This window comes from Sceloporus occidentalis, unplaced genomic scaffold (assembly GCF_023333645.1).
Source record: "Sceloporus occidentalis isolate IW3139 unplaced genomic scaffold, rSceOcc1.0.p SCAF_61, whole genome shotgun sequence".
Taxonomy (NCBI): Eukaryota; Metazoa; Chordata; class Lepidosauria; order Squamata; family Phrynosomatidae; genus Sceloporus; species Sceloporus occidentalis.
In genome coordinates this window covers 4438219-4582397 of record NW_028317041.1, presented here as the reverse complement: position 1 = coordinate 4582397, position 144179 = coordinate 4438219, and the positions used below count along the sequence as shown (strand labels likewise).

Here is a 144179-nt window from a genome sequence, read left to right as displayed (position 1 = left end):
TTATAGGTTGTTAGCAACACTTTAAAATACGATAGTGCTATAATTGGCAAGGACTGTGAATTACATGTGGTGATTACACCAACAAGTTTAGTAGACATTTTAACAAACCAAGTATAGCCCTGATTTGTCAATTTTTCAAAATGTAATTAGATCACCAAGATACAAATGTTTGTAGCTGGAGGGGGGGCAATGGCCCCCATGTTCCCCCCCAATTGAAATGGCGTTGGCAACTGCCCGCCGGCACTGCTGTAGGAGCAGGGCTGGTTGGGGAGATCATAGATCTTCTAACTTGCCCAAAATAAAAGAAGCACAAGGTTTGTTTATAAATTATTCTTATTGTGGGCAACGAATTACGCCCATTCGGTTCGGATGAAAATCGGGGGGGGGGTATTGTTAATTCAGGAACGAAATGCCTGGTGCAACTCTCATTCTCTTTCACTCTGCCTCTCACACTCTTTAAATGTTTCCCTACCTTCTCTGCCAACAACCTCTGTATCTTCTTGTTATCAGACAGAAAAGCTAGCAGTGTGTTTGGGACATGAAGAGCTCAGAGGTCCCAGAGTGGGATATGAACAAGGCACATTGCTATTACAACATTAGTTCACTCAACCTTGAATAGACCCAAGGGTTCCTGTTCGGCTCCACACCCCGGTCCTCTCACTTCTTACTCACCCTCATTTTTATGTATATTGGGGGTAGCCCTGTCCTGTACATTGCTAGCCCCTTCCTCCCATAAACACATGGTAGGTGATAACTCAGAGGTGCATTCTTGGTAAATTCCCATGTATGACAGTATGGTGTAGATAATGTACTGTATACCTATGTTTCTTCTGGAATTGTGTTGTATACCTATAAATTACAAATGGTATTGACCACTATCTTTATTCATTCAAAGTATAAAGAAATAGATTTATCTAAATATTCCTTCTTCATCAGTGCAGTCTCTGACTGCTGACTGTCACTGCTGCTTCATAATCACAATCAGATATGGAACTCTTAGAATGTTATTACATAAAGCTGAATATGCAGAGATTCAGCCTGTTAATGAGTATAATTTTAATAAAAATTACCTTAGATAATGTTTTTTTCTTTTACTGAGGGATAAAAGATCATCATTATAAGGATCTTTGATCATTATCAAAATGGATCAATTTATGAAATGGATATTAAGGAATATTCTGTGTCTATTACTTAAACAAGGAAAAAATGATTAGTTTCTCCTTTAGAGATGCTGAATTTTTATACTACTTTGGATTGGATAAAACAATGTGTTGAATTAGATTCTGTGTTAATGTGTGATTTACATGAATCTTAATAAAAACTAGGGTCCAGAAGTGGTTAAGGATGGACCAGTGACAATTTTTTTCCATGGGTGCGGCCCAATGTTATGCAGGGTCCGGGGTAGCACAGGTTGCTGAACCCACGATGCAGAGACGGAGTAGCGGACTCACAAGACAGACAAATCCAAAACAGCAGGGAAAGTCCAAGGTCGGGGCAGACGGCACAGGTGAAAAACGAGGTATATATCCGAGGTCGGGGCAGGTTCGGTACACAATAGACTGTAACGTTGGACTCAGAAAAGTATGTATGTTGCTGTGAAATAGTTAATATCATAGTCCATATGTATATCAGGAAGTCAATGAACTCCGTGGAGTTATGATTGCAGGGTGCAGCCTATTGAAGCAGGTGCCTATTGAAGCCTATTGAAGCAGCATGTTTTATGTGACATGACTGGGCTCCCTATAAAGTTTTAATTTATTTATTTATATTTTTATTTATGCAATTATTTATTTTTAAAATATTTTTATTTTTTTCATTTTATCGAAAAAATCATCTCACACTGTGAGCAGCAAGCAGATAGCTGGGTGATAGCTGGGTCTCACCTCCTAATATCTTCTGGTGGATGTCAGCATTAATATCTTCTGGAAGGCAATGCCTAATTGTGTGATTCACATTATAGTGGTGTACATGGTGTATCGCTGTGTATCTTGGCTCACCCTCAGCACCATTAAACATGATCTGTGTCACAGAGCTGGCTAGTCCGACCAACCACCTCCGCTTACTTGTGCTCCCTTAGCCTGGGACACCACACTTTCCCCAGTTCCCCAGTCACTAGCCGAGACTCAGTGTAGGGCAAAACCAAAACAAAGACTCATTTATTTCTCACACACAGGGCTGGATATATCCAGCAAAACACACATTAACATAATGAAGATATTGGGATACAAACCACCCCCTTAATCTGCCTCCTAGAGACAACAGGGGCAGTAACTGGATTAACAATACAATAGGGTCCCAACCTCCACTATGTATTGCTGGCCAAAACCAGTTGCAGGGATGGCCGGGGTAAATGTCTGTTGTATTGGAACTGGGGGGAAGGGGACAACATAATAATGCACCATGGGGTGGAGGGGTCTGATATTAAATTAAAACAATGGCGGTCACACCCTGGTTGCAGATCCTGGCTATCTGACAGAGATAATCCCCTCAGCCAGTGATGAGATGATATACTGCTAGGAGTAGCCACAGAAGTCTTTACAAACACAGGGCCCATAGTCAATAAGGAGGAGGCTGGCAGTCAGGCCTCTCCAGTAGTCCCAGTGATGGAAGGTTCCATCACAATCTGTTGGCAGAAAACCGACAAGGGTCGGTCCATGTTGTCATTATACAGCCAGATCTCCGATGAAGTGGCAGGGATATGTCCCTGCTGCAAAACAAATGGTCAGGATCTACAGGTACTTCCTAAGGGACAACCTTTCACCTTTTGATGAATGTGCATGTACATCTATAGGGGTGTGAAGGGGTAAAATGAGAATGACAGTCATCAGCATACCTGAGAACTCTCTGGGTTTGATACCCGAATCCTCCAGGTCGCGGTAGCTGGGTCTTGACATGCCCGCTCCCCGCCCATTTCCCCTTTAAATATGTGGGAACGCCCACTGACATCAGCGGGCAGTCCTGGCCGCGTCCAGCAAGAGAAGGCTCCGGGTACCCGGGTATGGTCATCAGCCAACAGTGAGTGACAGCTACCAACTAGCCAATCAGAAGCATGGTGCCTATAGATCTGCTAAGATTAGTTTCTGGATTAAATCTATATGTATCCTGTTTTGGATCTAAATTGTCATGTCTCAAAATGTTATGGGACAAGTCCTAAGTCAAAAAGTGCCTTACCACATCAGACAAAATGGCAATTGTGCTTTTTTACATCTATTCCTGGTCCCGTAAAAGGGATCAGTTTTGACTAAAGATACGGCTGTATCCATTTGCTTTTTACACATGGAACGCACTGACTAGACAGACCAACAGCTTCTAATCTGTTTCTGTTCCTGAATGGTTGCCAAAGTAAGCCCTTCCATTATGATATTAGTCATGTAGCAGTTCTGGATCTTTAATTATGATGTTAGTCAGGGAGCTGGCCTATCCTAAATATAGACCAAATGATTTCCAAACAGAATGCAGGAAGACATGGCAATTAAATAATAAAAAACAAGACTGTATTAAAACTAAAACTTCTCTAGCCAGAGCTACCAAAAAACTTAAGTTAACTGCACATGCAGACCAAAAGGTGGATATGACCATAGGATAGGGACACCCGAAAGCTATATATATATACAGTATACTGTACATAGGTTGAAATAAGGAAACCTTCCAGTATCTTCTGCTATTATACACTATATAGACAAAAGTATTGGGACGCCTGACCATGACACCAACAGGGTCCTTTATGACAATGCATTATTACTATGGCGTTGGTCCCCCTTTTGCAGCTATAACAGTTTCCACTGTTTCCACAAGATTTTGGAGAGTTTATGTGGGAATGTTTGCCCATTCATCCAGTAGAGGATTTTTGAGGTCAGACACTGATGTTGGATGAGAAGGCCTTGCTCACAATCTCTATTCCAGTTCATCCCAAAGGTGTTTGATGGGGTTGAGGTCAGGCTCTGTGTGGGCCAGTCAAGTTCTTCCCTACCAATCTCATCCAACCATGTCTTTATGGACCTTGCTTTGTGCACTGGGGCACAGTCATGCTGGAATAGAAAAGGGCTGTCCACCATGCACCTCAGCACTTGGTGACCCTGCTCTGTGACTTTAGGTGGTCTTCTGCTTTGTGACTGGGTTGCTGCTGTTCCTAAACTCTTCCACTTTCCAATCATACCACTTACAGTTGACCATGGAATATCTGACAGGGATGAAATTTCACAAACTGACTTATTGGAAAGGTGACATCATATCACAGTTCCACGTTTTAATTCACTGAGCTCTTCAGAATGATAAATTCGTTTCACAAATGTTTTGTGAATGCAGAGCTAGGTGCTTGACTTAATACCTGGGGCAATGGGTCCAATTAAAATGCCTGAATTCAAAAATTAAGATAACTATTTGAAATAAACAAAAATTGTAAACTTTCCAAAAAGCCATGCTATTCTGTTGTTATATATATTTATATGTATTTCTACCATCCAATATAATGTTAAAAATGATATCAATAAAGCAAAAAAATAAACATACCGTATGTATTCATGCTGCTAGAACCACTGTAAATGGGAACATCTTTACATCTAGGTATGATCTAGGAAAGAACAGATAAAACAAGACCAGAATTTTAAGTGCGCTGGGATTTGAGACTCAGCTGGCAGGCATGTACACAACTAGAAATAAAACTTAAAATTAAAGATACCACAGACAAGCTGCTACAGCTCAGCTGGAAAAGCTGGACTGGATTCTTATCTGTCAGCAGACTCTGGTTTGCAGCATGTTATAGGGACTGGCTGACTCTACGTCTAGACACTCTCATAGATAACAATGTGGAATAGCAAAGGGAAGCAGACTTTACACTGTTAAGCCGTGCTGTGCATAGAGCAAGTTATATCTACTTAGATACCCTGTTTTGATTTTTATTATTCAAAAGAAGCAATAATACAACTGTAATATTTTTTTATGTCAAAACATATTGTTAATTCAATAAATCATTGCACTAACATTTTTTTAGCAGTCGTAAGTGGTATCTACAGGGACAGCATTCAACCCACTACCTAATGATGTCAATCCTCCATATGGCAGTGAGTGTCAATGATGTAGATTGTAGCTTTAGTGTACACAGCTCTACAGCTAAATAATAGATTGCATGTTTATGTGCCTGTATTGACCCTTGGTGGTACAGGGAAAACTATCCTTCAACACACTATCAGAGCAAATTACCTGAATCCTTTTGCTGCTGCAGTGATATTGGGATGGAATAAATGTAATTGAATAGTAATCAGTGTCACCCCATAGATTTCATTGCAAAATTCAAAAAAGTGATATATTGGCCCAGAATCATTAATCGAATATTTTACCGTTTGTATATATTTTTTCCATTCTAGTAATTGGGAGGACTGCTATCCAATGACTTCTGATTATCTCTGCATTGAATTCAGTCCATTATATCCTTGTAGATGTGTGGCATATGAGCTAATTATTCTGTTGGATGGTGGAGCATTGCCTCTGGAAAACACAGTTACACTTTGTGTCCCCTTTGGATTGAATATACTGATTAAGATCTGCCCAGCAATATGCGAGTTTAAATTTGATCTCATATGTTATGACTGCCCAGTTGATATCCTTTTTCACTTTTCCACTATCCCTTTTAATAAGATAATCACACAAGTGTAGGGTGTGAATTCACTTCCTTCGTCCTTTATTTGTTGGTTCTAGTAGTCAGACACTGGCAGAGCTGCATCTCAGACAATAGAGGTGCAGTATACTTTTTTGACTGTAGGTTCTGATTCCAGTCTTGTCTGAGAGACCATTTACTATTACTATTGTCAGTGAAAACTATGGTCATGTCCTCTTAAAGATTCTTGATGAATCAACATCAAAAGCTGTAGAGTCTCAATTCTTAGAGTGAGTGGAGCCAGATGCAGTCCCTTAGCAATGTGTTACCCTATGAAGAGCAGACTTAATCCTAACTACACTTTTTAACCTCAGGGAATTCTCCTTGTAATGATATTCACAGGCCAATCAAGGAATTTCACACTGGCCCTCTGCTACTAGTGGTCCCATACCTCACATGGAAAAAATGAAGAAAGAAAACCTTCAAGATAAACCACTGAAATCTTGTGATAACGCATGTGTAGTGTCAAGGGTTCCTAGGAAAATATTTTCTTAGCAGCCTTCAAGACCAACACACAGGTATCTAGACATTGAACTTGTATGGTCATCCTTAACACAAGGCAAAGAAGAGAGCTGCTTTGGACCCAGGCTTGCCTGATAGAGCCAGAACAGCTTTCCCTTGGGTCTCTCTGTTGTGCGTATGTCCAACATTGGCACACTATTTGAAGGATGGAAGAAGGAAGAAATCAGGTAGGTCATGGTGGCTCTCGGCATCGGCTACTGGTGACAATTAGTAACCCTTGCAAAAAAAGATTGTAAGCTTGCGAGCAGGGCTCTCTCCACTTATTGTATCGGTTTGTCTTAGTCTGTCAATTCTCATCTTGTCATACCCCTTGAATATATGCATTGTATCAAGCGCTGCGTAAATTGCTGGCGCTATATAAATAAAAGATGACCTATGTTTGTTAAGGCATTATACAGGCTATTATGACATTAGACATATTAAGGCACTTTGTGAGAACTTTTATATGCATCCTTCTTCAAGCAACAGCTCTGCTTAAAACAAATATTAAAGAATGAACAATGGATAAACAAACCCACAGCCTTATATCTTGGTTTTAAATCCTACAGTAGCTATTCCAAAGTAGACAACCGACTTATGGATACCCACATATTTCTTTTTTCTTCTAGGTTTTCTTTACGTCCACGTTATTTCTCTCACTCAAGGTCAAGTTGTAGAATTAAATGTGTTAAAAATGTCTTTGTTGATATATTGGGATTCCTTTTGAAATCCTCTTAATATTTTATTTCTATGTACCATGGATATGTTTTGCTAATTTCTTAATCTTGACGAAGAGAGGGCCAAAAGCAGAATGTAAGCAAGCAACAAAACAGATTGGGGTGAAGTGGAGTGGGGAACATAGAGAGAGACTTAAATAACCTATAGAAAGAGGTGGGGCTAAAATAAAGTGTGAAAAAGACTGTGTGTGAGAGAGAGATAGAGAGAAAGAGAGAGAGAGAGAGAGGAAGGGAGGCTGAAAAACAACTCAAGGAGTGGCTTCTAAAATGAAGGAACACCAAGCATCTGTACAGCTGTCAGTTCGTCAACCACTGTAACGGATTATCGCTTTCTTTCTTGTAAAGTACACTAAAGCTCGGTCTCTTGTACCTTTGCCCTCATAGGACAAAATTAAAATCAATGGTGAACAATGAAAATACCTATCATTGTTTACTGTTGCTCTGTGCATCTGATTTCTTTGTGCAATGAGTGGGCACATTGCAATGATGCAGGGTCAGATGATAAAGACAACAAACGTTTAGACGTAATAATTTGGGGAAACTGCTGTTTACTTGTTAGTACATTGCATTTGAAGCATAATACTCAGGTAATTATTAGGATGTGTTTTATAGCAAAAAAACAAAGGCTTACATTCCAGTTCATTTTTACTCTTTTACCTTTCAAGAGAACAAAATCATTCAAGAAATGCCTGTATTGATGTATTTCACAAGATAACCTTATGAATCGGGTTCACAGTTTTACCAAATAATGCAGGTCAATGAGGTATAAGGCTTTTCAAATGTAATCATTACGTGTACAGGAGAGTGGACTATGATGCATTGGGGATCCAGTGGGTATCAGGGGTATTGAGGTTTTTAATAAATAATAATAATTATTGGATTCTCACAATTTAGAGCAAAGAAGCAGATTATGGTATACTACCTAGAGCTGACTCCTTTGGTGATAACTGGAAATCTGTAGCTGATTCATTTGCTCATAACTGACAATAAAGCAACATTTGAAGCCTTGACATGGGTCTTTTTTCAATATTGATTTACCTTTTGCCTGTTGTTGACCAGTACATGTAAAGTGCTGCTCTACATTGTGTGACGCATAGAAACCAGAAAGGAATAATACTGCAAAGCACCCATTATATTACCTTTTACTAGGAAAATAAATAATCAAATCACTATTTTCCAAACTATTCTTCAAATAGTCTCATTCAGAGTCTGAATTCAATGGATTTATCTTGTAACCTCTACACCTTCACTGGTTTTCCATCTATTCCAAAATCCTTTGCCATTACAGAAATTATTTTATAGCAGAGAAAGAAGGCATTTCATTTTTTTTCTGGATTAGCACATATAATTGATGGAGCATTCTTTCTCAAAAAGATCTTAACATTGGCTAAAGAAATCTATTATGCAAAAGAGATACCACTTATAATACATTTTTGCCCTCTGTATCTCACCTTACCGAACCAGCATGACATTAAAAGGTGACTGCTATTTAAGGGTCCCTATACAGGAGAAATAGATTAGTATATGTAATAGAAAAAACATTATACCTGTGCACAGATTAAGGAGCTCAGCTCAAGTTTGTTTTGTGTCTTAATGACAATATTGTAGTGTATGATTATGACATCCTTGTGTCACACCTGTATTAGTGTCCTCCATCCGTAGGTGGGGGCCCATAGAGTAATGGGGACCTTATGGAGCTTCTTAAATTGCTTCTATAGTAGCGCCATCCACTATAATATTGACAGAAACTTATCTCTGTCTGATTCTCATGGCCAGACAGTATGTCATTCTTTCAGTCTAGATCTCTGCTGTAACACAGGTGCAAGAAAAGTGACTACAACAAAATCTTGGAACTAAGACCAGATACGACCAGCATTGTCTTCAGTGAAGCATACATTTGCTTCGCGTCTGTCATTTGCCAGTCCATTACTAATTTGGCATCTAACGTGAAACCCATTCGCTGCTGGGTTGCGTATAGGGTTTACAGTTCAACCAAAACATACAGGCTATAGTTAAATATACAACCTGGTGGCCTGGTAGATATGTATCACAGTGCACCTGAAAGGGTTAAGGATCAGTGAATATTTGTGGCTTAGACTGTTCTCTATTGCTCTCCCGTTTATTATATGCTTTATCTGCCTTGAGGTCTCATGATATAGTCTCAGGGGAATGGCAAGAGAGACACACACAGCATTGCAGGGCTTTCCACCTTTTCTTTTGTCTGCTTCCTGCTTCACAAAGAAAAAAGACCCTATCATTTCCTCGCAGACAGGCAGACGTGTTGGAAAAAAATTCACACAGTTCAGCTGAAGACAAGTTTCATTCCAGATGAGGAGGAGGAGGAGATGGGGGATATGAGGGGACAGGAGGTGTTTCCTTCTTTTTTCTTTCTGCCTTTTCCCTCCCATTAACCCACTGGCTTTATGTGTGTCAACCTCCTCTTAACCCTTTCAGGACTACACTTGGTGTGCCAAAACAGCCTGCGCTACTTTTAGGTTAATAATTATTACTTAGCCTCTGGCATGAGCCCTGAAATAAATATTAATGCTTGGTATCTCATTGGGCTTTTGGCATGCAGCTGCATGGAGACCTGATGAGTGCGCAGATGAAGCAAGATGTGTACAGGAATTTGTGCAACTAGCACAGAATGGTCTCTAAAGTAAGATATATACAATACCTTAACATTCTGTTCTGCCACATTTCTGTGGCACGGATAAGCAATTGGTACCTTGACAGCTGTGGTGGAAGGTTACAGCTTGTACATCTTTTTTTTTTTATTAGAATTTTTTTTGGGATCCATAAAAATACGGTATAATAACAACAAAAGTACTCTTATGGGCATTAACCGAAAGATAAGACAACATTTTCAGTAATAATCACCCTGAAGCAGAGTATGGTCTCCAAGGTCTGTAAGGGAGGAGGCTCCTTTGATGGGAGCCTATGAGAAATACAAACTGAAAAAACACCAAAACCCAAACCACCACACTCCAGGGGAAAAACATTATGTTATTGCCCTCGTACCTGTTAGAGAGAACAGAGAGATCAGGCTTGTAAAGTCAACTTTGCATGGATTTTCATCAGGATCTCGACAGCTGTTCCACCACCCTAGTCTCCGCTCAAAGAGAGGAGGAAAGGAATATAACGGAAGCACATAATCCATGAGAAATGTGGGGAGTGGGACACATTCAGAAGCCCAGGTAGGGGTTAAATAAAATAACAAAGTAAGAAAACAGAAATCTATTCATTTTTAAGCACCATGAGGGTTGTATTAAATAAAAGACTAAGGGACAAAGCAGTCAGAATACATGGGCCTCAAAAATGCATGTTTAAAATAAATTTGAAAGAAATAATACTGTATTGATACACCATTTGCTCAAGGTAAATGGTGGCCCCAAGCTAAAACTTGTAATAATAACACAAACTGAGGGACGTAGTATTTATTTGCATTAAAGAAAAATATATTACACTGATATTACTTTATGAGGAATCTGTATCACACATGTGCAGGTCCCGCTCCTTCAGCCTCCAAGAAGCCCCTTAGATTATTAGGGGCTTTAAGCACTTGCTTAACCTGTTTATTAGGCCCCGTCATCCCAGGCTACACCGGTGCAATGAGAAGTGGAGTTACGGTTTTAAAAAGACTACTGTCTTTTTGGGGCATTTATGTAACCATTAAATTTATCCTTCGGCCATCATATGCGCTTTAATGTATATGATAATTGAGTTACATTTTTGTGAAGTCCACCATTGCAAATACAATTCTGCAACCTCCCCCGATATGCATTTTCCCTTTTCCCATCCCACAGCTACTTTATATACAGGAAACATGTTCGTCCAAACATGTCTGCTGACAGGTTATATTCTTACCACCAGTGAGCTCCAGGACTGGCTTGGTGACCATCCTGAAGGGTCCTGTGAGACACCCCCCCGTCCCATGCGCACGTGCGAAAAGCACTCCCATTAGTTTCAGTGGGACCACTTTGTTGCCATTGATTGGCTGCTTTAAGCAGCCAATTAGAGGTAAGAATTGTCAGACCATGGAGGAGAATGGTGGCTTCTACTGTAACTCAGGTCGATATTTTTTGTTTGTTTTTAAGGAATACATTAGGGTATGTTAAAGAGTATTTTAACATACAGTCTTTTTTATAAGGCTCTAAAACTAAAAGGTATTGCATTATATTCCTCTATAGATTTACTGCAGTTACATATGAAATCCAGGCAGTTGTACTTTTCATGTTTAGCTTGCATTCATTTTTTGCCGGTTTTCTGTTGTATATTCCCCCCCTATGTATCTCCATCTCCCCGATGTTTTATTGTTCTGTCCTTTTCCTGCCAGCTGTTTACGTCTGGTTATTATTAGTTGATCGCATTTCTACGGTGCTTCCTTTGTGTTCGATCTTTCTGTATGAGTTGCTTGGCTGCATGATTCTTCATGCACTGTGAAAGCAGCTTCTTTATATATTGATCTTTCTGTTTGTGAAGGAGCGTTGTGGTTTTCTATCCTGCCTTGTACTCCAGGTCCAGCTGCTAAGAGTTGGGGGGGTGATGACCTGCCTTTTTTCCTCCTAGTAATTCTTCCTTTTTATCAACTTGCCCGCTGTGCTCCTCTGCACATTACACTGACTTTAGATGCTCCCTACTTAGCACATTTGAGCCATCTACTGATCGCAAATATAACTGCGAGTTCTCTGCTTTTACCTGCTTCCACTTGCTACACCAGTTCTGGCATGAAACTTCATATGTTCAGTTCAGGACAACTTAGACAGCCAGGATTAACCTTCTGAGTGCTATTATGTTCATTTTTTCACACTGCTATCTCCTGTTAAATCTATTACTTGGTATACATGTGTAACCCCTCAAGGGGTTTTAGTGATTGCTGCTGTGTCACTGACTCACCTGCAGTTCTTATGGAGTGACCAGCAGATGGCGAACTGCAAAGCACATGGGTGAGGTACAAAAGGGGCCATTGGAGTTTGGAGAGGGGAGTTGAGAGTTGGATGCCAGAGGTGAAGGACCCTTGCTGAGAGAGAGAAGGAGAGTGAGAGAGGCCTAGGACCAGAGGCCTGCTTGAAATCCATGCTCAGAGGAGAGTTGCAGCATCCTGGCAGAATCTTCCAGCAGACAGAGATACAGAGCTGTTTGCAGCAGAGTTGGCAGTGAAGAAGTTAAAGGCTGAACTGCCCTGATTGCAGGTGGTAGAGTGGTAAGCCTAAAACCTCTCCCCCTGTCTCCACAACAGGGCACCCTGAATTCAGCCACACACCAATAAAAGCTTTTGATCTCCAGTCCCACTGACATACTGCAGTTTCCAATACAATTCAACCTATACTGTGGAGTAAGTTACTCATGGGCCCCAACTGTGTTATGTGCACCAACTAAAGGTACCCAGCGGCCACTAGGGTGAAGATTAGGGTGGGCCGCAGTGATTGTTGTGGGTGGCTGAACCTTGTATTGTATATTTCATTTCTGTATATTTTATTCTACTATATTTTATGTTTTTTCTGTTGCATTTATGCATAGTGTTTTGCTGTGCAATACAAAGTTAATTTTAAGTTAGCCCTGTGTCAGTTTTATTAATCACTCGGCTATGTTCCCAGCGGGAGCTCATATCCATACCCTGGATGCTCCGTTGGGTGGAGGCACTGCCACAGTTATGTATCCCAACTCCCAGGTAGCGGAGGCTCAGGATTGGCCTGCAGAGCACAAAGAGGTAACTGGGATAAATTACCACAGAGATATTGGTGGGTCTACCCAAAAACCCGTTACAGATGGAGGCACTGCTGAGATCGATTGGGGTACAATAATTGAAGATATGCTACGTCCCCGGCCCACACGTCCATTTGCAATGCAGTGGGCCCAACAACAGAAATTACCGTTACATCATGCTGTGATGATATGCCAAGTACCTTCTGGTAGTGAGATTAAGCACGTCACTAAGTGCCTAGAGATTGTTTTGGGAATAGAGATGGCGACTATCAGAGATGTCCTGCAGGATTCAGACAGTCAAACCTACATGTTAGCGTATTCCCATACAGATCTGAGAGGCCAACAGAGGCCTAAAGCCCTACACCTTCTGGGAGCAACACTTAAAGGATGCCCTTTAGTGTACACTCTTCCTGACAAGGAGGAAGTTATTACACCACAGAAACCCTCCAGTTTAGGCCTAAGAGACTTCGACACATCACGTTATTCACAGTTTTTGACTTCTGTGTCAGAGAACCCCACCTGGAGATTACCGTTAACACCATTAGAGACTGGGGCCATTCCCAAACAAACTAATCGTTCTTTCAGAGAGCAAGGGACAACTATGCTCAAGACCCCAGGTCCCGTAGTTCCCTCAACCTTACTGCAGCCAGGTGACCCTACATTGAGTACCACAAGTTCAAGTGGCCTACCTGAAATACTGGAAAAACTCTCATCGGCCATAGTAACAGCAACCCACACCCACAGTTACCGTAAGCTAAAGGTGTTTTCTGGTAATCAGCCTGTTCCAGCGGGAGAGGAAACTTTTGAGGCCTGGAAAGATAATGCCGTACAGTTGTTAGAAGAATGGTCCTGTACGGATACCATAAAGAAACAACGGTTAGTAGAGAGTCTTCGTTTTCCAGCTACAGATATGATAAGACTGTTCAGGGGAGTTAATGGACAAGCTACAGCCCATGATTATCTGCAGGTCTTGGAGGACGCTTATGGAAGATCAGAGGACACTGATGATCTATTAGTTAAGTTCCTAGCCACCAAGCAGAAGGAGCATGAGAAAGCTTCTGACTATATCAATCGATTACAGTTATCACTAGGGAAACTATTTCATAAAGGAGCAGTCACGGCATCTGAGTTGGATACACGGCTATCCAAGCAAATTCAGAAGGGAGGCCTTCGCAATGATCCAGTCCTGATCATGTTAAGAGTCAAGTTGGATGATCAAGTCTTGTCTTATTCTACACTGATAAACAAAGCAAAAAGACTGGAGGACCAAATGTCCCCACCTCCCTCACGGGAAGAGAAAGAGGATAAGGAACTGTCAGCGCTTAAAAGGAAGGTAGCTGAATTGGAGTTATTGTCCAAATCCTCACTAAGGAGAACAGATCCTCCCACTAGAAGGGAAACCCCAGGGAGGTTGTCCCATGAGGATTCATTTGACAAAAGGATTTGCTTTAAGTGTGAAAAATCAGGGCATTTCAAGCGGGAGTGTCCCACTAATTCCACTGATGTTGATGTGCTAGCTATTGAGCTGGAGGAGGCCCAAATTACCAGTTCTTCCAAGAAAAGAAAGAAAAGACACACACAAAGTTTACCTGTGGGAGCTAAGATTGGGCCTAAATCCTTGATACACTTACAAGTGGAGGGAATTGATGCTTCAGCCTTGCTAGATACCGGTTCCCAAGTCACCATCATTTATAGAGACTTCTATGATCGTCACCTAAAACATATCCCTATGGAACCTGCAGGGGAGTTGCAGTTATGGGGAGTGGGAGCTCAGGCCCAGCCTGTGGAGGGATGCATACGAGTGACTATAACCATCCCCCAGCTAAACACAGGAATGATCTGCCCTATGGAATTGGAAGCTCTCATATGTCCTGCGGCTAAGAAAGTATGTGCCCCAATAATCTTGGGCACCAATGCAAGGATGGTACAGGATGTATTTAGAGCCTACCTTACCGAAGTGGGTGATGTATCTCTAGCCCGACTGATGGAGGTCAACCCTGTTCTAGGGAAGGAGTGCCATCGACTAGCCCTAGAATCTAAACCAGGGTCTTGCCACTATGCGGGGAGAGACACTGTATTCATTAAGCCTGGTGAGACCAGGACTCTACGAGCCATAGCCTCCATGCACCGTGAAATGTTGGGAGGAACCGGACAATACCTTGTTGAATCCTTACCTGAAGAGGATAAAAAGAAGGGGTGGACTCTAATACCTGAGGTGAAAGACTGGCGGACCCACTGGTGTAAAAATTTTCCTGTAATGATACAGAATCTAACACCTACAGAGGTCAGAATCGATCGTCACCAGGAAATCGGTGTGATTTATTTGTTAGATCAAGTCTTTTCCGTCATGTCTGTAAAGACAGAACAGGGGGGTGATCTTGAAGCTCCTATAGCTTTTGACTTGGAAGATTCTCCCCTACCACAGAAGTGGAAAGATAGCCTTCGAGCTAAACTAGCTACTCGAGAGAAAGTCTTCTCCAGGGAAGAAATGGACGTGGGATGTGCAAAGAGTGCCACACATGCTATCAGACTTTCTGACCCAGCCCCTTTCCGAGAGAGGTCAAGGAGGATTCCCCCTCGAGACGTGGAGGATGTCCGAAATATACTCCAACAGATGGAAGGAGCTGGCATTATTAAAGAGTCCAGAAGCCCATACGCTTCGCCTATAGTGGTAGTAAGGAAAAAGAATGGCACAGTCCGGCTATGCATAGACTACCGCACTCTGAACAAAAGGACTGTGCCAGATCAGTACACACTACCACGGATAGAGGATCTGCTAAATGCCCTTTCTGGAAGCCGATGGTTTAGCGTACTTGACCTGAGGTCTGGGTATTATCAGGTACCCATGAAGAAGGAAGATCAGGAGAAGACAGCCTTCATCTGTCCCTTGGGATTCTACCAGTTCACCAGGATGCCCCAAGGGGTAACAGGAGCTCCTGCCACTTTTCAGAGGTTGATGGAGAAGACTGTGGGGGATATGAATCCCAAAGAGTGCCTGGTGTACCTAGATGACCTCATTGTGTTCGGGAGGACACCCGAAGAACATGAACAGCGACTGCTGAAGGTATTGGACCGACTCCAAGCAGAGGGGCTGAAATTGTCGATAGACAAATGTCGGTTTGCCCGGAACTCTGTCACATATGTAGGGCATATTGTCTCTGCAGAGGGAATAGCCACTGACCCAGACAAAATTGAAGCGGTGTTGAACTGGCCTAGACCGAATAATATCAGTGAATTGCGGTCATTCCTTGGGTTCTGTGGCTACTATCGAAGGTTTGTGAAAGACTACTCGAAGATTGCTCGAGAGCTGCATAACCTGTTAAAGACAACTTCTGACATAGAGGGTGCTAAGGCACCACGTCTTAAAGATTTCTTTGGAGAGAAATGGACTTCAGGATGTGAAGAAGCCTTCTTAGCCTTGAAGAAAAGACTTACAGAGGCCCCAGTATTGGCGTATGCAGACCCTGAAAAACCATATGTTCTCCATGTAGATGCCAGTATGGAAGGCCTAGGGGGCGTACTACATCAAAGTTATCCAGAAGGATTAAGACCAGTGGCCTACATAAGTAGAAGTCTGACTGGTGCAGAGAAGAATTACCCGGTCCACAAACTAGAATTCCTGGCACTTAAGTGGGCCATCGTGGACAAGTTACATGACTATTTATACGGAGCAAAATTTGAAGTAAGAACGGATAACAATCCACTTACCTACATTCAAACCACGGCTAAGCTCGATGCCACAGGGCATAGGTGGCTGGCTGCATTGTCAAACTACAGTTTCAGCCTGAAATATAAGCCAGGTCCAAAGAATGTCAGTGCGGATGCCCTGTCCCGCAGACCCGGACTCCCGCCTCACCAAGAAAAGGAGGAATGGGAAGAAATCCCTGGACCTGGGGTAGGAGCTCTCTGTCAGACATATGTAGTGGCCCAGAGGCAAGATGAGTTCTCTGACCTTAGAGGGATAGACTCCATCAGTCACTCTCCAGAAGCAGTGCCAGAGATCTTCTGCACTCCAGTCATCCTCCAACAGTGGTCTAGCATAACCACTGAAGACAAGAGGAAAGCCCAGTCACAGGACTGGTATATAGGGACTGTCCTCAAGGCAATGAGAGCAAAGAACCCTAAATTATTGACTTCCCTCCCCATCGGTCAAAGAGACTTATACCGGCGAGAGTGGAATAAGCTATGTCTGGAGGATGGAATCCTGTACAGAATTATAAAATACCATGACCACCCTGGTCGAAAGCAGCTGGTACTACCCCATAGATACAGAGGAATGGTTATGAGAGCCCTCCATGACCAACATGGACATCTTGGGATAGACAAGACCTACGGTCTAGTACAAGACCGGTTCTATTGGCCTCGCATGAGGGAGCATGTTGAACAACATGTAAAGACCTGCAGGAGGTGTATTCAGAGAAAGACTTTGCCTGTGAGAGCTGCCCCCATGGGTCACCTGAGAAGTACAGGACCCCTGGATCTTGTGTGCATGGACTATCTATGTATTGAAAATGATACCGCTGGGATCGGAAATGTTCTGGTTGTAACAGATCATTTTACCAGATATGCTCAGGCATTTCCTACTAAAGACCAGAAGGCTGTAACTGTCGCAAAGGTTCTCTGGCAGAAGTATTTCATGCACTACGGTCTACCCAATCGAATACACTCTGATCAAGGCAGAGACTTTGAGAGTAAGTTAATCAAAGAACTGATGGATATGCTGCAAATTCAAAAGACCCGAACGACACCCTACCACCCAGAGGGTGATGCTCAGCCCGAGCGTTTCAATAGGACCCTCTTAGATATGCTTGGGACTTTGAAGCAAATGGAGAAGCGGTCCTGGAGTAAACATGTGGAAGCCATGGTCCACGCATATAACTGCACAAGGCATGAGTCTACAGGATTCTCACCCTACTTTCTGATGTTTGGAAGAGAAGCCAGACTACCAATAGATGTTCGGTTGGGAGTGTCCCCAGATGGGACAAATTCAGGCTCTCACTTCCAGTATGTGAGGACCCTCAAACAAAATCTTCACAAGGCCTATGAGTTGGCCACCCAAGCTACAGCAAAACTAGAGGAACGGAACAAAAGAAGGTATGATACCAAAGTGAAATATCGGGAAATCCAAGCAGGAGATAAAGTTCTTCTCCGGAATCTAGGAGTACCTGGAAAACATAAACTGGCTGACAGATGGAAAGATACCCTATTCGAAGTCGTGTCTAAGCTAAAGGGGCTGCCAGTGTATAACATCAAAGGACCAGAGGGCCGAATAAAGGCTTGGCATAGGAACCATCTACTACCAGTAGCGTATACTGATGAAGAGGAAGGGAGTAGTGAGGAACTAGAGGAAAGCATTACAGAAAGCCCTCAAAGTGGGACAGAAGAGACCCCAGAAGCTCCAAGTGCTGAGGATCAGTGGTGGTCTTCTCCTGCGGAGGAAATGCAGCAATTGCCTCCTTCTATCCCTGTGGTTCCTCAAAGTGTTAGAACCCCTCCTGTGTCACACAGTTCTCCAAATTTGAATCCAGAAAGCCCGTGTTTCATGCCTGGGACTACCTTTAGGGACTCTAGTTCTATGGGAGAGCATGGGCCTCAAGCCACTGGTGACCTCCCCAACCGCCGGGCAGGAGCCGAAGATTCCCAGGCACGGTCAGAAGATCCCCTTCGTCAACGAGGACCCAGACACAGCACCAGGGTACGGCAGCCTCCTAGAGCCTTGGTTTACGATAGTGTAGGAGATCCCAGTTACGCGCCACTGACACAGGTAGCATCTAAAATGACCACTTTCCTACATGCTCTAGCGGATGTAGTAGATGTTAATCCTTCCTTGATTTAGAGCAGTTTTCTAGATAGAATGTAATTTGTATTAGCTAGCACTGTTATTGTAGGATGGTATATGTTATGCTGCAAAATCTCAATTTCCTTTTAGCAAAGACTTGCCGGTGGAAGGCAAGTATTTTTCAAGGGGGAGCATGTAACCCCTCAAGGGGTTTTAGTGATTGCTGCTGTGTCACTGACTCACCTGCAGTTCTTATGGAGTGACCAGCAGATGGCGAACTGCAAAGCACATGGGTGAGGTACAAAAGGGGCCATTGGAGTTTGGAGAGGGGAGTTGAGAGTTGGATGCCAGAGGTGAAGGACCCTTGCTGAGAGAGAGAAGGAGAGTGAGAGAGGCCTAGGACCAGAGGCCTGCTTGAAATCCATGCTCAGAGGAGAGTTGCAGCATCCTGGCAGAATCTTCCAGCAGACAGAGATACAGAGCTGTTTGCAGCAGAGTTGGCAGTGAAGAAGTTAAAGGCTGAACTGCCCTGATTGCAGGTGGTAGAGTGGTAAGCCTAAAACCTCTCCCCCTGTCTCCACAACAGGGCACCCTGAATTCAGCCACACACCAATAAAAGCTTTTGATCTCCAGTCCCACTGACATACTGCAGTTTCCAATACAATTCAACCTATACTGTGGAGTAAGTTACTCATGGGCCCCAACTGTGTTATGTGCACCAACTAAAGGTACCCAGCGGCCACTAGGGTGAAGATTAGGGTGGGCCGCAGTGATTGTTGTGGGTGGCTGAACCTTGTATTGTATATTTCATTTCTGTATATTTTATTCTACTATATTTTATGTTTTTTCTGTTGCATTTATGCATAGTGTTTTGCTGTGCAATACAAAGTTAATTTTAAGTTAGCCCTGTGTCAGTTTTATTAATCACTCGGCTATGTTCCCAGCGGGAGCTCATATCCATACCCTGGATGCTCCGTTGGGTGGAGGCACTGCCACAGTTATGTATCCCAACTCCCAGGTAGCGGAGGCTCAGGATTGGCCTGCAGAGCACAAAGAGGTAACTGGGATAAATGACCACAGAGATATTGGTGGGTCTACCCAAAAACCCGTTACACATGGTTAGATATTTGTCTGTTAGAAGATAGAGATGTATACCTAGATGGATAGACCTGAGTGTCCTCAACACTCTATACATGTATTAACGTGTATCATTGATACTAGCTTGTTAGTTCTGGTAGGGCAGTTAGTGAACTATGTGAGATTTCATAAAGTAGACAATGGCATAATGCATTTTAAACCATTAGTGTGAACATTCTGTATTGAAGGAACAGTTGTTCAGTTTCTACAAAAACAGAATATTATACCACAGTATAACATTAATCAAAATGGATAGGAAGGTCCTGGCTGTAGCATTACTGCTCCCCTGTGCACAAAGCAAGGCCCATAAAGACATGATTTGTCTTTACCAAAAAGTATGGTGCGGAGGAACTCAACAGGCCTGCACAGAGCCCTGATCTTAACCCACAGGACACATTTAGGATGAATTGGAATGCTGATTATGAGCCAGGCCTTCGCGTCCCACATCAGTGCCTGACCTTACAAATGCTATTTTTGCTTAATGGGCACAGAAACACTCCAAAATCTAGTAGAAAGCCTTCCCAGAAAAGTAGGAAAGTAGAAGAAGAATAGGTGTTCCAGCTCCATATCAATATTTGGAATAATATGTCCAAAAAGCTCACATTGGTGTATATCTATGATCACGTGTACATGGACACCTGGACAGCACACCTATATGAGCTTGTTGAACATCATATTTTAAAACTATGGGCATTAATATGTAGTTCCGAATAGAGACTGAGGGGAGCAGATAGAGTGAACTGAGAGGAGGCGGTCGGGATAAGCGCATACAAAAGGAGAGGGTCCTGAAGGGGGCATATATACTCCCTGAGAACCCTCTGACAAATACAGGCTGAAAACAGCATTTACATTTGTGAGGTCAGGCACTGATGTTGGACAAGAAGTCCAGTGGGGCAGTGGTGTATTTACCTTGGGTGCTGCCCTGACTAAACCCAGGGCGGTGCACCGAGCCATCCCCCCACAGTCAGCCATCTCCGCACTTTCATCTCCCCAACTGGCCTACTTATGCTATAGAGGATTTGCCAGCTCAGCACAACTGCGCACCTTTAAGACACTAATCCCCGGGATATGACATGCCGTGTCTTAAAGGCATGCAGCACCTTTAAATGCAGTCTATGGAGGTTGTACTGAGCTGGAAAATCCAGTATAGCATAAGTAGGCCAGTTGGGGAGATGAAAGATCTCCCCTGTAACCGGTTCATTGTGCAGCAGGATGTTGGGGGATATTGGAGGGCAATCTGCCTACCAGTATTGTAGCGGGCCTGCCATCCTAGGTCTAGGCCTGGATACATAACTGCAGTGGGGTTAAGGGAAGGGATTTGTGCAGACCACAGAGTTCCTCCACACCAGACTTTTCAAATCTTGTCTTTATTGACCTTGCTTTGTGCACAGGGGCATAATCATGCTGGAACAGCAAAGAGCCTTCCCTAGCCTGGTGCCACAAAGTTGAAAGCATACAAATGTCTAAAGTGTCTCTTCATTGGACTAAGGGGTCTAGCCAAAACCTTGAAAACAGCCCCAGACCATGATTCTTCTTCCACCAAACTTTATAGTAGGCACTGGTAGGTAGCTTTCTCCCAGCATCCACCAAACCATATTCATCCATCAGACTTCCAGATACTTTACATCCCTTCAGCCAGCACTTGGCATTGTGCAAGGTGATCGCTGGCTTCTGTGCAGCTGCTCCCCTCATGAAGCTCTCAACTTTGAATTCTATGGTTTTATATATCAGGACATAATAACAATCTTAGCAGGTTTAAAAATTAGATAAATACAACCTCAGATGAACAACAACACATGACATATTATGCCTTGTCATGAACACGGCAGCACGGTTTACAAAGTTGCATCAGAACAAACCACAAGACTTCTGGAACAATGTAATTTGACCAAAGTGGATATGTCTGGCCATAAGGCACAGCGCCAAACCATGAACTCCTCTGTATACCAACGTATTATAGAGTCAAATGTGATGCTCTCTGCCTGACAGCTAAAGCTTGGACAAAATTGGGTCATGCAACAGGACAATGATCCCAAGCACATCAGCAAATCCAAAACAGAATGACTGAAAAAGTAATACAGAAACCGATTACTTCCAGCTATTGAATAATAATGTGTACTTTTTTTCACACATGGTTTCTCCATTTTGGCTTTATTTTGTGTAATAAACAACAATTTGTATTTACCTAATTTTAGACCTGCTAAGGAAGAGATGATTGTTATTATGTCCTGATATGTTAAACCATAGAGTTTAAAGAGGCTGCACTTTCTTTTTCAAAAACTGTATATTTATATATTTATTGTATATTTATAGTCAATTTAGTTTTCTAATTCTTGCCTTCTTAAGACCTAAGTAAAGCTAGTCCCACCCCATGCATGGCTAGCATTATCTAAGTGAGTGCTGTTGTATGTTATCATTGTTCTCTTTTACTTGCAGAAATATCAAACTGTTGTCTCATGGAGAATGAATAAAACATTTAAAAAAATGGCAAAGTAATGGTGGAAGTAGGTGTGAGTCCGATCAAGGCCCTTCCTTTCCACAGTGCTTGTCTTACTTCACTTTGGTCACTTTGTTCGGGGGAAGTTGTTGTTACACACATGCATACCAATAACTGAAGCAACAGTTGGTGCATCTAGACAATGGGGCTATAATGGCATATTGTTTTAAAATAATAATAATAATAATGATCATCGTTATTATTATTATTATATTGCATGAACCTTATACAAGATAATGAGTAATATTGTATCATGCTGATGATTATTAATTATTCTGCAACAGATGTGTTCATGCTTCAGCCCAGCAGCCCACATCAAAGTTCTTTCCAGAAGCCCAAATACAATCTGGAAAGCTGTTTTAAACCCCCCCCCCACAATAATAATAATAATATAAACATCTTACATCTTGGTGACACCACCTTTTATGTGCTAATACAAAAATGAAGCTTAAAACATTGTTGCTCATTTGGGAAAACATATTTCCCTGCTCCAGAGGGAAGACACCATGGCTCTTGGATTCTTCTCCTAAAGAATTGCATGAGGTAGTTAACTTGGGGCCTTTGAAGTTCTAAACATCAATTGACAGATAATACTTTCTTAACCCTTTGATTGCCTGGAGGGATTAAAAATCAGGTACCAGGTTAATGTGATATATGGATCCAGAAAAACATCTGAAAAAAGATATACAGTATGTTCCCTAGCAAATCGTGATTTTGGTAATATGGATAAGCGGAAGCTAAAATGGTTTTTTAACCTAAAGCAATTTACTGCAACTTAGTGCTTGGTGAATTCACCATTTGCAGACCATCTCCCAGCCCCTGTGAACTGCTGCAGCAACTAGTAATGCTTGGGCTCACGCAAGTAGGCCAGTGTCACTGATTGATTGACAAAGTGGTCCTGTCACCATAGAAACCAAATGAATGGTCAAATCAGCCCAAAATAGCATCATAATCAACAACACATTACCCCCATGCATTAGTCAATGGATAACCAAAGTGTCTTATCAGGCAGACCTGATATTATGCAGAATTAATAAAACTAGCAGATTTTCCGATTTAGAATTGCCCAAGAAGGTGTAGATATGCCTGAAATCTGCTCTGTTTGGTGCCCCATGACAGGGCCAGTAACCTGGGACAGCAGAGCTGCTGTCAAAACCAGGCGAAGTGCCAAATTGTACTTGAAATCTCCAATTCAGTTGTACCACTTGAGAGAATTTGGCTGGATGCTCTAAAATGTGCTGACACGGTGCCAGGAATGTGTTTCTGACTAGATCATTAATATTGAGCTGCATCGGGATATACATTTTATGTCATGGCAGTGACAGTTGGAGTGGCTTTCTGAATGATAACTGTTTATGTATTATTGTAGTAAGAAGTGCACCAAAGAGTTTCAGTCTGAAGCATTCGGATCTTTAGGTATGAACGTACGGTCTCGGCTGTTCCTGAATGAAAGAGCTCTGCATGATTCAGGGTAGTAGATGTTTGAATTGGAAGACTGCTAATGTTGACCATATTCATGAAATTGGAAAAAAAACAATAAAAACAGGTACATGACAGTAAAACACACAAATGTATAACATAAACATATGTTCTTCCCAATACCCTGGAATGAAAATAATGTCAGAGAATAGGCCCAACACCATTTTGTAGAATATGAAGCAATGGTCCTTGACACTCACAAGGGAAATCCGAATGTTAACGTCATAGTTTTGATAATATAACTTATATATTATTATTATATTTACTTTATTAAGCTCTGATGGATTACACAGTGTTGTACAATTGAAATGGGGTGGTTAGCACATACATAGGGGTTAAGAACACTGCAGTAAGCTTGCCATACAACCTTATGGTACTTTTACATAAAGTTCCTGGCAGGAATAGTGGGGTTTTGAGGGTCCTACTCATGAGCGTCCAATAAAAATAAATAGTACGGGCAATTAAAACAAAAGGAGGGGTAGAAAGAGGGAGTAGTAGCTCTCTTGTAACAGTAATTAGGGGTAGTTGCTTATAGAATGCAAAAAAAGAATGAATAAATAAAATGAACAGAAGGGTGGGTGAGTTGGTTCATTGCTTAAGATGGTGGCCCACGGAGAGCTTGTGGTGTTTCAGGGAAGCTGCAAGAGTGGAAAGAGGATGTTTAAAAGGGTAAAGGTTATGGCTGAAGTGGGAGGGGATCAGAAGGAAAGGAATGTGCATTTGAAAAGGTGATCAATAACATTTGGCGAAACAATATTCCAAAATATATATTTGTTATATATAAAAAACATGCATAAAAATACAAAATATTAAATAATAAATGTGCTTGTAGATCTGCCGAAGTAATCCAATGAGGGTGAATACATTTGATATCTTGCAAAGAGGCCTCTTTTGGTTTTGGCTCAATGGGAGTCCATGCTTGCCGCTCCTTCTTGGCCCATATGATGATGGTTCCTTCCCACTTATATCCTCTCCAAGGTAACTCCGTTTTGCATAAAGGCAGGGGCATGTATGTAAAAATGCAAAAACTTTATAAATGCAAAAATATTAGCATGATGTTTTGCTCTTTCCTTTTTTTATAATATGTAGCAATCATTTCACAACTAGTAGGTAAATTTATGCAAAACTTGAATCAAACGTTTTATTTGGCATTACCAAAATGTCTATTCTGTAGGCAGGCTACAACATTCACAGATTTGTTACTATGATATTTCTTTCCATTATGATTGCTTGATATATAACCCTCTGACTGTATCTCTTTTGCCAATAAATGCCACAAACTAACAGGAGTCTGGGCAGATGGCCTTCGGGGCCTAATTGCCAAGGGCAGGTCTGTCCTGGACAAAATGTTATAGCTGACAACTATTCTTTATTACCCAGCCATTGTTCACTTAAATCTTGACATAACACAGAGCTTAAAAGGTGACAGAAACAAAAGGAGGACATTTTCAATGCTGAAATCACAATTTGCAAATGTCTACAGTTGTACTCCAATCAAAGCTGGCAAAAGTCTGCGGCTTGTAATAATCATCTTGAAACATATTCAGATTATAATTACTCTTCCTCCACTAATGATACCCTGTTTGATTGGATGATTACCTATCTGACTCAAAGGTCAAAGACAACTACAAGCATCTGTTTTTTATAGATAATATCAGTTTCTGAATTATTTATTAACTCTAGTGAATGCTGGAGGGGGTCTTCACACTTGTTTCTGAACAGGTAGCTAATTTGTTTAAAGGACTGTTTTGTGTTGTAATCATTTGTGATAGTGGTGTATTTCACATAACCCTCAAAGCCAGGTGTATTTGTCTGTTTGGCAAAGCAGCTTGGCTTTCTGATTAGAGGCATTTTGTGTCAGATTTGCTTCTCTGTTTAGAAGATGTCCAATTCATACACAAATGTAGGTATTTTTTTGACAATAACGCTGCAACGAAAGAAAAGTAAGGCTTAAAGCTGAAACCTCCTTATAAGATCCCCTCACATCCAGCCACTGACTGATTAGTTACAAATATCACCAATGAAGCAAGGTAATAGCCCCCTTTTGGAAATGTTAATGTTAATACATCTTCTCTGCTGCCACCTACAGGTACTCCACGTTCACTGCATGTAACATGTTAAACTGAATTGATTTATTCACTTTGGACAATATATATTCCAGTCATTCCTATTTTTTTCCCTTCCCACTCTTAAATGTCCTTATTGATTAATTAGTAGTCTATTAGACATCCTTGATTCATCCCTGATGAGTCTGTTAATATGTTGTAGGGAAGCATTATCCCTATACATTGCAAGCAAAAATCCCTTAGATATTTGCCGAGTTCATCAAGTAGGTAATAGTGGAGAAACGTGTAAGACCCTCTTCAATCATTACTTTACTCATACTGGACCAACTGCTGCTATACCTGTTGTCTGTTTCTGCTTATGGTCTCCTACAGAATTTAATCTCCACTGCCTTTTCTCTCACACTCCCTCATCAGTCTCCATGCATCATGCTTATCCTGCTCCATTCCCATTCTCCTCTAGAACCCTTCTATCTCTATCTACCCAACACCACACATCACATCAACATGTTATATTTATAATTGCTCCTAAACTAAAACAGGAGCAATAGAACCAAGATGCTTATATGTGGCAAGGCAATTTAAATACAAAACAGATAAAACACAAAATAAGACAGGAAACTAGATAAATATAACCTGACTGTAGACACTCAAGGAGGAATCTTAGACCATTCTTCCTTATACAACTCCTTAAGCTCAGCCATAATCCTAGGACATCTTGTGTGAACTACTCTCTTGAGGTCATTCCACAGCATCTCTAATAGGTTTAACTCTGGGCCACTCCATTCTGTAGTAGATTTACTTTGATGGTTAGGGTCATTGTCCTACATTACCGAACTTCTACTGAGTTTCAGCCTGCATACAACTTCGCTGACATTGTCCTATATGATACCTTGATAGACTTGGGAATTAATTGTCCCCTTGATGATAACAACCTGTCCAGGCCCTGAGGCAGAAAAGCAGCCCCAAATCATGATGCTCCCTTCACCATACTTTCATGTTGGTATGCAGTGTCCTTTTTACACCACACGTAGTGCTGAGTGTTCTTCCCAAACTATGTAACCTTAGCTTCATCAGTTCACAAAACATTTTCCCAGTAGCGTTGTGGAGTGTCAAGGTGCTCTTTGTCAAACTTCAGATGAACAACGTTGTTAAATTGGAGAGCAGCAACTTCCTCTGTGGTGCCCTGCCATGGACTCCATGCCTGTTCAATGTTTTGTATAATGTAGACTCATGAAGAGATTTGTTAACCAGTTCCTGTGATTCCTTTAAGCCTTTAGCTGTTACTCTGGTGTTCATTGAGTTTTCTGCCTTATGCGCTTGGAGTCATCTTGGCTGGGTGTCCACTTCTGGGGAAAGTAGCGGCAGTACTAAATTGTCCCCATTTTAAAATAATTTGTCTAACTATGGACTGATGAATTTGTAGACTCGTTGGGATTACTTTGTAACTGTTTCTAGCTTTATTTAAATCAACAATTCTTGATTCTTCTGACATGGTTCAAATTAGCAGATGCTTATTGAGAATAGCAAACTCAAAATTTTGATTTCATTTATTGGACTTAAGGTTTGCTAACTCCTGACTAGAGTTAGCTTTTGTTGAAGTGATTGGCCTAGGGCAGGGGCGTCCAACATGCGACCCACGTGACCTCGAGGTGCGGCCCGCGTGAGATCGGCAGCCAGGATCACAAGCCCTGCCGCTTACTTGTGGGAGGGTCTATTCTCTGCTCCAGTCCTGCCTCCTCTGTGGGGAGAACGAGGGAGGCCGCGCCCCCTGCTGAAGTCTGTGAGCGGCATCGAGAGCTGTAGTAGGTAAGGGGGTGGGGAAGGTTGTTTGAATGAGTATGCCTGTGAGGGAATGAATGTGTGAATTAATTAGTATATGAATGAATGAGTGTGTGTGATAGCATGGATGTGTAAGTGCTGGAACCTAGGCATGATGGGACTGTGATTGCTGTTAGCAATCACACTCCTATCATGCTAAGTCAGCCAGTACATGCTGAAACCTGGCTAGCTGCCCCCCTTGTGTATTGATGCTGCCAGCAGTATGGGGTCTGCACTTACAGCCACCCTGTACCAGCATGTACTGGCTGACTTGGCATGATAGGAGTGTGATTGCTAACAGCAATCTGCTAACAGCAATCACAGTCCCATCATGCCCAGGTTCCAGCATTTACTGGTTGCCTGGGTATGAAAAGAGTGTGTTTGCTGTTAGCAATCACACTCCTATCATGCCAAGTCATATTGTTGATTTTTTTTTGTCCAATTTTGGTGTGTTACTTTTAATAAAAGTGTGGTTACAAAAAGTGTGGACAAAAATTACTGGTACAATGCCCAGCCAACCAGTACATACTGGAATCTGGGTATGCATGAGATTGCTGTTAACAATCATAATATATATATATTTTTTACTTTTATTAAAAGTATGTGGGGGGGGGGGTCATTTTCAGTTTTGGCTAAGTGTACCCTGAATTTTCGGTTTTGGTCCAAAATGTTCATTTCGGTGTATCCCTAAAATAAATAGAACTATTTCATTTTAACTTATCCAGAATCCTGAATTTGTAGTCACAAAACTTTCTAGGCCCAGAAATCAGTGAGAGGAAAAGTAAAGGTTTTGTGTAATTTACTTTATTTTAATCTGCATATCTGATTAAAGGCCATATTTTCACGCAGTGAAAAACGAGTGCGGCCCGCACACGTATACAATTCTGATGAAGTGGCCCACTGCAGAAAAAACTTGGACACCCCTGGCCTAGGGGTTCATATACTTTTTTTCAGCCTACACTGTGAGTATTCGAATGATGTGTTTAATGTGGACAAAAAACAATACAATAGTTTGTTTTATTAGCCCCAGATTGTTTAATATATACTGTATATATACACTGTATATCAAATAACAGCATTTAAACAAATTGCTGGTAAATAAAAATGGATATATAACTCTGGTCATGGATTACTCACTTATTATAATTTTCCTAAAATCCTTCTTATTCTTAACAAAATAGATCTGTGGGTGGAGTACTTGTGGGTGCGATGGACAGCTGGTGTTTGCTTGTAATACATAGACAATTTGTTTCTATGCTTATGAACAAATCAGGAGAATTCCCTTTTTGGAATACAAGTAATTTTCAAAAATTTGAGAAGGTCTGACATAATAGGTCAGCACATGATAGGAGAAAGCAGTATGTACATATAGAAGTTACAACAAGTTCTACAAAATAAAAAGAACAAAAACAGAATCTAAAAAGAACCTTAGGAAGCAGTCATATTAATTTAGTTTATTATTTTTCAATGAATAATTAATATATTTAAGAAGCCGATAGTTGTGTAATGAGTCTGTGGTACACATATTAATCCCTTAGAACATAAAGTAAAAGAAACCCATACTATGATATTACTAAATACCCAAATAAGGGCTGAGCAAGATACTCACCCTATACCCCCTTGGTTTTGAAGTGTAAGAGACTGCACCTGTACTAAATACATGTCTGGTATGTTATTTTGGATAATTACTGTGATATAGTCTTCTCAAACAAAAACTGAAGGTCATCCACTACTTTCAAGTTGAAATAAATGGGAATTGTGCTCATGAGCCATTCAATCCCAGTAGCATTTTGTGTTTTTATTGCTGTCACACAGAGCCTCCATCCATACTCTGGGGAGGTTTGGGCAATTCTCAATTGACCATATCTTCCCAAGGGAAGTTTTATTTTTTTACACAACCACTTATCTTCTCCTGCTAATACTGCAATGTTCATTGTACCACACGCCTGTTTGAGACTTTGGCCCACCTACATATGAATCATAAGATAAAGATGTGTTCCTTCATCTGCTGCTTGTGGGTTGTTAATGAGGGGTCTTGGATGTGAGTGTATACAGAAAACTTGAGAAAGATTGACAAGAGATAACATATAGAGCAATTTACTTATGAAAGGGATGGGTTTTAAATTTTTTTCTTCAGCTAAATATGAGGTGCCCATATAGGCACTTGCAAAAATGTGGACATCTGAGAACTTTTTAAAAGTGCTGACCTTGGGACTCATCAGATAATGATAATTATGTTGTAGAAACACACTAATGGTGGCAACCAAATGGTTCTGATAATAGTTATTGTGAAAGCCATGACTTTTCAGAAGGTAAAACGACTCTGAGTTAAGCCAAGTAGGAATTGCAATGTTAATATCCATCTGATCCTGAGTATCTGCCCATTCACTCTGACAATGAGGCCCAAATTGAGCTCTAAGGTATAGTGGGTTAGGTATCCCAGATGATCATATCCAGAACTGGAGTTCCTATTTGGTGTACCAGGCAATGATGGTTTATGTTGTAGTTGAACAATATATGGATAGTTAATATTAACTAATGCAGATCCCTCAATCCCCACTCAGAGCTCAACCAAATGATGGATTTGTAGTTGAACAATAGTTAAATACTTGTTAAATTCTGGAGCTCCATAAGATTATCCTTGTTGATTTTGAAATCACCACTAGATGGAGCTATGACTGATTTAATGGTCACATTTTGTGCAGGGCATATATCACTTTAACTGTGATCAGTTAATTAATTGGTTATAACCATTAACATATCCCATGTAAAAATGTATTTTATGCAACTCTTTATTTAAATACTTTTCCATGTTTCAATCCACATACATTTTAAAAAATGTCAAATCTACATTAGCCATTAAAAATATACTGTAAAATGATCTAAAAGCTAATTACCCACAAGGCAAACGATAAACATTGTTGTGCTAGTATGAATCTTAGCTTTCCGTGTATAGAATTTATTCCCTCAGTTTGTTTTGCTAGGTCCTTTTTTGCAATAAATTATGGAAACTGCAGAATTGTGTGTATGGGTCTCTTCCCCTCTTTTACCTGTTTATCGTGGTATTATCCTGGGCTCATTTCATGGAGAAACCCCCCATTTTCTATTGGCGGGACATACTACATAGGTAGTATGTCCCGCCAATAGAAAATGGGGGGTTTCTCCATGAAATGAGCCCAGGATAATACCACGATGGAAGAATCGGTACACCACTCCCTGCAGCTATATGTCCTGACCAGTCTTGCTTAGGACCCCCAGCGTTTCTCTGCCATACATTCGTAGAATTCAGTTAGTCAATACTAGCGTTCACAACTGCTCCTGCTGTTCGTTACAAGCAGTGAGGGTTAGATGTCAGAGTTTTAAGATGGAGCAACCTCTTATTACATGTCAGAACAAGCTTTCTACATTGCCCTTTAATTCCAGTTTCCATGAAAAAAAATGAACCCTGGCCAACCCAAAAGAGGTTTTTCCTCTATGATTATAACATTTTAAATTTCAGCTATAATTAATGAAACAAAAAGCTCTACTTACTGTCTCACATGAGAAAAACGTGAAATTTATGGCTCGTTAAAGCCCGTAAAAAGCAAAATCATGCAAATCTCAATTTTTGCATCTATTAATTTGAATACAAATATACAGGTTATTCTGTTTTAAGTAGATTCAAGAAAGGGGTTATTAAGCCTAGCTTTCCCACATTGGATCACTTTAGGCACACCAGGTGGGATTGTAAAACAAAACTAAAAATGTGGCCTGAATTAAAATCCTCTTCATAGATGGCAACATACCTGACAGGATATTTACAATTTACATATCTGGTAACATTATGGAGTTCTATCCCTACAAATGCACTTGCTTGCCAAATTGAGAAACCAGGACCCTTTGAAACGCTGTGCCATTAATGCCGCTCTTCGTCTTTGGACTAAGAGTCCATGTATGAGTGTACCTTCATTTTTTTAGTATTAGTTGGGCTTATTATTATTTTGAGAACCATTTCTATGGATTATGAGGTCAAGTAAATTGAGACTGGCAAAGGCTTGTCCCTGCTCCTTGCTGTACCACCAGGGACGTGGGGGCAGTAACTGTTGAGTCCTCTGTGACTCTATTATCACACTATTGTGCCATAAAGTGCAATTTCAGTGGTACAGACATAATTTGGCAATGCTGCCCTTGTTGGAGTTGTTCATCCATAACTATGTGCGCCACTTTGAACTGTTCCTTCATCTATAATTCATCTGGTCTAACATGTCTCTTGTCCATTTTCACAGTAAAGTACCTGACAATACCATTTTCTATGCTCTATCAATTTTTATTCTGTTGATGACTGTAGGTTCTTTCTGATAGCACTTCAAGTTGATCAGTGTATTCATGCAGATATAAATTATTCAAGAACAATTATATTTATTCTGCACATAAATAGATGATCAATAGTACCTATTTAATATTAAAGAAATGCACAAATATACAGATGAAGTATAAAGATAAGGTGTTATAGGACCAAAAGAAATCTATGTCTTAGTAGATCCAGGGTACTAATTTAAGCTAAAATAAAAAATACTTGAGTTCTATATTGATATGCACTTAATGTATATATTTTTAATATATATATATATATTTTTTTAAAGACTAATTTCTTTTTATTTGGATCTACATACACTATACAGACTGAAGTATTGGGACACCTGACCATTACACGCACGCAGAGCTGGCCTTAGGTGTTCTGGCGCCCCGTGCGGACTACTCCTCTGGCGCCCCCCCATCCCAAAAAAAGAAAGGAATAAAAACTTGTAACAAAACCCCAATCACTATATACTACTCCAAACATTGATCTGGTGTAGGCCTACCACTTCATTGTCTGGCTTAGTAGTAGGGATGCACCGAAACGAATTCTGGACTGAAACCGAAAGTGCAGCATTTACCTGGCCAAAACCGAATATGACCCCCCACAAACCATAAAAAAATCTAACACTTATTTAAAGTAAGTAACATACCAAAATAGGACAAAACAATTAAATAACAACAATAATATATATATATATATATATATATATATATATATATATATATGATTAACAGCAATCACATTCCTATCATGCCCAGGCACACCCAGATTCCAGGATGTACTCGTAGACTTGGCATGATAGGAGTATGATTGCCCTATCTACCCCTTCTCACTCTCTTCTGCCCTATCTACCCCTTCTCACTCTCTTCTGCCCTATCTACCCCTTCTCACTCCCTTCTGCCCTATCTACCCCTGTCTCACTCCCTTCTCCCTATCTACCCCCTCCTAACTATCTACCCTTTCCCTCTTTGAAGTTCACTTACCTTTCAGGAGTCCTGCAGTGGGGGTGCAAGGCCTCTGCCTCCCAGTTCTGCCACTGTATGGAACAGTATAGAATGATGGGAGTTATGATGTACTTTTAGAGCATAATTAGATCATGAAAAAGACATTGGAAATGGTATAGCATAACACCCATCACTCTCACACATTTACCAATCCACACATATACCAATCCACACGTATACCAATCCACACGCTGTCAGGAAACTGGATCCATACGGACGACTGTAATGACCCAGCGCGCCCAAAGATGGAGTTCAGGAGTTCAGTATGCAGTAGCGGAGTCTCAGGACAGGGCCTGGTGCGGGACGACTGCACTCACACGGGTGATGAGCATCTAGGGTTGTGCAGCCACACACCAGTGCCCAGATATAGCAGCGGATGTAGTCCAGAACGAAGTTAAATCCTGCAGGCTCCCTGGAACAGGCATGAGACATTACACAAGACTCATGTGCAGGATGCTGCAGGCTGGGAGTGTGGAAGCTAAGCAGAAGTTATAGAAGAAACATAACAAGCAAGGGATAGGGAGACCAGGGAAGAAACATAATAGGCAAGATATAAACGATACAGGGCACTACATGGAACAAGACATGAACAGGACAGGACACCCCTCTACCGGGGATAAGGGACAGACTGATACACAAAAATACAGAAACTAGCCTAGGACTGGTTGATAACTATTGGCGATTCCGTCACATCTTATGGCCATAGTATGCTTAGCCCACCACTACGCCAAAGTACTCCAATGACGGTGGGTCCTAACGCTAATCCCTGCAAACAAAGATACGAAACACCCCAAACACATAGCACTGAGACATACCTTTAGACTGCAGACTGAGATAAACAGAACACACGGGAGGGACACACCTTATAAAGGATACAAAGCAAAAGCAAAGAGCTGAAGCAGAAGCAAGGAATGGGAGATCAGAACAGTGCAAAAGGAAATCCAGGAATGGATTCAAGCAAAACACGGAAACTGAAACAAGAATGAGATATGCAGCTCCGCAGCCTGGGTAGGATCATGACACACGCATACCAATCCACACGCATACCAATCCACACGCATACCAATCTACACGTATACCAATCCACACGCATACCAATCCACACGTATACCAATCCACACATATACACTAATCCACACATATACACTAATCCACACATATATACCAATCCACACACATACCAATCCACACGTATACCAATCCACAGGTATACCAATCCACACATATACCAATCCACACATATACCAATCCACACATATACACTAATCCACACATATATACCAATCCACATTTACCAATCCACACACATACCAATCCACACATATACCAATCCACACACATACCAATCCACACATATACCAATCCACACATATACCAATCCACACATACACTAATCCACACACATACCAATCCACACATATACCAATCCACACATACACTAATCCACACATATACCAATCCACACATACACTAATCCACACATACACTAATCCACACATACACCAATCCACACATACACCAATCCACTGCTACTGTGGCGTCGGATCCCGCGGCGGCGGTGTCGGACCGCGTGGTGGCGGCAGACCCCACGGCGGCGGCAGACCCCACGGCGGCGCCCCCTGGAGTGTGGCGCCCTGTGTGGTCGCACAGGTCGCACACCCCAAAGGCCGGCCCTGCACACACGCACGCACCTGACCATTACACGGGATGTTTATGACATCACATTCTAAATACATAGACATTAATATGATGTTGGTCCCCCATTTGCAGCTAAAACAGCATCCACTCTTTTCACAACATTTTGGAGTGTTTCTGTGTGAATTTTTGCCCGTTGATCGAGTAGAGATCTGTGAGGTCAGGCACTGATGTTGGATGAGAAGGCCTGGCTTGCAATCAAGTGGGGTTGGGGTCAGGGCTCTGTATGGGCCAGTCAAGTTCTTCCAAACCAAGCTCATCCAAACTTAGCTTTATGGATCTTGCTTTTGCACTGGGGCACAATCATGCTGGAATACAAGGGGCCTTCGCCAACTGTTTGACAGAGGCGTATCTAGGCTATGGCACCTATGGCTCGTGCCATAGGCGCCATTTGAAAGGGGGTGCCAGTGAGCGGCTTTCAAACGCCGTCTTTTTTTTCGATGCGGAGGAGAGAGAGGGGCACCTAGCAACCGCTCGGCGCCCCTCATTCTCCTCCACGAGGCCTCTACCTCCTTCCCGGTGCCGGCATTTCATGCTGAGCGCCGTAATATGACGTTTAAAAGCCGCTCGCTGGTGCCCGCTGCTTCACTGCTGAGCGTCATATTACGGCGCTCAGCAGTGAAGCAGCGGGGACCGCAGCAGTGCAGGAAGACAGAAGCCTCGTGCTCCCGTCACTGGACCTCAAGGTGAGAGAACTACAAAGGGGGAGAGGGGTTAGAAAGTGATAAGGGAGGGAGAGTGGTTAGAAAGTGATAAGGGAATGAGAGGGGGTAGATATAAGTAAAGAGTGTCAATTAATGTGTGGATGCATTGAGTGAATGAGGGAGAGCATGAGTTAATATGTGAATGTATTGTCTGAATGAGGGAGAGCATGAGTTGTCTGTATGAAGGAGAGCATGAGTTAATATGTGGATGAGTTGTCTGAATGAGGGAGAGCATGATTTAATATGTGGATTAATTGTCTGAATGAGGGTGAGCATGAGTTAATATGTGGATGAATTGTCTGAATGAGGGTGAGCATGAGTTAATATGTGGATGAATTGTCTGAATGAGGGAGAGCATGCGTTAATGTGTGGATGAATTTTCTGAATAAGGGAGAGCATGAGTTAATGAGTGGATGAATTGTCCGAATGAGGGAGAACATGAGTTGTCTGAATGAGGGAGAACATGAGTTAATGTGTGGATGAATTGTCTGAATGAGGGAAAGCATGAGTTAATGTGTGTATGAATTGTCTGAATGAGGGAGAGCATGGGTTAATGTGTGGATGAGTTGTCTGAATGAGGGAGAGCATGAGTTAATATGTGGATGAATTGTCTGAATAAGGGAGAGCATGAGTTAATGTGTGGATGAATTGTCTGAATGAGGGAGAGCATGAGTTAAAGCGTGGATGAGTTGTCTGAATGAGAGAGAGCATGAGTTAATGTTTGGATGAGTTGTCTGAATGAAAGTGTGAATTAGTGAGTGACTGTAAAAGTGTTTGTGTGTATCATAGATGTTTAATTGTGGAAGGGCAAAGCTGGCACTAGGAGGAGGTTTGAGCCTTGGGGACCAAGATGGCACAGGCAGGGTGTATATGGGACAAAGATGGCACAGGCCGGACTGTTTGGGGACAAAGTTGACTTGTGCTGGGCTATTTGGGGACAAAGATGGCAAATCTTATGTGTGTTATCTGGATGCTGGTTAGGTTCTATGTGGGCAGTGTGGACGCCAGGGCTGGCTTTGGGGTGTGCAACCTGTGATCTATGCCTGTAATTTAGGGGGTTTTAAATATACCTTAAATTCCATGTTTTTATGTGAATTCCAATTGATCTGTACCTGCAAAGCTGGGTTTTTGTGTTATTCTGTAGATCCATATCTGCTATGCTATGTTTCCATACATTATTTATGTATACCTGCAAATACAGGGTTAACATGTCTTATTCAGTTGATTAATACCTGCAATGCTGTTTCCATGTATTTATTTGATCTATACCTGCGATGCTACGTTTCATATATTATTATTGTATACCTGCAAATACAGGATTTGTATGTCTGATTCTGTTTATTTGATATATACCTTCAGTGCTGATATCACAAGTGAGTAAATGGGTTTTAGATATTTGGACAGGGGCGCAATTTCAGTGCTTGCCATAGGCGCTATTTTCAGTAGATACACCTCTGCTGTTGGAAGCATAGCATTGTCCAAGATGTCTTGGTATGTTGAAGGGGACATGCCAAGAAAAGCGAGGACAGTTAAGTTTTAGATTTTGTCTTCTTATTAGTAGGATATATTGTTGACAATAATCACACATTATTTGTAACTGCAAAATAGGTGTTGTGGTATTTTTATTATATATATTTTATGTTTTAGTTGGCTGTAAGATAAGAGGGGCCTGTATAACTAATCCAGGTGCAGGTGATTCAGAGAAATGAAATGTTCTTCAACTCTCGTGAAACTCCTGATTTAGTGAAAATACTATTTACAATATTAGAAAGATTGGTTGATTATTCCAGCCAACATTAAATTCAGGGACTATCTTGAATAAAATGTGGCAATTTATTCTCAAAAGAGAACACTTACAAATCACTCATGTGATTACATAATCATGCCCCAAAGCAATGTTCTCATTTTCTGATCTCATGAAAGGACTCAATACACATACGACAATTGGCAACTTGTCTACATTGTAGGTCAGACAACATGTTAAGGAATATCTCTGCTGTACTCAATGAAGCTATAGGCCATGACCATGGACCATCTCTACTGCGCAAAAGATTGCTTTGGCAGCTTTCCATTGTTGTGGCTCAACGGAAATTCAAACAAGGCCCCAAATGAACCTGTGACCAACCAATTTCCTTTTAGTGACAGCCTTTTATCATGCACATTCTGTTATTTAAGATGCTTGTTTAAAGTTCATATTTATTACAAAACACATTATGTCAATATGAATTAATTAGAAAATATACGTCTCAAGGGCTCACTCAATTTATCCCCAATGTTTTTGTGTGGTAGTGTATTTCGATTAAACCATTTAGATAGTTTAACAATATCTTAACCTTTCAGAATGATCCCAAGGTGTGTGGAGGTATGTTGATTTGTGGCAGATGGGGGGGGGGGATTTTAGTGGGTGGCTGGCAAGGACGGTTTAAGGTATTGTACTGTATTAGTTTATCCTAAATTAAATTTGTAAGAGTCCCGGTTATTTATAATAATTATGAATGTTTATATGTTGGCTTACACAGTATCCTGTGAGATCCTTAATAAATGCTATGGCCTATCTTCAATCCATTTGTGGTGTCTGTGATTATATGGAGAGACGTTGGATTGTATGGTTTTCTTTGTGTCATTTGGAACATAGCAATGTCACCACTACCTTCATACATGACATCAGGTGCCACAAACATGCTGTACTCACACATTTAGGTTCTTCAGGAATGATTACATGTGTCAATGTATTCCAAATGATGTGATTTGCTTGCTCAACCTAACACGTTGTGGCAACTCAAATCCATATTTTTCCAACCTATATAGGATCTAACCCTACAGCATACATATGGGCTAAGCTAATTCTCTCAAAAGTTTCTTTTAAAAGATTCAATATACAATTTAATCCCCACGGAATCACTTTTCTCAATTGGATGTCAGAGATACAGTTTTCAGTTAATTGCCATATTCTTCTTACTTTTGGACCATTCCACCAAATATGTCTAAATGTTCTCCTTTTGTTGCAGTCTCTGTAGAGAGCATCTGCAGCTGCTGGTGATTTAGTACATCTTGTGTCTCGTAAATTAGCAGCAATATGTTTTAAAAAGGATGTTCTTGAAATCAAGTGAATATATCACCACCATTACAACAGTTATTTATCAACTTACATTGCTTCTCAGAAATAGGCTAAGACAATATCCAATTCTATTTCCCCTTGTAAGATATATCTGTATTGTTGCTCCTTCCTAATAGAAGTATAAATATCAAATATTAAGTATTTTCTTCAGGGGAGGGCTGACAAGGGAGATAGGGAGGCAATACCAGAAGGCTTTTTTGTGTTTAGCAGCATCAAGAAAAATAAAATACATCTGTGTCTACCGTGTACCGAACCTTGGCTCGTCTTTTGACCTTGATCCTGTGCCGCCTGCCCCGACCTCGGATATCCTTGACTTTGCTTCTGTGCCGCCTGCCCCGACCTCGGATATCCTTGACTATGCTTCTGTGCCGCCTGCCCCGACCTTGGACTTCCCTGTTTTTGGCCTTGTCTTGCTGTGCTTCACTGTCTTGAGAGTCTGCTTTACCGTCTCTACTATGTGGATCCAGCTACCTGTTCTACCCCAGGGCCCTGCGTAACACAAATATATCCTCTGAGACAAGACCAAGGACTCCTTAAGGTCTTAGTCTTTACATTTTGACAAAATAGGCAAACAAGATGAGCAGACTAGATGGGTCAAATGGTTCCTATCTGCTGTCAAGTGTTTCTTTCATTTCAATGTAATTTCCTAATTTATTCATCCTTTTTTTGTAGACAAACTTAAAAACTGTACAATACTTATTTAAATACTTTATAAAAAATCTAAAACAGGCACTTTTTGTAAATGTTGAACTATCACCTATACCAGGGGTGTCCAAGTTTTTTCTGCAGTGGGCCACTTCATCAGAATTGTATACGTGCGAGGGCCGCACTCATTTTTCACTGCATGAAAATATGGCCTTTAATAAGATATGCAGATTAAAATAAAGTAAATGACACAAAACCTTTACTTTTCCTCTCACTGATTTCTGGGCCTAGAAAGTTTTGTGACTACAAATTCAGGATTCTGGATAAGTTAAAATGAAATAGTTCTATTTATTTTAGGGATATACCGCAATGAAAATTTTGGACCAAAACCGAAAATTCAGGGTTCACTTAGCCAAAACTGAAAATGACCCCCCCCACATACTTTTAATAAAAGTAAAAAAAAATTATATATTATGATTGTTAACAGCAATCTCAGGCATACCCAGATTCCAGTATGTACTGGTTGGCTGGGCATTGTACCAGTAATTTTTGTCCAAGTGTGTAACCACACTTTTATTAAAAGTAACACACCACAATTGGACAAAAAAAAATCAACAATATGACTTGGCATGATAGGAGTGGGATTGCTAACAGCAAACACACTCTTTTCATACCCAGGCAACCAGTAAATGCTGGAACCTAGGCATGATGGGACTGTGATTGCTGTTAGCAGATTGCTGTTAGCAATCACACTCCTATCATGCCAAGTCAGCCAGTACATGCTGGTACAGGGTGGCTGTAAGTGCAGACCCCATACTGCTGGCAGCATCAATACACAAGGGGGGCAGCTAGCCAGGTTTCAGCATGTACTGGCTAACAGCAATCACAGTCCCATCATGCCTAGGGTCCAGCACTTACACATCCATTCTATCACACACACACTCATTCATTCATATACTCATTCATTCACACATGCATTCCCTCACAGGCATACTCATTCAAACAACCTCCCCCACCCCCTTACCTACTACAGCTCTCGATGCCGCTCACAGACTTCAGCAGGGGGCGCGGCCTCCCTCGTTCTCCCCACAGAGGAGGCAGGACTGGAGCAGAGAATAGACCCTCCCACAAGTAAGCGGCAGGGCTTGTGATCCTGGCTGCCGATCTCACGCGGGCCGCACCTCGAGGTCACGCGGGCCGCATGTTGGACGCCCCTGACCTATACATAGTTTCTACAGCTGCTTCAGCAGAACAATGTTACAAAGCCCAAACAGGGAGCTGACCAAGGTGCTGGAGCAGACTGCCTCCTCCTGACAAACCTTTACTGTATTAGTGCCACACTAACTTGAATAATCCAAATCTACAAATACAGGCATACGGTTCACAAACTAAGGGTAGCAGCCACATGCCTAATAAACATAATTATATTCATACATAACCCTGACTTGTGAGTGTGAGTTAGTTTTTGTATCTTTATCCCTGGGAGTACCATGCTATTGGTCACACTAAACACTGCTTTTTGTATGTATTTTTTTAGCAACAACCTAGGTGAAAAGCCACCAAACAGAACTATACTTATTTTAGAGTTTTTTTGTTATTACTATTTACAGAGTTGTGCAATGAGGGAAAGGATAAGGTGCCTGATGTAAAAAAAGGAAAGCACACTTCTGTTACTCCTTATGGCGAGTGGTTGACATTTTGGAAATTGGTGCTGGCTACTGTTCTTCTCATTTTCTGATATGATAATAGCTTCATAGGCTACACATCCTTCAGTAAAAGGGGTGCTACAGGGCTCCATGGATCCCCCTCATTGAAGAAATACATGTTTGAGTGCTTTTTAAGAAGTGCAGCTGAAAGATAAAATAAAAAGTAACACCCTTACAGTGAAGCTGCAGTGCACTGCCCTCACCGCTGCTTTTCATGCCAGTTTTGGTTGCTCAAAGTGGTCAACCATTGGCAGGAAAGTGTTTCTTTTGAAATCAATGTTAGTTTATCTGGAGGTCTCATGCAAGTCAGCACTAGAGCTGTCGGTGACTATAGTGCGCATGTAGGTATAAAAAATAGTGTGATAACCAGTAAGAGTGGAAAGTATAAAAATAATAGTGAATTGGGACTTTCCTTTTGTATATATGGAAAAACACAGCTGCAACCCTTAAAACACTCTCCAGGTGTTGAAGACAAGCCAAGGTACACTAGGGGGCGCTCATGTATTCCATCCAGTGAACATCCAAAATAATAATGAGAAAAAAACAAAAAAAGATACCGTATTTGCTCGATTATAAGACGAGGTTTTTTTCAGAGCAAATGCTCTGAAAAATACCCTTCGTCTTATAATCGAGGTCGTCTTCTAATCAGACCTCAAAATGTCCGCTGGGGCCAGGCTGGTTACCGGTGCTTTGGTCGCGAGCAGCAGGAGAACAGGAAGCTAGAAGAGTGTCACAAAACTCTTCCTCCCCCCTCCTTCCTCTGGGAGCGGGGCCAGAGAAGTTGCTCGCACAGCCGGGCCCCTGCAGAAGTCTTCGAGTGGGAGATCTGCAGTTCAGGTAAGGGGGTGGGGGAGGGTTTTTGTGATTAATGTGTGAAGTATGTGTGATTAATGGAATGAATATTTAAATGTTTGTGAATGAGTGTGTGTTAGTATGGATGTGTAAGGGGGGTAGTGGTGGTAGCATGGCATAGGGAGGCTGTACTCACACTCCTATCATCCCTAGGTTCCAGCATGTACTGGCTGCCTTGGCTTGATAGGAGTGTGATTGCTGTTAGCAGTTATTTATATATATATACCTCCAGAAATGCCTTTTAACCCCCTATATGTTTTTAATTTAAAGATCCACTCTGTTTCTTTCTTAGACAGTCTTTCCACGGTACTACCCCCTCTCCAATGTTTAGGGACCCAATCAATGCCTATTATTTTAAATGTCCCTATTGAAAAAAGGGGGCATGTGTTGCAGTGTCTCGGAACGCTGTGTTTGAGATTTTTATTTCTAATATTGCCTAGGTGTTCCAGGATTCGCTCTTTCATTGGTCGTGTTGTCATCACTACGTATTGTTGGCCACAGCCACACTGCAATAAATATATCACGTTCTTAGACGTACAATTAATGAAATGTTTGATGTTGTATATCTGACCTGTTTTATGTCCTACAAAGTGATCAACCTTTTTAGGAAGAGGAGCACACATTTTGCATCGTCCACATTTGTGGAAGCCATTAGGTTTTGCCCCTAAAAATGTGTGTGGATCTGTGTTGGGTTTTAATTTAGGAAGTACACTAGGAGCAAGCATAGTTTTTAGAGACCCTGTTTTTTTGAAGATAATTTGGGGTTTATCCGGCAAAATTTTTCCAAGAACCTCATCATTTTTCAGTATATGCCAATGTCTATTTAGTATTCTTTTTATTTGATTGGCTTGTGTGTTATATTTAGTGAAAAACAAAAAACTGTAGTCTTTTTTCGTATCTGGTTTTTTGTTTTTAGGATCTAAAAGTTGTTGTCTGTTTATTCCTTGAGCTTGTTCCAAGCTACTTTTTAATGTTTCTATAGGATATTGTTTATCAATGAATTTTTGTGTTATCTCGTCTGCTTTTTTTCTAAAGTCATCATCTTTAGAGCAGTTCCTTCTTATTCGTGTATATTGTCCTTTTGGGATATTGTTGAGCCACTGTGGATGGTGGCAACTGGTGTAATGAATGTACCCATTCCTATCTGTGGGTTTTGTGTAGTTCCTTGAAAGAATCTGGTTGTTTTCCACAAATAACTCAACATCCAGGAATTCAATTTGAACTGATTGGATATTGGAGGTAAATTTGAGGTTCAAGTTATTGTTATTGATGTGTTTTATAAACTCTTGTAGTCTATCTTCAGTTCCTCTCCAGATGATAAGAATATCGTCTAGGTACCTTTTCCAGAGCACCAGGCCTGCACCATATGGATTATTGCTCCAAACAGATTCGTTCTCCCACTCTGCTACGAATAGATTTGCATAACTTGGGGCAAACCTGGTGCCCATCGCTGTACCACATAGTTGCAAATAAAAGGTGTCCTCAAACCAAAAGTAGTTGTATTTCAGGATATGTTCTATACAGTCCAGAATAAATGATTTTTGTTTGAGGTCCATATCTAAGTCTCGGGTTAGAGTGTTATCAATGGCTTTTATACCCTGTGTGTGATTTATAACGGTGTACAGGGATGAAACGTCCATGGTGGCCCATAGCCAACCGGGGGACCACTGTATATCCTTAAGGGTGTTTAATAAATGTGTGGTGTCTTTTAAAAATGCCGGAATATTTGATACATATTTTTGTAGAAAATGGTCTACATACTCTGACGTGTTACACGTTAGAGAGTCTAATCCGCTAATTACAGGTCTCCCTGGGGGTTCTTCCAGGTTCTTGTGTATTTTTGGCAAAAAGTAGAACACTGGGATTTTAGGGTGTTCTGTTTTCAAATAGCAGTATTCTTTCTTATTTAGAACCCCGGAACTTAAGCCTTCCTCTAGTATCTCGTATAATACTGTACTAAAATCACTCGTGGGATCTTTAATTTTTTGTATGTGTCCCCCAGTATTCTGTTAGCTTCTTTAATATAGTAAGTGCGGTCCATCACTACAATGGCTCCCCCTTTATCCGCTTGTTTGACAACTATGTCGTGTTTATCCTTAATATTGCGTATGGCTAATTGCTCATCTTTACTTAAGTTGAATGATTTATGTTTTTGTGTTAATTTTTCCATGTCTTTTAGAATTAAATCAGTAAATACACCAATATGCTCACTTTTTTCACTGTACGGAAAAAATTTGGATTTGGGTTTGAGGTCCGTGTGGGCAAACTCATTTTGGGACGGATTGTTAATGTTCTCCCTATGCTCAATGGGTTTTTCTGATTTACTAAAAAATCTTTTAACGGTGAGTTTTCTCAAATACTTTTGTGTGTCCAAAAATAATTTGAATTGATTTGGGCCCTTAGCAGGAGCGAATTTAAGGCCTTTCCTAAGGAGGCAAATTTCATTTTGTTTTAATGATATCTGTGATATGTTTATAATGCCTTCTTCCTCCGGTATTAGTATCTGTTGGCATTTATTTTCCTTTCCTCTACCCCTCTGACCTCTTGTTCTTTTTGGTATCTTCTCTTTTTCCACGGACTCTGTTCTAAGGGGATGTAGCGGCTTCTCAGTTCTATTGCCTCCCTTTCGGGATGGCTCCCTGTGTAAAAAAACCTGCTCTTGTTCTATATTCCTTTTTGGTCTGGTGAGTGGTCCTTCTTGTTCTGAGGATACTGATGTGGTGGGTGCTTGTTATGCCTGGAATGTAGGATACTGCATCTCACTGTCCCTCTCACTTTAACTAGTGGCTCCGCCTCTGTAATGCCTCACAGGTCAGAGAGCACAGTGGCCATTTTGTAAACTAGTGAGTGTTAAGCAGTGATGCAGCATGGTATGATACTCATATATTTGTGTCAGCATTAATATCCTGATTATTCAGTAATGTTCAGCAATAAAGCAAGGTTGTATTAAACTACTGGTGTTATATCTGGAGCACTTAGGATACAACAGTGGCGACGAGGATGGGATTTACAAAGACCCTACTCAGCCTGAACTAGAAAATAACAAGAGGTATTGTAATCATTATACACTGCCATCCACAGACTGTCCAGTAAGATCATGGCACTGATAGGCACATTATGTGAGTTTGATGGAGAGCAGACCTCCTGGAGTTCCTGGACTGAAAGATTAGAATAATACTTCAGTGCAAACACCATACCACCTGAAAGGCAGGTAGCTGTATTCCTGACAGTGGTGGGAGTTAAAACATATGACACTGTTAGAGACCTTCTGTTTCCTGAGAAACCAGCAAGCAAAACACTAGTGGAATTACTAAAACTACTAGAGGATCATTTCCAGCCAAAACCTCTGGAAATTGCAGAAAGATTTCGCTTTTATCAGCGGCAGCAGCAATCCGGGGAAGATATTAAGGCCTATGTGGTAGCCATTCGCAAACTGGCCTCCACCTCTTCATTTGGGGAGTACCTACCCATAGCTCTTAGGGACAAGTTTGTCCTGGGACTGAATAGTGAAACCATTCAAAAGAAACTTCTGACTGAACAAGGACTCACCCTTACACGGGCGATTGAGATTGCATCAGTCATGGAAATGGCTGTCAGGGATACTGAGGCATTAAACCATCAGGTTCACAAAGAAGGAGTGAAAGAGGAGGTTTTCAGAGCAGCAGTCACTTCTACTGCATCCAACTGGAAATACAGATCTCCACCCCAAACCAAATCAGCCTGCTACCGGTGTGGCAATACAGACCATGACTCCAAAACCTGTCGATTTAAGGACCAACCTTGTCACCATTGCGGAAAAATGGGCCACCTCAGACGCGTCTGCCGTAGTAGGAACATAAGGGAAAAACAACAGCGGTACACCAAGAAGAACACGTACAGAGTTGAGAAACCTACCTCTTCATCTGAATCAGACAATGATGAACCATTACACAGATTAACTATACATCGCCTACACTCGTCAAACCCTGCAATGACAGTAGAAGTAACCATTGAAGGAAAGGCACTAAAAATGGATGTTGATACAGGAGCTGCGGTTTCAGTCATCACACAAAGACACTGGAGACAACTACATATTCAGGCAACTATCCACCCAACCCCAATCAAGCTGCAGACATATTCCATGCAAGTACTCCACCCACTTGGATGTGCAAAGGTACAGGTATCATACAAGGGTCAGACAAAAAGACTACCATTATATATTCTGAAGCATGGAGGACCACCCCTCTTCGGTAGAGACTGGATTGCTCATCTGGGAATGCCAGACATCATCAAGAACCCTTGCAACACCCTTACAGTTCCATCAACACAGAATGATGGATGGGTGGAATCCTTGAAAAAGCGTTTTTCTGAGGTTTTTAAAGACCAGTTGGGAAAAATTAAAAATGACTGTGTAAAGCTCAAGCTGAAACCAGATGCCCATCCTAGATTCTTCAAGGCCCGGACAGTACCATTTGCCCTTCGAGCAGGAGTGGAAGCTGAACTCATCCGGCTAGAAGAACAGGGCGTCATTTCCAAAGTAGAACACAGTGAATGGGCATCACCTATTGTGCCAGTAAAGAAATCAAATGGGGACTTGCGCATCTGCGGGGATTTTCGCATGGTACTGAATTCTCAACTGGATATAGACCAGTATCCTCTACCCAGAGTACATGACATCTTTGCCTCACTTGCTGGAGGACAGAAGTTCACAAAGATTGATCTCCGACAAGCCTACCTACAATTTGAGGTCCACCCCTCTTCCCGGAAATACCTCACCATTAACACGCACAAAGGCTTGTACGAATACAATCGTATGGTGTTTGGCATAGCACCTGCACCAGCCATCTGGCAGAGGAAGATGGATACAATCTTAGCAGATATTCCTTTCACACAGTGTCTCTTAGATGACATGCTCATCACTGGCCGTACGGACCAAGAACACAAGCAGAATGTAGAGCGTGTTTTACAAAGACTTCAGGACCATGGTCTTAAGGTGAACTTAGCAAAATGCAAATTTATGGTGCCCAAGTTGGAGTTTTGTGGCCACCTAGTAGATGCTGAAGGTATACACACCACTGAAGCCAAGGTCGACGCTCTAGTCAAAGCGCCAGCCCCATCAAATGTCCAACAACTAAGATCATACCTTGGCCTACTCAACTACTATAATAAGTTTCTTCCAGACCTGGCTCACACCTTGTTCCCACTACATAAACTTCTAGAGAAACGCTCCAGATGGGAGTGGTCAGCAGAATGTCAACAGGCTTTTGAGTTCTCCAAACATAAACTATTGGCCTCACGTATGCTTGCACACTACGACCTCCACAAGCCTCTCACTTTGGCTTGCGACGCCTCGCCTTATGGTCTGGGTGCGGTACTTTCCCACCTCCTACCAGATGGTTCTGAGAAACCAGTGGCATTCGCCTCGAGATCCTTGACAAAGACAGAAAGCAACTATGCCCAAATTGATAAAGAAGCACCTTTACCTCTATGGCAGAGAGTTCACCATATTAACGGATCATAAACCTCTGCTTCAAATCTTTAGCCCGGACAAAGGAATCTCCCAGACAACTGCAGCATATCTGCAACGCTATGCCCTCTTCTTGGGCGCATATAGCTACCGTATACAGTATCGAAGCCATGATGCAAATTCCAATGCAGATGCAATGTCCCGGCTGACGGAAATGCTTCCAAACTCTGCTCCATCTGTCAAGGTTTGTGGGTACACCACCACACACCTCCTGACTTCTGGAGAGATAGCAGCCCATACGATGAAGGATACTGTTCTGAAAACAGTGCTTTCCTTTGCACAAACAGGCTGGCCAGTGACTATACCAGAGGATTATGAACCTTACTACCGGAGGCGGATGGAATTGACTGTGAATGAATTGTGTCTTATGGGGAGAACGAGTGATCATTCCAAAAACCCTGCAGAGACATATCTTGGACTTGCTACATGCTGGTCATCCTGGTACCACAAGGATGAAACAGAAAGCACGAGGGTATGTGTGGTGGCCTTGCATAGATGCAGATATCACATCCTATGTCAATGCTTGTAGAGGATGTGCACAAACTGCCAGAGACCCACCACGAGGATGTATTCAGCCCTGGACTTTGCCCACGGTTCCTTGGTTTCGCCTTCATCTGGATTTTGCAGGTCCAATAAAAGGGCAAACCTTTTTGGTTATAATTGACGCCCACTCGAAATGGCCCGAGGTGTTTCTGATAACCCAGCCAACTACAAAAGCTACGATTGTCATATTATTGCATCTCTTTGCCACGTTTGGATACCCTAGAGAGATTGTCACAGATAATGGGGCCCAATTCACAAGCCATGAATTTAAGAGTTTTGTTACTGTTCATAACATCAAGCACAAGTTAACCGCGCCTTATCACCCAGCGATCAATGGCCAAGCGGAACGGTTTGTACAGACTTTCAAGAATTACTTCAAGGCCACAGTGGCTTCAACTAGCCAAAGGTCCCTATCTCCTCAGAAGTTGGACTCTTTTCTTTTCGCTTACAGAACAACACCACATGCTACTACTGGTACAACGCCAGCTGAGTTGCTTTTAGGCCGACGGCCATGGACTGCTTTTGACATGCTTCATCCTAAGACTGTCCATGACCATGTATTGCACTCCCAGGAGAAAATGGTCACGTCCAAAGAGTCTCCCATTTTTGAAGTCCACCAAACAGTCTGGACACGATCGTATGGATCTTCCAATACTCGGTGGCTTCCCGCCACTATTGTGGAATCTTTGGGACCCAAGATGTACACAGTCCGTCTAGAAGATGGTTCTGTTACCAGACGACATGTAGACCAATTAAGGTCCCGTTCCCGGTCACCCGAACACTTGAACCCCAAACTTCCCGATTTCAAATCCAATGAGACGGAGGACATCTGGAATGGCGTTTGGGTTGACTCTGAAAACTTGAATTCACCTTCTGGGGTGGCCTGTGATTCTGGTTCTGAGGTTACCAGCTTGAACCCACCACATACCCCTTCTTCCTGTCCTGACACCCTGACGGATGGGGGCCGTCCCCAACGCCACCGCCACCCTCCTGACCGCTTACAACTTCAAGAACGAATACGTGACTTCAGTCGGTCCTTCCATAGGACACGGAAAAATCCTGAAGGCTCTTCGCCCCCTCACCTTCCTTCAGAAGACTAGCCTTCTGACACCAGTGACACTGTTCCTGTGTATTAACTGTGTTCAGATGGATTTTTATTGTTTTTGTTATTGGGACATATGTTTATTTTGTTTGTTGTTTTTTTTTGTTTTGTTGGAAAGGAGGTGTTATGCCTGGAATGTAGGATACTGCATCTCACTGTCCCTCTCACTTTAACTAGTGGCTCCGCCTCTGTAATGCCTCACAGGTCAGAGAGCACAGTGGCCATTTTGTAAGCTAGTGAGTGTTAAGCAGTGATGCAGCATGGTATGATACTCATATATTTGTGTCAGCATTAATATCCTGATTATTCAGTAATGTTCAGCAATAAAGCAAGGTTGTATTAAACTACTGGTGTTATATCTGGAGCACTTAGGATACAACAGTGCTTGCTTAGGATCATCGTTTCGTGTCCTTAATCGTGTGGGTGTAGTGGGACCTGTTCTAACATATTCTAATTGTGATCTTGGATGTGTGGGAGAGTCAAAATGCATTCTATTGTGTTCATATCGTGTGTTTCGATTGTGTTGAGTTGTGTGATAGGGTCTCTGTCGTTCCCCTCTACTTTTATAAGGTGCATAATGGTGATTGTTAGTGCTTCTAAGGGTATGAATTCCCTTTTTCATATCATCCTTGTCTCTAAAAAATTTTCTCTTTTTATTGTGGATAATTTCTTCTTCCATTTTGCTTAATTTCCTTTCTATATTAGCCCTATTGGACATGATGACTGTTTTATCAAACTTAGTTTTTATTTCTACTTCTAACGTGTAAATATCTTTTTCTATGTGTTTAAGTTGTTCTTTCTGTTGGGAAACGATGAGTTCCATTAACTTGTAAGAACACTCATCTAACGTGTTGTGCCACTTCTGCATAAATTCTTGGTCATCCCCACCGAATGCTGGGGTTTTTTGAATCCGCAGGCCTCTAGGAATAGTTCTATTTTTCATATACTGTTCAATGAAAGTGATTTCCCACCACCTTTTGATCTCTTTCTCCATTAATCTTTCTAGATTGATGGTAAGATGTGTATCAGGAATGGTGTCTGTGTATTCTTGTGAAAAAATATTATCTAATTTCCTATTCCTTTCTTCTCTTGAAGTGAGGAAGGAGTATATCATATATGCCGTAATGAGGTCAATAGGAATCAAAGAAATAAAGTGAATTTACCCCCTCAAAACTGGAAATCAAGTGGAGAGGTAAAGTGATATGTAGGTATGAAAAATAGTGTGATAACCAGTAAGAGGAGTGGAAAGTATAAAAATAATAGTGAATTGGGACTTTCCTTTTGTATATATGGAAAAACACAGCTGCAACCCTTAAAACACTCTCCAGGTGTTGAAGACAAGCCAAGGTACACTAGGGGGCGCTCATGTATTCCATCCAGTAAACATCCAAAATAATAATGAGAAAAAAACAAAAAAAGATATATAGTGTAGATGTATAATAAAGTATAATGTGCCCTGTTTTGGTTGCTCAAAGTGGTCAACCATTGGCAGGAAAGTGTTTCTTTTGAAATCAATGTTAGTTTATCTGGAGCTCTCATGCAAGTCAGCACTAGAGCTCTTGGTGAGTATAGTGCGCATGTCCACTGGCAAGCATAAGATGTGAAGAATCCCTTCATTTTCAAGAAACAAAAGTTAACATACATACAGATATGATGTATATTAAGATGGTACAATAACCATAGTGTTAAGTGTAATGACGTATGCTGCCCTTGAATCAATCAGCTGCTGATATTTAACGTCTACAAATATCATGTTGCTTTGCAAACAATGTACAAAGTGATATATACAGTATATACTGTATATTTATCTATCTATGCCTTGACATTGACTATATAACAGTATATTCACTGGTTTTTTTCATGGTATGTTACTTCATGAATCTTGAAAACCAAGCTTTCTAAAATTTTCTCACAGATAGAATTTGAAATCTTTCTGCTTGGTATAAGGAATAACATATTAATCATTCTTTAGGCACATGCATTAAAAAATCTTGTAACAATTCTTATGATGTCACATAAATACTGAGAATGGTTTGCGTAAACATTGTAGAAAGGAACAAAAAAATAAATACATTGTTTTGTTGGATAACATGGCCACAGAGACCAGTCTTTAAACACTTACATGTGTTGTCCATCAACTTATTAACTTATTATTCTATCAGTGTTATAATTTTTATTTAAAAGTGCATATTTAACATCAGCATAGCTGAGTTCAGCAAAATGTCAGGAAAAAAAACTTGCACAAGGTATTACCATCTTGTCCTCAACTAACCTTGCTGCATCTCACTCATTCTTCTTAGATGCAATCAAAATGCAGGGGAGATACTACAGAGGTCTATGCTTTCTGTACTGGATAAGCACAGCCTTCCACAGCAAATGGACCAGTTATCTGATCTTATTTTTTTTATTCTTTATTAAAAAAAAATGTTCTTAAGAAGACAAATATAACAAACATCAACACACATGTAAGTAAAATTAACTTACATTATACATACCAAGTACAAGACTTATAATACATATAACATATATAACATAAATGACAAAGCTCTTTGAAAGATGGTCCTATTGAAACCCTGTATCTTTAAAGGGGGCAATTGTGTCGCATGGCTAAGTGAAAAGGTTGAACTCTATCCAGGCTCGACTGAAAAAATATAAAGAGAAAAAAAAATAAATACAGATTTCTTAAGAAATAGGTGGGAAGCTTTGGTTCCAACTAGACCAAATCTTATTATAAGAGACTAGGTTATTTCGAAAGAAATATCTCTCTGAAGTAGCCTGAGTTTTAATTTGATTAAAGATTTCATCTCATGTTGGAGTGTTCTGAGTTTTCCAGCATCGAGCTATACAAATTTTACAAGCCAGTAGTATATTAATAAGAAAAATATTATTAAATTTAGATGTTTGTAGTAAGTCTAAGTGAAACATAAAAGTTTGAGGTAACAAACAGATTCTAATACCTGTATTTATTAGAAATAAAGAACAAACTATTTCTTTGATAAAATCAAGATTTTAGCATTCCCACCATATATGAAGATGAGTTCCCATTACTTGATTACACCTCCAACAAAGACCATTAACTGTGTTAAACATCTTACCAAGACTATATGGAACCAGATACCAGCGATGTAATAATTTGAAATATTGCTCATGTAAGTTTAAGCAGTGAACTGCTTTTCTAGTGTGATTCCAGGCTTTGTACCAATTTTGAAGCTGAAACTCAATCTTAAGGTCTCTTTCCCATGATAAAATTGTCTTAGATTTTCCTTGAGGTAAGAAGTTGACCAGTTGTTCTCTGATCTTCTTAACTGTCTGAATGACCTAAGGCTACCAATCATCCAATAATGAGTGCTACCCGTGGTAAACAAGAAATACTGCCATGGGCATCCGGATGGGGTCAATATGGGGCACTTGCCCCTCCCCTAAATTCTGAGAGGTGCACTGGAGCGGCAGCAACAAGTTAGAGAGAAACAGTATGCTGTTTAGAATAGGTTAAGTAGACATAGAGGCAGATAAAAAAACCTGGTAGTCAGCAAAAAAACTTTTACTTAATTATGTACACCCCTCTGCTGTCTACTCACTTCTTCTTTCAGCTGCTCTCTTTCCTTCAATCTGGTAGCTGCTTCTTCATAGTCATAGAGTCCCTACCTGGGCAGAGACACAGTTTGTAGGCTGCAGACAAAAGGTAGTTTAATTTCAAACATGTATTGCAGCTAGGGTTAGTTAATACCCCGGCTCCCATGACTCTCAGTCAGTCTGGTATGTTAACCATCATGGGAAGGTGAGTACAACTGGAGTATCAAAGGATAGTTTTTATATCATTATGGATTAGCACTGCAGCTGCTGTGGAATGCACATCTCATGATTCTGAGAGATCCATTTAGTTGGCTGAACATCATGACAAGTGCCAAAGGTCACCACCAGTGGCGTAACTACAGGGGTCGCAGCGATCGCATCTGCAATGGGGCCTGTCTCTCTAGGGGGCCCGGAGCAACCCCGCAACCACTTGTTAAGAACAATTTTGAACCGGTACGGAGAGACAGGCACACAGCAAAGTCCTGTTACATCACAGATCAATGCCTATGTATCAGTACGTGTGAGCATAGATGTGGATGTATAAGTGTGTGTGAGCATGAATGTATATGTGTAAGTATGTGTGAGGATAGATGTGTATGTGTGCGATGGAGTATGTGTTAGCATGAGTGGTGTGAGAAGGAGTGTGTGTTAGTGAGTTAGTGAGTACGAGTGTGTTTGTTAGCATGTGTAAATTTGTGTAAGTGTTTTTACATATGTGTGCCATAATGTATGTTGGGGGCTAAGGGAAATTATGGCACAGTAGAGCTGTTTGGGGGCAAAGATGACACGAATAAGTTTGGGGGCACTGACAAGCTGTAGCGAATATGGCACAGGCAGGCTATTTGATGCACCGATAAGCTGGTTGGAGGCAAAGGTGGGACTCACAAGCTGTTTGGCAGCAAAGTAGTTACTCAAAAAATGTTTGGGGGCAAATGTGGCAATGTGGGACATGTTGCTTGTTGAAGTTGGGGTGCCCTGGGGCAATTTTTGCACCGGGGGCCCCTGTTTTTACCACAACTGCCGTAAAACAGCCAAGTGTTCTATTTTGGTTCCACCCCTTTATGTCTAATGTGCATAACATGGAAGCAGTCCTTTCTATTCTGAAGGTTTGCGTGAGTGTTGCTTGCTTTAAGTTTTGCTCACGTCTTCCTAGGGAAGGATTACACCGCTCAGGTATATCACAAATGCAAAATAGCAGAGCTACTGTATTTTTTATTGAAAATAAAAAAAATGTTTATTACCGGTATTATTTGTATATATGTGTATGTATAACAGTCTGGGATAATGTGGCAGTTCCAAGAAAGATTCTTGGACATATTAATATTTAAAAAATTATAACCTGATGTCTAGAGAGAAGAGGAGCCAAACCCCTTGAGACTGACAAGTTTGGGTGGCCAGTGCTACAGTTAAGAAGAATGACACCTCTAATGCAGCCTTGTCACTGCCTTGGTAAGCTGTTCTGCGAGTGGGTTATTGTCATCTAGTGTCAGTCAGAGGGGCTTTGTACATGCCAGGAATGCACTCACCACATCACAGCATTATTAACATTCACAAAACCTTTCAGACACAGCTCCTTTGCTTAGGGTTCATTAGAACAGAAATGCTCAGACAGCTGTCATTTCAATAACAAGGTGCCTGGTTTATAAATATCATATTTTACATACTTGCGATGATTGATCATGCGATTCTCTTGTGGCAACTCTAAATAAAATCAAGGCAGGTTTATTTAGAAAAAAAGGAATACACCAGAATACAAGGAGAGATTGTATATTCTGTTCCTAGCTAGATGAATCTTACTTCAAGGCTGCAGCAGGTAAACATGGATACGTTTGGATGGGTGATGTCTCGTGACAAGTCAGTATTACTATTCCTCAAAATCAAAGCTGAAACATGTTTACAATTGACATTTATTTTTTGTATTCCCCATTTTAATGTGGAAATAAGAGCTAGCGTTGGCTCTACCTGGCATTATTACACTGATATGCAGCGTCTCTGCTGTTTGGTTGCATTTCCAGATTCATTTTCCGGTTCAATTGTTAACCCCTTCGTGACAAAGGCTGATTTTACTTTTTGTACCCTTCGTGACAATGGCCGTTTTAACATTTCTGCGCTGCTCATGTTTAGCTGTAATTTTCTTCTTTCCCGTTTACTGAACCCACACACATTAGATATTGTTTTTTTCAGGACAAGAAGGGCTTTCTTTAGATGACATTGTTTTGATTGTATCATATTATTTACTATTAAAAAAAGTATAAAATATGGTGAAAAATTTCGAAAAAAATGACTGTTTCTAACTTTTAGTTGAAAAATCTTTTACTCATCTATAAAAGGTAATAAAAAAAAACTGCTAAATAGATTCTACTATTTGTCCTGAGTTTAGAAATACCCAATGTTTTTATGTTTTTTTGCTTTTTTCTGCACGTTATGGAGCAATAAGTACAGGTAGCGTTTTTCAAAGCCATTTTTTCCAAATCTCGTAATTCTTCCCCCCATGTGCCATTTCGGGTATCTTTGAAGCCGGCCAATGCAATTTACCCCATCAAATCATATATTTTTGAAAACTAGACAGCCCAGGGTATTCCAAATGCTGGTATTTTAACCCTTTCCAAGCACTTATTCTACCATCAGCCTTTGTCAAACTTTATGGTAGTAATTTTTTTGCATTTGTTTTTTCACACACATTTTACTTTAGGTATGAATAAACAGGTTCTGGTATATGTCACTATCAAAAAACACCCCAATATGTGTTTAGCAACATCTCCTGAGTACAGCGATACCTCACATGAATGATTTTGCCTGGCTGTTCGGGGGCAAAAGGGCCACATTTGGGGCATGCACATTTTTCAATGTTGAACTTTGGCATTTGGGGATCCACTGCCCATGCCCTATTTGGTACATCTTTGAGCCGGGCCATTTCAGTGTGCCCAACAAAACCATATATTTTTGAAAACTAGACACCCCAGGGTATTTTAAATGCTGGTATTTTAACTCTTTGCATGCACACATTTTACCACCAGCATTTTTTCAAAGTTTGCAGTAGTATTTTTGTGTGTGTATTTTTCCCACACACACCTACTTTATGTATGAATTTACAGCTCCTGGTATATGTGGGTGTCACACGACACCCCAATATGTGTTCAGCAACATCTCCTGAGTACAGTGATACCCCACATGCATGGGTTTGTCATTTTTGGGGGGAACTAAAAGGCCACATTTGGTACGTGTGCATTTTTCTAATTGGAAATTAGATGTGTGGCCATCCTTCCCCCCGTGTTAATTGGGACCTTGTTGAACCCGGCAATTCAATTTACCCCATCAAATCATACATTTTTTAAAAGTAGACACCCCTTGGGCATTTAATATGCCAGTATTTTAACTCTTTCCATGCGAGAATTGTTTTAAGCTAATATGCTAATTTTAGGACTTGCTCACAAAAATATATTTTTTAGATATATATTTTTTTTTTTGCCTTTTTTTTTAATTTTTTTAAAAAAAATTTTCAACTTGAAGGTTCCATCAGTGGGAAATTATTTTTACATTTTACTGGTTTTTTACTATTTTTTTCCTAATTATTATTAATTTTATTTTATTTTTAATTTATTTTTTCTAATCACACTGTGATTAGAAAGCTGAGCTCCATTGACTTGCATGGTTGAATGCAGTACCTATATTCAACCTGCAAGTGGAGCCAGAGTTCTCTAGAGGGTCTGGAGACCGTCTAGCAAACTTTTTAGACTTTATTGTTTTTTTTTCCCGGGCCGCCGCCATCTTGCTGATGGCGAAGATCACCGGCAGCTGCGGCTGTGACCGCTCTCCGGAGCGGTCACAGTCCATCCCCAGGTAAGTGTTTGGTGTCGCTGGATGCCTCCTGATCGAGGCATTCCAGCGACACCATTTAAGTTTAGGAGGCGATCGTTGATCGCCTCCTAAACGCTTTTAAAATGGGCGTCCGCCACCATACAATGTATGGCGGATGTTGACGCCCCGGGGAGGGGCCAGAGATGGCCCCTTTGTGCCGATAATGGCGTTGCTGAATGCCTCGAGGTCGAGGCATTACAGCAACGCCGTTTCGGTGCAGAAAGCGAAAATAGATCGCTTTCTGCACCCGTTTAAAGACGTGCCGGTCCTGGCACGTCATTTGTCGTTATCGACTTGAATTTCCGTGACGTGCCCGGACCGGCAATTGTCATCAAGGGGTTAAGGTAGTAGAGTGATAAGATGGACAATTTTCACATTAATGAGAGATGGATATCAATCATTCACTATTCTACAGAGTTGAGACCGAAATCACACTCTTTTAAGTGGTAGCAGAGCCTCACGGCAAATTAACCTTATTTTACAGTGTTAGTGTAATCAGGACTACTAATTTGTTATTTGATAGTTGAGCCTGGAACAGTGGGGACAATATCACACAGACATATTCACAGATAGCCTTATGATCAAAGAGTGTAATAAAACAATATAAGGGGATATATGTATGACATGGTGACACCATAATAGGACTTGGACAATGATCTCTAGCTCATTTATTTTAATCGTGTTAATAATCCAGCCGTCTTTTCCTTGTATCTGCCCCTTTTCAGTTGATGGCATGTTAGCTTGTTTAGGAAATATACAGAGTACACTAGTGTTCATCTCCAAATACATTTACTTGCAAAGAGGTGGACAAAAATCAAGTGTCCCGAGCCAACCTCCTCTGTGGCTGGTGCTGACCACCGCAATATGACATCAAAAAAACGCATGAAGCACCTTTTGCTGCATACTTTGGAGGCTGCGTCGGCTCAATGGCTTTCAATGTGGAAATGTTCTTGTTTGGGTTATCTGAGACAATCTGCTGCCTCCCTGGGCCTGCCACCAGAGTCTGTTCTAACATTTGCAGAAACCAGTTTGCTACTTGGAATGATGTACATCGTTGGATTCATGTCTTTTAAAAGAGGATGCATGACTGGTGGATTTCATATACAAACCTGGCCTTCATCCCAGGATTTCCTCTATGAGAGAACACTTGGGTTTAAAGGAGCATGCCACAGACCAGCTGCTTCTCATTTCACAGCTCTCTAATGCTACATTATGCAGCTTTAAACAAGAGTGGCATAAACTTTTAAGAAGCCAAAGTGGTGACTGGCAAAAACCAACAACATTTTATTTTTCAAACACTTAAAAGCCAGAGAACCCTCAGAATTAGCAGCTTTAAACAAGAATGGCATAACTTTTAAGAAGCCAAAGTAGCCACTGGCAAAAGCTCACTGCCATCAATATCATATGCGATGCCAGGAGACGTAATAAATGGGAGGTTTCAGACTCCAACATATTTTGGGGTACCCAACAATGGTCAGTCATAGGCATAGGTTCCATACCTAGGCATCAGCGTCATCTGAAGAAACACTTGGCACATCAGATATTGGCTTAATGTGAGAGTGGCTTTGTTGGACAAGACATTTGATTCAACCAGAATATCATATGTTTTTTGTGCGCTGTAGAAGCATTCCATTACTCATAAAAAAAAAGTTTTAAAAACTTTTATAAAGTTTTTATGAACTTTTAAATGTGTTTCTCCTTCCCAAAACCCTCTACACTATCGCCAATTCCCTCTTACCACCCACCAAACGAATCTAACAGTAAACTAAACTAAAGCAAGATTTTTTTATACATTTTTTATATGTATGTATAAGGATCAGGGGGTATAAGGCAGTGGAAGGGTTAAGGAATACTGGGTCGAATAGGGGCAAACTGGTATTATAAATTATCCTCCAGATCACAAAGATGGAGGAGGGAGGCAGAGCATCAGGTCTGAAGGTCATGCGATCACATGATACTACTGGCTGCAGGACTGCCTCAATTGCGGAAGACAGAACCAGCCAGATGTGGTGCACATTAGAGCTAGAGACGTACCTGTACATCAAAAGGGGCATCTTGCCTTACTTTTCATGGACATAATGGTACTACCATTTGGTCATGAAGGAGTTAAATACTACTGCTTATTGATTTTTAAAGCCATCATATTCTACAGCATTGTACATTGGCTAAAAAAGGACATAATGAGTAATACGTCACGTAAAAACTAGGGCTTAAAGACACAAAAAGTGAGGAGGGCCCTGCTCAAAGGACCTTACAATCTGTGTAATAAAATAAGGAGGGGTGATGGAAACGCTACATAACCTCCCTGTGTAAATAAGGAAGTCAGAAGGAATTGTTAGTTTTAAACTTTGCACTGTTAGAGCTTGCACAGATCAAATTGCTTGGCAAGCAAGAGGCGATCATCCTCTGGGAAGAATCGGGTGGCCTTTGTTTGCTGGAACATTATTAATGATTTAACTTGAAGTATCACATGGAGGCTCTCGGTTCTGTTTCACGCAGATAAGCCTGGCATATTTTACAGAAATGGATCCAAGCATGGAAGAACCAGAAGATGATATGTTTAGCAATGTTTCTTTAGAAGAAACCACAGGTATGGAGAGTATCCAATTCTGAGCTGATAAAGATTACTTAGATGAAAGCGTTTACTGAGATATATTTACTGAACACAGTACTATACACTGGCATCTGCTTTAGTAACTGGACAACAAGGAAAGTTATATTGTACTTTGAATTCTTTAACCTTTTTGTTTGCTATAATATGTCTGATGTTTTGTACATTAAAAGGGAATATGTATTTTTTTAAAAAATAAATGTGGTTTTGTTTATGGTAAATGCATGCAAGTTCCATAAAGTTAAGGTGGTGTCCTACTTAAAGTTAATGTGGCACTAGGTAACCCCTTGTTTGTGCCACTCAGGCTTTTCAAGAGCTATCATGTGTAGGTCCTGATTCTCATCACCATCTCAAGATCTCTCCATCCATCCTGGGCTACTGTGAAATGCGTGGACTCTGGTGTGCTGCCTTTTTCACCATGCCTTAACAATGACACTACATTTAGTGTTACAACAAACTTAAAAGTAAAGATGTATTTTAGCTGTTTAACTCACTGTATTATTAAAACACCAGCACACCAGACTCTACACCTTACATTGTTTCTGTGAGTTAGTAGGGGGTATCATACAAAGAATATGCCTGAGGGCAATCTCATCTTCAAAACTTGCAGGACAAGGTGATTGCTCAAAGATGATGTCTTTATTAACTTTCATTTGAAATTCTAGCAATACCAGATTGTAAGATTGCAAAGACAGGTCCTCTTCTCCTTCTGTACCTGTATGTCTTAATGCGTAAATCGTATTGTCAAATTGTATATTGTGATATTGTATATGGTGATAACAGATGTGCTTAATAGTTTACACAATAAGAAAAGGGAATTATTAACAATAGCCCCAAGCCTAAGTGTTACATTTTTATTTCTTATTTTTTATTTCTCCCTAAAACACACTACCCACAATTCCCCCATCAAACTAACCTATAGGTGGGCACTCAAACGACTGCAGAAAACAATATAATTCTTAAAATGTTTTTCTTTAATTCTTATGGGGAGTGAAGATTTCAGGACCTTTTGGGATTTGGGAATTGCCAAATGATTACCCATGTCACCACAAGGAGGCTCTGGTCGCTAAAATCTCTGCCTCCCTATATCCATGTTACTTTTGCCCTGTTTCCTACACACATGCTTCCAAACAAAGCAGTGATCTTTATATACTAGACTTCATCTCAGCTTTTCTTGCATTGTTCCTTGCCCTGATTTGTGGTTCCTGAGGTTCACGTTGTACTGTTTTGTTTCATTGTCATCTACCAGCTCCACTGTTCTGACAGAAGTGCTTTTTGTTTGTTACGTACAAAAGTAATCATTGTTAGAACCTCTATGTTGCTTTATTATGGAATGCCTAGAACACAGAATATCACTCCTCTGCCTCAGCGAAATCAGAATGCATGCAATCACGATGTCATAACGTTGATCACATGGCTCTGGTCTTCCATGACTGGCTGTCAAAGGATTGGCTCAGTTGAGAGGCACACCCTAGACCAAGAACTGCAGGGCCCCTTTTGCACAGGCGATACCATAGTCTTTTCTATGGGATCTAAGTGGGATTCTGACCACTTTTTGGGACGTAATAATACAATATGTCCATAGGGTTGTAAAGCAGTTAATTGCGTAGTTGCGTAAAAATAATATTAAAAATGTTACAAAATTAAACATAAAGAAAAACTATTACGTGGCAGCATGTGGCAGGCGAATGTGTTAATAAGATCCTCTTCCAGATGCCACCTTTGTTTTAGAAATGCTTCCCACTTTGTTGCTATAGTGATGGCTGGTGTCACACATACAGCTGTCCAAAGTCTCCTGATGTAACTATGGGCAGCTGAAGCCGTCAGCAAATTGAGCTGACAGTTTAGCTGTAGGACGGCGCCTCCTGTTGGCAAGTTTACAAATGCAAATGTTTATGTTCATTCAGATTTTAAGGTTTTTAGGCCTAGTAGTTTTAGCAGTTGGGCTTTAGGGTGTATGTGGCATATTTCTATTTCTATCCTGAGACTGGGATTAAGACCACTGTTAGCATAACTTGCTTCTTGTCCAGAAACTCCAGTACAACAAAAGTAATTCAGCTATAGAGATTTACATGTTTAATATCCATACACAATCAGTAAACAGGTTAACAGGTCCACTATTGATAAATGAATGCTATTCAATTGCTCTAGAAAGGTAAATATCTCTCAATAATATGGACCCTTATTGTGCTGCAAATGGTGCACACTGATTCCATTTCCAGTCTCTTAGAATTGAACCCATGATGTGCTTGATTTCTTTCAGATGTATTCGTGATTTTGAGTGCATTTTGATCCAATTAATATTCTTTGCACAGTACTGTGTAAACATTTTAGGCAGGTGTAAAAAAATGCTATAAAGCAAGAATGCTTTCAAAAATAGACATGTTAATAGTTTATTTTTATCATTTAACAAAAAGTGTGTAGGAACAGCCTAACTCACTAACAAGGTGAGGTAGCTGAAGACAGTTTAATGTAAAAAGTCTTACACCATTGGCAAGACTGAGCACAGCAACAAGACACAAGTTAGGTCAAAGCAGGTTTCGAGATGTTGTGTCCATGCTCTTCTGAAGAAGAACAAACAAACGGGCAATCTTGAAGACTGTAGATGAATTGGTTGGCCAAGGGAACTTAGTTCAGCAGATGAAAGGCACATCATGCTTACTAACCTTCGCTATCTGAAATGTCCAGCAGTGCCATCCACTCAGCATTGGCAGAAAACAGCGTGACCCTAGTACAATCATCAACTATCTGGAGAAGCCTGGTCATGGAAGACTTACGACCAAAACTATACCTCCGATGTGGAAACAATGCTAAGCAAGTCAACTATTCACAAAAACACTGAAACTGGGGTGCAGAAAAATGGCATCAAGTGCTCTGGACTGCTGAGTCAACATTTTAAATATTTGGCTGTAGCAGAAGGCAGTTTGTATGCCGAAGGACTAGAGAGCTGTACAAGAATGATTGTTTGCAGGCAACTGTGAAACATGGTGGAGGCTCCTTGCAAGTTTGGGTCGGCATTTCTTCAAATGGAGTTCGGAAATTTGGTCAGAATTAATGGTATCCTCAATGCTGAGGATTGAGCATCATCATGCAATTTCAGCCAGGAGGCATCTGATTGGCCACAAATGTATTCTGCAGCATGACAACTACCCCAAGCATACAGCCAAAGTCATTGATAACTATCTTCAGCATAAATACTTGATGGTATGGCCACCACAGAGCTCTGATCTCTACATCACTGAGTCTGGCTGGGATTAGATGAACATAAAAAAAGCAACTGAGGCTGCCTAAATCCACAGAACTGTGCTTAAATCTCCCAGCTATTGGGAACAACCTACCTGCAGAGTTCCTTAGCAAACTGTGAGCAAGTGTACCTAGAAGAATTAATGCTGTTTTGAAGGCAAATGGTGGTCACACCAAATATTGATTTTATTTAGATGGCTTTTTTTGTTCACTCACTTTGCATTTTATTAAATTATCAAAATAAACTATTAACATGTCTGTTTTTGAAAATATTGTTACTTTACTGCATTTTTCACACCTGCCTAAATCTATCTATCTATCTATCTATCGTATATATAATAAGCAAAAACCATAATTGCTATGTATGTGTTTTATGTATAAATTCTTATGCCAGTACTGAAATTTCTAAATTGCAAATGGGTAATTTTAGGCTGGATAATTACTTCTTAATTGTGAAACTTGCTGATTCTGTAAGTGGAAGATAATATAAACTGCACTGTCACAGAGGCCTCTTCAGATCTGACAAAGCCCTTAGAGGATACATATGAAAAAAGTCTAACATAAAAGACATGGATTAACACTGGTTCACAGTTAGCAATGGCCACCGGGTCAGTAATGACCTGACTAAAATTATAAGCTTCATCTTCTGTGCAAAGCTCTGGGGAAAATCCATTTAGCATGAATAAATGATCTTCTGGGTAATATAAAGATTGTTCTACTGAGCAAAGACATAGAGAGAGCTATGCATGGCTATAATAATCACTTTGAGGAATAATTAAAAATGTTCTCTTATATCCCAGTTATACTTGGTTGGGAGAACAAATGGGGGTGAATAAGATGGATGGATATGGCTTTAAAATCCTATCGCTCATCACTAACCTCTGGCTCCAGGCTCTGGGGTGGCCTGTATCTCTGGGTGGGTTGGGGAGTGAGCCTCTACCGCTATTTACTCCACACCCTGTTTTGCTTATTGTGTGTACGGTCATGGTTTGGCACAGCTAATCCCAAGTAATCTATTTAGTTGAAGTTACAATATGGAACACGATTTTAAGGCTTCAGGAAGATTATACCTTGGAAACTTCACAAATATGACAATTGTGCATGGGACGTGGTGCAGTTTATGCAGATCAGCCTTGCAAATAGGAGTCTATTCCAGCACAGTAGCAATAAAACATATGTATTAACTATGCTGTACCCACATTATATGTAGTTGCACCCGCTTTATGTGAGCATCATGGATGGGTCATTACACCTCAGTTCCACCTATATCATGCATACAGACATACTAGAGATCCTGCACAATGGGACAATGGAGGGGGAAATTTGGACATGTCCCACGGTTGGCAACATCCATCCCAAATTTGGACTATGATGATAAAGTGAAAGCAGCACTCATCTAGTGCTAAAATCTATCGTGCACAAAGAGGGCAAAAGTAATTAATCCTGTATTAATGGAATACATTTATTTTAATCAATAGCAGAACTACTTACCAAAGCACTCAGTATGCTTAATATGTTTACACTAAAATAGTACTGGCCAGTTTCATGTCACAGAACTTGGTCAAAACATCACATACCTCCATTCATACAGAATAGCGTGGTCATAGCACCATGCAGTAAGCTGCAAATATTCAGTACTATTGTTTTTATATTACATTTTTTTCTGTTTAGGGCTCTAGAGAGGCAAAAGTTTATTTCCATTAATTATGAAATTCGTACAACACTGGCAAGATTGCTGTCCTGGAGGAGCTTGAGCCTGCAGCTTTGGCTCCACTGTTTTTTACTTTGTTTTCTTAATGATTATCTATTTATAAAACATACATTAGAAAAGTATAGTTAAAATGATACCATTTATTGGCTAACTGAGAATACATTGGCACTCATGGCAATGCTTTATGCTAGTTTAGGAGGCTGTAATTGTCACTTCCAAACACAGTCAATGTAACTAGTTGGTGATCTTCTAAACCAGTACGTGCATTATTACACACAGAGAAGTCAACTTAAATATACTGTGTTTGCCTCGCCAACCAAACAAATGCCAAAGGAAATGACTGGATTGTCAGAGAAAAGGTGAGAAATAAAAAAATTCTGGCAGGTTTGATGTTATGAGGCTTCATTACTGGGACAATACAGAATCTATTCATTGGTCCATTATGTTGCCCTCCATATGTTACTTAACTCTAATACTCATGAACCACAACCTAATTGGAATTTCAAGGCAGTGATCCACATGACCTGCATGGTCAGTATAGCTGCAGATGAATGCATGTCTGGATGGTGTACTTTCCATGGTCATCTCATCTGAACCACTCCAATTGAAAAGTTTTGCGTTCTTTGCCATCAATGTATTTCTGGCACTGAAGGGATACAAAAATACACACCTTCTGAAACTCGAAATGCAGTTTTTGTTATGAACAGATGGCCAAGGTGTTTATAATGTAGTTAAAGGTAACATTCCGTGACATGCAAACTCTGCAGAACTAAAAACATCCCCTAAAGCTTCTGCCTCCTCCTTACTACCTAAAACTTTAACATTGCTGCTGTGTTCAGTGATAATAGACTTCTTTCTGCCATGGGAGACAGGGCTTCAGCAGAAAAGCAAAACCGCAAGTTGTTGGAAAGAAATCTCACAGAATATTCTACATAGTGTTGTCTTAAAGCTCGTTTACTGTTTTTCCTCCTCTTCTCTTTTTGACATGTGCATCAGCCTGGAACACTTCTCCTTGACTGTATGTGAAGACCCACTGGCAGGATTCCATCCCAAAACATGTAAATAAAGCCTTTGTACAATATCTATTATGTATACATTACAAAAAAACTGAAACAATACCAATGGTGGTGAACGTGAAGTATAATATATATCCCTGATATCATATAATAGCAGTGCCACCTAGCGGACACATTTAAATAGCAGGCCGAGCGAGGCTGTTGCAACCAGGGTGTTTTCACACCCTAGTGACTGGAGATTTTTGGACATTTTTTACTATATCTTTGTTTAATTAGACACATTTTTCCTCTTTTCGGTCGAAGATATGGCTTCCTTTTTAAAAATATTCCAACATTTATTATAAAAAAATTTATGTGTATACAAACCCAATTGTTTAACCAAATAAACCTATGCATTGGTTTATACCGATTAAGAAAGAAAACATGTTAACCCTCAAGAGTTGTGGCGTAACTGAACCTAGGAGTATAGCCAACCACCTTTACCTTACCATTATGTCCATTTGTCTTTTCATTAGGTCATGTTATGTACCTCCTGTTTGTTGGTGCAGCAATGGGTAATGCGGGTTGCTCGACTAGCTCAGTGAGGTCTGCTCAATAGCTTTAGACTATATGTGCCACTGAACAGGTCACGTTAGGAACATAAGCATGCAACAAATTGATAGGGAGTCCATGAGGCTGCATTAACTTTTACCAGGTGTTACAAGTCGTTTATCCATGGACTTTACATGGTCCCTGGGTGAAGTTGCCTGGGGCGCAGATCAGTAGCTAGGATTTTGGAACTATTTTATGCAATCAAGGGTGTGTGTGTCCATCCTGAATATAGACAGTTTTAATGATGCTAAAATCTCTTCTTTGACGCTTGATGAAGAAAAACATAGCTGTGTCCATCTATATCAACAGCACCATAGCCGACTTAATATGGTGGGATGACGGTGCATGCAGTGAACAAGGACACAAGGCAGAGAGTATCTGCCTTGTCAAAGAATAATTTAGGGGACTTTGATATTAATGAAAAGAAAGGTATGACTGCTACCATCACACTACAGCACTACAGCACATGATGGAAATTTGCTACAGTATTACTTATTTTAAAATTCCAAAAGAGAAAGATAAGACAGTAAGACTTCCACCAATTTTCCATGTATGCGGAATTATGCATTTAGCACGGTGCTATTGTACATTCCTGCCACCTGGTGATTGCACCATAAAATTTCAGCTATCAAGACATTCACTTCAAAGGACTAAATGCTGTTATTATTATTACCTCTTATTTGTTAAGCACCAACTAATTGTGCAGCACTGTGCAACTTAAATGGAGCAGTTAACACATACATAACAAATATACATTAATATTAGGAGATGATAAACATTAGATCAGCGTGTAAGGGTTATGAATTTGTTAACAGTTCCTGTTGAGCTCAAAGGGACTGAAGGGGTTAACAGCTAGTTGGTCCCAAATCATAACTTGTTCTTTAAAAGTGTGTATTGTCTGCTTATTACTAATTTGTGTGGATTCACTAACTGAGAAAGAAGAAAATTACAGGTGAACACAAACACCGCAGATATCTTAAAACAGCCTTGGTCACAAAGGGTACGAAAATTTTAAAAAGCCCAGTTCTTAAGGGGTTAAAGCAGACAGTATGATTATGATTCAGGGTGTTTGTCTAGTATATTGGGCTGAGATAACACAGCTAAAACACATACAAATGGCCTGAAACCAAAGGTCAATGTCGAGGCATCAGTGATCGCCTCCAAAGCTCAAACAGTGTTAATGAAATGCCTTGATATCGAGGCACTCAGTGACAACCCACCCCAGGACACACTGTGATCGCCCTGGAAAATGACCACAAATGCTATAGCGGGAGCTGTTGCCTCTTGCAAAATGGCGAAGCCCACTATAAACAAATGAGTTCCCAAGGAGGTCTCTCCAAGTACTGTATTCAACCATGCAAGTCAATAGAGCCTGGGTTACAAATCACAATGTGATCAGTAATATATATATATATATAAAAAAAAAAAAAAATAGAATAAAAATAAATTTATTTATTTTTTAAAATGTGGTAACATGTAAAAATTATTCTTAAGTGATGTCACCATCAGGGGAACCATCCAGTTCCAAAAAATGTAAAAAAAAAAGTAAAATTTTTATAAGCAAGTCCTGAAATGACATCATCTTCCAAATAATCCTGGCATGGAAAGAGTTTAAATACATGCATTTGAAATACCCATGAGTGCAGACTGACCAGATGCCAAAATTTAAGAAGGAAAAAAAAGCACTTCCCAATTGTAGCCTTTTAGCCCCAGAACAACCAGACAAACCTATGCATGGTTGGCATCATTGTGTCACAGGAGATGTTGATGAACACATATTGGGCTGTTGTTTGGAAGTGGCCCATAAGAGGAGCTGTAAATTCATGCCTGAAATACAATTTTTGGGATACAAAAAAACACAAAAAAGATGACTACCACAAATTTTGACAAAGGCTGGTGGTAGAATTATTTTATGGAAATAGTGAAAATGCCAGCGTTTGAAATACCTTGGGGTGTCTATTTTTCAATCATATATGGTTTTGTGGGGGTAAATTGAACTGACAGCTTCAAAGATATTCCAAATAGAACATGGGGACAAGATTACAATGTTTGAAAGAAAATGGTTTTGAAATAGCAAAATGCAGTTATCATTAGCTTTTGTAGATGAGCAAAATATTTTTTTAAAATAAGTCAGAAAAAGTGCTTTTTTTCAGTTGTGCACCATAGTTTATTATTTTTTATATAGTAAATTGGCTGATAATGGTATCTAAATAAAATCATTCTTCTTCTGAAAAAAGCAATGTATAACTTTTGTGGGTACAGTAAATGGGAAAGATGAAAATTCCAGCTTAACACCGCAGAAAATGTCAAAACAGTCACGAAGGGTACAATAAGATAAAAACAGCCCTGTCCTTAAGGGGTTAAAGCCTTTGCATTGTTCATTATTGCACGTTAACTTTCACCAATTAACGTGTATTTACGCGAAATCTATATTATTACGCTACTAGAACATCCCTTAATAACCACCTAATAACCTAAGCTTACACACCACGTAAATCGTTTATCTACACAGAATACGTGTAACGAAGAGTTCAAAACTATCCTATGACCACATAACACACGACTAACTCAGTATCCGAATCACGACACCTCCCTCAATGGAGAATTACATCGTGTCTCACGATCATAGAACTCTACGCCACCTCTCGTGTTACGTCAAACTCTGCTGACGGTTTCCCTTCGCCCCGCCCCTTGTCTTTTGATTGGCTAAAGCTCTACTGAACGCTAAACACTCTTTTTCCTCATTGCCTGGCTCTTTGCCGTGGAGGCTGGTTGTTTTATGTTGTGACGTCAGCTGGCTGAGCCTGGGTACGGCGCATGCGCATGCCATTCTGGTGTCGCAGAGGAGTGTCCGGATAGCAGAGAGCCGTGTATGTGTACATGTAACTGCTGTATTTAATTTTATATACGTGGGGACAGGTAGAGCCCGGCGGTATCTTTGGGCGTGTGAGAGGAGAGGTGACATCTTTGTTGTTGTAATACTGTGTATGCTAATATGTATGTTTCTTGATTCCTATGGAGCCGTTTATTGTGGACTGCTGTTCACGATGATTCATTTCACAAGCGTTTGTGTCGTATGGTTTGTTATTATACGGCATTTATTATATGATGCATCCTCTAATAAGTACTTCATAGTGCTACTTAGTTACTCGTGTTGATTTGCATGCTCAACGTCATTTGTTATGATTGAAGGTTTATGGTTCTAGGCCCACAATTGACAAATTATATATATATATAATGTGTGTTCAGCATCTGAATATATATATATATATATATATATATATATATATATATATATATATATACACACACACACGTATGTTCAACTATAGGGGAGAAGCAGAGTTTGGGGGCCGGGAGGCTGAAACGGCTGCACCCGCTTTGTATAGTTAATATAGGATTGATATGTAAGATATGGTTTATTTAGCGCCTAGTTCTATAACGCTATACAGCTCTTCTTCACTAAAATGATTTCGGTGCTTACAAAGGTGAATAAACCCATTTTCTTTTCTCCGTCCCTCGGCAGATTTTGGTGCATTGCAGTTACGGTTGACTCCGCAAACCCCTTCTGCCATGATGAACACTGACATGGATGGTATGCAGCATGTTACACAGTTCCTAAGTGCTAATGACGTTTTAAAGACACTAGAGTTAAGTTTGAGTTGCGGTTGAGAAAGCAGCTTTATCTTTAAGGGCTGTATGTAGGCTGATGTAGTTTGGTGGCATTCACTGACTGCCCCCGCAGCGGGACTCCTGCTCCTATCCAAGATTACTATCCCAGGTCAGTAGAGGAGGTCACATAAGATGTCTTATCTTACGTGACATCCTCTACTGATCTGTAGCCGCCGTCAGACTGGTGATAATTACCGGTAAATCAGTAAATATAGATTAGTAATGTATATTTTTCTTCATAGCTTTGGATGTGGAAAATCAGGTTGAACTAGAAGAAAAAACAAGGCTGATTAATCAAGTTCTGGAGTTGCAGCACACGTTAGAAGGTATGAACGGACCTGCCGTGCGGCTTCACACACGGATGTTTCACGCCTGTCGTACAGAAAGACGGGAACTTTTTGGCCTTTTTGCTAGATGTCTGTTTCTCATTGAGTTCAAGTGTTGCATGTTTTCGTGTGTAAAACTCATTCAGACAGCTTTATACATACCGTGCATGTTGAAAAGTAAACCCAAGAGGACCTATACTTGTATCTCAGTAAATGGCATAAGTGAACCCAAACATCCTTGCAAACAACAAAGGAGGTACCTTACTAAATCCTGACTTTAAATATTTCAGCTGATAGTTTGAGTAATACGCCTCTAAGTCACTTGAATGGATTTTCTTTCATAGACACAAACAATTTGTAAAAGTAAATGGAATGGCATCACAGGTGATGGAACACTTTACCTGCGCCCACCTAAATCATTTTCTTTCCTGGAACTCTCTGCTTTCCACCCACAACACTCTAAAGGAACCGTCCTCTCCTAAATTACTAATGACCTCCTCTCTGCTAAACTAAAGATCACATCCCCCTCCTTATACGCTCTGAAGCCTTTGCCATGGTTGACCGTCCTCTCCTTCTTGTAATGTGATATAATGAATGTTATGTCATGAAGCATCTCTGTTAAAATCAGTTTTCTACCGTTTAGGTTTTTTTTTTAAAGCGAAACAAGATGTTTCCTTTGTGTTCCCCATCATAACATCTGTTTTAACTGTGGAGCATTTGAGATGTTGCAGGGTTTGTGATGTTAAAAGTTCCCTTTTATTTTTATGGTATTGTTGACCAGTTAGTATCACTTTATGCAAATTCAAGGAACGTTTGAGCCAAGCAGATGGGGTAAGGCTGTTAGATCTATCATACATGAACAGCCCCAACCTTTCGTTTTTTTCTTTTCTCGTTGACCTGCAGATCTCTCTGCGCGAGTTGATGCCGTTAAAGAGGAAAACCTGAAACTGAAGTCTGAAAATCAAGTCCTTGGACAGTATATTGAGAACCTCATGTCGGCCTCCAGCGTTTTCCAGACTACAGACACCAAAAGCAAGCGGAAGTAGTCTCCTTTATGTACAGTGTGCTTTGTTCAGTTTGGTTTTTATTTGTGGAAGATTAGCATACATAGGCCCAGAAAGCATAGGATGTAGATCCAGTGAGGTACTAATAGTAACGATATTGTGCCAGACAGTACTACTACTGCTAAGAAAAGGGCATGTGACGTCCATAATGTAACAATGCATTGGATTTAAAAGCTATTGGGACCAGGCAGTGTGCATGCACGCCACTTAGGGATGCGTTCAGCCATCACCCAAGACAGATCATGTATTACCCTGGAAATGTTATCACTGGAACCCACAATTCTAATTTCATGAAGTTTGGTCATCATTTCTACTTATGTTTTTTTATCTCTTATAGAGAATGGTCATGTTGGTAGCATGACATTTATTTTGTCATAGATAGGTTTTGCTTGTCCATTTCTATAGAACAGCAGAGCTTGTATGATGCATAGCACCATCAGATCATATTTAGAGATACGTTGGTTACTCAGCGTGGGGAGGCACTATGAGCTTGACAGTTTGTACTCCATTAAATAGGATCTATAAGTCAGGTTTATACACAACATTGGGTGAGTGGTTGTGTTAATGGGCTTCTATTTTCTTTGAGATTTGTTATTTAGATGTTGCCAACTCTTGTTTTTTTTGTTTTGTTTTTTGCTGTATTATATATGACAATTATGGAAAGTGTACATTTTTATTGGGGTCAACAAAATGGAAAACTGAAAGTGGGCCGAATTTAACAATTATTCTACACTAAATGTTTAGAAAAAGTTACAGATGCGCTCCATTGTTACTTTGTAGTTTTCTTGCTGTCTGTTGTGCTATTTACTGCTTGTGCTTTTCTTACACTATGATGTAGCTCTGTTAGAGATTTATACATATTGCAACGCACAAAGGTAAAGACAAGCCTAAAGGGGTACTTGTTAACACTATAAATAGCCTCAACATGTTTGCTGGAAGGACTTTATTCATTATCTTATGTTAGCATTGGGTACTGTTGGCATTGAGTAAGGATTAACGTAAGGCACATTCACTAAACCAGGTATGTTGAACTTATGAACTGTTCCACTTCACTTTCCATTGTGGAAGCCCAATACCGTTGAGCTTCTCATTCAAGTGGACATTGATGGGCCCTGTATAATGCATGGTTAAACATAGGAGGAGAGATGTTTTGAGTCATCCTATTGACCTAACTATGCATTGGAAGATTTGACCTTCATACTACCCCGTTTAGTAAATTACAAATTCTGTATGTTCGGGGCTACAAAATGCTTTCGCATGTGTTGCTTTTGGTACTTTGGATTGTGGTTTTATGTAGTGCAAAAGTACCAGGGCCTTCCAATGTGAGAAGAGTATTCATCCAAGATAAGGAAGAACTGTTGGTTTAAGATCTGTACCAATGTGTCAAAACTGCGTCTGTGTATATGAGCGTAAGTACATATTTGTTAAATATAGGGTAGACCAAATCTGTATTCATAACTAGTATAATTTCTAAACAGTTTAAGGACTGTAGCAGGTTGTGTTGTGCGAGCCTGGAACTCTTCTAAAAGCATCACCAAATTACACATTAAAAGAAGGAACGTGATAGCGGTAATTATTTTCTTTACTGTTCCTATTCCTTGCGTATGAACCAAACTTTTATTGCCAACTTAACCAAACATCTCCTTGTTATCTGGAAACGTGGATCATGTGGTGCCAATCTCAGCCAGGCATATTATCACGGAGACTGTATTATTAATATGTGTAAGAAAACAATATGATATAACACTGTAATAGGTAGTTGTTGATATGTTCACACAATTCTAATATTTATTCTGGAAGCTGCTTATGTGACTGAAATAAAAAGGTTATCTTTATTTTGTGTGCTTGCTTCTGGATTGTTACTTATTCCATACGAAGACCAAAGTTGCACAATCTGCATCACACAATTGTGTATATAGATTTTAGCGCTGTATAAAATTATTTATATACTGTTTTTGTACGAGCATTGGGTGCTGTCCTAATATAAGTAGTTACAGCACTCAGTCTGTCATGTATAAAAAGCATTCTTCATCCATGGCACGTGGCAATAGATGATAGCGCTAAAACTGTAGTGCCAACTAACTGCCCAAGTGGGCATCTATAGAGGAGGCACAAACTGAAAATAATTCCATATTTAGACATAAAAAGCATCACACTTTGTAAAACTAAATATTTTGTATTAAATATTTATTTTCAAGAACAATATACATTTTGTCTTAAATAGTTGCTTCATGTCTAACATTACACTATAAAAAAAATTTGCAAAAAAAGTACTTTTTTAATACAGTTAACATATGCTTTAAATATGTAAAACTACATTGTCCGTGGACTCCGTTTCAGATGGAACAAAGGACAAGTCACTTAGACAGCCCCAACAAAGAGGTAAAGGTCACCGGAATTGACATACCAACAAACTCTTAATAAGAATGCCCTTAAAAATTACAAATTGATACTGTTAAAAAAAAAAAAAAAAAACGGAATATAATAATAAATTACTGGATAAATCAAATTTGTTATGTGATGTACTACTTGTTATGTCCCGTGTACTCAGTGTGTAGTGCGGCGGAATATGATGGCACTTTATAGTCAAGTACTAATAAGTAAGTAAAATAAATAAAGTTTCACAACAAAAGTCTGTTTTTTCAGAGGATTGTTAGTCTGTTAGGCAAAAACCTGCTGATCTTCGGCGTCCTGTCCAGCAGTGGAGGGGTGGAATAATTAGGCATTCCTGACCCAGGGATGTAGGTAGAATGGAATCGGGTCCCCTGATGGGATGTTACTTCAGTCTATTTGAAATAATCAGCAGGCAAAGGACAAAGCACCTGCAGTTTCTTATGTGATTGTGTGGATTTTTAATATTCTCGTCTGGGTCTGTAAGTGTACATTTTTAAATATCCATGTTAAGTGATGACAGATTCCGGTTCACATTACAAACCTGTATGGAAGGTACACATAACGCGAGATATGAGGTAAAAAAAAGTGGCATTCATTTTATTAGATCGTCACCAAGCTCCTGCCAGACTCTGCCGGTGACTTTGCTAGCTATAAAAATCCCGGGAACATCCTAATCTTTCCGTACTCGTCTTTTGCGGAGTGATTTCTTCATACCGTCTGCTGAGCTAGCGCCTTCATCTGCTTCTTTCATCTGAGGGAGAAACCAGAGAGAGAACCATTTATTTTATAGCGGAGAGTTACTTCCAAGCCCCGACAATGTAAACGATATATTGGCCGGGGTAATGTTACGCATCTGGCATTTTTTATGCGTTACATAGCAGTATGTCTGATTAATACAAAAATATCACTATCTGCCTGCAAAACATGCCTCGTCATCTGAAGACTTGTTGGTCATCGCACTATCCTCATCCTCTTGGCTGCCTTCTTCCTCCTCACTCTTTCCATCCTTCTCAATACCTAAAACAAAATAACAAATACACATTAGTTTAACGCATTGTTTTTGTTTCTACAGCAGAATACATGTGGCTCTGCCTTCGTATCATGCCCTCAAGATGGACGTATGGAATCACAATGTGCAACTGAAATGTAATTAAGTACTTTTGTTCCCCTCTCGTTCTGGCTAATATTTTCTCTTTTTTTATCCACTAAGATATAAACTGGCTCGGTGACATGGGGGCTTTTAACCCCTTCGTGACAAAGGCTGATTTTACTTTTTGTACCCTTCGTGACAATGGCCGTTTTAACATTTCTGCGCTGCTCGTGTTTGGCTGTAATTTTCTTCTTTCCCGTTTACTGAACCCACACACATTAGATATTGTTTTTTTCAGGACAAGAAGGGCTTTCTTTAGATGACATTGTTTTGATTGTATCATATTATTTACTATTAAAAAAAGTATAAAATATGGTGAAAAATTTAGAAAAAAATGACTTTCTAACTTTTAGTTGAAAAATCTTTTACTCATCTATAAAAGGTAATAAAAAAACCTGCTAAATAGATTCTACTATTTGTCCTGAGTTTAGAAATACCCAATGTTTTTATGTTTTTTTGCTTTTTTCTGCACGTTATGGAGCAATAAGTACAGGTACCGTTTTGCTATTTCAAAGCCATTTTTTCCAAATCTGGTAATTCTTCCCCCCATGTGCCATTTCGGGTATCTTTGAAGCCGGCCAATGCAATTTACCCCATCAAGTCATATATTTTTGAAAACTAGACAGCCCAGGGTATTCCAAGTGCTAGTATTTTAACCCTTTTCAAGCACTAATTCTACCATCAGCCTTTGTCAAACTTTATGGTAGTCATTTTTTTTGCATTTGTTTTTTCACACACTTTACTTTAGGTATGAATAAACAGGTTCTGGTATATGTCACTATCATAAAACACCCCAATATGTGTTTAGCAACATCTCCTGAGTACAGCGATACCTCACATGAATGATTTTGCCTGGGTGTTTGGGGGAAAAAGGGCCACATTTGGGGCATGCGCATTTTCAATGTTGAACTTTGGCATTTGGGGATCCACTGCCCATGCCCTATTTGGCACATCTTTGAGCCGGGCCATTTCAGTATGCCCAACAAAACCATATATTTTTGAAAACTAGACACCCCTGGGTATTTTAACTCTTTGCATGCACACATTTTACCACCAGCATTTTTTCAAAGTTTGCAGTAGTATTTTTGTGTGTGAATTTTTCCCACACACACCTACTTTATGTATGAATTTACAGCTCCTGGTATATGCCGCTGTCACACGACACCCCAATATGTGTTCAGCAACATCTCCTGAGTACAGTGATACCCCACATGCATGGGTTTGTCATTTTGGGGGGGAACTAAAAGGCCACATTTGGTACGTGTGCATTTTTCTAATTGGAAATTAGATGTGTGGCCATCCTTCCCCCCGTGTTAATTGGGACCTTGTTGAACCCGGCCAATTCAATTTACCCCATCAAATCATACATTTTTTAAAAGTAGACACCCCATGGGCATTTAATATGCCAGTATTTTAACTCTTTCCATGCGAGAATTGTTTTAAGCTAATATGCTAATTTTAGGACTTGCTCACAAAAATATATTTTTTATATATATATATATATTTTTTTTTGCCTTTTTTTTTTTTTTTTTTTTTAAAATTTCAACTTGAAGGTTCCCCTGATAGTGACATCAGTGGGAAATTATTTTTACATTTTACTGTTTTTTTACTATTTTTTTTCTAATTATTATTAATTTTATTTTATTTTTAATTTATTTTTTCTAATCACACTGTGATTAGAAAGCTGAGCTCCATTGACTTGCATGGTTGAATGCAGTACCTATATTCAACCTGCAAGTGCAGCCAGAGTTCTCTAGAGGGTCTGGAGACCGTCTAGCGAACTTTTTAGACTTTATTGTTTCTTTATTGAATTTTCCCGGACCGCCGCCATCTTGCAGATGGCGAAGATCACCTGCAGCTGCGGCTGTGACCACTCTCCGGAGCGGTCACAGCCCATCCAAAGGTAAGTGTTTGGTGTCGCTGGATGCCTCCTGATCGAGGCATTCCAGCGACACCATTTAAGTTGATCATTGTCGTTGATCGCCTCCTAAACGCTTTTAAAACGGGCGTCCGCCGCCATACAAAGTATGGCGGATGTTGACGCCCCGGGGAGGGGCCAGAGATGGCCCCTTTGTGCCGATAATGGCGTTGCTGAATGCCTCGAGGTCGAGGCATTACAGCAACGCCGTTTCGGTGCAGAAAGCGAAAATAGATCGCTTTCTGCACCCGTTTAATGACGTGCCGGTCCTGGCACGTCATTTGTCGTTATCGACATGAATTTCCGTGACATGCCCGGACCGGCAATTGTCATCAAGGGGTTAATGAAGTAGACCAAGCAGCTATGAACAATATACCAGCACGGTTTCTAATGCTGGATATGTGACCGTCTGAGACTTCATTTATGCATCTGTCTCCCCAGATATATTACATGCCTTTTAGGGAATAAGTTTAATCAGAAGTTATGTTTTAATATAAATTCTCTTGTATACATATATATTTCCTATTTTATTTCAGTTCCTTGTGGTACCCTACAGTTATTTGGCTTGTTTTTGTGCTGTATTTCTTGAATCCAACAGAAAATGCTGTTCAGCTTTCATTGGTACATACCCATGCACAGAATTGTTTAAATATATTTGTGTATTTACACACACACACACACACACACACGTACGTTACACTGTTCGGCAACCGGTTGGTAATGCCTCACCGTTTTCAGTAGCTGCATTAGCCAAGTCATCTTCTAGGGCCTCCAAGTCCCCTTTCGTATTCTTCTGTAGCTCAAACTCTTTTTCATCTGGATCCAGTAAATCACTCATTTTGAAATCTATATCTTCCAACTCCTCTTCAATTTTCTGAAAATTCAAATATTATGAAGCAGCTAAAACACTTTTTTTATTTAAATCGCCATGACAATACACTGTGTTCATTGCTACTCCTATATGCGTGTTGACCACTGTTGCATGAGGGGCATGTGATCCTCTCGTAGATTCCCAGAGCTATAATATCAGTTGCATGGCTTAGTTTATAATAATCGGTAGATACAAACGGATACATTCATACAAATACCCTCATTGAGTAAGGAAAACGTACACATAGCATTATCTGCAGTATGCTTGTCCTTCTAAACTCATTCTTACCACTCTCACCTTTCTGGGCCAGCAAAATAGGACCAATAGGCCTACAGGCAGAGCAGCTGTCAAGACATAAAGGACCCAGAGCCACGGCCTCTCTTCTGCAGCAGTCAGGAGCTGGTTCAACATGCCTGGCTGATTAGACAGATAACAAATCACAAGCAATAAGCAATCTGTCTCACAAAGAGCAAATCCTGTATCCCATCAGCTGACCTGGTTTCAGCATGAAAGCCCAGAGGAGAACTGCTGAACTGGTATGACCCTCAGCACCTACGATTATTCACCTCTGATGATGAAATTCTAAACTCACCCCCTTATGTTCCTATGTACCTTGACATTGGATCTACCAGCAGAGACTTGTAGACTAAAGACCATTTCCATTTCACATCCTGACATTTAGAAAAGTTATGACTACGCCTCAGCGAGGGATACTGAATTTACTATATTTTAAACAGAAACTTCTAACGTAGGAATATTCAGAAACAGCATCCGTGTCCCCACCGATAAATTGCCAACTACAACCACAAGTGATTTTTAACAACATTCCATGATATATAATAATCAGAATACGAGGTCCCATAGAATAACACTGCAGGGATATCTGGAAAGACAGCAGCTGGGGAATAAAGAACAGAAAGCCTATACATTTCTTTTTGCATTATTTATGTTTGCACTACTTTTTAAACAGTGTAATGGTCTGAAAGCCATTCTAGTTGTTGGTGGCAACTATGTCTGAGCAGAGATGACCCTGGTGCCTTCTGTGGATTATTCGCTCATCTGAACCCACGTCCCTTCTTCTCACTCATCCACAAGGTTGAATAAGTCATTGGGGAACAACAACCATGCAGCTGTAGCTTGCAGAACCCATTTAATGATTAAGCTTTTCTCCTGAGGATCATCACCGACTGCACATGTACTGCGCCTGTCTCAAAACATACAGTTAATGTCCCCGATATCACTGCCCTACCTCATTAGCACTTGCTACCAGTTTCTTCAGTCCCCAACTGTCTGAGGCCCAGCGGTCAGCCACCTCCTTGTCAGAACAGATGATGAAGTTGTCAAAGTAGATGTCAGATGTCATTGACCACAGCTCCAAGCCAATGGCACTGAAAGATGTCATTTTAAATGGATTAAGGTCCTCGAAATAGTGTGGATTTGGAATTTTGCGTGGTTTCCATATCCCCTAGATAGCAAAAGAAGTTTGTTACTACTAATCGTAGAAGAAACATCATCATGAATTTTTGTTGTTGACACAAATCAAATGGCTTCCTAGCAATGAAGGTGTGAAAAAAATGAAGGTGACAAAATTATAGTTAAATGAGAATAGTTAAGAGCTGCTTTTGTGTGTGATCTGTGCATCACAATATATAAATGCTTTGCGTCCGAGCATATGAATGAAAATGCCCTTAGGTATTTTACTACAAGTGTCAGGCTCCATTCAGGCTGCGGAGCTGCTTCTCTCTTGTTCCCCCGTCTCGCTAGAGTTCCCCCTTTGCTGTAATCCATTCCCGGATTTCCATACGCTCTGTTCTGTGCTTCTGATTCCTTGAATCCAGTTCTGCTCTTTGCTTCGGCTCTGTTTCCTTTATAAGGTGTGCCCCACCCGTTTGTTATGTTTGTCTCAGTCTGCAGTCTAAAGGTATGTCCTTCTAGGTTCTGTGTTTAGGTTCAATGTTTAGTTTTAGCTTATTCGTAATTCAGTAGGCAAGGTTTAGCGTTAGGACCCACCGTATATTTGAGTACTTTGGCATAGTGGTGGGCTAAGCATATTATGGCAATATGATGTGACGGAATCTCCAATTGGTATCACATAGTCCTAGGCTAGTTCCTGTATTCGTGTTTGTCTGTCTCTTATGTGCCTTTGTCCTCTATTCCCTGAATCATCTGAGGATCTCGGTTCGCTATGTTTCTCCTGTACTCTGCTTAGCTTCCATACTCCCAGCCTGCAGCATCCTGCACGTGATTCTAGTGCTATGTCTCATGCCTGCTCCAGAGTCCCTGCAGGATATCACCAAGTTTTGCTTTGTTCTAGACAACATCAGCTGCTATGTCAGGGCGCTGGTATGTGGCCGCACAACCATAGATGCCCACCCGGGCACTCCGCTACTGCGCAATAACTCCTGAACACAATCTTTGGGCTCTCTGGGTCATTAGTCATCTGTATGGACCCAGTTCCTCATATTACACTGACTAGGTCCTACTTCTTGCTTCTTAGTCACCTATTGTTGTCATACAAAATAAAATGTAATGGCAGAAATGGCAGAAAAGAGCATAAAAGTACCTGGTAATTGGGATTTTCAATCATTGGTGGCTTCCATTTGCCTTTGTAGTTTGGATTGTCAATCATGGGGAGTTTCCACTCACCACATCCAGGGGCAGAATCGCATTTAGGATTAGGAATCAGGGGGGCCTCCCACTCCCCATCCATTTCATCATTCCTGCCAATATGAGCAACAGTCATTTATTACCAACAGATAACGGGAAGCAAAGAATTACTATTGCTGCATGGGGGCTGCTTCACATAGGTAACTAGATCAGTGCTATACAATCATGGTATTATATATATGTATGTATGTATATATATATATATATATATATACTCTAAATATGTATGTTATAGAAGCGTAGTCGCTATCAAATGTATTGATATACATAAAATCTATGTGCACATAACTCAATAGAATGAAACACAGTCATACTCTATTTGGTCAGACAGTTATTATTTTAAATCTAGTTATACTTGTTTTTACAGTTCCTATATGAGGAAGGCAGTTTGTGGTTGCATTTAAACACCTGCTTCCTAAAGAATGAAACGCTGATCTTGCAGATACAGACAGCCATTAGCAAAACACTAAAGGACACTTAACCAATATCCGGTTCTGTAGCATGAAATTCTGTTTCGTGTTGTCTAGCAATGTACGATTTTTTTGTTTACTTTGTGGAAACTCTCCGTTCTCATAAAGTAAATGTCAGTTTAACTCCGTCACAAAAAATGACTACCGTTCTACTATTTGATATAGAGATGTGGTATATTATTTTAGACATCTGTAATGTCACTAATAAAAGCTAGTTCTTCACCTGGGTTGGAGGAAAATTGTGTTTGATTACCTCTGTACAAATGAATAGCACATTAGACATACTTATCAAATACAAAAGGCTTTCTCACCAGTCACTTGGCCTCTGAACATCTGGATCAGGTATAAAGTGAGGCTCATCATCCAGCCATCCCTCGGGTTTGACAGCATTTACATCTTCTATCTGAGAAGGCCCACCTTCATCCCTGCAAATGAAATATTGTACTGCTAAACGGTTTTATAATTACTTTGGTTTTACGTTAATAATGCCCCACTAATTATTAGGGGAATTAATAAATGGAGCAGATGGTGTGGATATGAATAAAAACAAAATATCTTAACAACAAAATAAAAATATGCCCAAGATCTTCCCATATCCTTCATACTTCCTTGGACAAATCTCTCTTACTGTGTAGAAAATGCTAATATTTTCTAGTCATTCCTACCAGTCCTCTGGTTCAACTGCATTGGGATCTGGGATTTTGGGCCTTTCATCCCACTCTTTTGGTTTTTTGTCCTTGAGATCATCAATTTCTTTGGGTGGATTTAGTGGAGGGATCACATCTTCCAACAAGCTTCCTTGGCTAACCACAGTCTGGTCAATAAGCATCTCAAAGGTGTTGTCTGGCTTTAGAACTGATAGAAACATAAGATACATAAGCAGTCATTTAATGAGACATTCCCAACGAGAACACGGATTGACATTTAAACTCATAATACTTAGACTGTCTTTGCTATGGTGACTGATTCACTATCCCCACCTTGTCTCACTATTACCCCTTATAAGTATATACAGAATATGTTCTGGATATATCTCCAGTATAATGATATTTTCAAACACTTAAATTTAAGAGCAGCTTTGCTTATAGTGGATGAAGCTAGTCACAAGGGCTGGCCTTTGCCACAGAGCAGATGACCAGGTCCACCAGCTGCTAACTTTACCTTCTGACTACTAGTCAGACACACAGGGAAAAAGTAGCTAGAGCATAACTCTCTTATATCAGGGGAGTCTAGCAGAGATTTGCCCCAAGGTTTGATTATATCAACATCCTTTACAATTATGATGCAACTCTCTCACTCATGCATGCGATCTCCTGTTAGGTTTATGCTAGATTTAATACATTCCGGATACTCAGCCATAAAGCATGTCAGTAGAGTTTTAAAACATACTTTATTCTACCATTCCGGGCATCTGAATTCTGCACTGTGTATCCGTGTATTGTGTGTAAGGATGCAGAATCGCAGCTGAATTAACATTAGAAATATATTTACTGCTCATGCAAAATAAAAATAACCATTGCTGTTTCTTCATAGGGGAAGCCAGACTATAAAATATGTTTCTGTAACCTTCACTGTGTTTAATGTTCTGAATAGATGATCAACATCTGCACATATATACAGCAAACTGGAGGTCAAATCTGGAACTCGGCCGGCAAATGTTTCCCCAGTTTTTTTGTTGGTGACCATTTCTATAGCCAGTGCCCACCTTCCCACTATAAAATACATTATGTATAATAGCAGCTGGCATTTAATACACACATTACAGATTGAGTTACAATTGTTCCTTACTAATGCCAATTTATACATACATTGAAAAGACATTATCAGGACAATTAACACTTATTGCGTCCTCCTGTGAAACATCACTTTGTCTACCATCGTCTCAAGCGATGGACGGTAATAATGCATACAGTATACATTAAAAAGAATATAAAATCATTTGGTGAATATGACTCTGTGTTTGTTTTCAAGTGGTGAACATTAATGTAAAAGGTTTTATGTTGAACAGCATCCATTTAGAAAACTAAAATTCATTAATAATATATCCGTTTAGATAACCATGATAGAGAAAGGACTATTTGGCAGAGTTTTCTGTTCTTAGGGGAATTACAAACTTGGATGCAAACCATCAAAAGCATTTATATAGTGTTGGCGAAGGCCATTTGTAAGGCTTTAAACACAAATCTAGGTAGTGCATAGTTACATTAGAACTAGTCAGCAAAACGCAGCAAATATCAACTAAAATCATAAGATCTAAAAGGTCCCAGAACATGTCTTCTCCATTGGCTATTGAATTGGAAACGTGGCCTTGCCACAGGACAGGGAAAGTATATCGGCCTAGACCCCGACACTTTAAGGCCAGTGGTTCATGAATCACAGATGTGTGGCCACCCGCTGGATACACATGGCGGTACTCATACATCGGCATGTGGTTGTACGCTAAAAAGTTATATGTGCTACCTGTGAGAAATAAATGGTTAATGTGCAGTGTTATTGCGTTTGTCCAGTGTGCCTAATGGAAAGTCTGGGCTTGCTTGCCACAGACAGTCTACAGACGCGTCAACCTCTTTCCTGCTCTACTGGATCAGGGCTGTGGTGTCACCCATTTTATTGTCAAAGCTAAACTCCTCGCTATTTTTCGAGGCAGCCGTTTGATCAGAAGTCAGCTCCATGCGGCACTTGAAACATGTCTCCACTACCACCTGGTCATGCCCTGAGTCTTTTATATCACCACTTTATGGATTAAGCTTCCCCTGGAGCTAGAAGCTATGACAGTCCAATAGCTCATAACCTTGTGGCACCGCTGCTTCCCCATGGTCAAGGGCTGGCCTACCACTTTTTAGTATTTGCAAACAAAAGTGTTTTAGAACAGTTTCTCTGCGTTACTGCATGTTTGCAGAATCTCCTCAAATAAATTCAGGTTGAGCAGTCTTGTCCGCTTCTTAGATCAGAGACTCTTGTACTACCAGCATGTCTGATACTGGAAGACTAACACTAAAAAAAACTTTCCATGGGGTGCTTACCTAGGGTGTAAAGATGTGTTTTCTTGTCATTGAAGTATTTCTTCAAATCAACTTCGGGGCGCTTTGCATGTTTTTCATCATAGTCTTCAATTAAAGGGTTTTTATGACGGAAGATAAAATGTAGCTTATAATCTTCTCCGCACTTGTCAGGTCCAAACATAATAGTGTAGGGTGTCCTGTCATGAAATTCCTCCTGAATAGGAAATTATACATTTATTTACGTATGCAATGTTTGTAAATAGGCATAAATTTGTTTAAAAAAAATTACTTTGCAGGGAAGTGAAAGAGATAAAAATGTGTATTCACAACTTAGCACCAAAAGCCCTTTTTCCATATGGAGCAGCATACAGGGCAACGAGGGCTGATCTGATATAGTTTCCCACACATTATTTGATGCCCCAATCCAGACGGGTATGAGGATATAACATTACCAGTAGACACCACAGTAATAACACACACCAGGTTCATATTTGTTGAGTCAGACAGAAGTTTGATGTATGCGCCACCACAATCTATCCCATCCTGAAAATTCACTTCATACCTAGAACAAGAAAAAATAGATAAGTGACATCGTGTCATTTCAGGCAACCGAGAAACCAGAATAGCCAACGTTATCATTTCTAATGGCTCAGTTCCATTTTAATTAACAAATGTATTTTTTCAAGATTAAAATAAGATGGACTAAGAAATGAGTAGCCTGGCTCTGGAGGTCCACAGCGGTGCCTATCCAGAGAGAGGAGGGAAACGAGAATCGGCCGATTAATTACAGCGTAACTGTAGAGTACAAGGCCAGATGAATACGTAGAATCCTTCTTCATGTGCTAACCATACTAAATTGACCCTGTTTTTGCACCAATTCCTTGATAATCAATTTCTGCTTCTGAAAACTGGTCTATCTACCCACCCAGCGGCAGACGGACTAATTGTGAGTCCATCTCCAAACGGCTGCAGCCTTGCCTACCATCTTCTTTGTTTGCTATACGTTTGTACACCATAAACCCGAGAAGACTGGATATTTTTAATAAGCTCACACAGCATGGATGGACAGAGGGAACTTACTGGATAATGAGGGGTTTGCTGTTAAAAATAAAAGGCTTCTCTAGCTTTGCCGATATAGCGTGGTGCCTCGCCACCGACTTCAGAACGAGTCCGAGGTCTCCCGACAGCCTGTTTTCTTTCAGCGCTTCTACTTCCCACTCTCCTGTGGGAAGTAAATAAAATGTGACATTTTTGCAATAGTCTAAACAGGAGATCATGCCACGAGAAGTATGATGAAATTATCCATTGACTGCATTCCTCTTTCCGTCTTGAATTTTTAGTAATTTCTGTCATTTTTAGTCCATCGGTTAGAACAGGGGGGGTTTATACAACACAATGTCTTAAGGATGCTTGAAGTAACTGAATAATGCCAAGTGTGTTATAAAAGAAACAGAACTCTGAAACGCAATATGGAATATGAACAAACAATCCTGCTGTCCGGCACTTTAATGTCTAGATTAGAATTAGATTTTATAAGATGTGGATCTTCTCATAGAGTGTCTGATTATTGTGTGTTTATTGTTACTGTCCACTGCTAAGCTGAACACAATAGGATATACAGATATATAGAATGGCAACGGGAGACCAGTGCATGTGCTTCGTCACCTCTACCCACTACTGGTCCAACATTAAATTTGCATCTGACAGAGATACAATTTTTTACCCAAATATATGCAGGGGATCATGACCTTACCATCATATTTAGCAATTTCTTCATCAGCATCTTCTTTCATTGTTTTGGAAAGCACCCACCTGAAATAAAGTTTATACCAACCAAGTCAAACTATATTAAGACATAGGGCAAAAAGGGAACGGTTATAGAATGCCATGCGAATGATATTGGGGTCTCAATTTGAGATGAACTCACCAAGGACAGCTCTCTTTTGTCATTACAGACGAAAAATCTCCATCGAAACATCGGTCACAAGGGCCGTCTCAAGCTTGTTTTGTGTGGCTGCATTTCACAATAATGGATCTAACATTCATATTTTTAAACTTTTCTTTGAATTAATCTAACTGTACTTCTCTTTTCAACTACTTCTTCAACTATTAAGCCAGCATCACGACCTCATGCTGACGAGTCCCATTAAGGAAACAGCTGTCCATGAGTGGTGATCTGGCTACTGCACCTCTTACCCCAGTTTTGTCTAAAGGCTGTCTTGGACAGCGGGCTATTACTTTCAAGGGATCCATGTATAAAGTGGATATGCAGGCAAAGGGTGATAATTATTGACCTTATTTGCATGCGCCTACCCAGAATCCCTTGTGGTTGTGGCAGCACCATGAGATTTCTGGGGGAAAAACAAGCCTTCTGGCTTGTCTGGTGTCTGTAGATGAGTGATTAATAATACTTCTACTACCCCTTAATTTTAAGTGGAAGGGTTTTCCATCACCTTTACCCACCATAACTTATGTTATTGGTACAACTACTTTTTCCACATTTCTCTCCCACTATAGGCGCAGGGTTCATAGCAGACATCATTCTTCAACTAAACCCACTGCTTTAGTTTGGAAGCTGGGGTGTTTAACCCCTTCGTGACAAAGGCTGATTTTACTTTTTGTACCCTTCGTGACAATGGCCGTTTTAACATTTCTGCGCTGCTCGTGTTTAGCTGTAATTTTCTTCTTTCCGTTTACTGAACCCACACACATTATATATTGTTTTTTTTAGGACAAGAAGGGCTTTCTTTAGATGACATTGTTTTGATTGTATCATATTATTTACTATTAAAAAAGTATAAAATATGGTCAAAAATTTAGAAAAAAATGACTGTTTCTAACTTTTAGTTGAAAAATCTTTTACTCATCTATAAAAGGTAATGAAAAAACCTGCTAAATAGATTCTACTATTTGTCCTGAGTTTAGAAATACCCAATGTTTTTATGTTTTTTTGCTTTTTTCTACACATTATGGGGCAAAAAGTACAGGTACCGTTTTGCTATTTCAAAGCCATTTTTTCCAAATCTGGTAATTCTTCCCCTCATGTGCCATTTCGGGTATCTTTGAAGCCGGCCAATGCAATTTACCCCATCAAGTCATACATTTTTGAAAACTAGACAGCCCAGGGTATTCCAAATGCTGGTATTTTAACCCTTTTCAAGCACTAATTCTACCATCAGCCTTTGTCAAACTTTATGGTAGTAATTTTTTTTGCATTTGTTTTTTCACACACATTTTACTTTAGATATGAATAAACAGGTTCTGGTATATGTCACTATCATAAAACACCCCAATATGTGTTTAGCAACATCTCCTGAGTGCAGCGATACCTCACATGAATGATTTTGCCTGGCTGTTTGGGGGCAAAAGGGCCACATTTGGGGCATGCACATTTTTCAATGTTGAACTTTGGCATTTGGGGATCCACTGCCCATGCCCTATTTGGTACATCTTTGAGCCGGGCCATTACAGTGTGGCCAATAAAGCCATATATTTTTGAAAACTAGACACCCCAGGGTATTTTAAATGCTGGTATTTTAACTCTTTGCATGCACACATTTTACCACCAGAATTTTTTCTAAGTTTGCAGTAGTATTTTTTTGTGTGTATTTTTCCCCCACACACCTACTTTATGTATGAATTTACAGCTCCTGGTTTATGCCGCTGTCACATGACAACCCAATATGTGTTCAGCAACATCTCCTGAGCGCAGTGATACCCCACATGCATGGGTTTGTCATTTTTGGGGGGAACTAAAAGGCCACATTTGGTACGTGTGCATTTTTCTAATTGGAAATTAGATGTGTGGCCATCCTTCCCCCCGTGTTATTTGGGACATTGTTGAACCCGGCCAATTAAATTTACCCCATCAAATCATACATTTTTTAAAAGTAGACACCCCATGGGCAGTTAATATGCCAGTATTTTAACTCTTTTCATGCGAGAATTGTTTTAAGCTAATGTGCTAATTTTAGGACTTGCTCACAAAAATATATTTTTTATATATATATTTTATTTTTTTTTGCCTTTTTTAAAAAAAAAATGTAACATTTTTTTTCAACTTGAAGGTTCCCCTGATAGTGACATCAGTGGGAAATTATTTTTACATTTTACTGGTTTTTTTTACTATTTTTTTCTAATTATTATTAATTTTATTTTATTTTTTTATTTATTTTTACTAATCACACTGTGATTAGAAAGCTGGGCTCCATTGACTTGCATGGTTGAATGCAGTACCTGTATTCAACCTGCAAGTGGAGCCAGAGTTCTCTAGAGGGTCAGGAGACCGTCTAGCGAACTTTTTCACCTTTATTGTTTTTTGTCCCGGGCCGCCGCCATCTTGCAGATGGCGAAGATCACCGGCAGCTGCGGCTGTGACCGCTCTCCGGAGCGGTCACAGTCCATCCAAAGGTAAGTGTTTGGTGTCGCTGGATGCCTCCTGATCGAGGCATTCCAGCGACACCATTTAAGTTTAGGAGGTGATCGTTGATCGCCTTCTAAACGCTTTTAAAACGGGCGTCCGCCGCCATACAATGTCCCTGGTGCCGATCGTGGCGTTGCTGAATGCCTCGAGGTCGAGGCATTGCAGCAACGCCGTTTGGGTGCAGAAAGCGAACGTAGATCGCTTTCTGCACCCGTTTAAAGGCGTGGCGGTTCTGGCACGTCATTTGTCATAATCGACTTGTTTTTCCGTGCCGTGCAATTGTCATTAAGGGGTTAAAGCCTCTACGTATTATATTGAGTGTAATATACAGTACACTGGTCGGTAATGACCATTAAAGAGTGCAGACCTTAGTAGATAGTAGTCAAAAGTAAAAAAAAAGACAAGACAACCCGTTGATATCCTTATTGTTCGTCCATATTATAATTTAAAATATATTACCTTAACTGGAGCTCAATCCCTACTGACCTCAGTGGATTATTACCTGTGAAACACTTCCACAATACCCACTGTTTTAATGATTTAAAGTGAATTTGCATAGTAACTAACTCTGAGTTCCCGCTTGGTCTTTAATTTGTATTCTTCCAAGCATTCAATGTATGCTGTCAAAATATATGCCTGATGAAAGGTGATGCACCTAGGGACAAAGCTGCTTTAGTTTAAACATCTTTGCGACTGCCCTGAAAACTACCACTTTAGTGAATAAAGCCCAATAACTAAGCGAGGCCAACATGTCACTGCTTAACATTAGCACTGATTGGGTATTCCCAATCTGTTTTGGTGCAAATGAAACACAAATTGCAGTTAAATCATCTGAACATACCTCACTAGGCATTATGGAGAGTCAACCTCAGGGACCTCTTTTAAGTGAGCCGACCCTGTATAATGCATAAATTAATTGGCGACTTGATTTTCTACAATTCTCACAGACCTAACTTTGCATAACAGTTTAGTCACTAAGTTCTAAAGCACTTGCCAGCTTCAGCTTTAGTGAGTAAATCCGTATGACAGTAAGCATGAGTTACTTCTTGAGTGTCATCATGTAACTAATCAATGACCCTTTTGTATAACTGTGATACTTTAGGTATTGTGGGTTCAGCGGACTATAGCATAAATGATATGTTTAGTGAAAGAGCAACACACTTACCCATCCAGTGTGCCGGAATCAAATGTTTCTGTGAAAAACACCTCTCCGCTAGGAACTGGACTGTGGTATTCAACCTGTGTTTTTTAAAAAAAAAACAAAACTTAGGACAGTGGTAGCCAAACTACAGCTCAGCCATTGTTACTGGCCTAAAAATCTCTTGGATGAATAGATTTCTATCGCTATGAGATGGTATCTTAACACCGAGGCTGTGCTTTAATCTAAATGCAGTTACATGCTTAAAGAGGACGTTTAAACCATACATATTTATAGGCAACATGTGCATGTAATAGCACTCATTTCTGTCTGTAGATCAACTCACAGACATGATTTCTCGGAGAAAAGTTAATGCATATGAAGGACACTATTGTATGATTTATACAAGGCACATCCAGCATGTGTGAAAGAAAGCCTTGATGAACAGATGGAATGGTACATGACCGAAAGTATGTGGACACCTGACCATAACACCTATATGAGCTCAGACACCTGACCATAACACACCTATATGAGCATGTTGGACATCCAGCCAAAAGAGCATTTGTTAGGTTCAGGCATGATGTTGGACGAGAAGGATTGGTTCACAGGGTTCCAATTCATTAACATTACCCTTCAATGAGGGGCCTACTTCAAACCCAGAAAAACAGCCCCAGACATTATCCTTCCTCCACCAAACATTACAGTAGGCACTATGCATTCTGGTTGGTAGCGTGAAAAGTATTAACCCATTTCACGCGTCAGCAGCCTCTGTGAGTGTGTGAGGTCTACATGTTCAAGGTTGAGCTGTTTTACAGCGGACCAGTGCAGATCTAGCAGGGCAGAAATTTCACAAAACAGATATGCTCACCTCTAGATAATGTTTCTGCTCTTTACTGAAAGTTTCTTCTGTGTTGTCCAAAAGTTCCTCCTCTTCATCATCATCTAAGTCACCGTGGGCTTCTGCCACTGTTATATCCATGAGCAGAGCAGCCAAACACAACCACCCCCAACGAGGCTTCATTCTGCAAGCAGAAAATACACTCTTTAAGTTATGGGCATGCACACTGCACAATAACACGAACAGCCTACTCAGGGTAGAAATTTGAAGCCTTAGACTTATGGTGCTAAATTAACAGCAGGTAAGCATGGAGTTGCCAATGAATGGATTTGGTTGAGATAAATAAGCTCCGAAACAACAGTCACTCAAAAAAAACCATTGAAAATATAAACACACAACCACATCTATTCGACTGAACACATCTCCCGAACAGCAGTGAGTATGAGTGCATACTCACCGCCAGCTATCAACACCCCTGAGCGCAGTAAACAACCGGGTTATAATTGGCTGCTTCAAGCACAAAAACGTGGAGACCATAACGCATATTAAAATATTTTTATATGCATTCATCTTTGGTAGGGCTACACGAGACATTAATTATGCTTCTACACTTAATATGAATAAGAATGTGAATGAATAAATGAATGAATGAATGAATTAAAATGGAAGCGTGCTTTCAGGTGTCCTTCAGTAAATGTAAATAAAAAAAAATAGTTGATAAATTGGCTAATCCCATTAGACACTTTAAAAACCTGCAGCCTGTGCCTCTGCTTATTAATGTTGCTATAATTATCAACATAGTAAGGCTGCCATAAGAAGTCACTGTGTATACATGGCTAATTGGTGTTGATCTCAAATAATCCTTCTAGTCAAATAGCTCAAGGGAACACCAGAGAATATGTCATGGCTGGTGTGAACGGTGCGGAAACATGACTTTTGTCAGTGTAGATATTGTTTTATTATATTTACATTACATATTATTTATAGAGCACCAACAGATTCCATAGCGCTGTTACAAAAGGGAAGAACACAAAATTATCAATAATATTAAAACCATCATAGAGCATAATGCCAATCCTTAGGGGGCAAAATGTGTGGGTATGGTCAGTGACGTATCCTGGCCTTGGGCGGCAGGTCCAAGGGGGTGGCAGTCATCAAGCCCCTAGGTGTCCCGCCGCACAATGGGTGCCCCATAAGGTAAATTTGCCACTGGGTATGGATGGTTTAGTGTTTTAGAAGGAAAACAGTCAACAATTAAAAACAGTAGAAATACGTGTTTGAAAATGCCAGTGGTACACACAATAAGAGCAGGCTTTCTATATCTCCTGTAAGGTGGATGTTGTCTAATCCTTTAAACTACTGTGCTTGATCTCCGCCGTGTATGCTAAGCAGCCTTGGTAACACGAGTCCCAGAAGACTTACCGGGAAGTATCTCCATCCAGAAGAGGAACACAACAGCCCAGACACACACATTTATATCTATACACACATACACATAGCGGTATATATGTAATGTAACATCACCTGGAGTATTAGTCTTATCGGACCCAAGGAAAGCATGCGGTCCCAAATTAATTATATAAGAACATATAACGTGAAAGCGCTTGTAATTCGCGTTTTACAAGAACACAATTTCATAGGTTCTAAGAACCAATACATCGAAGAATTTCTGGTCTGAGCTACAAAAGCATATTATCTCATATAACTGAACGAGAGGGTATGCCTCATATTAACCAATACTTACACACAAACATCAAATTCAAACACCTGGATACATTCGCTGGCATCGTTCGGAAATACCGACAAGAAATAGAACTTTTACATTTTGACGAAACCGTTTACTTATGTAGACCCTCACAGAGGATAATGCAAGAACGTATATTAAAGGTGCGTTGTTTTTTTAGGGTAAATATGGTAACAACAGCACTAATGGTCCGTAAACGTAAAGTGACAATACAATTATGATTCCATGGCAGCGGAAACGTTAACGGAGCATAGAATTTGATGGCAGATAAAGACCATTCAGCCCATCGAGTCTGCTGTAAGGTTCAAACATTAGTCAGCCCTTGGTGCTGTATTCAGAATAGCATATACCCATATACCATATACCATATATAGCCATATACCATATACTCTTTGTTATTAAAATGTATTTAAATATTTCTATCAGATCTCCCCTCTCTCCTCCAAGCTGCCCGTAATGAGATGTTTAAGTCTTTCCTGATATGTTGACACACGACAAAAATTTAAGGTTCCTTTGCTGTCCTTTTTTTTAACGCTTTTAATTGCTGTTTGGTTTATTTATCAATTTTCTCAAGTAGCAAACAGCTAGAGAAAGCAATAAACCTGGCTTCGGATGGTTGCCCAGCAGCAGTATCCTGCCTTGGGATTTTGGTACAAGATGAAGAAGAGTATTAACGCCATGAACTAAACAGGGGTTAAATGCAACACCCTTTATATAGATAGCATTACATTTATTTACATATAGCGCCAGCAGATTCCAAACCACTGCTTATTTTTAAATATTTTTGGTGGCAATTAGTGGCAATGGGTAAAAGTCACACACACACATTGAAGAGAAGTGATTAGCCAGCTATGATCCCCCATGATGCTCAGCTTGCATTCTGGCTAGCTAAGCATCATGGGAGTTGCATTGAAGCCTGCTGGCTAATGTATATATGTTTGCACATAGACAGAAATTGGTAAGAAATAGGAAACCAATGCTAGGCATCCTCTGACCTCAACCAGCAATGCAACTCACAGTATGCTCAGCAGGTCGGGGGTTAGCTGAGAATTATGGGGGGGGGCAGTTAGAGTACAATAAGAGGCTGATCCCATACAAAGCTGAGAATTATAGTATATGTTATATACGAGATGTTTAAAGCAATGGAAGTATATATACTCTTATGACGTATTGAGCAGAAAGATAGTCAGCTCTTGAGTCCTAGTAAGCAGGATAATAGACAAACCCGCCTGTGTTAAAGATATAACGAATGGGGGATTCTTGTATATAGATATAAAAGGGATTGAGAGGGATCCTCCGCACTGAAGGGGAGGCAGGAGAGGATACAGGGCTGGGAGATGGAGGCTCAGGACAGGTGCCGGTTATATACTCACTGCGTACAGACAGCAGGCGGCTGCTATAGATCCAGGGCCGATGAGGAGATCCAGTTTGTTCCTGTGCCCGGGCACTGCTGGCAGATCTCCCACCTTCTCTAATCCTCCTCCTGATCACTGGGATACTGGGCGGGGGGGAGGAGCGACTCCATCCATATCCCTACCGAAGGATACGGCTGCGATCTCATCGCACTCACAGCCGGCATGCCCGGAACGGGTAGGGTTAATGCTGAAAATAGCGCTGCGGGGTTCATTATAGCGCACGCAACCCTGATGCAAGTAAAGCCAGAAGCACAGAAATTGGGGTCACCCCACCGGCTGTCTCATTACACTGCACTCTGTGTATCATAATACTGCATGGAGACAAACATCCTTATCACGGATTGCTGTCTGGGATAGAAGTTCAAAGTGTTGTGTTTGATCGTGGCTAATAAACATAATTAAAAACATTAAATCGGGCCACCTGTCAAAACAAGACTTCTTGTATACGCTCCATCACCGAGGTCTATTCACTAAGAGTTGTGGTCTCCGCTCCTTCACGTCACTATAAATCCTTAAGGCCCAGACTCATCGGATACACAGAACGCAATAACTATGCATCAATGTTAATATTACACATACTGCCCCGATCGAGCTCCATGTTATCGTAACACAAAACAATTATTTGGAGCGCAGGATGGTTTTATGTATCGCTGACATGGAGGGCCTAAGAAATAGAAGTTTAATCTTCCAAGTATTCATATGTGTTAATCCAGAAGGCAGTGAAAACAAATCACACTTTTTCCCCCCAATGTTGTCCCAAAAGGTAAACTAATAAATAAAGTCTCTGCCTAGGTCAACGTTAATTAAAACACAGAACGAGTAAGATTGACATAATTAAGAACAACCAGTCAACTAAACTGTATAAAGGGCAAAAAGTAAATTTATTTAAATATCAACAAACATTTTAAAAGAACAGTTGGTAACAATTAGAAGATATCGCATTTGGGCACAGGTAATAAACATATATAATGAGTGTCTATAAACATGGAAGCTTTGCAGTTGTTCAATCGTACTTTCGTTTGTATTGCACCCGAACACATTTTAGACATGTCAACATTTATTAGTCAATGTAGGACTTCTAACATAGAATGGAAACTATTTTGGTAGCCCTATGACTAGCAGAAGCAAGTGGGGGATTTTACCACCTAAGATCTAGGTTTGGACAGCAAGTACTTTGATTCAAGATAGAGGAGTGATAAGGTGTATTCAATAAATGTAAACTATGCATTATGCAGGGCCGGCTCAGGTCTTTTCAACAGAAAAACTAGCCACAAATGGCCCTTCATAATGCATACTGATTCAGTGAGTTGAAACCGTAACTCTCCAGCATGTATAAATAAGCCTTTTTCTGGATTCCACAGACACACACTTATTCTGGCGTTACACGATTTAGATTCTGTAATAGTGTACGTGTTTACACCCCGCTAGTGTGTTGTGCTGTGTATATGGCCTGTCTTTTACTGACATGGGACTATAGTGCCAACACACGCTCTTCTGCATCCATGCACCACGCTTATCTTCCCCACATTTTGGTAGGTTGTGGTTTCAACGCCCTGAATTGACCCTACGTTATAAACAGTCATCCCCCGCTCACGAAGGTCTGAGCTGGCCCCGAGTAATGCACAGTTTAATCGGAGAGATGACGACTCACAAGAAACCTCAGATTTAAGTATGCTTTATACCGGCCCATCCGATGCATGTTCGGAGCAGCTCAGCGGGGATGGCCTTTGATAATTTAAAACGCAGTCCGTGAGAAACAAAAAACTGCAGCTCTGATGCAAACTCCCTCCTTAGTGAATAAACACCTTTGTGTTGCTAATATTTTGTGAAGGAACAGGACCTTGGTTAGTGACACATGAGACAAGCATACTTTGGTATATGAAGCCAAACAAGCCTATTTGTTTGGGGAGGGGGGGGGGGTCAAGTATTAACAAGTTTGGCGTGTTCTTCTGGACGGTATTAGAGGCAATATCATTAATTCACCGAGATCTGGCGTAGGCAACATACATTAGCAAGATCCAGTAGTGGAGCTGCCGCGGGCCTCATATTCCTGTAAACATTCACATACGAAACCAGCGTTATAAAAAGTATCTTGTGATAAACCTACAAAAGCGATACAGAAGATTTATGTAAAATTCTCTCTTTTTGGAATGGTTTGAAATCGTTTAGATACGCAAGGCACAGGTTAAAAGTGTACCGACACTGGCAAACAAATAGTTTAAAATCACGACTACTGCATTTCTGGCTCGTTTTAGCATCACGCAAACAGATTATGCAGCAGCTACAGTCTATCAAAGGCTTTGCTGCTAGCTGGCCAGACAGGTTTATAATTTACACCATGCAACAGCTATCGGCCTCTAAATAAGACATTGTACCAGAAACATTCACTGCCATGTACAAGTATAAAACAACCTGTACACTGAACAGTTCATCAGACAGACAGAGGCAAGTAAAGTCTTTCAGTTAGACCTCACTTTCAGTTCCAGTGTGCGCTACATGCTGATAATTTGGAATAAAAAGACTATTTTTGAAAGTGCATTTAAAAAAGTATAACTCAACCACAGTACCGATGCTTTCCCATCAATATTTTCTAGCATATGGAACACATCCAAATACCAAGAGGCAGGTGCTACCAGATAAGCCAACCAACCTCAGCAGTGGGGGGTCTGCGGCAATCTGTACTCTCATGATGGTGGCTGCGCCAGAGGCTGCAGAATGAATGGTAATATGTATTTACACTTGTGTGCCCCATGCCTTAATTTGCGTTACTATATTATGGACTGTGTATTGCATATATATATATATATATATATATATATATATATATATATATATATATATATATTCTCCTATCCACTGTCCATCTCCTAAATTAACGAAACAAAACTGAAAAAATAAAACCTTTTCACATAAATACATTTCCAGAGTAAAAGAGGGTCATCTTTGTTTCCTTCATTATTTTGCGTTTGTGAGCTGCAGGTGCTGTTCCCGTAAAGCACCAGTAGATGGCGAGCTCTCCAAAAGAGTCGTGCCGGAGTCTTGAAAAACCGCTCCTACCTTCACTTGCCCACCTTGATAAATATCTACAAAACAAAGAAAACTTTGTGAGCTTACAAGTGAACAGACATGTGCAATAAACAAACAATATTGCTATTGTTTGGAGCTTTAAGGTGGTAAAATTCAGCACTAGATTAAAATTGCATCTCTTATTAATAACTTGGGAAATGGAATGGGCATTACAGGTATGCAAGGAGTGTGGCATAAAGACAATCCGTATAATATTGGCAGGTTATATAATGCTAGGCATTTATGCATTTAAAAGTTATTATGTAATAAGTACCGTAGTACATAAAAAAACAGTCTACAAAATATATACTTGTCCCTGCTGTATTTGCATTAATACTTTTTCTGCTCCAGATCAGAAACGTAAAAGCTTTTTATGTCAAAAAAGCGATTCTGCAAAAAAAGGAACTGCATGCACAGATTTATAAAATAAAAAAAAAAAAATCTTATTTGCTGAATTTTCCATTCTAGCTATTGTTGATACTCATTTTAGAATGTTCACTAGAACGCCAATGAGCAGCATGAAGACCATATGAGAAGTACAAGTCAGCTTACCTCACTAACCAAAGCCCAGACCGGGGACTCCGAGAGAACCTTTAATCGGATTGCTTTGATTTTCCCTAGAGAACGATTGATTTCTCCTTCAGCGATACCATTCAGAAACTTACCTGAGAAGAACACAAACACGAGACGATTAACACGAGAATCTCCCATTGCTTTACTTTTATGCTGAAGCAGTGCTGTGAGAACCACGTTCATGCCTTTATACCAAGGTGCTGTGATTTAAAGGCCTGCAGGGCCATTTAAATCAGTCTATGGCAGCTGTTCCAACACTAGTGTAAATGGCTAGTTGAGAAGACCTGAGATTTCCCTTGTAACTGGCCCACTGAGCAGCGACACACCAGGTGGCCTAATCTGAGCAGAAGGCTCACGGAAGATGAACATCAATGTTCTACAAGAAAGACCTGCAGTTACAAATAGGTACATGGGATCTCTTTGTAGGTAATATTTATGAATAAGTACCAAGCGATATCTACAATACACCACTTTATTAACCCTCAGCTGTTCTTTTATTAAAACTAGTAGCTTTCGGTGTAGGTACCATTGAGTATAGTGGTATGACTCTACCTCTAGCATTTATTGACCACCCTCTCAGTAAAGTAAATCCTTATAGATTAGGACTTTGTTCTAACATTTCTCCTCTTTTGAAATAAATGTCCCTCCTATACCTAGGTATTAGGTACTGTATATCACATCTCTTCTTTTCTCTCCAAGTTATAACATTCCTTAGTCTTTCCAGAATTTTTACCTGGCAAACCATTCACCATTTTAGTACGAGTCCGAGTACCGATACCCAAAGTCTCCCAATCACAAGAGATACCTTTAAATGTACACAAAATAACTACAACCTTCTGCTCCCGTCACTCAACCATTGCCTTATCTAAGTATTTTAATATTCAAACCTGAACGCCATTAATATCCGCTCATATGTGCATATATTCACATCAACATGAACAAGAAGAAGCCAACGTTTCACAAAATCATACTGGCATTAATTTACCTCCATGAGGGGTGTTTCTAGAGTGGCTGCAAAGGCAATAAACATATGATATTTTTTTTCCAATTTTCGTTAAGGGTTTGTTGGATCATTATTGTTGAGTGATTACAGAATAATACATTGCATAGCAGCAGGGCCGGCCCTACAATGGAGCCGAGTGGGGCAATTTGAAGCGGAGGAGAGAGAGGGGCGCCGAGTGGTTTTCGGTTACCCGCTCGGCGCCCCTCGCTCTCCTCTGAGAGCCCTCTTAGCTCAGTGTCGGTGCCGGCTTGTAATGCTGAGCGCCGGAAGCGACGTCAATTTCCGGCGCTCAGCATTACAAGCCGGCACCGTGGCAGACCAGGGAGACTCGCCGCAGGACTGTTTAAAGGTAAGTACCAGGGAGGTAGATAATGGCGTCGGCCCCAGGCAGCGTTAAGTCTTGGGCCGGCCTTGCATAGCAGCTCCATGCTGACAATATAAATCCAATTCTACAAGTACAGACTTCATCAATACCCTACATTATTACATAAAAACACACTTTTATACATTTTTACATAATTGAATCTGCTATGTGTGTAAGAAACGGCCTGCGTGACCTCTTGTTTTTTAAATTTCCTCGCAGGAGGTATGTGCGCGTGAATGATGACTGTAACCAGCCCTTTGGCTTTGCCCTGTAACACGTTACATATTGATAATGGATCACATTCAGAGAATCTTTGCTCTACGTGTGCTCTGGATGTCTATGCTGTATATGGAGCTGTCATGCACAAAAATACTGTAAAGATAAGGTTTACTACCTTATAAATACTGAAATATCCGAGTTAAATTATGACGATATTACAGCCCAATAAAGATGCACACTAGCTTGGAAAAAGGTATATAATCTACAGACCATGTTAGAGGTGCAAACAGATGAGGAATAATGTAAATATGCGGGGTTGACAGAGTATATTCTACAGCCCTTCTCCCCGTCCCATAATCCAACAGAACCCGTGTGTGAATTCTGGCTAGACATACAGTGAAGATCCAATAGTGAACAATAATTGTCACAGCGACATACAATAGTAGCATTCAGCCAGCCCATGATATAATGCAGGATGAGCAGCCATGCCCTCGCTGGAAACCCTGGCTTTTGTAATAAATGGACATATTTAGTTTGTTGTATAACTCGGGGCTTTGATTTAAAGGCCAAACTTATAAATGTCGAGGTATTTATTGTCTTTGCTGCTACTACCTATCTAATACGCAACGATGGCTTTACTTAACTTGTGCCTCTGAATATTAAACAGCCATTAACCAGATCTGGATGTTTACTTGCGGTTATTTTTGCTGGATGAAAATCCCCAGATCATAACATTACTGCCAGCATCAGGCTTAAGTTAACATACAAGATATTAACACAAATATTACTGCCCCATGACAGTGTCATTCAGTTCAACTATCGACCATAGCCAAGCCATCTGTAGCAATAAAACCCGGAGATTATGGACGTTATGAGACCCGAGAAAAATGTCATTGATTTTTGTTTAAAGAAGCTTATAAAGAATTTAGGACTAGTTATTTATTATTAATACTGCATGTGTGTGGACACAAGGCTCCACAGAAATAATATTCAAAACTGCCTTCTCTCAAGCCCTTTAAAATGAGAAAAAAAGGAAGGAATAAATGTTGCCGTTATAGAAACATCCTGTAAGATAATTTAGAATGCCATTTCTAAAGAAAAAAATAGGGAGAATGAACACGTTGCAGTTTTCTATGGCGGATCTATCACCTACCAAGCTTTCAGCGCCATTAAAGTAATTAGGACTATAAAATATTTAGACGGTAAAGGAGTAAAGCTTGTGATTAGTTTCATCTGTGTAGAAATCTAGTTATAAAGGCTTACATCCACAGCATTTCAAGAGGATGTATGGCTGGCAGGGTTGGGAAAAAATAAGATATATCAAATCTTAATGGAAAAATGCAAACATTATATAAAGTTCCCAAGTGGGACTGAAACAAACAGTGGGCACTAACGGGGTTTGAAGAAGAAAATTTTGTGTGGTTTATTTAGACGTTTTCATGATAAAGGTCTCCTGTGAGAGACTGAAACGTTGAATTTTTTTTTTTTTTTTAATAATCCACGCTGAATTTTCTTCATCAAACCCAGTCAGTGCTGGAGTGCAGAGGACAATGTATAATTCCCATTACATATATATGATATCCATTTGCAACACACCCTTGCATACCCACCACAGTCTACTGTAATGAAGCAGAGTGCGGAGTTTTGATGTCATCATTAGGTCACAAGTTGGCATCTGAGAGCTGTGAGGCAGCCTCAGCTCATAATCACAGGGAAATCTCATTGGATACAACATGCAGGAAATCCAACAGATTGGGAAACAGCGAAATAATATTGAAGAAAATACATCCTACTAGACTGCAAGGTCTAGTCGGCAGAGCCTTCCATACTTTCCTCATACAGTGCTGCAGAATCCGTGACAGTAAATGAATGGCAAATCCGCTTGATTGTAAGCTCACCCCTTGTTTATGTCAAATTGTTAAATACTACTTGTTATGTCCTGTTTACCCATTGAACAGCACTGCGGGATATGATGGCGCTATACAACACAAAAATAACCCCTGTAAGTCACTAAGTAAGGATGAGGCAAAATGTGGCTTATCATAATGAATACTTCACATAGTGCCAACTGTATAATTTACATAAATATTGATGCCGGTATATATCCAATTGGCCTACCTAGTCTGCCCTTTGTAAATTATGTTTTTTTAATTAATTCTTAAGGACATTCTTATGCACAGCCCAAGTATTCTGTAAATCTATTTCAGGTATCTACTACTACTAGAAAAAAGGGAACACCTTAATTCAGGAGAACAAAAATCTAATAGTGTACCCATTATTCAAATAGTTAGAAATAAATATGGAAGGGATGTGATTTTTTTTTAACCTGATAGGTCATCTGTGGTTTCAATATGGAAATATTTAAAACATGCCGGACTATACAAACATCTAATGTTAACATAATGGTATATTCAAGCGAAACAAAATACCGATTTGTATGAAGCCATCTTCATCTTTTTGTAGTCCGCCAGGAAGGTTCTCAACGTTCTATGAAGAAATACAAAACAGAAAACTGCTTTTAGAAATCAGAAATGAAAGTGAATATAAAACAGTGTTTTATTTGATATTAAATATTGCGCTGTTTTCAACTGCATTTCTATGCTCACGCGCAGACTGCGAGAGTTTGGGGGGAAAAATGCAGCTTGTGACAGTAGTTTTATGCATATCTTACGCTACCCGGTACGAAATAATGTCACCATACCCCTCTTTTAGTACAGACACCGTAGAGTACAGGGATATGAGATCTCTACATATTCTGCGCCCTAAGGGCGAGCAGCACCTTGCAGTGCACTCTACAGAGGCTGCGCGGACTCTGCCCTCCATAGTGTAACGTCAGCAGCGTCCCAGAGGCGATCTGCTCCTCGGCTTTACGGCAGGAGGACTGCTGACTCGCTGAACCGGATGATCTAGGTAAAAATACAATGCTTTTCTAGGTGAACCCTATGGAATGTTTGCACATTTGAATTCCTTAGACTTGATCAAGGTGATTTGCGAGGTTGTCTGGTAAGGGTTTGTTGTCAGCGGTCTGTTTGTTATTGCTAGATCACCAACCTGTACAGGTAAAACTTCAACTGTTGTGTTGAACAACTTGTCTCCTGGATGCTCAATATTTCCACTTTTGAAAAAGTACCTGTTAAAAAAACAGAATTTTTAAAAGACTATCATACAGGCATCTCATCGAGCAGTTTACAATTTACTATAAACAAATTAAAAATATGCACTCCAGTCCCATTTTCATGTTAAATGCGTATTTGAGTGTTTTTTGCATTGATTCCAGTGCATTTCACTGCCTTCAAATCAGAGCAGGCATTCTTTAGCAGTTAGAAAACAGGAAGCATTCGTTAGTACGTTTTGCTAGCATACGTGTGATTGGCTGCTGCTTCAGTGTCTAACTAGAAGGGTACATTCTGAATGGTGCCCGATTTCAGTAGGAAACCAGGAAATAACAAAAGCAAGACAACTCTCTCATTTCCCATCTCCAATAACTAAAAATACATGTTCCAATTTGCATCCAAGAAAAGACACCGGACACCAACATGCATCCAAAAAATATAATTTTAGGGCAAATCACATTTAATATCCCCACCTCCTTCTCAAACAAAATATTTACTTTTGATTAGCATTGATGTTTTAATTTGAGATATATATAGAATATCTATATATAATATCGTCAGCTGCAAACAAAAGGTATTCCCCATATAGAGTTTGCAGGCTAGTTGAATATTTCAACTCACTGATTTCACATTGAATTATGAATGGCCATCACTAGTGAGCGTCTCTTAAAAGAAGGGTCAAATAAGACAAAGTGAAAAGGAATTCAGCAGTTTCATTCACAGGCATAATAAAAGGAATGAATGATGGTAATGGAAGTGGTGATACACAGAAATGGTAACAAAACTACAAAATGTAACACCACAACATATAAACGCTATGAAACATAAGATGACACGTAATACCCAATAGATATAGGGTGTTGACATTTCTTCATATCTCTGCCATAACGTGTACGCTTCTCATTGCCAGCTATTCATATAGCACCTGAAGTAGCTTGGACCTGGGGAAGAAGCCAGGCGTTAAATGTGGGAACCTGGATACTTCACATATCTATTCCCACTGCAGGTCCCGACCATAAAAGTTTTTAACATATGTAGTGGTTTCATCTGTGTCATCAGCCAACATCTTCGTTACCATCATTCATTTTCCATCTGAGAATGTATGTCCATCTATGGACTACATGGAGCACTTTGGGTGATTCTTAGCTAATACTGGTATACAATGTATCAATGTATATGCAAAAGCTGGATCTACCACATTTCTTCTCCTTATGTTTAAAAAGTAATAGCCTGCTGTCCATCATAGATGATGCATTGCAATCTTGACCACTGGATTGTGTTTCTTCTTGCCGGAAAGAACTACCTGCATGTATAGGTGTTGGAGATGTGCCAACTACAAGGCTAAGGATTAAGCCCTGCAAGCAGCCATTTATGCCAAACAGGCTCGGTAGGGACAGAACCAGGAAAAATGTACTCATTCTAAATATATTACTAAAAATATTATTCATTGTACATATGAATGTGTATCAAACAAAGACTTTGTTAGCATTGCCAGAGAGAATCAGCTTGATGTGGCGGTGGTTTGAACAGGTGAAGTCATCCAAAATATTATATGGCTGGCACCACGGCACACTCCAGTGGCATTTTTGTCCACTCTAACCTACATTAATGTATAAAGCAGTATATTTTGTGCTTAAAGAGACAGAATATTTTTTCCATGGGACTATACTTTTAAGAAAGCAAAAATGAAGCATCATGGATTAGAAGGAGAGCACTAACTGAAACAGAACCATAATATATATAATTTTATATTATTTTCTGGCAGTGCTTTCCTATTTAGAAGCTTAAAATTATGGACATTTCACCATACAGCAACAATTAATGCGAGAATAGATTGAGAAATGGCACAAAACAAGGCAAATAACTGAATTCATAATGAATTATGAAGGGCATGCGTCTTATGCAAGACGGGTTGAGCTGACCCTTTATAACAATTAGTTCTATCTGCCAAATCTCACCGATTTGACTATGCATTATAAATGGCCAAATAAGACCATCTTGCAGCAGAAGCTTGCTGGGGGTCGGACCTTCCAAACGAGCAGTGATACCACTGAGTGGAAACCCCAGCTCTCTTGTTAAATCCCACTTTAGAGAATAAACCCGTAGGACTGTTATGTGGTGTTCTAAGATCTCATCAGGGATAAATGATGCAACCACCAGGCAGCTGCACATAACGGGAACTGCTGAACAAGCATTTGTCCAGTCTGGATGAGAGACACAGTACAAAAGCTGGAAAAAAACCAAGCCACAAAACCTACCCAACTAGCATTAATGGTTCCTCAAATTCAAAGAGGATGTAATCTCCTGCCACAGGTGAGAATGACCAAAAGCATTCCTGGCCCGTGTAAGCCTTCTCTAGGGTGTAGTGCTGGTAGACCTTTAAACTGGTGCTCAGTTTTGCCGGAGGGTTCGGATGAGGCTTGTATAGAACTTTCTTGTCAAAATCTTTATCCTGTGAGGCAAGACATATTCATCACAAATAAAAGATAAAACAATAAGATCAAGGATAGTTACTTGCTATATTTAGGATAAATACAATTTGTTTTGGTGTTATACATAACAACAGATGGCTCATAGCATGCTTCAAAATGCAATATACTGTATGATTTGAGTTCTGGATGGCAATGTGGTTCATTAGTAAAGCATTTGTCAGTGAGAATTAAAGTGGTCAATCAGTGGGAGAAAAGCGCTCTCAATTAAATCAGTGGAAGTGCATTCTGCGTATGTGTGTGTTGAAAATCTATTGAAGTTGAGCTATTACGAAAACTGATGTAGGTAACTACCAACGACAGTATGCATGCTAGCTGAAATAGAATTTAAAGGCTCCTTTAAGAGTTACAGTTTGATTCAGATGATTCATCCCAAAACAGCCCATTTAAATCCAACAAACATTGCATTATCTGCAGGGAAAAATCCATGGGAACCTAAGATCTTGACCCACAAGACCTTCTTACCTTTAGGTTCTGTATTTTTCCAATCAATGACGAATGTGTCCCAATATGCTGAAACAAAGATGGCCGATATCTAATGCGGAGACTGGACTTTTGACGGTCACAGTGTTTCTGACAAAAGAATAATGGACACAATTTATAACATAGAAGACTGGTCAACTGTTATAGGAAATAGACCCACAAGTTAAAAGACCCAAGGAAAAAAGAATAAATCTCATTCCGAAAACTTATTTGAAAAACTAAAACATGCAGTAATGACACCATTTACATATAAAACTAACTTAACCCCTTCGTGACAAAGGCTGATTTTACTTTTTGGACCCTTCGTGACAATGGCCGTTTTAACATTTCTGCGCTGCTCGTGTTTAGCTGTAATTTTCTTCTTTCCCAATTACTGAACCCACACACAGATATTGTTTTTTTCAGGACAAGAAGGGCTTTCTTTAGATGACATTGTTTTGATTGTATCGTATTATTTACTATTAAAAAAAGTATAAAATATGGTGAAAAATTTAGAAAAAAATGACTGTTTCTAACTTTTAGTTGAAAAATCTTTTACTCATCTATAAAAGGTAATAAAAAAACCTGCTAAATAGATTCTACTATTTGTCCTGAGTTTAGAAATACCCAATGTTTTTTTGCTTTTTTCTGCACGTTATGGAGCAATAAGTACAGGTACCGTTTTGCTATTTCAAAGCCATTTTTTCCAAATCTGGTAATTCTTCCCCCCATGTGCCATTTCGGGTATCTTTGAAGCCGGCCAATGCAATTTACCCCATCAAGTCATATATTTTTGAAAACTAGACAGCCCAGGGTATTCCAAATGCTGGTATTTTAACCCTTTCCAAGCACTTATTCTACCATCAGCCTTTGTCAAACTTTATGGTAGTAATTTTTTTGCATTTGTTTTTTCACACACATTTTACTTTAGGTATAAATAAACAGGTTCTGGTATATGTCTCTATCAAAAAACACCCCAATATGTGTTTAGCAACATCTCCTGAGTACAGCGATACCTCACATGAATGATTTTGCCTGGCTGTTTGGGGGCAAAAGGGCCACATTTGGGGCATGCACATTTTTCAATGTTGCACTTTGGCATTTGGGGATCCACTGCCCATGCCCTATTTGGTACATCTTTGAGCCGGGCCATTTCAGTATGCCCAATAAAGCTATATATTTTTGAAAACTAGACACCCCAGGGTATTTCAAATGCTAGTATTTTAACTCTTTCCATGCACCATATCTACCACCAGTCTTTGTCAAACTTTGTGATAGTCATTTTTTTCCATTTGTTTTGTCACACACATTTTACTTCAGGTATGAATTAAAAAGTTCTCGTATATGTCACTATCACAAAACACCCCAATATGTGTTCAGCAACATCTCCTGAGCGCAGTGATACCCCACATGAATGATTTTGCCTGGCTGTTCGGGGGCAAAAGAGCCACATTTGGGGCATGCACATTTTTCAATGTTGAACTTTGGCATTTGGGGATCCACTGCCCGTGCCCTATTTGGTACATCTTTGAGCCGGGCCATTTCAGTATGCCCAACAAAACCATATATTTTTGAAAACTAGACACCCCAGGGTATTTTAAATGCTGGTATTTTAACTCTTTGCATGCACACATTTTACCACCAGCATTTTTTTTAAAGTTTGCAGTAGTATTTTTGTGTGTGTATTTTTCCCACACACACCTACTTTATGTATGAATTTACAGCTCCTGGTATATGCCGCTGTCACACGACACCCCAATATGTGTTCAGCAACATCTCCTGAGTACAGTGATACCCCACATGCATGGGTTTGTCATTTTTGGGGGGAACTAAAAGGCCACATTTGGTACGTGTGCATTTTTCTAATTGGAAATTAGATGTGTGGCCATCCTTCCCCCCGTGTTAATTGGGACCTTGTTGAACCCGGCCAATTCAATTTACCCCATCAAATCATACATTTTTTAAAAGTAGACACCCCATGGGCATTTAATATGCCAGTATTTTAACTCTTTCCATGCGAGAATTGTTTTAAGCTAATATGCTAATTTTAGGACTTGCTCACAAAAATATATTTTTTATATATATATATTTTTTTTTGCCTTTTTTTTTTTTATTTTTGTAACATTTTTTTTCAACTTGAAGGTTCCCCTGATAGTGACATCAGTGGGAAATAATTTTTACATTTTACCGTTTTTTTACTATTTTTTTTCTAATTATTATTAATTTTATTTTATTTTTAATTTATTTTTTCTAATCACACTGTGATTAGAAAGCTGAGCTCCATTGACTTGCATGGTTGAATGCAGTACCTATATTCAACCTGCAAGTGGAGCCAGAGTTCTCTAGAGGGTCTGGAGACCGTCTAGCGAACTTTTTAGACTTTATTGTTTCTTTATTGAAGATCACCGGCAGCTGCGGCTGTGACCGCTCTCCGGAGCGGTCACAGCCCATCCAAAGGTAAGTGTTTGGTGTCGCTGGATGCCTCCTGATCGAGGCATTCCAGCGACACCATTTAAGTTTAGGAGGCGATCGTTGATCGCCTCCTAAACGCTTTTAAAACGGGCGTCCGCCGCCATACAAAGTATGGCGGATGTTGACGCCCCGGGGAGGGGCCAGAGATGGCCCCTTTGTGCCGATAATGGCGTTGCTGAATGCCTCGAGGTCGAGGCATTACAGCAACGCCGTTTCGGTGCAGAAAGCGAAAATAGATCGCTTTCTGCACCCGTTTAATGACGTGCCGGTCCTGGCATGTCATTTGTCGTTATCGACATGAATTTCCGTGACGTGCCCGGACCGGCAATTGTCATCAAGGGGTTAAAGACAAATCTGCCTGAAATTATTAATATGCCTCAAAAAGAAAACAAAATAATATTGATCAGACTTAACATTAAAATGTATAGAAATCCTAACGTACAACAAAATTTGCCAGTTAATTCATATGAATGCCTAAAAATGAGGAGCAGACCCCAACAAAGCAAATGAACACACACCCGAAAGCTCAGAATTTTCACTTGAATTTAGTTTTCTGCACTCACTCTCTCAATCTTTTTCACAATCTCTCAATGCCTCCCTACCTTCACAGCGTCTCCACTTCATCATTCTTCGCCAGGGATGCAATGCGTTACCCAGGCCGCTAGGAGCACTTCCACATCAGGGCAGAGTCTCCGTGTGCAGAGAGGTGGTGCGCCCCGAGGCTTTGCCCTGATGCGGAAGTGCTCCAGGAGGCCAGCGTAACACAGCGGAAAAGAAAGAAGAAGCGGAGCTATGTAGACAGGGAGAAGGTAGGGAGACACAGAGAGTGAGATTTGTGACAGAGAGCGAGTGAGGGTGAACTAAATTCATTTCGGAATAAAAAAAAAGCCCCCCCAATTTCAACCAAACTGACAGAGCATTAAACTACATTAGTTGCAGAGTTGGTTCACGCAGTCACATCATTAAGATTCACTTACAGCATCTTTTTCAGGATTGCACACTTTAACCCAAAGAAAATGATCAAGGAGCCAGTCTATGGGCTTATCTCTGTAAAACATCAAGAAAAATTCTGCAACAAGGGGCAGGTCCTTGGATTTGAACAACTTTCCTAAAAGAAAAAGAAATGCGAACGTTACAACTTAGACGCACATACGTAAACACTCTTGGAGTTTCTTTGTGTAGATAATATATAGAAGATTAAAATACTGAAAATCTGGCATGGGACCAGGCTTTACATTTTAAGATTTATTGAAAAAGCCGATATGAGATTGATGTAGATCAATAACCTGACAGGTTTACAAACATCACTCTTGTTTCTTGCTCAATTAGCGAGGCGGCAAAGAATGTATATCATGTACGACTGCAATGTACATATCCAGGTCTGGGTTACTTTATTCTGCAGCTTTGAGTTTGTTATTGGTCATGCAAGAAGCAGATTATATTCACACAATGCTATAAACATATTTTCCATGTAAAAGCACTGTACCAAACACTCTGATGGCGTATGGGCTATTTCATTTATTTTATAAGGTGTGCGTTTGCACTGGTGTGTTTAAATGTTTGCATGGGGGGGTAGGGTAGGCCAACATGGAGGTTTGATGAAGACTTTGATGTGGGGTGGGAGTGTTTGGATGGGTCTTATGCCAAACCTTCAGATTTTTTTTCTAGTTTACATGTGAAACGCACTCTGAACTGGTGTTTTTTCGGTCCACCACAGATTTTACAGCTGAGACTTAATTTAAATCATATCATTATATGATATAAACTGTATCTGTGTGCATACCAAGCCACCGAGGGGGTATTCTGAATAAGCAGGCACCAGGGTCTCCCTGTTTTTCAATACCATACAATGTGAGTGACGACACGGATGATCCCTGTATCAGAGGTCTATCAAGATGTTCATAAAATGTTAACGTCGTCAATGCTAACTAGTGCATATCTGTCTCTTAAAAAGGAGCCAAGTAACATTTCTGGAATGATAACTCCTGAAATTCAGTATCTCACACCAGCAACATGTTGGCCTCCTCACCAGTGCATGAAGGAGAGAGGTACAGAAAAAGATGAAATGATCATCACTAGTGGTATGACACGATGTCAAGAGAGCCAGACCATGTAGTCTGGCAACATCCAGCACGGATGCAAGTCCAGGCAGGAGGCCCAGGAATAAAGTAGCCCTACAAATGGCCTGTGCCAGTAGAGTACATTCATCCCAAGACTCAACATTCTATCATGCATAGCTGGCAAAGGTTGCTTGGAAAGTCCAACAATCTAGCTTATTTTCTGGCTGCCCGACATGACACGAAGCCCCCCCACGTTGCGTTGGCGAACCTTAACATGAGAGCACGGCAAGGTCTGCATCATTTGTCAGCTTATACCTAGAAGCCACTTCATTTGAGGCAAGGTTAACAAGTATACACAATGGGAATAAATGGCTTTTTCAATACCAATTACTGTGGAATTTAGTATAACTCATGAGTATCATATGAATCAATTATACAGAAATTAAGATTTGGCTTTGACACCTTGACAGTGTTGAAATTCAAATGTTTCTTTAAATCAAAAGATTTTGAAAAGGCCTACAGTCTGTTGCAATTGCTATTTGCTGTCGCAGGAATAAATGGCTTTAAATAATGTCACAAGTAGTACTACAACATTTTGTGCCAAGAGTCGGTCCACACAAGTTTGATATGAAGACAAATATATTTTATGCTTTCATCCTTTAATGCAAAAACACAATATTGACTTTCAGTAAAATAACTGGACAGATATAAAGAATGGATAAACTCACTGGCAATATTCCACTTTGTTGGGAAATACTCTTATGGTGGGGGGGGGGGCGCACCTGAATACCAGCCTGACTCTTCACAATGGACTGTTACAACATAGCCCAGCTCTGCTGCAAATTCTATAAATGTGGTCAATCCTGGTCATCTATATTACATTTCTTCAGAACTTACACAACATTCATAAGGTGTTCTTTAGAACAAGGAAATGTCCCGTCCTTACTTCTTAAACCATTATGCAAATGACTTTAACAGGAGTTCCCACCGTGTTTTGAGATCACTCCAAAAATCCAAATTGATCTGTTGGAATTTGTAACCCTTTAAAACCAAACAAGACCTTGCTTTACTGCAGCACACAAGGTACATTAGAGAACTCCTGGGTATTAAATTCAACAGCAAGTTAAAGCAGATCAACTCCCAACTCTTGTATTTTATCCTTCTATGCACTAAATAAGCCTAGGAAATAGTGTTCACGGACTAAAATAAGCAGTATATACATATTAAAAGAGTGCATCTTGACTTTCTTTCCTTAGGATCTGCATCTCCCCTATCATTGAGTTGCTGGTTATTCAGACAGCCTTTGGAATAGAGAGGAAAGAGAAGGAAGAGAACATCAGGACAGGACATTTAGATAATGCTGGCCCTGCCACAGGCTGCTGACAATCTCGGCTCGCACAAGGGTGCAAATTAAAGCTCAAATCTTAAAAATAATTGATTGACAAACAAATAGCTGAAGGTATGGGCCATTTTGTTTGCTGAAATCAGTGACCAAAAGTGATCACATCTCAAAGGTGTCTCATCCCTGAAGTCTTGGGAGTAGAGGGGAGATGAAGGGTGTGTTTAGAAACAGGGCCATCATCAATGTGTCACAAGGTTGCCACATAGGAGCTGTAGCAGCACAGACCTCTATCTTATCACCTCAATTCCCCCATGAACCCATAGAACAGCCATGTGGAAAAAAAAAATAGATGGTTGGAAAGCATGAGGTTGTGTGGCAAAGATTAAGTCTGAAAGCAGAAACGTTTTAAACATAAAATGTGTCCAAACTGGGAAGCTTTTGTTTGGGGGAGGTCGGCGTTAGGGAGGATTGTGACATAGGTGCTTCATGAGTTGGCCATGTGTGAGTTTCGAGGGAAGTATGTGCTGCAATGACCACAGGATCCCCCCCATGATCCCCACAGCCTGTAAACGTGGGACAGCCCAGTTATACAATGGCCAAATATTTGGACTGTTCACAAAGACGCAATCAAACAAAAACACACACTTTCAGTACAATTTAACATTAACAAAAAAAACAAGAAAAGTAACCCTTTGTTTTTAGGGAATCCTTTTAAACTGTAAAAGTGTAATGTAGTGCAACAGCTTTCTCATGCATTATTCTTTCTGCGTTGAGAAAATTACTTGTTAAAAGAAAACGGCACACAACGCAGTTAGTGAGCAGAGCAGAGGGTAGGGCTTAATATTTTATACAAGCTAGTGGGTTATATGTACAGAGAACACTTGGTATGTTACACTAGATAGTATTTAAAAGATGCTGTTCTACGTAGTAACCTACTCAATTTTATTATTTGCTTATTAATTGAAACCCTTTCCAGAAATAAAATTAACAATGTTATCGTTTGCCTCATTTTTAAATCCTTAATTGTCATGACAATTAAGTAAACACACACACACACACACAAAGTAAACACACACACAACCCCAAACCAAAGCTCCATTACAGCTAACCGCACAGCAACTCAGAGACCTGTTTTTCTGGAAAGTCAACATGAAACCTCGATTTGCAGACACTCAGGTGCACATCCCCAGCGTCTCCAAACCAGAGGTGACTAGAGGAGAGCATATCATGTGCAGGGTAATGTGTTTGACTGAACACGGGTCCTGCAGGGCATTTATTTGGGGGGGCAAATGTATTGGGGGGGTGGATTCTGCAAAAATGCATGTGGTGTCCTTTGCACAAACGTGTTTGTTAAAGCAATTAGACGTGGGTTACCTGGCAGCACTGACGTTACACAAGCGATACACCATTAAGCATAGCGACTTTCCATTTAGGATTCCTTTCAACGTGTTGCATATTTTAATTCAACTTTATATTTATACACCACGGCAATAAATGCAGAATCCTCAACACAGGCATACTTGTAACAAAAGTGAAGCAAGCTTTATCCTCAAACGTTTAGGACTGTTAATCTATTAATGTGCCTCTATTAATGCGCCTTGCTGTCATCAGCACATATGAAGAGATTTAATACGCGGGGTCCTCAAAACCTACCAATAAACCCAAGCTGAGAAAATTCAAGGATCATCCAGTCATCGGAAGGTTGTTGGTCTGCAAAATTCTTCAAGTACTGGAAAAACTGTGGTTTGGCAACGATGTCATCTTCTAACTGAAGGGAAACCCAAAATAAAACATGGTTTAGTAAATATACAGAATTTCCTGTACATACTAATGACGGGCGTTCCTGGAGAAGACCGGCAAGCCCAACTCTATATGCAAAATAACATTTTTACATTAAATGGAAACTAGCGCTCATGCAAAACTTTGAAGCCACTTCCCCACTGCTGCTTCTCTACCCCTTTGTTCTTATTGCTTATTGTTTTGATCATAGCCGACTTAATGAGACTAAATTATTTCAGTTATGAGAGCCACTTATCTCTTATATAGGGCTATACAAGGAACGGTTATTTTCAGAATCAATTAGTTAGCTGATTATCTTTTCAATTAATCGGATGAAAAATATGCAATTTTTTTGTTTATTTAATGAACAAACTGGTTGTTAAACAGTAGAATAAAGAAATTAAAATTTACATTAACGTGTCACACTCTGCGCACTCACCACTTTTATCTCTTTACCACAATGGCATTTCTCTAATTGCCTTCTTATTTTACTGACATAATAAATGCTATACTTTAAAGAAGGAACCCAAACACAATATTTCTTAAACCCTTCGTGACAAAGGCTGATTTTACTTTTTGTACCCTTCGTGACAATGGCCGTTTTAACATTTCTGCGCTGCCCGTGTTTAGCTGTAATTTTCTTCTTTCCCGTTTACTGAACCCACACACATTAGATATTGTTTTTTTCAGGACAAGAAGGGCTTTCTTTAGATTACATTGTTTTGATTGTATCATTATTTACTATTAAAAAAGTATAAACTTTTAGTTGAAAAATCTTTTACTCATCTATAAAAAGGTAATAAAAAAAACCTCCTAAATAGATTCTACTATTTGTCCTGAGTTTAGAAATACCCAATGTTTTTATGTTTTTTTGCTTTTTTCTGCACGTTATGGAGCAATAAGTACAGGTACCGTTTTGCTATTTCAAAGCCATTTTTTCCAAATCTGGTAATTCTTCCCCCCATGTGCCATTTCGGGTATCTTTGAAGCCGGCCAATGCAATTTACCCCATCAAATCATATATTTTTGAAAACTAGACAGCCCAGGGTATTCCAAATGCTGGTATTTTAACCCTTTCCAAGCACTTATTCTACCATCAGCCTTTGTCAAACTTTATGGTAGTAATTTTTTTGCATTTGTTTTTTCACACACATTTTACTTTAGGTATGAATAAACAGGTTCTGGTATATGTCACTATCAAAAAACACCCCAATATGTGTTTAGCAACATCTCCTGAGTACAGCGATACCTCACATGAATGATTTTGCCTGGCTGTTTGGGGGCAAAAGGGCCACATTTGGGGCATGCGCATTTTTCAATGTTGAACTTTGGCATTTGGGGATCCACTGCCCATGCCCTATTTGGTACATCTTTGAGCCGGGCCATTTCAGTATGCCCAACAAAACCATATATTTTTGAAAACTAGACACCCCAGGGTATTTCAAATGCTAGTATTTTAACTCTTTCCATGCACCATATCTACCACCAGTCTTTGTCAAACTTTGTGATAGTCATTTTTTTGCATTTGTTTTGTCACACACATTTTACTTCAGGTATGAATTAAAAAGTTCTCGTATATGTCACCCCAGGGTATTTTAAATGCTGGTATTTTAACTCTTTGCATGCACACATTTTACCACCAGCATTTTTTCAAAGTTTGCAGTAGTATTTTTGTGTGTGTATTTTTCCCACACACACCTACTTTATGTATGAATTTACAGCTCCTGGTATATGCCGCTGTCACACGACACCCCAATATGTGTTCAGCAACATCTCCTGAGTACAGTGATACCCCACATGCATGGCTTTGTCATTTTTGGGGGGAACTAAAAGGCCACATTTGGTACGTGTGCATTTTTCTAATTGGAAATTAGATGTGTGGCCATCCTTCCCCCCCCGTGTTAATTGGGACCTTGTTGAACCCGGCCAATTCAATTTACCCCATCAAATCATACATTTTTTTTAAAAGTAGACACCCCATGGGCATTTAATATGCCAGTATTTTAACTCTTTCCATGCGAGAATTGTTTTAAGCTAATATGCTAATTTTAGGACTTGCTCACAAAATATATTTTTTATATATATATATTTTTTTTTATTTACATTTTTTTTCAACTTGAAGGTTCCCCTGATAGTGACATCAGTGGGAAATTATTTTTATATTTTTTTTTCTAATTATTATTAAATTTTATTTTTAATTTATTTTTTCTAATCACACTGTGATTAGAAAGCTGAGCTCCATTGACTTGCATGGTTAAATGCAGTACCTATATTCAACCTGCAAGTGGAGCCAGAGTTCTCTAGAGAGTCTGGAGACCGTCTAGCGAACTTTTTAGACTTTGTTTTTCTTTATTGAATTTTCCCGGGCCGCCGCCATCTTGCTGATGGCGAAGATCACCGGCAGCTGCGGCTGTGACCGCTCTCCGTCATTTGTCGTTATCCACTTGAATTTCCATGACGTGCCCGGACCGGCAATTGTCATCAAGGGGTTAAACTAGGTTTTAATACCTAAAAAAAGGTTTTACTAGTAAATATTATTCACATGTAAATAATTTTCTTTTCATATTTAATAAAAACTAGGATTGAGAAAAATGCCAACCTGCCCCCCCCAGTTATACACATCTGACCCCAGGCTTGCCACTCTGCCCCCTAGATATGCCTTTCATGCTCCAGACTCCCTGGTGTCTAGCGGAGACATCCGGTGGACGTCACATTGCACAGAGAGGAGGATTCAGGTTGGCTGGGGGGGAACTATTTGAGGTCGGATTATAAAACGAGGGGCATTTTCATTATCGATTATATCGATTAGTTGTTGCAGCCCTAGTCTTATACATGCACCATCCTGTAAAGATGGAGATGCTGCCCCTGGGCTTAATGCTGAGCATTAACTTGAGAGTCCCCATGTGTGTAATTATATATATCTCTGAGATCAACCGGGGCTGAACGTGTAGCAGCTTATGCTTTATAGGGACAACTTTACCTTACCTTTTTACCTTACTATTATCTACACACAAAAAAAAAAAAAAAAAAAAAATAAAAAAAAAAAAAAGGGTTAAAAACTTTTATGCGGATGTTTGGGGTATAAAAACTTTTCAGATCCTACCCGATTGTTCCCAGCATTCGTCTTTTGAAATTACGTCTTAAATAAGCCATATGAACTATATATTTGAGTATACATAATAGGCAAGTAATGTCTTCACAGTTCCATCTAGTATTGCTATTTAGTAGTATTGAGTCACACACACTAATAACCCCAAACGTTATTATATAAAGGAAATTGTTTTAAAATATGAAGCTTATGGTAGATACAGCATGATTACATGGCTCAAGTCAGGTCTTGCTAAATGCAAGACTTCCTCCCTTTTTCGCACAGTAAACCACAACTACAGTCACTGTGGAGCGGATCACTTTCAAAGAAACTCAACATAACTCAAAAAGTGTAGGTCCCCTACCCTCTGGACATACATTTCAGGATCTACAAATATCCCAGCAGATTTTTTTTGTTAGTTACTACCTTAGAGAACAATGCATACCTGTCACTTTAACGGGCTGCACTTGGGAATGAAATTATTACAGCGAGGAACGACCCATGGTCCTCATTGTAATGAAAACTGTACAAACACGGCGCAATAAAGAGCACGGGTTTAGTCCCTTTATGTAAACATTTCATAAATGCACATCAGATAAGGACTGTGTACACAGGTTGAATATGTTAAACAATCACACCTAGGCGTATTAAATCTGTATAAAAAAAAGATTTATGCAGGGTGAAATAACTATAAATAAAAACAACTAAAACCAAATGGGCCAGTAATATTTATCTCTAGCAGACACAATGAGGAATATCCACTCAACAACACACATTTATCTAAAGGTCTGGCATAGGACGAATAGTGAGTAGAGAATAGGTAGCAGGCCGCTATATGTGGAAATCACATAAAAGGGAAAAAACTTGTGGCCAAGTCAGTTTCCCGGGGTATTTGCACACCTTACCTTTTCTGCTAACACAATACAACGATCAGAAGCTGCCCCTGCTCTGTGGTCCAATGGCTCTTCCCACTAACTGGCTGCTTAAAGTAGCCAACCATTGGCAGGATGCACTCACATTGAAATCAATTGGAGCGATTTCCACTCATACTCATGAAGTTCTGAGCAGGCATGTGCCTGCATCGTTACCTCCAGTCAACGTTTATCACGTTGATAAAGATGCGTTTGGCCAAACACATCGCCGGCCCGCAAAACAGCTGAGGGGCAAAGGCATGTGGAGGGATTCTGCAGAAGAACTCGTGTTTGTAAAATTAACACCATGAAAATGTAAATAGACCTCTCTATTATATACATGACACTGCATATGATGGCTGGAGTATTTTAGTTGTCAACATAGTCTGTGGGCTACTCCTAGAGACAGTGCTTTCTTTCACGGTATATTGGGCCTGGGCGCATGTATTGGCTTCTTATGAGTAGAAGAGGGGTATTTTCTGACCAGTGAACATCAGATCCAGTAATGCCAACCTATCCAAAAATCACACAGATTTACTAAGAGGCAAAAGGTTAGCTGCTATCACCATCTTGATAAACCATAGAACACAGAAGAGGCTTACACGCTGACGTTTCACATATAACTACACATATACCAATAAAGCAGACGCAACACACTTATTTAAAACTACCTGTAAGTAATAGACACCCTTTGGTTGAGCGTACAACATCAGGAAGCTGTAGTCTAAATTTTGCTTTGTCCTCCACCTGCAAAGATAAAAGTAACATGTATCAGTGATTTGTATACCATGCACAACAAAACGGGATACAACATCCGGATACAAAACTTACTTGCAATTAAATTTTAGTGTTTTTTTTTTTTTTTAGGATAGTCAAGATAAGTATTTACGTGAGCGGACACCGCCAAACTATAGTTTCACAATTCTTCTAAAGGTATGGTATACTCCAGTATTGCAATACAGTTCACATTGGATTTGTTTTTCAAGATACTTTATCCCAATATTGGTCGATTTGGATGTTCCATATGTATCAGGTTCTGTTTGAATCTTATTAGATTTGCACTGAGTGCACTTCATTATTTATTTTTCACTATTTATTTTTTACACTATTAGTTATACTCCACTATGTTAACAAGATAGGTGGCTTTTTCCACCCAACATATCAAGTTCCTTAATATGCACTCATTGTTTGTGTGGCTTTTTTGGGATGGGTGTGGCGGTCGTACATGAGGGTATGATGGCTGTAAGGCTCTTCCAATATAACCAGGGGATGGCGATATGTAAAATGAAATACACTAGGTCTTGTATCATTTATGTCTCTACATATCCACTCTGAGAAGCTGTGACCTAAATATAATCAGAAGACGGCGGGGATTATACTGCCAATGCTGTTACAATAGAGCTATATTAAGCTCTCTATAGTGTGTTTCCTGTTATTATTCACCTTGGCTCCATAAGATGTACTGCACTATTTTTTGTTTTTTCTTCATTTTACATATCTATATCCCCTGGTTATATTGGAAGACCCTTATAGAGCCATCACACCCTTAGGCACGACCGCCACACCCATCCCAAAGATTCTACCTTCAAGCCAGATAGGAGAGATTCCCGGCATGGTTTGTGTTACTGCCTACACCTCCGGTCAAAGACTACTCCCAGTGCTGAGCCATTTTTTTTGTAATTGTTTGTGTGGTTGTTTGGTGCAGTAGATTGTCGCTTTAGTACTTGAAGAATTCCACCGAGAAAATGTAGGATTTGTAGTAACCTTGTTCGATACATGCTTGCGCATTGAGCACCTTGTGTCTATCTTTTCTAAACATTACTTTTTTTTGTCTCTTTTAGCTATAATTGCCATCGCATATTAAACGCTTTCATAATAGTGGACAAAAATACATTTAAAAAATCATTTGGATCTATCAGAGCCACTCTTCTTTTGATATCAGGACAGAACACATACCAGTAAGAGACACGTTGGTAAAGATGGTTGACTACAGATAAACAGGCTTATGAAGAGATATCTGGGAGGAGTATGTGTTGGAACAGTGTGGACAGACAGTGTTTTTCTCGAGAAATAATCCAGTGACCAGTGGGGTGAAAACAAGAGTTTATCCCTGGTTTCAGGGATAGCTATAATAAGCTACTTACTGAGCAAAAGTGCTGAAAATGCATTTTTACCTACAAGTCTTTTCTTCTGTGCAAAGTATAGATTTTTTTGTGAATGATAGTTGTTAACGTATATTATCTTGTCTAGGCTTATGTCCAATTATCTTTAATTCGGACAATTAGCACAGAACTGTGTAAGATTTTTTTTTAATAAAGATGAAGTAGGCTCTTTCTGCAGGTATCATTTGTAGATCAGCCCTGGTCGAGTAAAAACAATAGAAGAACAAGACAGGAAATATATTTTCAGCCTACAGGTTGTAGTGCTCCGTTAAGTACAGGTCACACGGATACGACTACAATAAAGAAAAAGTACTAGAACCGCATACAAAAAAATCCATGACAGATAATCCTTAACTACAGATGAGAACTTTTAGGGGGGAAAAAAAAAAAAAAAAAAAAAAAAAAAACTGAACTCACGGCAACATGTCAATTTTTGAAAGTGCTCCTAACATGCTCCCAGCATTCCCCTAGACCCAGCGCAGGATATGATGTTATGTTCCGACGCAGACAGCATGCGAGGAGCGAGACATGGCAGTATCGCAAACATGGTTTAGAAGCCGCCATCCCCAATGAATAACGTACTTTAATATTAACACTTTTATAGACGGCGTTCTGATTAATACCACTCTGCATTTTAACGCAAAGAAAGAAAAAAAATAAAAAATAAATATAACAGTGACAAAGCTATCATAAGCATTAAAAACACACCTCCAGTACAGAAAAAAATGCATATTAAAAGTACTGAAAAACCAAAAAATATGTATAAAAGGACTTACCCAAAGTGGAAGCTACCCTCATCCATCTGCAAGCTACCCTCATCTTATGCGGTCCAATGATTCTTGCCACTGATTAGCTGCTTGAAGGGTCTGAACAGACCCCCGCAGCAGTCCCTGAGCCAGAACTGGGGCCGACTGGGTGCAAGTAACATGCACGGAGATAGCTGGGGGGTGTATTGACCAGGATTCCCTATCCATTTTCAAGGGGGGATATCATAATTAAAGTGCATATGATGGCTGGAGTAACCCTTTAAAGCGTCCCTTTGAAAAACTACAAATATGTTTTATATATTTTGGGCGTGTCAGGTAGAGACATATTTACATATTGACCAGTTATCACTCTACACTCAGTATGTGCTTTAAAAATGCCATACTCCAATACCCAATACACATATGTATATCACAGGGGAAAAACAAATACAGTCAGCATATTTTCAAGATACTCAATATAAATTTGGATCTTTTAAACAGAGGAAACTGGTCTGGCTTTTTCCGGCATCTCTCTGCCTCTCTGGTACACTCTGCACAATTACCGCCGTCTGCTACAGTACCTCACTCGCTCCTTGGAGTCCCCAAAGGTTTCCTTAACATTGTTTAGATCTGGGTAGTAAGACGCTGGGGGAGAGATGATCTCAAGGACACCAGACTGTATTTCACGAGGAAAACTGCAAGTAGAACATTAAATATTTATGTTTTCAGGATGAATAGATGTGCTGAAAAAAGCCTTAGATTTAATGTATATACATTTATTCAGTAGGTTACATTAAAAACAAGCTTTTCGTACTGGTCTACGTCATCTCATTAATGACTCGAGTGACTCCACAACCCCAATGAGAAGCACTATTTAAAAATATATATATATATATATATATATATATATATATATATACACACACATACACACATACATATATATATACACACCATGCTGTTAATCCTGGGGCCTGTAAACAATTGTCATTCAAATATAAGTTTTTATATTTTATCCAAGACATCTAGAAAAAAATATAATAAAAAAAAGTCACCAGCACATACCTCTCTTTTATTCCGTAAGCAAGATCATCAACATATTGTAAATTGACCTGAAACAAACAGTTTTATTTGGGAATTGTTTTACGTGCAGACTTTCAAAGTATACAAGAAAAAATAAAAAAAAAAACAAAACCCCAAAATGATATATCAGAGTAATGATCATATAGTTGGTAACCATCAATGTCTCAACAGCTGCTAGCGGGAAACATGGGAGGATTGTTGGCGTGCAGCCTATTGAAGGATTATTTCATCAAAATAACAGCCAGATTTTTATTTTTTATTTTTAACAGACACAACTGATGATTATTAAACCTCCAAGCCCTTACTTGCGCATGTAGAAACACTCTGCAGAGCGGCTTTATTCCACCCTGTAATAAATCCATGTTCCCCATACATATAGTCTGGAGTGAAACATAAGCGCTAGGAACATGTGTTTCTGATCAGGAACTGTTAGTGGGTCTTTTTGAGAATGCTAGTATGTTCCGAATATTTACGGTGAAAGCTATACCCCAACTGATATCCACACCTGGGAACTCTCCACGTTTAGCCCACAGGTATGCAGATATCGAAAAAGACGAAAAAACAAATTCATGTTTAGAAGAGAGAGGTCTCTCTCTTCAATCTGTTCAAGATCACAGAGCCCACAGCACCCAGGCTCCAGTGTCCTGTTACTAGCATCAATTAGTGGGGCACGGACACTATTTTGCTCTAAGAAATACATCTAAAATACAGACGCTTATTTCAGCTTTGGTCATTTGGGGGACGTCACTGGGGTACTGTGTCATTTTGCAATGCAACTTGTTTTTTTATTATGTTCTACCCTACTTTCCTTGTTTTTATCTGGGAAAACTCAATAAAAAAGTTCAAACGTAGATATCCAGTTAAAACAAAAATATCTAAAGCACCTCCTTTAGGGCTTGTTTGTCACCGGTTGCATGAGAATGCACAGGGATCAATTCCTAAACTCTCCCACAAGGATTGGAAGCAAATGCACGCCAAAACCTGTGCGCACGCATGCATGCAGCCCGATGGTGCAGCCTGAAAGCAAGCAAGGGAAGGGAAGCAAACACGCTGCTTAGAGAGGGCATGTTTACAGCCAGCCAGTGGAGTCACATATAACGAAATGTTTAGTATCTCGGCATACTGTACAGTCAGCATGGAACACAGATAATAAACACGCAGGCATTGGACGCATCCCCACACATTAAAGTAGCTATTAACGTTGGAGGTTTCATGTTGCCACAAAGCTTGGCATGTAATATTTAGTTTTCTCCCGGCAGAGGTTTTTTTCCCCACGGGTGATTTAATACCGCCTTACCTCTGCTATGAAAACAATTACCACACAGTCTTGTTTTTCTTCTGTGGACATTTCTGAGAAAAGGGAACTTAAAGTATCCAACAAGTAGCTCTGTTTGTCTCTCTTTACTGTCGGGATACCAATGACAATTGACACTGTTGATACAAAAGAAAAAAGGGAAAGGTATTTAAAGAGATAGTTGCACTTTTTATATAAACTTTATTAACATAAAAAATACCATATTTGCTCGATAAGACAAGGTGTTTTTTCAGAGCAAATGCCCTGAAAAATACCCCTTGTCTTATAATCGAGGTCGTCTTCTAATCAGACCTCAAATGAGGTCCAACCAGGGCCGCTCCAGGCGGCACTTTTGAAGGGGTGGCAATTTGCCGCCCCAAGCCCCCTTTTTTTTTTTTTAAAGCGAAAGAGAGAGAAAGGGGCTCTCTCTCTCCTCTGCGGCGAGTCTCCCTGTTCGGTCTCGGTGCCGGCTTGTAATGCTGAGAGACCGAACAGGGAGATTCGCCGCAGGACTGCTGAAAGGTAAGTACAAGGGGGGGGGGGGTAAGGGTAGATAATAGGGAGGGAGGGAGAGGAAGGGTAGATAAGGGGGGGGCTTCATTTTACAATTCGCCCCAGGCGGCATTTTACCTTGGGTCGGCCCTGGGTCCAACTATGAGACTAAAGATCCAGATCCCCCGCAGCGCTGCAGGGGACCTGGATCCTCCTGTCTGGTAACCTCAGCTGCTGCCGGCACTTCCACCAGGGCTTCTATCACCGAGCACCGGCGAAAGTGCTAGCAGCAGCAAAGGTTGTCTATGCGCATACCTTCCCCGGCTGCCAGAACTCTCTCCTCTGCCAGCCGGCCAACGTCCGCTCGATGAACACATACAACCCCCGCTACTGCTTGTACTTCCACCATAGCTTCTATGACACAGCACCGGCATCACATGACCTTCTGGTGCTCATAGAAGTTCCGGCGGAACACCCGCTGCCCCCAGACACCAAGGAGTCAAAAGCACTGGTAAGTCGTGGGGGTGCTCCGCCTCCAGAAATGCCTTATACCCCCCTATATGCCACTCTGTCCCATGATAAGCCTTTTAACCCCCTATATGGCATATAGGTGGGTATAAGGCATTTCTGGAGGCAGAGTGGCATATAGGGGGGTATAAGGCATATCAGGGAGGCAGAGTGGCAAGCAAAAGGAAATAAAAACAAAAAAAATATTTTTCTCAGTCATAGCTTTTATTAAATATGAAAAGAAAAGTTAACATGAATTAATATTTACTAGTACATTTTTCCTATAGGGTCATCTTATATTTGGGCTTTTTTTCCTTAATTCATATTCAGATTTTGGGGGGGGGGGGGGTTGTCATATAATCAAGCAAATACAGTATTAAACAAGTGGTGCTTCTAAGCAAGGGTAAAGGGCATCAGGGAAGCCAGCGTTGGTCATAGATTTGTGTGTTGTCTGGGCAGGAAAGTCACCCAAAATATTAAGCAACTGCCTACAATGGCACCAATAAGAATAAAACCCATTTTGTTAAATGCTATACTACATCACCGTATACAATAATGCATCCATGCTCAAGGGAAATAGGTTTTTTCCCCTCTTTTAAAAAAGTACAGTAGTAGGGAGAAAATAAATTTCTGCCCCTAGTGAAAGTCTTGCATGTTTAAATATTTACATACAATTTAATTAAGGAGGGCTACCGGCAAATACAGCGTTCCAGTTACAAAAATTATTTCCGCTCTGGAGAACCCTCGCTCCGAGAACCCTCGCTCCGAGAACCCTCGCTCCGAGAACCCTCGCTCCGAGAACCCTCGCTCCGAGAACCCTCGCTCCGAGAACCCTCGCTCCGAGAACCCCTTGTGATTCACGCTGAAATCAATGTACAAGTTAAATCCATAACAAATGCACTATAGAATATAGGGGTGCTCTAACCCCTCTAATCTCATCCACAGCCTCCTTCTACTGGCCTTCACTTTCTAATGAAGTCTACTTAATGCATGCCCCACTATAACAAATCTACTAATGGTGGTGTAGGTATGAGCCTTCCTCCAGATGGATTCAGAACATACCTCCTTCCCTTGAAGTCTGAGTCACTAACACTATTTAACAAACATATTACAAAAAAGGGAAGGTTATCACAATTCCCTTAAACTATTACTCTTACGTTTATGATAAATCAATGTATTATACAATATAAGTGCGGCTGTTCCATATGTAAAAAGCACAATTTACACAATATGCGTTAAACCAATATTAAGTGTAAACAAAAGAAAAAGAAGATTTCCATCCATTATAGCCTATATAAGGGTGACCTTCCCTATATCTATCTATAGGTACAAACTCTGAAGTAACATGCACATGACATGTTATCTCAATCTTGTTTGTGCAGTTTGAGATTAACATTTTACAAACACACTCAACACTCAAGGTTGTGATTAAACGTGACATGTAGCTGAGCTTATATTTTAACACAAACGACTACCTAAAAAGGATCCAAAGTAGAAACAGCGGGGTATTAATAAAACATTGTCATGTGTCGAGATATTTATTGTTGGTCCCTAGATAGTAAAATACTCATGTGCAGCCAAAATACTATAGAATAAAAATCAATAAAGTATCTTAAATACTGAAAGTCCCATGATGCTACCATCCAAGACAACTGGAGAGATGGAGGACAAATAGTCTTTTGCAAAAATATTCAGACCCCTTTACTAATTTGTTCATATTACTGAATTACAAATGGTACACTGAAGTTATTTTTATATTTTAAACACACAAATGCAAAAATCTGTTATTGCAAGCCAATATTGATTTTATTGGGTAAATATTAAAGGAAGAAAGAAATACTACAAGCTCCAAATTTACAGAGATTAGCCCTAAAGTCACAATAATCTTATCATTGGCGTCCGAGTTGCTGTCGGATTTCAGCATTAAATCCATCTCCCCAAAGGACGTCCAACACGGGCAATATCACTACAACACTGCGTGCAAAGGGTACACAGCCCAAAAGCAGTAGCTGTACATAGGAACATCACAATTTAGGTTGGGGGGGGGGGCTGGAGTTAATCATCAAGTTAAACCAAATGAGTAGTAGTTGATGTGTATGCGAGGATCATGTTTTACATTACTTTTTGTTTGTTTTTTTAATAAAATGTTACCAAAATGAAGCCAGTCACCTTACAACAGTTTATTGTTTTAAAATAAAATCTTACTGTACTTTTTCTAATTCAGTAAAATGAGAGCATCGGGATCTAAATACCGTATTGGCTCGAATATAGGCCGCACTTCCCCCCCCCCACTTTAAGTCTTTAAAATGGGGGTGCGGCCTATATTCGGGGTTTAGCACCCGATGCCCGGGACATGCAGTCCTGGGCGCCGGGCAGGCAGCAGGGTTAGTATACAGATCCCCGCAGCGGTGCAGGGGACCCGTATCCTACTCTCTGATACACTCAGACAGCCTCCCCTGCCAGCACTTCCCACGGGGGGGGGCTGGGGGTTTGCCGGCACGGGAGGTTGTCTAAGCACATCGTGCAGACGTCCACCGGCAGCAGCGATGCGCGTAAACAGCCCCTGCTGCCACATCTGCACGATGTGCTTTAACAATCTCCCTTGCCGGGAATTCAGACGGGGGGAGTCCCGGCAAGGGAGATTGTTAAAGCACATCGTGTAGACGAGGTTGTTAACGCTTGCAGAGTGGCGGCACGTCTGTTCCACTAAGTGTTTTTTTTTTCCTAAGAAATTTTTTTCTTTAAAAAAAAAAAATCACCTAACTTTTAGGGTGCAGCCTATATCCGAGCCAATACGGTACTTTAAGCAAGGCACTACATATGTCTTTCAGGAATCATTTATATGTCATGTACATAGCATTAAACCAGATAAGGACTATTATATCATTACATGCTCTGGACGGTCATAGCTGGCTGACTAGTTGGAAGAGATATTAGCACAGCTGCAAACTACATTATTGGATTCAAGTAAGGAAAAAACTAGCAAGATGGTAAACTGATTTCAATAATAACTAATAATTACCTGCTGTCTCTGTAGGTCAATTTGTTATGATACATACCACTTGTTTTGTCCTGTCCACCCATTGTACAGCTCTATGGAATTTGAGGGCGCTAATATATGTATATAATAATAATAAATAACAACAATAATAACAACAACCACCTCACCCCCTGTTCTCCCGTGTCCATAGAGCACGTTGGGCTGAAGGCTATCATCATGACCCAGCAGATGAGGCAGGAACATGTAAATGTTTGAGAACTGCATGGGGAGCTTGCTGGTCAGATTCATAACTTTCCATTTTATCTCCTCAACTGCAAGACCAAAAAGAAGATTGGTGAGGGTGGTAGGAAGACAGTAGGAAGACAGCTCGGATGGGAGCAAACTAAAAGGTGGATCATAGGAGAACATTCTTGTAGAAACACCATCAAAACAGAACAGAAGATAGAAAATCACTACATGTTAGGTAGAAGAGCACAAACTAATTAGGGAACACAACTGGTAAGCAGTTACATTACCAAAATTTGTGTAATGCGTGCCAGGATAAGCAATTCATCAAAGCTTGATATATTTACCAGAGCAGAAAAAAAAAAGATAAAGAACTTATCACAGGTGCAATTAAGTCTCAAGTTAATTAGTGACCCAGCAGTAACCAATGGACCTTTGAATTCAAGCAGCTGACTTGTAGGGTAGTCTGTCCTGAACACAGGCTTCAAAGAGAGGATGATTTAACCAGCGTTGCAGTATAGCCTCCTAATTGCTAGGTGTACTGAGGAACAACAGAGGTGGGTTACAGGTGGCATGACAAAGGGCTTCACACTCAATAACTGTTTCAAAAAAGGGAGAATATCGGTGCCTCCTTGTGTGGTGATTTACCTTCTATTTTGTGCTGTGTGTTTTCCCCCAGGGAGATATGGAAGCCTGTGATATTATCTCATCTAAACATTGTGTGCATTACATTGCACACAATGACGTTCCACTATGGGATAAACACATTGAGGCTGGGAAAAGGACACAATCAGATGGAAAAATGAGTTTCAATAAAGATTAAATCAGCAATATATAGACCAATCATTACCTGTGTGATTCTCAAAAGCATTTCTTTTCTCTGCTACGGCTCGCTTTATTTCATCAAGCACATTGCTCAGATCTTGAGACCTCTTTCGATTCTCTTGTTCGGCGTGAAACAACCTTTGCTGGAGTTCTGTAAACTGTTTTTCGTACGAGTCTATTCCATACCCTACAAAAAAACAAATGGATGTTAAATGTATATAGCGTCACCAACAATAAATGCATACTATACATGAGAGAGTAAGAGTGAGAGAAAAAAAAAAAAAAAGAGTTAGTTAGCTTTAGTGGCACTTTCAAACCACTTTTGGGCGCTTTGAGCATCCTTGTGAGTGGCAGGAAAGAGGTTACATTCAAAACAATGGGAGCACATTTGGCCCAGAGGGAGGGATGGAGTACAAGGAAAGCAAAAGAGTAACTTAAAGAGGAACGCTCAGCTATTATACGCATTAAAGTGCCCTTCAACTTCACTCGTGCTTTTTCTCATGCAATATTTACTTTATTTTTATTATTTCTTACATGCATCTCATAGTTTTGCTTTCAGTACATTAAACAGAAACAAAAACTCTATACTCCTTTACACATGCTGCTTGTTTTTGTTCTGGTGGAACAAAGAATTATCCAATAAAACAAATACATATATGCATTTGTTTAAATAACCCTACTCTGAATCTAATGCATACACAGACACACTCCTAAATATATTACTCTGCAGTCATTGGTCAGACTGGATCCCTACTGCACTTCTGCCCCAATTCATTAGAGGGGGAATTAAACACGACGAAATTTCCCCCATGCATTACCAATAGGATTTTGTTTAATGTAATAATGAATATAAAATGTAACTGGGCATGCTATTGATCAGGGAAGACATCTTTAATGGCATTTCAAGCTACAACAGTCCTATTTAAGTTACTCTTTATTCTTAGGTTTAAGATCAGTTCAAGAGGGACATTTCTTGTTCACTCTGCTGTCTACTGTAGAAATAAGGTAAGGACAAAACACATGCAAAAATCCCCAGTTAAACACTATAACAACTGCTTGTTACTTTGTAAAAGAAAAGAAGAGACTCAAAAGCAATCTCTACTGCATGTCAATAGATCAAACACATTAGAATGCATGTTCAATATAAAACAGCGGCAAAGAAAAAAAAGTTGAAGAAAGAAAGATAAAAACTGCCCCATAATCCTCAACATAACCTTTTTTTGTGACATCAAAAAATATTATCCTTATATAAAAAAAAAAAAAATAAAAAAAAAAATCAGAATAGCTAAAAGAGATATGTTTTGTTTTCTTTCTAGAATCGTCATGTCCTGTGGTAGTAACAAATAAGTGTACTTTCGAGGTACTGCCTTCACATCCATCAGGTCAGTTTTATTAACATTTGAGTATCCATCTAAATATTGTATAACTGAGTACGTCCACATAAGCACCGAGCTATGTATTTCTAAGATGTTTTTAGACAATATAAAACATTTCATTTCACTGAGAAAATTACAACATAAGTGATCCTAATGTACCATCATTCTTGTACATGAAAATATGCTATACGTTGCACAACCAAGGGGGTCCGCAGAAGGAGTGTCCTCCCTCCACCAATCCCCTGACAAGAATTTAGGAAGTCGCCATTAGATCTGCTGGGTCCTCAGAGCGGTATGCAAGCATTACCACAGATTTTTCTCACGCGTTAGTTTTTGTTTTTTTTGTGGTCAATGCTAGACTTGAAGTTTAGTTGCGATTTGACTAAAGGACAATTTTTTTAATTTTTTTTTTATATATATATATATAAAACAATACTTTATTTTCGGTCACTGTCCCACCTTGCCTCTTTTTTCAGAGGCAGAGTGGAGCGTGACCCAGTTGGGAAGATCCTCGAGTACCCTGCAGCTCAGTGTCACCAGGTGGCTCTACAGGTAAGGTGGGCAGGTGAAAATAAAAGGGACTACTCAGCTGTCATATCTATATATTAACGTGCATGACGGCTGTAGTGCTCCTTTCATATAATACACGCGATGCTTCTCCATAGGTTTCATCACATCTGCTCCGAGCACAGCAGTAGGGAACGCACAATCTTCCAGTTCATACTCAGCAGCAGAAACACTGCAGAGAAAAGTAATCCTGTGAATTGCTGGCTTTTTATGAAGACTGATTGGAGAATTTAATGCTATTGACTTGCTAAAGTTAAAAAGTACACAACTCCACTTTGCAAGAAAACGGGAAACAATTCCCAATGGCCAACGTATTTATAAAATAAATGCCATCAATGTAACGTCTAATGGCTTCTTCCTGTAAATGCACACAGTCTGTTCTAGCAATTGTCTTTTATCGTGGTTCCCTTGAAGACCGCAGTTGTATTTAAATATTTTAATTCCGTGCTCGTGATTTGCTTCAAAGCGATCACGTGCATGGAATTGAGGGGGGAGTAGCTGCTACGGTCAGTAGCAGCCGCCCCTCGCAATCCCAACGTCCATTGAGACGCTGGATCGCACATCATCGATGACGTACCTGGTACGTCCCGGTCTGGCGGTGATGTATGAAAAGGAAGTACCAGGTACGTCCCGGTCCTGAAGGGGTTAATAAGAACCAGAATAAACACAAAATGCAGCTTTTAACCCCTTCAATCCCAGGGGTTTTTGGTACCTCAAAGCCCAGAGCAATTTTGCCATTTCTGGGGTATGTCGGTTTAGAGATGATTCTCTTTCCCTGTGAATGGTGTACCCATATAAACTATATATTGTTTTTTCAAGGAGAGACAGAGCTTTCGTTTGATACCATAGTTGGATGATTAGCTGAAAATTTAGAATGAGAAATTTAGTAAAAACTAGCGAAGATTAGAAAAATAAACTAATTTTTTTTTTTTTACATTTTCCCTCTGAATCCTCACAAAATTAGGTAAAGTGATGGAAAATCCCCTCCAAATTCAGGTGCCCTGATTTCAGAAATACCTAATTTATATAGATTTTCCAGACTTTCCCAGCACCAGGGAGCATACTATAAGGTGTACAATTTTGTATAATTTTTATGCCTATTGCTTAACGGGTTTGGGGGTTGTGAACAGGGGCAGAAGGGTTATACTGGCTAGATGTTATGCTAGGGCAATGGGAAGTAAGGTTTTTTTAATAATTTTATTTTTTTATTTTAATTTTTTTAAAAATTTTTTATTTTTTATATATTTTTACACAGAAATGGTTAGAGGTCCTCCTAGGGACCTCCTGAACATGCCAGTGATGTCACAATGACATCACAGCTCACATAATTTTTTTTTTGTATTATATATATTATTATTTTAATGATTTATTTAATATTTTTTAAATGAATTAACTTTTTTTTTTTTTCTGCTTTTCTCTTTCAGGACGGGAGGGGGAGTGAGAGAGATGGTTTCCTCCCCGCGATCCCCCTGCACCGATCAGGTCTCTGTGCCTCATCGGAGGGCAGGATATCCCCGCAGAGGATATCCTGTCCTCCGATGACCTGCTGACGTAACCCGGAAGGGAATGCAACTGCGCGATCGGGCACTTTCAACCGCAACAGCTTACCGGCTTCTGCTGCCAGGGGGGAGTCCAGGCTGTCAAACGATATTAGTTTACCCTATGTGAAAAACTAATTACGCCCCTTAGTTACAAAATCAACCAACTCATGAAATTTAATTGGCAATTATGTTTAATTTCACGAGACGCACCCAAGCATGGTTACTACCAGCCCTGTTTAATATAAACATAAATTAAATAGAACAGGTTATCAATTAAAATAGAACAAAGTGAGGTAGCCTGAAAGGTCTCAAAAAGCAGCACACAATCTAAAGGAACTCAGGAACAGATGAGAAACAGTCATCTATCATTCTGGAAAGAGTTACAAAGCCATTTCTATAGCTCTGGGTCTCCAGTGAACCACAATGAGAACCATTATCTTCAAATGGAGAAAAACTTGGTGAACCTGGAGAGCTTTGGGGAACAAATGATTTCAAACTGCAGTTGGGACACAAGAGAGGATACTAAACTAGGTTAGAGCATCAAATAAGAATGTTTTAGAAGTGGAACAGGAGTTGCAATGATGGAGCACCAAATATTAAATACACAACAAGTAAAGAATGTGTAAATAAACATTTCTTCTAAAATGCATGCATTCAAAAATTAACCAGGTCTTGGGCATAATAGTCTTGATGGTAACCTGCCTCATCTACAACCACGTAGACATAAGATGCCTTTTAAGCCATTTGAAATGATGGGAAGGGTAATGGGGCCCTGCATTATCTATGCTTCATTTCATGTCCACTGTTACCATTTATCACGCATCCAGGTGTGTTCAGTATATACAGGTTCAGATACATTAACGATCTATTTTATGAGCAGGACAAAATATTAGCCCCATCTTTCTGCAATTGCCAATCTCTATGCGTATGATAGAGCATGTCCGCTAATGCCCCAGCCCTTACACCCTGAAGTGTTATAATTTTCCGACTATCCAGCTAGCGACCAGGCTTCTCCGCAATGCCCAGTCTTTGATCCCTGATGGGTATACTTTCATCATTAACATCACATTATTACTTATTGTTATGATTTATGAAGCAACATCATACTCCACAGCATGTAGAACGTGAACTTAACAGTTTGATATGATTAACAAGCAGTTGGTGAATATGGTTGCAAATAATGAAACACAAAGGGTCCGTGAACCAGAGCGGGACATTGTTCAGCAAACAGCTGGTCTACGTTGTTTGCATAGTTCTAAAAAAAAGACATGTCATTGAGTGTTGTGTTTTAAGTGTGAGTTTGGTTCATGTCTGAATCCCGCTACAGGTTTCGCAACATTTCTGTGGCTAGATTAAAAAAAAACTTACAGGCAAACATGCCAGTACCTGCCAGGTGCATTCACGTACGGCGAGCCAACCTAAAAAGGGTGTACACTCATGGGCGGATTAGCAAACTTTGGCACAAAGACTGTTACTGAATGCCAAAGACTACCTAGACTAACAAGCTGTGCAATATATATATATATATATACACAATGAGGATGTAAACAGAAGTCAACATTACTTTTAAATGATCATCAAGCTTTATAATCCAATGTTTATTAAAGTCAGTTTTTAAGTAAAGTTGATTAAAAAAAGGTGGAGCACCAGTAGACTCTTTATGAGCTCCCGATAAACATAAAATCTGTACCATACACCCAGCTGTGACGACATCAGTCTCTGGTGCAGTATTAGTAGGTACATAATGGCATCTTAGGGAGCCCCAAAAGCTCTATTGCGTTAATGGTAATAAAATAAGATTTATAAATCAAAGTGCTACTACTTATTAACATGTCAACATGCTGCCATCATCACACCTACATTATTGTGCTCAAGACCCCTAAAAAATAAAAAACACATATAGCCAAACACCGACTCCCAAATGTAAAGAGAAAGACTCCAAAAGGGCCTCACCTAAATTTTTTACATTACACATAAACTAATATTTGCAAACTGGTAATTAGATACAAACATAATCGTTAGCAGCTGCCTTTAGGGACTGGCAGATTTATTTGGACAAATAAGTCCCTTGTCTCCTCATTTCCCTTTTATCTCTTCAGCATGGAGTAGATTGCAGTAAGAGATAGGGATTTGTCACAGGAAGGTTCAGACAGAGGATCCTATCTGGAGAAGGCCGTCTTTATTTGGCATGGAGGCTCATGTAACCAAAGGTAACACTTTAGAATGGAGGTTCTCTTTTTCTGTTACTATATATCCACTGGAACCTTTTCAGTCACATAGTGTTCTATAGAGATAAATTATTCAAGAGTTGCAAATGTAGTTAAGGGCGATGCCTGGCTGTACACTATTGCCAATTTGAAGCCAGAGACTGAGGAATGATAATGCTTTCAACTTCCATAGCCCCCCCCCCCCCCATATGCTCACTCAGTTTCAGGGAGAACTGACAAATGTATAAAAGCCATTAAAACATATTCTAGCTAGATGTGCAATTATATATCATATGCCTAGATTAAATACACATACACCGATCAGCCATAATATTATGACCGCCTGCCAAATATTGTGCAGGTCTACCTTTTGCCGCCAAAACAGACCCGTCAAGGCATGGACTCAACGATTCCTCTGAAGGTGTGCTTTGGTATCTGGCACCAAGATGTTAGCAGCAGATCATTTAAGTCCTATAAGTTGCAAAGTGGGGCCTCACATATCTCACACATATACTATTATATATTATTAAGAAGCCTTGGTTTCAGTTTTAATAATATACATACACTCATAACAGACATGAGTAGATATAGAATGTTAACCCCTCTAATACCAGGCAGTAGATTCAGAGAATTCCTTTATTACCAGACATTACACACACAGTCACGCAAACAAACACAGTCACATAAACACTGTGACAAACAGAGTCAAACATACCTGGCACTGGCTGCTGCTTACTCTGAGTTGGTGTGAAGGAGGAACTCAGCTTATCAGAAGAGGCTTCTGAACGCTCAGGCAATCAGGAGAGTTGAGAAGTCTCTCATGATTGGCTGAGACCTCCTTCACTCAAGACTCCTCATTCTGGGACATGGCATTGTCCCGGACTGAGGCTGCCCAGGACCCAGGACTTCAAGTCCCATTGCAGGACTGTCCCAGGCAATCCAGGACATGAGGTCACCCTAGCCCCAAACTGGCAGCCCCATACGTAACAAACTTCGATGCACTGTGTGTTCTGACACCTTTCTATCAGAACCAGCATTAACTTTTCCAGCAGTAGCTCGTCTGTTGGATTTGAACACACGGGCTGCTTTGGCCACCAATGACCCTGCTGCTGGTTCACCTCTTCCTCGAGACACTTTTGATAGGTACTGACCACTGCAGACCGGGGCTCCCCACAAGAGCTGCCGTTTTGGAGATTCTCTTATCCAATCATCTAGCCATCACAATTTGGCCCTTAAAGTCGCTCAGATCCTTACGCTTTTTCCTGCTTCGAACGCATCAACTTTGAGGACGAAATGTTCACTTGCTGCCTAAGGTATCCCACCTACTGACAGGTACCACGATAAGATTATCAATGTTGTTCACTTCACCTGTCAGTGGTCAATGTTATGGCTGATCGGTGTATATAAGCTACTGAACTGTAAGTGAACAAAAGGTCTTAATGACATACTTCATCTAAAAGCAGAGACAACTGATCAGCCAGCCATAAACTGGAACAGTCACGGAATTCATACTACACTTTCTTAACTCTTATTGTTTTGGAAGTAAGTTCCATCAACGTAAGGGACTATTCTACTTCAAAAAAATGTTTACTCCCATCTGGTACAAAAAATCATTGTTACATCTTACAATAGGATTACCTTTCGGGCATAACAAATGCAGTTTCCATGGCTGCTTTATAAACTTTTCTAACATGTTACATCATTCCTTTCTTCTAACAAAGTCATGCCCCAAGCCAAGTAGCATCTGCCCATATAACACAGTGTCATATGTGCATACTTTGTTGTACATTTTATGAACAATGTCAAGAGATCTTCTAAACCTTGTATTTTTTTCTAGCTCTGTTAACGTGACCTAATCTCTTAGACAAACGCCCTGACTGCTTTTCATGCTGCATTGGTAAACAATAGAATGGCTCAGTCTTGCTCATTAGAGTCCCAGCTACATTCTATGTACGTAGCAGCACTCTGGGGCCTCCTCCTGCTAAAGACCCAATCCTCACACTTAAGAGTAACAATCGATAGAAAAAAAATAAAATAATAATAAACACAGGAAAGCTCTAGAAATAGTAAACAACCCAAAAAAAGTATTTCTGGAAAGCCAGTAACCTAGGGAATTTTGCTTGGGGTATTTGGACACTTGCCACCATATCTGGGGAAATGATGGCTCTGGCTACACGGAGCCCTCCCTTGCGGGATGCAGTCAGGAAGTCTTATTGATGTCGGTGGGTGGTCCTGCTGACATCATTGGGGCACACAGCTGCGTGACATAATTTTTACCTGCACTTTACATCTCTAGATTATGTTAATAGCCCAGATGAAATTTTCAGAGATTATTTTGCTGGTTTTGTGTCTCATTTAGGAATGATCAGCAGCCATTTTGTCACCATTCTCTCCCAAACGTAGCCGTAATTTTCAGTTCTTCCAAAGTGGCCATCTCCGAAATACAGTTTTTAGTTAGTTACAGGGCAAGATGCTCTTGCACATTACAGTAGGTTTACCTCACAGTAACAGTTTTTAGTTTTGGAAAACAAAATTAAACCCACAATGCCATTACAGAACTACATCTCAACTTGGTCTGGAAATTATATTATATATATACACATATATACACATATATATATATACATACATATATATATATATATATATGAAAAAACATAGGGTTAATCCCATCCCGTGAGCAAAAGCTAGAAGCATTTGGATCTCCAGGGCACTAGTGGGTTGCCAGGACCAGTGCTTTTCATAGAATAGGCCTGGGTGTGCTGCCAGATATTGATTAGCTTACAAATGAGCAAACAGCACACAACAAGCATGAACATCTTTAAGTAACTTTCTGGCTCACAAACAAGATATGTGGTAATGTGGCTATTGGTGCCAGAAGTTGCCATAAAGAAGAATCTGAGGCTACTAGGTTTGCAGGCAAAGTGTCAACCTGCTGGTACGGCCTGGTGTCTTTCTTAAGCATCAACCACGTGTTATACATCAAAGACTGTCTGGGTGTCATCATCAAACACAGAAAAAAGTTCAAAGTATGACTTGGCCTATATAACGACTGATCAGGCTGTCAAAAAGTTACATTTGGGGCTTAATTAAAAGTTTCAAAGTCAGCGTTAAACACTATCACTTTTAACATGTTATCGAATCCTACGTGTTACTGCTTTGTTCACAAAAGAACGTGGGAAGGCAGATCAAGAGTCACTTCTGAAACATTTGATCAAATTAGCCAATCCAGTGATTGCAAGATGTAGGAAAGTGTTCCTCGGGGATACCCCAGTTGCAAGGCAATCCCCTACACCATGAACCCATGTGCACGCTGCAGTGATTAGCGTTTGCCAAAATGTTTTCCATTTGCCATGAGTTTGCCGAATGATATTTAAGGTAGGCATTCTTTAGTTACAAAAGTTGATTTCCATTTCATTCTCCTTCTTCTCTAATGGGGAGCGCTACTGAAGATGTGCGAGAAGTATATAGACAAATGCATCCTGCTTTCAGTAGAGGGAGGCATTAAACTAGCCAGGAGAACGTCTGGAGCTTTATAATATTAATGTATTTTTAGGTTTACCTATAGTGTGTACATTATTACACACTTTTTTACTTGAACTCAGTTTATCTGTAGGGTTTATATTATACACTACATAATTTTTAATACATCATTCAGCACATCATTATTGTTACTTTTTAGTGTGTTTATTAGTATTTCTTATTGCTTTTTTTTTTGTATTTTTTTTTTTTACACGCTCAGCAGATTTTTAGAGTTTTCTTACTTTGCAGAAGAATGTCTGCACAGATTCCATGCCGTTAAACACATTGGATTAACAGAAATACATGTAAAGGGACCAGACTTTGACTTTAACCATCTCCAACAAATAAAATTATATATTGTATCTCTGTGTATAAACCTATACAAGTTATATAAACAAATTCATGTACGTAGTGCTAAAAGATTTTCCAAATGTGTACACTGCAATTTTGTTGCCATTAACTCTTCCACAGGGAAATAATGTAGCAACAGGTTATTCTAGCCCGCTCCTGGGGACCTTCCCGAAGACCCTGCTGTACTTGTTTCACAGGCTTCACTTGCCGACTTCCACAGCTTCTGGGTTGGTGTCATGTCTACCTATCATCTACAAAGAATTAATAGAACAAGCTTCCTGGCAGTAGCCACAAAAAACAGCTCCGAGGCACATGGTTGATACCCAGGTTATAGAACAAACACTTATTAAAAAAGGTAAGAGAAACATAACACCAGTGACGTCAAACTGCTTCTTCTTCTGATTAAGTCTTCACTATGTATTAATATATGATCATAGGCACACCTAAAACATGCTACAACACTCATAGTGCCTGGGTGAGTTGGCCATAAAGGGCTTTTATTTATTTATTTTATTTTTTTAGCAGAAAACTTTTTGGGAATTGGCATGAGAGCTGAAAATTTTAACTCTTTGAAAATTTTGAACCTTCCTGACACCAGAGAGCTTCTCACGCAGGAAGAGCCCAAACTGGTCCTCCACAATGGAAAGTGAGGTCAGGCAGGTTAAACCGTGAACTCTTCTGCACTTTTCATAGTGCATTGTACTGTTTTGATAATACAAGGAGGGCAGTCAACTTAAACACTTTAAGACATTTGCATTAAAAAAAAAATCTAAATTGGAGTACACAACTCCCGTCAACGTGCTCCTCTACCGTGATCATTCTTTCACCTCAAGAAGTGTTAGTAGTCTCTGACTTGGGCGAACTTACCCATATAGCCATTCCATTGCGTACCTGGTCACACGTAAAGGCTGAATTATACGTTGTTTTTGCAATACAGTACTCAACCACTGAACCAAATACTGACATTTACGGGAGCACTTTTTGTACACGTGTCACAACGAGATGAGCAGAAGTTGGCGGACAGCAAGTATCCTGCGGTTTGTCCTTTCCTGAACAAGCTAACAAACCGAGAGAGCTCTTTTCTTAAAGATGATCTATCAAACTATAGACCATCTATAAAATTATAAAATCTAGCGCCTGTTCCATAAAAACAAACAAAAAAAAAAAAAAACACAGACCATCAGATCCTCCTGTATAATAAATATCCCGTCATTCCAAACGGTCAAGGATGGACTCTTGTTCAGGGTTAACAGCTAGGAATACGGCTTTACGGAAGCTTTTCACATGACCCAGTGATAACGTTTTACACGGGCATTTAGAGTAGCAATCATTCTCTGCCGTTTAAACACATTATGATTTTTATGGCTGTTTTATAGATACATTTTTTAGAACATACTAGCAAAAAAAAAAAAAACACCTCATATTATAGTGTCCCAGGCTAAGTCCCTACTGCGTTACAGGTTGGCGTATTTAGGGTAACGTAACCGTAAGCCTGCCATGTGTTTTGTACACGATCTGACCTTTACATCAGGTCCCCACAAAACCAGGGTAAATATTACAAGTTTTCTATACACAGCGACTCGACTGACTCACAGCAAATAAAAAAACAGAAAATAGGAATTCCAGAGAAAAGCCACATTTACTGCAGATATTAAAGAGACGAATGTATTTGCATCATAACATCATCAAGGGAAATAGGAAGCAGGTGCAGCTTAATATTGTGGCATGTTTAGTGGCAGATTGGTCTTAAAGTGTAAAGTTTGCCATCAACGCATTAAAAATACTTGGGGAGGGGGGATTCTGCAGGTTTACCCCCGATGCATTTGTCACCCCCCCCATGCATTTTTAACGGAGGCACCACTAAAATTTAAAGTAGCCATACAGCCATGCATTAAAGTGCCTATGATGGCTGGAGTGTCCCTTTTAAGGGTAGCCGTCTCATGAGACCACGAGAAATGGACCCTGCACTCTAGAGTAAGCCATGCATTGTTAAAGCCAGTATAGAACCATCTTCTTATGTAACGGTCTGTATCCAGACTGCCCACCGCCGTCTAGCCCCACACACCGTGCTGCCGCGGGTAGCCTTACCTCTGTCTCTATGCCATGCTGTGTACAGCGACAGGGAGACGAGAGCCGCAAGACCGAAGGCTGTCACCACACTGCCATTCCTGCACCTCATCTCACATAGCCCGTCCGCCTCTGCCCCGCACACACCCGCTCAGGACCCTCTCGCAGATTCGGGGCAATACCAACCGCGCAGGGGTGCCTCGTCCTCTGCCTTCCTCCTTGCAAGCAGCTGGAGTTTAAGATAAGTAGCCGAGTGTGTATTTCCCTATTTTCTGTTTCGGGTCCAGTAACCACCTGCGGGGCGTGTATGACAGTCTTATAGGCTACATCAGCCTAACCTGGTTATTTCTCGGTCTCTTATTCCCTCCCACCTGGCTTTTGTTACGCTCGCCTTTGCTTCAGGTGGGCTATGATGATCTTTGTAACGCGCCGCGTGTTCTTCGGACTTAGCGCTCCCTCTTCTGCTTCTTGTCGGCTGACGGTAATTGGCCGGCGGCCCCTCCCTGGTCTCCGCGTTCCTTTCCTATCACACAGTCGGCGCGCCCCCCCCCCCCCCCCTTTCAAGTGGAAGCAGGTAAGACGTGGGTATAAAGAGCACAGCCGAGGAAGCACGGTAACACAACACACATTTTGGTGATAACACGCAAGCTTTGACAATAAATAAAATAATAAAAAAAAGTTATTTTAAAAAAAATAAGGATTGTTTAAAACAAAAAAAAGGGAAAAAAGTTTGCTACATTCATCAAGTGTAAATGAAACCTACCAAGGGGCGCAGAACTGACTGCTTATTGATATTTAAAGTCACGGTGTATGCAACGTGATGGTGTATTAAATGTTATTTTCATTTTGCTTTTGGCAGCCAATCACTGGAAGGAACACATTCCAACTGCTGCACATGTTAAGAGGCCTCATTAGACCCCCTGTAATATAGCAGTGAATATAGCATACATGCCCACTGGCAAGCAGGAGATATGTTAGGCCAGGTACATGTGCATACAGAGATCTCGGAGATGGAGAAAGGAGACAAAGGCTTTTTTACAGGGGTAATTGGCTATTATTTTCAGGGGCGTAACTAGAAACCACAGAGCCCTGGTGCGAAAATTGCCCTGGGGCCCTCCAATTTCACCGACCAACATGTCCCAAAGTGCCACCTTTGCCCCAAACAGTCTGTTTGTGCCATCTTCACCCCAGTTTGTCAGTGACATCATCTCCATGAAACAGCTTGTCTGTGCCATCATTGCCCGCTTCCAACATTGCCCTTTGCCCACCCCTTCCAACCAGTGGCGTTGGCAGGGGGGGGCCAGAGGGGGCCATGGCCCCCCCTACATCATGCTGTGCCCCCCCCAATTGAAACGCCGTCTTTTTTTTCTTTTTTTTTTAATAGACCCGGAGGAGAGAGTGAGAGGCGCCGAGCGGTTGCTGAGGAATAAGTTCTCAGCAACCGTTCGGCGCCTCTCACTCTTCTCCGCGACCGCGAGGCCTCTTCCTGGTTCGCAGTGCCGGCATTTCAAGCCGAGCGCCGGTATATGTCGTCATATCCGGCGCCCAGCAGTGAAGCCGGCAGAACCAGGGATACAGAGACCTCGCGATCTCACCGCTGGACAAGCCCAAGGTAAGTGAACTTCAAAGGGGGGGTTAGAAAGTTAGGAGGGGGTTAGAGAGTCAGAAGAGGTAGATAGGAAGTGAGAAGGGGTAGATAAGGATAGATTGGGAGGGAGGAGGGGGTAGATAAGGATAGATTGGGAGGGAGGAGGGGGTAGATAAGGATAGATTGGGAGGGAGATGGGGGTAGATTGGGAGGGAGATGGGGGTGGATGGGATACATTGGGAGGGAGAGGGGATAGTTAGGATTGATTGGGAGGGAGAGGGGGTAGATAGGATAGATTGGGGGGTACATAGGATAGATTGGGAGGGAGAGGGGGGTACATAGGATAGATTGGGAGGCAGATGTGGTAGATAGAGAGGCAGATGTGGTAGATAGGGAGGGAGAGGGGGTAGATAGGATAGATTGGGAGGGAGAGGGGGTAGATAGGATAGATTGGGAGGGAGAGGTCTTTATGGGACAAAAACGGCGTACGTTCAGCTGTTTGGGGACAAAGTTGACATAATGTGTAACTTAGGTGCTGGTCAGGTTCTATGTGGGCAGTGTGGACACCAGGGTTGGCTTTGGGGTGTGTGACCAGTGATCTATGCCTGTAATTTAAGGGGTTTTATCTATACCTTTAATGCAGAGTTTATATGTAATTTCCAATTGATTTATATCTGCAAAGCTGGGTTTTGTGTCATTCTGTTGATCTGTATCGGCAATATTTCCATACATTATTAATGTTTACCTGCAAATATATGATTTGCATGTCTTATTCAGTTGATCAATACCTGGAGTGCTGTTGATTATTTGATCTAAACCTTCAGTGCTGAGTGTACATGTGATTTCCAGTTGATATATACCTGCAATGCTGGGTTTGTGTGTTCTGTTGGTTTATACCTGCAATGCTATGTTTCCATACATTATTTATGTATACCTGCAAATACAAGGTTTTTTTTAATCTCATTCAGTTGCATGTGCTGTTTCCATGTGTTGTTTATTTGATCTATACCTGAACTACAGGGTGTAGTAAAAGAGCGCTATGGTTTAGTGAATGAGGGGACAAAGGGACTCTGGGGATGATTACAGGGGAGAGGACTTCTCAATGTCACGGTGCAGTCAGAAGGATGGAACACTGCACTGACTCTCACTGTCTTCCCCTGATCTGCAGTTAGTGTGGCAAATATATTGGCAGCAGGGTCTAATATTAATATATATTGGCTGCAGGGGCTAATATTAATATATATCGGAAGCTGGGACTAATGTTTATATATATCGGCAGCAGGGGCTAATATTAAAATATATTGGCTGCAGGGCCTATTATCAATAAATATTGGCTGCAGGGGCTAATATTTATATATATTGGCTGCAGGGACTAATACTATATATCGGCAGTAGGGGCTAATATTAATATATGTTGGCAGCAGGGTATAATTTCTATGTATATCGGCAGCAGGGTATAATATAAGTATGTATCCGCAGCAGGGGCTAATATTAATATATATCCGCAGCAGGGGTTAATATTAATATATATCGGAAGCAGGGTGTAATATTTCTATATATCTGCAGCAGGGTCTAATATTTATATATATTGTCAGCAGGGGCTAATATTAAAGAATGAAAAATAACTGTCACTTTAGCTGTTATTTTGAAATCATATTTTAATCACAGTCTTTACTTCAAAGAGATAAGTGCATATTATGTAGTTAAAAATGCACGTCTAACGTGTGTATGTATATATATATATATATATATATATATATATATATATATATATATATATATAGTGTATATGTACCGTTTTATAATTGGCCCCCCTACTTTGGTCCCTGGCCCCCCATGTGCCCCCCCTAAATATGAAACCTGGAGACGCCACTGCTTCCAACATACACTCAGGCACACATCTGTAAATACACTAACTCATACTCACACACACACACATACACATTCATTCTAACACACACTCCATCCCGCCCCACTTACACATACATGTTCACACACAAAAAGCTACACCTTGCTCGCTCACACACAATTACACATCCATGCTTACAAACACAATTGCATATCTATGCTTACATACACACACAATTACATATCCATGCTCTCACACTCACAAATTGCACATCTATGCTCACATACATCCGTACAAACATACTTTGCAAGCAGCCTCAATTTCACTGCAGGGTTACGTGACCCCCGATACATTCTTGTCTCCTCATGCCAGTTTAAAATAGTTTAGAAAGGGCCCTTCCTACCTGGATGTCACCAGTAGTTCTGCCACTAATTTTATGTACTAATGTGTCCTTTATTGCAATGACATTATCTGGTCATGCATGGGTTGGCATAATCAGGGCTGGACAAATCTGGAACCTAACATGTTATGCTATGTTCATGGCTTTATCATTTCCTCATTCTTAAAAAAAAAAAAAAGTAGAACAAATGGGCAGTGTTGACAGACAAAACGGGTTTTATAAGTCATGAAATGTTATGGCTTTGCATTCCATGTAGCACATAAGCTACCCTTACACACACACATATACAGTACACTGCCCTTACACACACCTGCTCATAAACACACATATACACATACACTGCCCTTACACCCACATATACATGTACACTGCCCTTAAACATGCCTGCCTTTACATAATATACATAAACATATACATGTGCAGTGCCCTTACACACACATATACACTGCCTTACGCACACCTGCCTTTACACACATATACTGCCCTCACACACACACAGGGCTCGACAAATCCCAGGCGCCAGGTCGCCATGGCGACAGAGAATTTTGTCCTGGCGCCTAGGTTTTGTCAGCCTCTTACATCCAGAAAAAATTGTGGATGTAAGAGGCTGAGTCACCACACGGGGGCGCTGCTGCTGCTGTCTGCCCAGGAGTCTGGGCAGACAGCACAGCCACTCAGAGCCCGCCCCCGAGCCTGAGATCCCTCCCACGGAGTGATCCTGTAGGCTGAAAACGCGGTTGTTGCAAAACCAGCAATCGCGTTTTCAGCTGCCACAGGCAGCTTCAGGGAAGGGGGTTCAGTGTTGATTGGGTCCCCACACAAGTGAGGGGACCTGACCCAACATCCTCCAGCTGCCTGATCGCTCCATGAGAGCGACAGTGCAGCGTTAACCCCTTCAATGCCGCGATCGCGGCATTTAGGGGTTAATTCCCGTTTTGTACGGGGCTCTGCTGCTGGTGGTCTGCCTGGAAGCCCAGGCAGACCAGCAACAGCAAAAACGAGCCCCCACAAGCTCTTTGATGATTCCTGTAGGCATGGAAGCCTACAGCAGTCATCAGAGACTCCCTCCTGCAAGAGGCAGCTTCAGGGACAGGGGGAGAGGGTTCTTTTGTCTCCACATGAGTGTGGAGACCAGCCCCAACACCCCCCTGCTGCCTGATCGCTCCATGAGAGCGACAGTGCAGCGTTAACCCCTTCAATGCCACAATTGTGTATGACACATTCGTGGCATTGCAGGGGTTAAAATTTGTCCCCACAAGCTTGTGGGGACTAAATATCAGTCAATGCTGTGCTCCAATGGAACATCAGCATCGAAAGAGTTAAAAAAAAAAATTATAAAAAAAAAACCCAGCACTGACCTGAAAGTCCAGGGTGCTTCCACGTCAAACGCTGTGAGTTTAGTAAGTGGGCTGATGATGATCAGATTACTCCTGACCAACTGTTAGTTTAAAAAAATCCTGGCTCCTAACTTTTTTACCTGGCGCCTAGATTCACAACAAATTTGTCAAGCCCTGCACACACATATACACATACACTGCCTTACACACACCTGCCTTTACACACACATACACTGCCCTCACACACATATACACATACACTGCCCTTACACTCACATATACACATGCACTGCCCTTACACACCAGCTTACAAATACCTATACTGCTCTTACACACACCTGCCCATACACACACAAGCTTACAAACATGCACACATATATATACACATAAGCTGCCCTTACACTCCTTTCTCCCCATCTCTTACCTCTTCCTCCATCCTGTGGTGGGAGCTCGAGGTCTGTCACTTCAGACTTTACTGATTCGGGGGTACGACATCATATCCCCGCGCTCATCATCATTTGCCGGCACGTAGTGATTAGGAAGCAGTGAAGCGAGGTCTAAAGTGACAGACCTTGTGCTCCCTAATTTTTGTTTGTAATAGTACGTCCTTGGACAAGAACTGTTTAAAGGACAGCCATGTAACTTTCTTTAGGGGGACTAAACCCCTCTTTCATTTTATGTACTGGCAAGTGAGTCCCACCCACTTTGAAAGATTGCGATGGGAGTAAGTAAATGTTTTATCTGTTAAGTCCAGTCTATTGTCAGGTTTGGTTTATACGCGTCCCCTTCATGTAATCTATTTTGCAGACTCTTCTGGAATCTCAATTATGAAAACATAGGTGCATGCAGATACTAAATAGCTAACATACATTTACCTATTACCTGACCTTTATTTTACTGTCGTCATTTACTAATAACAAAATTTAATAACAACATATAATTACTTGTCCCTACTAATCTTTGCTAATGCCATTCAAGCGAGACTCATGCTGGAGTTAATTGTGTTTGGTATGGTCTCCAAAGACAAAAATCCTTTGGATATATGTCAAACGCTAGCTTCTGTGCAGTTGAAATTAGCATTTTTGCCGATTTAAAGAATATCAGTCCTGTTTAAACGTAATCATTATTTAAACAGACATATTGAGGGCACTTAATCTCTTATGTGTTTCATTTGACATTATTTACTATTATGTTTAAGGGTGGAGTTGAAAAAAATCTGCAAAAACAGATTGATTTAATTCCTTCCAGTTGGGTTATTTTTTTTTTTTAGCAACTTTCATGTTTTTGCTAAGTCTTTCTTCACTTGCAATTTCTCAATTAGTGTACTGACACACTTTTTTGTTAGCATTTTCTCTTGAAACCATATTCATACATACGTAAAACATTAATTATTTTTGTATCAATAAAACCTTTTATTTATGTTTGAGGAAAACATTCAAAAGCATTTTTCACATGTTTATAAATCGTACAAATAGGAAAAAATACTGCAAATATGTTAATTAACTTGTACATGATAGTTTCCTCAGTTTTTAAGCTTTTTTGGTTTTCTTTACTTTTTTATCCTTCTTCTCTGTGCAAACAGAACTGCAAAGTGAATCCTGATCCTTGACAAACCTTCTAAGTGCAAACTGATAAGTGAGGAGTTAATCAACAGGAAGTAGGGGAATTTGTACCTTTTAGCTTTTCTGTTAACTTTGTCTTATCACACATGTGGTAGCAAGTGCACATCTTGCCGCATGTATGAACTCCTGACGCAGTACGAGAATGCAGTACGGAAGGGGTTAATATCATGGTTAAGAGCTTACTCCTTACT

General features: G+C 40.3%; 3 protein-coding genes across 4 annotated transcripts; 1 reads left to right on the top strand and 2 right to left on the bottom strand.

The window, feature by feature from the left end:
* The first annotated feature begins 68763 nt into the window (after window positions 1–68763).
* On the top strand, window positions 68764–70234 carry LOC149287432 (short coiled-coil protein-like). 2 transcript variants are annotated; one of them, XM_089492927.1, is made up of 3 exons: window positions 68764–68785; window positions 69105–69188; window positions 70092–70234. In XM_089492927.1, exons 1-3 carry the CDS (start codon window positions 68764–68766, stop codon window positions 70232–70234), a joined length of 249 nt encoding a protein of 82 aa, XP_089349053.1. The 2 variants fall into 2 exon arrangements, with proteins under 2 accessions (XP_089349053.1, XP_089349054.1); XM_089492928.1 differs by lacking the exon at window positions 69105–69188.
* Window positions 70235–73316: 3082 nt separating this feature from the next.
* Window positions 73317–89663, bottom strand: LOC149287431 (calnexin-like). The gene is made up of 15 exons (XM_089492916.1): window positions 89584–89663; window positions 89157–89310; window positions 88313–88386; window positions 84473–84536; window positions 83805–83941; window positions 83205–83286; window positions 82746–82938; window positions 80388–80577; window positions 80034–80147; window positions 79149–79305; window positions 77835–78050; window positions 76883–77002; window positions 76444–76588; window positions 73575–73663; window positions 73317–73397 (listed from the first exon to the last, which is right to left on the bottom strand). Exons 1-15 carry the CDS (start codon window positions 89661–89663, stop codon window positions 73317–73319), a joined length of 1896 nt encoding a protein of 631 aa, XP_089349042.1.
* A 10787-nt stretch (window positions 89664–100450) lies between these two features.
* Window positions 100451–130444, bottom strand: LOC149287430 (alpha-1,3-mannosyl-glycoprotein 4-beta-N-acetylglucosaminyltransferase B-like). The gene is made up of 12 exons (XM_089492915.1): window positions 130414–130444; window positions 125587–125748; window positions 124679–124822; window positions 120515–120648; window positions 119200–119246; window positions 118716–118829; window positions 115898–115973; window positions 111102–111216; window positions 107024–107154; window positions 103578–103685; window positions 102882–103075; window positions 100451–100640 (listed from the first exon to the last, which is right to left on the bottom strand). Exons 1-12 carry the CDS (start codon window positions 130442–130444, stop codon window positions 100451–100453), a joined length of 1446 nt encoding a protein of 481 aa, XP_089349041.1.
* Window positions 130445–144179: the final 13735 nt, after the last annotated feature.

What these genes read in the sequence shown, in the direction of transcription:
- LOC149287432 (XM_089492927.1), top strand. Translation starts at nt 68,764, where the DNA reads ATGATGAACACTGACATGGATG. An exon ending in GATGAACACTGACATGGATG is followed by an intron (nt 68,786 to 69,104) that starts GTATGCAGCATG and finishes TTTTCTTCATAG; the next exon opens with CTTTGGATGTGGAAAATCAG. An exon ending in GTTGCAGCACACGTTAGAAG is followed by an intron (nt 69,189 to 70,091) that starts GTATGAACGGAC and finishes GTTGACCTGCAG; the next exon opens with ATCTCTCTGCGCGAGTTGAT.
- LOC149287431 (XM_089492916.1), bottom strand. Translation starts at nt 89,663, where the DNA reads ATGGTCTCCACGTTTTTGTGCTTGAAGCAGCCAATTATAACCCGGTTG. An exon ending in AGCAGAAACATTATCTAGAG is followed by an intron (nt 88,387 to 89,156) that starts GTGAGCATATCT and finishes TAAAAAACACAG; the next exon opens with GTTGAATACCACAGTCCAGT. An exon ending in GCAGTTGAACCAGAGGACTG is followed by an intron (nt 80,148 to 80,387) that starts GTAGGAATGACT and finishes TTTCATTTGCAG; the next exon opens with GGATGAAGGTGGGCCTTCTC.
- LOC149287430 (XM_089492915.1), bottom strand. Translation starts at nt 130,444, where the DNA reads ATGCACCTGGCAGGTACTGGCATGTTTGCCT. An exon ending in TGCTTTTGAGAATCACACAG is followed by an intron (nt 124,823 to 125,586) that starts GTAATGATTGGT and finishes TTGGTCTTGCAG; the next exon opens with TTGAGGAGATAAAATGGAAA. An exon ending in GAAAAATACAGAACCTAAAG is followed by an intron (nt 103,076 to 103,577) that starts GTAAGAAGGTCT and finishes CTTGCCTCACAG; the next exon opens with GATAAAGATTTTGACAAGAA.